This window comes from Stigmatopora argus, chromosome 5 (genome assembly GCF_051989625.1).
Source record: "Stigmatopora argus isolate UIUO_Sarg chromosome 5, RoL_Sarg_1.0, whole genome shotgun sequence".
NCBI classification, from domain to species: Eukaryota; Metazoa; Chordata; class Actinopteri; order Syngnathiformes; family Syngnathidae; genus Stigmatopora; species Stigmatopora argus.
Window position 1 is genome coordinate 14834031 of NC_135391.1, and position 144179 is coordinate 14978209.

At 38.7% G+C, this 144179-nt stretch overlaps 6 protein-coding genes across 18 annotated transcripts; 3 read left to right on the forward strand and 3 right to left on the reverse strand.

Annotated features, from left to right (window-relative positions):
* Positions 1-5207: 5207 nt before the first annotated feature.
* Positions 5208-6110, reverse strand: foxb2 (forkhead box B2). The gene has a single exon (XM_077601295.1). The coding sequence runs from the start codon at positions 6108-6110 to the stop codon at positions 5208-5210; it is 903 nt and encodes a 300-aa protein (XP_077457421.1).
* Positions 6111-11457: 5347 nt separating this feature from the next.
* LOC144074130 (protein prune homolog 2-like) lies at positions 11458-43958 on the forward strand. Of its 10 annotated transcripts, XR_013300244.1 has the most exons (20): positions 11458-11677; positions 15465-15563; positions 16574-16779; positions 17714-17877; positions 18605-18721; positions 19626-19714; positions 28571-28720; positions 29263-29597; positions 29666-32635; positions 33334-33657; positions 35041-35147; positions 36796-37140; positions 37209-37308; positions 37473-37604; positions 37810-37896; positions 39043-39141; positions 40307-40348; positions 41405-41778; positions 42027-42059; positions 42667-43958. XR_013300244.1 is itself a non-coding variant. In XM_077600332.1 (19 exons), exons 1-19 carry the CDS (start codon positions 11639-11641, stop codon positions 42695-42697), a joined length of 5469 nt encoding a protein of 1822 aa, XP_077456458.1. In that variant the 5' UTR covers positions 11458-11638; the 3' UTR covers positions 42698-43958. The 10 variants fall into 10 exon arrangements, 9 of the variants coding, with proteins under 9 accessions (XP_077456458.1, XP_077456460.1, XP_077456459.1 ...); XM_077600332.1 differs by lacking the exon at positions 41405-41778; XM_077600334.1 differs by lacking the exon at positions 41405-41778 and having other exon boundaries at positions 36814-37140.
* A 2888-nt stretch (positions 43959-46846) lies between these two features.
* On the reverse strand, positions 46847-48277 carry tmem167a (transmembrane protein 167A). Of its 2 annotated transcripts, none has more exons than XM_077600345.1 (4): positions 48183-48277; positions 47486-47595; positions 47276-47310; positions 46847-47210 (listed from the first exon to the last, which is right to left on the reverse strand). In XM_077600345.1, exons 1-4 carry the CDS (start codon positions 48183-48185, stop codon positions 47140-47142), a joined length of 219 nt encoding a protein of 72 aa, XP_077456471.1. In that variant the 5' UTR covers positions 48186-48277; the 3' UTR covers positions 46847-47139. The 2 variants fall into 2 exon arrangements, with proteins under 2 accessions (XP_077456471.1, XP_077456472.1); XM_077600346.1 differs by lacking the exon at positions 48183-48277 and adding an exon at positions 47924-48073.
* Positions 48260-72947, forward strand: LOC144074131 (DNA repair protein XRCC4-like). 3 transcript variants are annotated; one of them, XM_077600343.1, is made up of 8 exons: positions 48260-48384; positions 50915-51071; positions 52341-52519; positions 61022-61188; positions 61597-61740; positions 63175-63275; positions 66183-66318; positions 68375-69223. In XM_077600343.1, exons 2-7 carry the CDS (start codon positions 50933-50935, stop codon positions 66308-66310), a joined length of 858 nt encoding a protein of 285 aa, XP_077456469.1. In that variant the 5' UTR covers positions 48260-48384; positions 50915-50932; the 3' UTR covers positions 66311-66318; positions 68375-69223. The 3 variants fall into 3 exon arrangements, with proteins under 3 accessions (XP_077456469.1, XP_077456468.1, XP_077456470.1); XM_077600342.1 differs by having other exon boundaries at positions 48287-48375; XM_077600344.1 differs by lacking the exons at positions 63175-63275; positions 66183-66318; positions 68375-69223 and adding an exon at positions 71747-72947 and having other exon boundaries at positions 48287-48375.
* Positions 72948-75678: 2731 nt separating this feature from the next.
* vcana (versican a) lies at positions 75679-105461 on the forward strand. Its single transcript, XM_077601209.1, has 15 exons — positions 75679-75828; positions 77866-77926; positions 80657-81037; positions 81893-82067; positions 82169-82296; positions 83102-83395; positions 86071-87267; positions 90192-99713; positions 99784-99897; positions 99999-100112; positions 100644-100802; positions 100892-100974; positions 102971-103115; positions 104104-104286; positions 104358-105461. Exons 2-15 carry the CDS (start codon positions 77866-77868, stop codon positions 104477-104479), a joined length of 12678 nt encoding a protein of 4225 aa, XP_077457335.1. The 5' UTR covers positions 75679-75828; the 3' UTR covers positions 104480-105461.
* Positions 105462-107530: 2069 nt separating this feature from the next.
* LOC144074450 (hyaluronan and proteoglycan link protein 1-like) lies at positions 107531-117750 on the reverse strand. The gene is made up of 4 exons (XM_077600888.1): positions 117507-117750; positions 111143-111484; positions 110207-110509; positions 107531-108626 (listed from the first exon to the last, which is right to left on the reverse strand). Exons 1-4 carry the CDS (start codon positions 117589-117591, stop codon positions 108337-108339), a joined length of 1020 nt encoding a protein of 339 aa, XP_077457014.1. The 5' UTR covers positions 117592-117750; the 3' UTR covers positions 107531-108336.
* Between the last annotated feature and the right edge of the window lie 26429 nt (positions 117751-144179).

Here is a 144179-nt window from a genome sequence, read left to right on the forward strand (position 1 = left end):
TATCCCCTGCCTGCTGCCCCTGGTTAGCTGGGATAGGCTCCAGCACCCCCACGACTCTTGTGAGGATAAGCGGGAGGGAAAATGAATGAATGAATGAATAATAGATAGGCAACTCTGGGAATGAATTTTATTCATGGAAAAGACAGTTGCTTAAGGTATGCAAATTATTACTTTCTTGTATATAATATAATGGATAAACTATGGGTTAAACACACACAAAAAACAATGCTTATTAGCACAGTCATTTTATAAACATGATTACTGGTGCCTGAAGTCACCCTTGTGAGGATAAGCGGTACAGAAAATGAATGAAAGACTAATGATTACTTCTGCTGTGATACGTGTTAAGATGATCTCTGTCCCTTTAACTCATTGGCTGCCGCTGATAGTGATAGAAGAACCAAATATGCTCTAAAAATCAAGTTTTTTACATTGACTGCACTTTCCCACGACTTCAACATTTATAATGTGTTTTCCCCCCATAAATACCTCACTGCCAGTGATATATCCAATCCATCAAGTCAGTTTCAATCTCCACTCATTGTACGTATTTGATAAAGTTGCTCCTACCAACGTGGTCCACCCACCTGTTGACGTTTTGTGTCTTCATCGAATGCCAGTATAAAGCCGTTGTAGTCATGACACATTTTGACAAGCGCTACCATTCCGATAAATGGCAGGTAACCATCATATTTTACCAACTATAACGCAAAGCAAGCACGTAAAAACCATTTCTACTGTTTTAAAGGATGTAATGTTTTCTATTATTTTTATGATATATATTCATTTTTTCATTTTCCATACTGCTTATTCTCTCAACGGCTAAGCTATAACACCAAGCAGTAATTATACATTACTAGGTTTAATTTCTAAGACAGAAATACGTTTTTTTAAAAAAATCAAATTGCATGCAAACAACTCCAAATTCTGATTACCGTATTTTCACGACTATACGTCCCACATAAAAGTCTTAAAATTTCTCCAAAATAGACAGGGCGCCTTATAATCCAGTGCACTTTATAAATGGACCAATACTAAAAATGTCATCACGATAAAATAAAATAAATCAGTCGATAGGGTACACCATCCTCTACAGCTTTCACAACTACGGCAAGCAGCCCCCGACTCTAATATTTTTCCCGTAGAAAAAGTACTGCGCAGTGACTGCTGGGATATATAGTTCTTTTGTCAATACACCCAGTGTGACGGCGAACACACTAATTTGGTGCTCACCGTCATTTCGGCTGTATTTACAAAAGAAATCCTGCCTCTAGATGTTGGCGTCAACAAAGCATTCAAAGCTAGTCTGCAAACTATATATATATATATATATATATATATATATATATATATATATATATATATATATATATATATATATATTTATATATATATATATATATATATATATATATATATATATATATATATATATATAGTTTGCAGACTAGCTTTATACATGGATGAATATCGAACCGCAACATGAGATTATGGCTACGTGAGGCGTATGTCAAGCGAACGGATGGCTTTTTTTCACGGCTCGCCGTCACTTTTGATTTGCGACCAAGTCACGAAAATGAAATGATGACGTGAGTACATTGTAAAATGGCTGAATAAAGTACAACCGAACTCAGTTTTGCTTCCGTTGCCTTTTTAAAAACGTGTTTTTAGCGTTTGGGTGTAGCGTGCATGTTTAAGATGGTGTATGTTTTGCCATGCCTGGCTGCGTCTATAAAAACGGTGCGTCCATTGTGTGTTTAAAATAAGAAATAGCACTCGTTGCTGACACTGCGGCTAAAAATACGATGCGCTGTATAGTCGTGAAAATACGGTAACTCATTACCTGCGATTTATGGCACTAAACGTCTAATCTATTTCAACAAGGAGGGCTGGCTGTGATCATTTGCTTCTAGCGGTCTAGCCTCTCCCAGTTCAAATAGATTAGAAGTTTATCATTGTCAATGGCGCTGAAACATGATCTTTCACCTTTTAGATAATTTTGACATGCACACGAACCTCCAAACAATTGTATTTCACAGTGTGTATGAGTTATAATGATTAGAACAAAATTAAGATGTTCATTATGATGTCATTATCACTAAAGCAACGCATGTAGAATTTGCACCTCTGGCCTTTGTGAAATGCACTTAATTATTACTAATACACGATTACCTATGCAGCACTATAGTTTCACTTGTGACACTAGCACATCTCTGAACTCCATGATTTATGGATATTTTATCCACTTTCAAGTCAAATTTAATACAGTGATTTGTACTTTGTGCTGAGTTTTTGTCACGTCATTGGAAAACCAAAGCAAATTTACAATAAAAAGAATAATTCACATTTGCAGCATACTTAGTTCTTCAATTTCAACCTTAAAGACCAATATTGATAGCAATTCATAATTAATCCAATTTAACTGGTAGGGCTAGCAGTGCATGATTATTGAAGTTAAGGGACATGTGAGGAAGGCTGCTAATTAGTGTTTTTTAGTTGGAGTTGTTTATGCCTGTTACCGGCATCCTCTTCAAAGCTTGACAAGAAAATGACAAATTCTGGTTTAAAATAACCCTTCGCTTGGGGCAGACTATTGTCAGTCTAGATTTTTGACAATGTAATTAAAATGGTTTAGACCAGGGGTGTCGAACTCGGGTTGGTTCGCGGGCCGCATTAACTTCAACGCCACTTCATGTGGGCCGGACCATTTTAGATTTAATATTTAGATTTTTTTAAATTGGATTAAAAGAACTGGATCAAAAGCCCTAAATAGTCTGTTTTTATAGATCTAAAATTCATTTGAGCTTTTTTTTCTTAGTCTTATTTTTTATTTCAAATGGAAACATATTTTTTTTAAGTGGAAAACGGAAAATATTTGTATATTTATTTTTAGATTTTACAAAATGCTTTTTGAACTAAAAACACAAAAGGAAAAAAATGATTAAAAAAATTGCAATGATTGTTTTTAAAAAGGGTAAAAATCAGGAAATATAATGTACATCTATAATCATTTGAATTTGATCCTAAAACAGAAAGTTGGCACTCATGATTTACTTTCTCGGGCCGCACAAAATGAGGCGGCGGGCCAGATTTGGCCCCCAGGCCGGCTCTTTGACACCTGTGGTTTAGACCTTTCCACTGTACTGTTTAAGATTAAACTTTCCTATCACTGTATTTCTGGTGTTCAACTGATCACTTGAATTTACTGTTGTTGTTAATTAGTGGCATTTAATTATACTGTCCCAAATTGAGGTTGTTTAGGGAATTAAGACACATTCGCACACTCTTGGGTCCCCAAGCACAATCTGTACCACTTTTGTAACTATGGGCAATTCATAAATCATTGTATGTATTCATTTTTGTACTAATAATATGTAGAAAAATCACATTTGACACATTTGCTTTGAAGTTGGAACTCCTTTCAAATGACGAGTTCTTATAAAATAAACAAATAGATGATGGTATTTTTAATAGATTAATTTTGACAAGACTGAAAATACAATGAAATAATCACTCAAAAAAGTCATTCTGCATTATTATTATTTTTTATTTGACAAGACAAAAATAGTAATAATACAAATCCTCTTAACTTTATTTCTTTCTAAGTGCTGACCGAACTTGAGCTAATTCCATTTTAGAAATAAAACACCCAAAGAGCGATCACAACGTATGTTCCTCTTCGCTGTTGTACCAAATCGTTTGTATTTTTTTTCCCTCCCACGCCTTTCTCCTCTTTTGGCCGGCTGGTGCATGGCAATTATTTGTTCAGAGGGTCGTGCGACAATGGATGGACGCTGTTTTCCAGGAACCTTTGGGATGCTAAGCAGGGGTTTGAATACAAGTCACACTCAGTGATGCTTCATCTGCACAGAGAGGAGAGGAGGCGAGCTTCAAAGCCGCCCGCCATTTAAACGCCGTCAAAGAAAAGGGATAACTTGTTCCCAATCCCTTTTTTTAAGTTCATCTCCATTCATTTGGGACATCACCTCATTTGCTTTGTGTGTGTTTTATGCCATATTGTTTAAAAGGTCATGAAATCTCGTGAAAACTCTTCTTCTGTCTGTTCCACTTACATGATTTTATTTAATTTAAATGTGTTTTTGTTTTCAAAGTCAATATTGATTTATTTTTACATAAATCACATCATGAACCAAATGAAAAAATATTTCCTAATGAAAATTTACACTAAAGACTAACTATGCTCTGCAAGACCAATTGAAGATTTTTCAGATATTTAATGCTTTCCTTGTGCCTTAAAATCACACAAGCACAATCAGTTGTTTGTTCTCTACAAATCATCAGATAAATACTAAGCATAAAAGCAACACAATGCAACTCAGCAAAAATAAAAATGGAGTAACACTGGAAAATAACAATAAATAATTCAATAATTTAAATAAATGTATACATTGCAATTGAGGAAAGGGTAAATTTCTTTGGGTTCAGCATGATTGTAGTTTTATAATAAATCATACATTTTAAACTTTTATAAAGCAAGTGACTATTTTTTTCAGGGATCTTCACATTTGTGGATGTCACGTCAGGTTATGTCAGCCAAAATATTACACTTATGATACAAAAGTGGCCTGCATGACCCAAAATGTGATGTCCTTTGTGGATGCCAGTTCAGAATCGCACATGTCAATCCAGTGTCTGTAGTTTTCTAAAACATGGCATAGCAAGTATTATTCTGCAACACAACTTTATATTTTAGGCTATTTTTACATGCTACTTGTTAAAAAAAAACCAAAAAACAGTTTTTAAATACTTGCATTTCCCATTTTTTTCTTCAAATCTCAATCTAACAGAAAAAAACGAGTCAAATTAGAATTCTGCATCTCAAAAAGAGTCTGCATCAGTGAAACCTTTTTTCCTATTGACCAATGTTATGAATCACAATTTAAGTTATTTAATTGTGAATAAAAGAATGATAATCTACAAAAATGCCAATAAAAATGAAAATATTACAATAAATATGTATTTAATACTAAATAACTCATTGCTTGCCATTGACAACGATAGACGTCCAATTCATTTGACTGCGAGCAGCTGGCAATAACAGTCGCTGCTACCCTTCACAGTCAAAATGGATTGGACGTCTGGCACTGTCAATGGCAAAGGGGTGACAAAAAAATATGATTAGGGGAAAAATGATATATTTCTAACGCAGTTCAACCTTCTTTTGCTGCACAGCCATCCACCATTGATTAAGACAGCAGGAGAGCCGGGTGTAGGGGGTTACCTTTCCCCTCCAGACCATCACCTTGATGTGATGAAGACAAGGTGGAGGACGGGGGGCACATCCCGCGACCATGTGACACGAGAGCAGGCGTGGGCTTAATCGGCACCGGCACAGCTGGTAGCACTGGTCCGTTGGCACTGGGGTGGTGCTGGTAGATGCTTTTTTGATGGACCCCGAAGGGTAGGTACTCCGGTGAAGGGGCCAGAGCCTCGGGTAGCATCCCGACGTGGGGCCACATGGAGGTCATCAGCTGTGGGGGCAACGGGTAGCCCAGGTGGTGCATGACGGAGGTGAGGGGCACGACCCCCTTGTAGTCCCGGCTGATGATGTTCTCAATAGCGAAGGGGTGTTTAAAAGCACCCGGCTGCGCGCAGGCGACGCCCCCGTAGCTGTGGAAGTGCGTCGGCTGAGGGTGCGTGAGGGGGGGCAAGCGGTCGCTAGAGGGCTCCTGGTGGTCTGGCTTTCCGCCCGGCTGCAGGTGGTGGAAGTAGTGCAACATGGGCGAGTTTTTGCACGCCGCCAGCTCGGCGCGCAGCACCTTGAAGCGCTTCCGGCGGCGCAGGAAGCTGCCGTTTTCGAACATGTCGCCGCAGTCCGGGTGCAGGGCCCAGAAGCTGCCTTTGCCCGGCTGGTCGGGCCGCCTCGGGATCTTGATGAAGCAGTCGTTGAAGGACAAATTGTGCCGAAGGGAGTTCTGCCAGCGCTGCGTGTTGTCCCGGTAGTAAGGGAACCGTTCCATGATGAACTTGTAGATGTCACTCAGAGGCAGCATCTTCTCTTGGGAGTTCTGTATGGCCATGGCGGTCAAGGAAATGTACGAATAAGGAGGCTTCTGGTCACTGTAGGAGTTTTTCCCCGGTCGCGGCATCACTTCTTTTTGGTTCTGTTCGACTTTGAAATTTTCCTCACTCTTTTTTTTTATGAGCGTAACTTTCCGGCGGATCGATCGGAGCCGATCATCGGAGCCATCAGAAGAGCGGCGATGGCTTTGCAAAGTATGCAAACGTCCGACATCCGTGCGTAAAAGTCCCGGCGTAAAAGTTGCTGGAACGTCCTTTCACTATCGTTGCTCTGTCCTCCTCGTGTGAGATGCTCACCAGTCCGGTTGTTGTTATTGTTGTTGTTGTTTTTTTTTGTCTGTGAGACCCCCGCAGGTCTGTGAAGCTATTATCCAGACACTTAAGAAATGGCACGCAAGGGTGCATGCATGCTTGTATGTGGATGTGTGGGAGGAGGAGAGAGAGACTTATGAATAAAAATGAAGAATGAGGTGGGTATTCTAAAATATATTAATGAGATAATGACATGAGACCATAGTAAAAGAACACTAGGGCACATCAGGTAACTTGACTCTATTTGAGTTTAATGTGTTCTATCTCCACAGTCATATCTCAATGTATGATTTTTTTCTTTGAAATTGAAATTCTATTATTTGTTCCATGGAGTCCAAATATTTATTTTCAATCACTAAAATGCTATATTTTATTTAAAAAAAGAGAAGAGAAACAGTGAAGGAAATACACATATTTTAAGACTAGTCACTTTCCGTCATAATCGCTGTAAACTTAAATAAAACTCCCATTGGTCATGTTAACTAAGGATTTGAAGTAAACATTACTTAAATTCTAGGTCTCTTACATATGTTTAATAATCCCAACTCATTTTAATGGGTTTATACTGTGATCAGGATTAATTAATTCGAATTACCTTACATCAGGTTTGACTAACATATTTACATACTATTAATCACTGTAAAAAATGAATAAACTTCTCATTGGTCATGTAAATGCGAACTCAAAACATAAAGTATACACATTACTCTTATTCAAGGTCTCTTCTGTAACTTGTTTTGTGTAACCTTAACTGATTTTATCAAGTTCATACCGTGAACATGTTTACATGAGTAAAATTAATTTGCACGATCAGGTCTAAAGGCCATAGTAATAGTTATATTTCTGAGTAAACTAAAGTTCAAATGATAACTTTGCAACAGTGTTACTCCTGACACTGTACTTCAGTTGGCGACACACTCCTGTGCCCTGTTATGCTATTTATTTTATGCTATTATGGTTTTTATCCCTGCTTGTAGCAACATATTATATATTTGATTCATCTGAAGTCGAGGTTACTTATAAATATGGCTGTGACTTGATAAAAAAATATAATTAATTATTGACTTTGCACTGAATTAAACTTGATGAATCACACTAATAGCACAACAAGACTGTTATTTTCCTATTAGAACTTAAAAACTCAAGCAAAGTAGTTTGACTTCCAATTTCAAGTTCTGTTATCAAGATCTCAAAATGATTCTTTAAGGCACGTGTCGGCTGGAATAGGCTCCAGCACCCCGTGAGCCTAATGTGAACAAATAGTGTTGAAAATGAATGAATGAATGAATGAATGAATGAATGAATGAATGAATGAATGAATGAATGAATGAATGAATGAATGAATGAATAAATGAATGAATGAATGAATATTAGAAAATAGTAACATAACTTTAAAAATGATCCGTGCCAGCCAAATCGATGAAGCTGAAATTGGCTAGATAAACTTAAAAAACAAGTTATTTAGTATTTAAAAACAACACCTCAGAATTCACGGGTGTAAAAGTATAACTTTAAAACAACACATTCTGTAGTGGCTTATCTGTCTTTAACATCTCATTTGTGTTGAAATAAGTGAAAAGGAAAGAGAGTAACTTCAAAAGTGATTATGCCCCTACTTACCCAAATGCCAGAACAAAATTCAAAATTCTAGGCCACCACTTTCCTTTTTAAGGCCGAATTGTCATCTAATTTCTACTTACGCTTGGTCTTGGATACCCGAATGTCGGCCTCACTTAAATGTGCTCGGCAGCACTTTGCGACTTTGCAAACAATAAATCATGTCTTGCTTTGCGCACCATCATCACTGAGCTCAAACACGTACGCACGCGGACACACACACGTGCTGCTCTTGATTAATTGCAGAGAGGGGCATGCAGCGGCTGTCTGTCTGCTCAAACACTCTCGGGCGGATCCTACAAGGATGTAAACAAACTTCAAGCTGACTCTCAATGGAGCTGCAACTCCTATCCCCCCGCCCCTTTTCCTTCCTTTAACTGTACACATCCTTCTCAGGCCAGGTGTCATGGCTGGGGGTCCTTGACAGGGGACGAGGGGGCCTACCCGAATACATTGCGATAATTAAGCCTTAGGTGAGTTTGGCCTCCTCGGAGAGGAAATCCAACAATGTAATTAAGGGACGGGCGTAGGACTGCGTGGGCTATGAATATTCAGGAAAATCAGTGCTAGTTAATTAGCCACTCAAAAGGTCAACTGATGCGGCGCTGGGGTTAGTTAAAAAATGTGACTTCAGTTTTAAATCTTTCTAATGTATTCACTCTGGTGCGTGTGTTTGGTTGTTTTTCCTCCTCTTTTTGCTTTGTTTTGATTTCTATGCACCACACGGGAACATTTTACAAGACCCTCAGAGGCCCTCTCTGCTCGGAAAAAAAATGTTTCTCTTTATGCTCAGGAAAGATCAATATTAAATCTGTTTTCGCAAAGGGGGCCGTTAAATAGACACCGCGGCAGATCTGCATAACAAAATTAATTAGGTAACACGCACACACACAGGAATACGCCAAAGTCCTGGACAAATATCGGGTTATAAAGCACACCTTCTGGGCATACACAACATATGTCGGAATTATCCCTAATTGACTAATTACATAAATTACTCATTAAGTTTAGAGCACATCAATTATAAAAGATGTATCAATTAATTTTGCATAAATTACAAGTGGCGGCGGCGGGTTGCACGCAGAGGGCGGCGTGGGGAGTAAGGGCATCCGGGTGGGGGTCTACCAAGGTGGAGGCGGTTGTCTGTTTATTTCTCGTCTTCAGTAATAATAATGATGTGTTCGGCTTAGGGGCAAAGATGTTCCTCCAACCGCTGCCTTCCATTCGCATGTTGGGGAAAGTGAGGGGGGATAGTGGAAATTATAGTGATAATAATAATCTTAAAGATCTCTTCCGTGACTCATGAGGGTTGCGGCAGTGTTAGAAAAAGTCATTAAAATCAATTAGTAGTGCCTATTGTTTCCAGTGCAAAAATTAAACTGGTTTTAATAGCGGCGACCAGATGTCCTAAGAGTAATCATTGAGTTTAGGCCTCTCAGGTTTTACACAAATGAGTGCTGCAGCATGGAATCGTTTAAACTGTTATAGAAGGGATTTGAAAGGTAATTTTGTGATGGTGTAGTGCTACAATCACCTGACTTTGTTGCATCCAATGCCGGTTCAGTTGGTGTGAATGTGAGTGCAAATGGTGTGAGTTGTGCTTGGAAGAAAGCGTCGGGGGTTTAATTCCGAGCTACAACGATCCACCGACAAAGTTCTTTTGGGGAAGAAACATCCACTGGGTGTATGAATGTACAAATGTAGTAATGAAGTACTTTGGGTAAAGTAAAAGCATGTAGATAATTGCCCTATTTATGCAATCTCATTTTACCATTGTAAAACTAATTTACTATATAATATTGTTGGATAAAAAAATGTGAAGAACAGAAGCATGTTTAAGAAATTATCAGTTAAATTTACTCTTAGATTCCACTGCAATTTTATTGCCTAGCTGACCCAGTCACAATTAGATTAAATAAATAGAACTTAGAGCAACAACATCTTGGTATTGATGGTACCAAAAGTTGTTCTGACTTCCGGCTGTGAAGCTGCATTAGGGCAGCTACCATTTACACATTTTTCTTCCCACATCATGCTTTGCAGTTGCCAATGTTGTCTACTTCCACAAGACACACAATTCCACCAATTAGTTGTAGGAGAACCTTCAAACATGCTCCTTACATTTCTAAAAATCCTTGCGATTTCTAACTGAAGAAACGTATTGAGTTTTTTTGTTTCTTGGCGCTGTCCGTGGTTCTGAAGTAGACATGCTTAATTGGTGTCTTGATGGAACTTTTTCTACATATATTCTACTTAGGCAGAATTTTCAAAATGACTGCTGGCCTAAGAGAACGTCAAGGCTGTCTTACTTTTCTTAAAACAACAACACCAAAATTTAATTCCACTGTAACTATACTTTGGAAGTACATATATATTCTATGGACTGAGGAGATGAAAGTGCAGCGATTTCGAAAATGTGTGTCTCATTATTTCTGGTGTAAATGAAACACAGCCTGTTTTAGTAGTGCAATGTTTGGGGCTGCTTTATACTTCAGGACCTGGACGGCTCGCTGATCAAACAAAAATCCTAAATTACACAGGCATAAGCAGTCTTTTTAAATGACAGTTTTTATGAGTGGTCGACAAAAAAGTTACGTGACATAATATGGCAGAAAAAGGTTAAAGTTTTATCCATGCTTGAAAATATTTTGGTGCTGGTGAATTCAGTCAATTCTATGAGGAAGAAAAGGTCAAGACATTTTCACACAGGTGTCCACTTCTTGCTTGATTTCAATTTTTGCTGCTGAGGTTAACAGTAATTAAACAATAATCCAGAACACACCAGGAGTGAAGTTTAGTATAGTTATTGATTTATTTTTTTTGGCTGTTGTGCTAAGCAGTAATTAGACAAAAATCTCAAACACACCACAAGACAACTTTGGGATGGCTTATTAATTTAGTTCAGTTTTTATTGCCGTGGAAGGCCCAGCCATTTGTTCTTTAGTTTTGATAAATAACAATATAAATCACCATGCAATAATGGAGTTTAATTGGGTTATCGGTGGTATTCACATTTGTCTGATGAGTTACAACATTTAAGTGGGGAAATCAGTGAGAAGACAAAGTTGTCAAGGGGACTAATACTAACCATACATTTTCCGAACACCTTATCCTCACAAGGATTGCAGGGGTGCTGGAGACTATCCCAGCCAACTATGGGCCTCTGGTGGGGGACGCCCTGAATTGGTGGCCGGCCAATCGCAGGGCACAAGGAGAGGGACAAGCATTGACGCTCATAGCTGGGATAGACTCCAGCACCTCCTCCGACCCTAGTGAAGATAAGCGGTTCAGAAAATGAATGAATGAATATTAGGGACCAATTTTTATAATTTCTTTATGAGTAAAAGCTGATTAATTAACTTCAGACTTATTGTTGCCTGTAGGTTCTGAGTTAGCCAGTAGAGGTCACAGTGACTCCTCCGCCGCTCCAACTAGTGCCGTCCGTCTCCCACACCCAGCCAGCTTTCCGAGAAGGGGCGGCGCCAACACACACAGCTGCAGAGGGACTGCTGCAGTGCGAGCGTAGCGGGGGGCGACTCCACGTCCACGCGACTTTACGACACGTCCCCGCACGCGGTGGCGTTTCGACACGTCCCTGTCCCCATCGGTCTCCTTGTGTGTATCCTATGTGGAGCTCCACGGTGGTGCCGCGCCGACGCAGGGCGACATGGACGACTATCTGCGGAGGGTGGACTGCAGACTAGGGGTGAGTTGCGAGCCCCCGTCTGTTTGTGTGCGTGCGTGTTTGCCACAGGCATCGTTCCTGTTGCTGCACCTGTAGACACGCATAAGAACATTTAGTCTGATGTACCCCTCGAGGCTAAACATCAACAAGTTAACCCACACCCTCCTCACCCCATCTATCCATCCAATACTGGCTACCCTAGCATGCTAGCATTCCACTCATTAGTGATTCTCAAGATGGATCAGCAAACAACAAAGTATCTCATTTTCTGAACTGCTTTATCCTCACTAGGGTTGCAGGGGGTGCTGGAGCCTATCCCAGCTGACTTTGGGCCAGAGGCGGGGGACATCCTGAATTGGTGGCCAGCCAATCACAGGGCACAAGGAGACAAACAACCATTTATCCTCACACTGATACCTTGGGGCAATTTAGAGTGTCCAATCAGTCTACCATGCATGTCTTTGGAATGTGGGAAGAACCCAGAGTACCTGGAGAAAACCCACGCAGGCCCGGAGAGAACATGCAAACTCCACACAGTTGGACCGACCTGGATTTGAACCCAGGTCCCCCACTGTTAGGCCAACACGCTAACCACTCATCCGCCGGGCCGCTCACAACAAAATATGTAATAGTAAAAGAAAAAATATGAATGCATACATATAGGTTCATTAAAGATTGGCTGCTTCCTATTTGTGCTTTAGGCCAAACATCTCATTGGCTTCTGAAAGCATAGACGTCCAATCTCTTGGAACTGGGAAGGATGGAAGCGAATGAACTGTGCTCCTGTGCCAACCTATCCAGTTCAAATTGATTGGACGTGTACTCGTGACAAACTAATTGAAAGAGTTGCCGGCCATCCTTGTTTAAATGGATTGGATGTATAAAAGTGACAAACTACTTTAAAGAGTTTTAATTTAGTTTTTAAGAGCCACGTGATTGGACGTCTATAATTGCACCGAAAGTGGTTGTATCATATCAATAATTCTCATATTCCAACTGTTTTCTCTAGATAATTTTATTTTTTTCATTGCAACAGTAGTACAACTTTTTTACCTCAACAAAACTTTTTTACTTGTGTTGTATATGTTTCAATTCATGGGTATCAAATTATTTTTTGTCGTGAGCCACGTTGTAAGTGGTTATGTCTTCCTTTAGAGGGCCAGTATGTTTATCAACTAGAGGTATCACAATTTATAGAGTCAGTATAAAATGATTAGAGTGCGATGTTCATCATCGATTAATCTTTTAGAGACCTTGGCGACCTAAAGTTGTGCCATTTTGGAGCCTTTTCATAGCGAATATTTTATTTATTCAATTTTATTTAATAAGGAAAAAATGAAAAAATATTGTTCATTTTATGTAATGTAATAAATTAATGCATGTATTTATCCTGTACGCCGACCTCCCTGTGCCTAGGTGTGTTTTGTCTGGGTACTCCGGAAACATGCATGGCTGATTATGAGTCTGAATTATTGTTTGTATATGTTTGTGACTCGTGAGTCTTTGTTTTATTTAAAGAAAAAAAAGAAAAATAATAATTAAATAAAAATAATAAAGTGAATAAATATATGCCTTTTCCCCCCGAAGTCGGTTGAGGTAGTCTTCAGCACCCCCAGTGACCCTTGTGATGATTACCAGTTCAGAAAATGGAAGAATCAATGAATACACAATTTTTTTTATTGATTTATTTAGATTTTTTTTTAAAGGACAAACACATTTACTTTACACACTATTCTTGATGTCTTATGTTCTTGATCATTAATTAAGTACTATAGAAATATGGAAATAAATAAATAAGACCACACAAAATGATGTGATGTGTCGTGTCTGGCCCCCGGGCCTTGAGCTTGACACCTGTGGTTTATATGCTACGTCATAGGAATATATACGAGATACACATTGTGTTAATGTTTATTTGGACATTTAAACTATGAGGATGTTCTTGGACTCAAGTTTAACAAGACATGAACTAGTTATACGATCATAAAAAATGTACATCAATGTATTCTTGTGTTCTGTTGTGTTCTATGTAGTGCAACTTATTGACCATTTTGCCTCTTTTGCAACATTGCATGTTGTATTCACCCGTTGGCTGCCAATGACAGTGATAAAGGACCAATCCATTTTGACTGAAATGTAAAATAGATTAAATGACTACCACCACCAATGCCAGCCAAATAATTGGATCCATTCTTTTTTTCCTGCTTTCTCCTACTTTGCTATAAGCATGGGTGATTTGTGCCATTGCAGGCCTCACTGTCATTGGTTATGGCGCTTTTGCGTGGCCACCATCCAGAGGATCCATACTTGTAATTGCCCAGAGTCTTACCTCTCACTCACACTGATTTGAGCTCTGTGTGTGCGCTCGTGTGTGTACCTCTGCAGATGAAACAATGTGCTGCGTAGCCTTTCGTAAATTTCCCCTTTTGCTTGGAGCAATCTGGTTACATCTCTAACTTTGATGGTGTCGCGATAATAACTCAAGGATTTCGGAATTCGTAGGCTCCACTCATCCATGTTTCGTAAAATTAACAATTATATAGCAGTACATTAGATTTCAAGTGCCCTCAACGCGTTGAATTCTATATATTTTCCATCCTCTTATTCTCATGTGTAGACTGGGCCAAGTTTGTGATGCCACATATGAGGCCCCTCCCCTTAAAGCAACTCTGATTATTTTTTCAATTTACTTTATCTCGCCTCATCTCATTTTTTGAACCGCTTCATTCTAATTGGGGTCGCGGGAGGTGCTGGAGTCTAGCCCAACCAATTTGTGCACCAGGCGGGGGACACCCTGATCAGTGGTCAGCCAATTGCAGGGCACAAGGAGACGGACAACCATTAACGCTCACACTCGTACCTATGGTCAATTTAGAGCGTTCAACAAGCCTTCCAAGAATGGTTTTGGCATGTGGGAGGAAATCGGAGAACGTAATTAGACCAATGGAACATATTAGTTCTTAACTTTTGGTGTGGGTTTTCCTGCTATTCAAGATTACATGCTGACACATGCACATAGACACACACACGTACACAGAATAGAAAGACACTAAGTGGATGTTCCCTTGCTAATGCATCACTTTCTCTCTCTCTGGTTGACCGCTATTGATTCGTCCTCCCTCTCGCTTTTCTCGCCTCCTCTTTTCTTCTTCCTCATGTTCACGTTTTCAGATATCTTATTTCTGCCTCCATTTCCCCTTTATTTGGTTATTGAGTATCTCCCCATACTTTCTTGTCTACTTTATTTGAAACGCCTTTTTACACACATTCATTCATCTTCCATGCCAGGTTACGAGGTTTGCTGGAGCCTATCGCAGCTGACTTCATGCGAAAGCTAGACTACACCATAAACTGATCGCCAGTCAGCCTTAGGCCATACAGCGAGACAAACGACCATACACACTCACAATCATACCGCCACCAGCGGGAATCGTGCCCTCGCCTACCTACACCGAAGTCAGGCGAGTGAAACTCTACACCACGAGGCGGTTTCAGATGAAACCCCCTTTTTTTCAAATTTAAATATGTACATTTGTTTAACATTCTCATTAAAGCTAACTGGCTCACAAACTAACACTTTTTGGTGTTTTTTATTTTTTATTTTTTTATGGGCATTGATAAACGCATCATTATTAATGCAGACTGTTGTGTTCATCTTCAGTCATTATACTTCATCAACGCTGAGTCAAATATTGAAAAAATGCCAAGGTTGAATATCACCCACACACTGCATTGCTTACCGAAACTCTTCTCCCTGGTGTTTTTGTGTGCGTGCATGTGTGTGAGTATGGTTATTTTTCTTTTCTAGGGGTTGAGTGACAAGTATATCCATGCTGTGCTCGGCGGTCCGGGAGCAAATGTGGACACTGTGGCTGCTACACTGTGCTTAGCGTTACACCTTAGCCAGGTATACACTTATGTCTGTGTATATATGTTAAGTCTGTATGTGTGAGTGGTGTTAGTCATGCATTTTTATTGTTTATTTGACTACACAGAAAAAAAGGCATTAAGTAGAAGAAATAGTTGATGCTGTGATGCTTTTTTTTTTTTTTTACTTTTCACTGTTTTTCATTTCCTTCAAGAAAGATTAAAACCTGTCCTGTATCGCAGGTAAAAATATTGTAAAATACACTTTTTCTTTTGGTGGGTTTTTAGAAAATAGATATTCATAAGGCAAATAGTGACTGGTGACTATGAATCTGTAGTGTAATAAGGTACTTGCATCTTTACGTAGAGATTGGTCAAGGATTGGATAACTTTATTCATCCCGTATTCGGGAAATTTCGTTGGCACAGTAGCAAGAGGGTGAGGATGCAGAAATAGGAAAGGCATTTTAGACATAAATAGATAGGTAATAAGTAAGTTAATAAATAAATACATGAATAAATACATAAATAAATAAGCGTGTTGCTGAAATATATATATATATATATATATATATATATATATATATATATATATATATATACATACATATACATATACACATACGTGTACATACACACATATATATATATATATACATACATAGACATATATAAGCACATATATACATACATACATGCCTGTGTTCTCTATGTTTTGCTAAATAATCAAAAACAACATTTAAAGTTATAAAACTGTAAAATATATTTGAAAAAAAATATTTAGTATTTTAATGAAAAAAATTGCCAGAAATAAGGTTTCCTATTATGCCCCTTTAGAACGGTAGCCCTGTTCTTGTTCTTAGTACACGTGTGTGTGTGTGTGTGTGTGTGTGTGTGTGTGTGTGTGTGTGTGTGTGCGTGTGTGTGAGAGAGAGAGAGTCTTGCATCAGGTTATTTTTGTGTGTGCGAGTATTCCAGGGACATACATTGAAGCTCATAAAGTTTGTCCTTAACCCCCATGTCTCATTTCTGTATATATGATTCTCCTCAGACGCAGCCCTCTTTGGGCGTGTGCGTGCCGCTGCTGTGCGGCCGGCGTAGTGACGCAGCGTGGCTGCCTAGAGAGACCCTGGAATACTTGCACAAGATCAAAGTGTGCGAAAGCCACTTGCTTTGGAAGGATGATCTGGACCTGATCAAAATCCACCGGGCAGGGAAACTGTCGGTCACGTTGTTGAGGAATGGCTTGCTGGAGAGGTATATACACACACTTGATGCGTTTGCTATTTGTTCACTAATACATCCAGTGACTTGATATGTTATGCCAGACTGCAAGGACCTCCCATTTTTACTATTATTTTTCATGCTGAAATAAAAAGACCAGATTAATATACCAGATGATGAAACATGATTTGTATATGAGCCAATTAGTTGATTAGGTACTTCAAATGATTGACAATTAATCGATTATAAAAGCTTGTGGCAGCCCTACCAACTATACATTCACGCAAACACATCAACACACTCACAGTAAGTAGCACACACTCGCACACAAACAAGTACATTATACCTATGTGTCAAACTAAAGGCCCAGGGGCAAGATGTGGTCCACCATATATAGTTTGTGTGTGAGTATTAACTTGAATATTTTTTTCCCAATTTAAATAAACTGAATTTGGAAAATAACAGAAAATAATATTTATCTTAGTGTTGTTTTTAAACAAAGAATATAAAACAAAAATGTATCATTTTCCCATTTTTTAAATTCAAAATGCTAAAAATTAAAAATAATAAAAATAAATTATTGACTTTTGACTGTTTCATTTTTTTTAATGAAAAGCAAAACCATCAGAAATACATTTGTTTTTCTCATTATTATTTTTCTAATGAGAAAAAATGTGATGAGATGCTCATGAAAAGAATTCAAACTCAACAATCCAATTAGATTATTCATTAGATAACTAATTAGTTGTTGATTTGTTAATTCATCGTGGCAGCTCTATTTGAGAGAACTTATAGCTGGATAAAACAATAACTACGATTTGGCTCATGATAAAAAAATGAGTTTGGCACCATGCAGTACATGTAAACGTTCTTCTTTGCTCACACAATTGTGCACATGCACTAACACACTCGGGGGAGTGCTTATTTGCAAATGCATCCACTGACCTTATGTATATATGCAAATCAGCTCTGAGCTCCACACTTTGGACTCCAGCATCCTGAGAGTGGTTCATCACCATGATGATGATGATGATATCTGTGGCATGAAGTCTGCAGCGGTGACGGTTGCCACAGAGCTTCTTCAAGAGGCACCCGAGCGCGTCGGAGCAGCGCTGAGGGAGAGCCTCGGAGGTGAGGCAGAACCATACATGCACCCTGAGGGGGGTAATGAGGCGATATGTGCTCAAATTCAGTCACTTAACATCCACCATGAGAGAAAAATGGTGTGAGTGAGGAACAGAGACACAATAAAGTGGCACTGTTGCTCTTGAGTTAAGTATGAGGATGGGTATTCAAAACTTTTAGAAGTATGCTCACCTTCATAAAAATAACTAACTGGGTGTGAGTTTTCAAGTTAGATACATTTGGCTTGCTTATTTCAATTGTGCTAAATTGAAATGATGAATTTTCACCATGTGGACATGACAACAAAGCCAGTGGAAATGCAAACTTAGAGTTAAGAAAATGGCTGTGGCGTAATATGTGTTTTGACATCTACAGGCAATTCAATGCCTATAGGCCAAATTTGGGTCTTGAAAATGTTCTCTGTGAAAGTGATTCGATGAAGGGGAGAGTGAATTAAGGCCAGGGAAGGGCTTGAGAGACTACACACAAACACACAGCAACAAAATGATATAATTACATAACACCACGGCATGCAGTCAACTTGAGTGTGACAGTCATTTGAACAAAGAGGTCTTCATAAAGTTGGAAAACACAAGTCGAGACTTATATTATGAACTGACCAAAATTAATTGAAGTACTCTCTATATTTCTATACATACATTGACTTACAACATATTCCTCTATACCTCGGTGTAAGTAAAATACATACATTGATTTGTGAATGTGCTTTCAGAGGCATTGCGGCTCCAAAGTGAAGCCTACAAGTTCCAACATGGCCACCGGTCCGAGCAACTCGATGAGCTGCAAAGACGTTTGGAGTGGTGTAGTGACAGCAAGGGTGGGCTACAAGGTGAGAAGAGCCATATGATTGGAAGTCTACCATTGTCAATGGCACAGAAAGAATTAAAGTAGCTCGGTGCAGGATTGGTGGCCAGAGATGTTACTGCAACCAGGCTCAAAATATTAAAGTACACAACAACCCCCTCACTTTTGGTTTGCCAGAAAAACGATTTGCAATAGAGAATAAAGATGCATTATGATACTAATGTTGCATGTTAATCAGAGAAAACTGAGGATAACAAATTAAACATTCACATTGCAATGGCCATGTGAGCATACAATATGTTGTCTACAACACGTATAATACATTAAAAAAATTAAATGAGTACACAATACACTCTTCAAAAGGAAGAGTTTCAAATTGCACTGCGGTTATGTTGATACTACACAGATAAATAATTTTAAGTGAAGTAGGTTAGTCCAAAGCATCTAATTGTGTGGAGTTTGCATGTTCTCCCCGGGCATGCGTGGGTTTTCGCCGGGTACTTCGTTTTCCTCCCACATCCCAAAAACGTATACATAGGCTGGTTGAACAGTCTAAATTGCCCTTAGCTGTAAATGTTGCTGTGTATGGAGTTTTAAAATGGAAAAATCTCACCTTAACCATTGAGAATGATGTGAGAAGAATTTATTTAATGTCTATTGAAATATTAGAGCCATTTAATGATGAATAGAAGCGCAATTATTACATAGTGCTTATTTAAAATTGTTAAAAGGGGGATAGTCGATTCTTTTTTGCTCTAAATTGCACACGGTATCCTTTCACTTTATTACTGAATGTACACAAATGGATTTCAAACTGTAAAAATACTGTGAAGAATGATGGCTTCGCATTGCGCAAACATTAAAGTGCATAATTGTGGAGGTTCACCATGTAACTGTTAGTCTTCTCTTATTGTGCCAACATGGCCTAGGGCTGGAGCACCTGCTGTCCAAGGAGCTGAAGGAGTTCTCAGACGGAGAGACCACCATCGCTCTCACCTCGGTCATTGTAGGTGAAGAGGTAAGCTTCTTAACTTCTCGGAAATGTCTGAAATCCCAATGATGGCCCGCTGCCTGGAAAGACATGGTCGGTAGGGTTGTTGCTATGGCGACTAATACTACCAACCAGGCTCAACACCCTTTACATTTCTGGAGAGATACTATTTGATTGCCTAAACCATTTAAAATGTATTATACATTATTTTAAGTATCAAAGTAATAATGAAAACAACTCACATCATTAAAAACTATTGATTGATATGATAATTGAAAGGTATGAATGAACTGTGGGCAAAATTTTGGTAGTTGGAAAATCAAAACAACAAAACCTTAAACTCATAAAATTCGTGTGCGGTCGTTTGGTCGCCGGTCTTTTGGTCGCCCGGACCCAAACAATGGGCGACCAAAAGACCGACGACCAAAAGACCGGCGACAATACAAGGTAAAACAACACCGTCTACGCATCAATAAAAGCCAACAATGGCCCTGAGCAGTTTCACTGAGCGGACGTGTGAGTGTATAAGAGTTTGTATGTACATGAGTTGTCCCCTTAGGAAGGGACGTCAGTCAGGGTCTTAACAAGTTCTCCAACAAAACACAATAAAAGTATGGGAAATTTGGAGCTTTTCTTTAGCCTAATAATTAATAGGGCATTAAGTATGACAAAATAATAATTCGCAGTTTGTATTTAGGGAATTTGAGCAACGATTTAAATGGTTATTATTAACAACCTTCCGGGCGACCAAAAGACCGGCGACCAAAAGACCGGCGACCAAACAACCGAGTACCATAAAATCTTGACATCTAGATACCTTAGGTAATTTAGTCCACAATATTAACATATGTGAGCGCAAGTTGTAAATTAGTTACTAATTATGTTTTATTATTAATTTCTATTGTTATATACTTTTATAAAAATACATTATAAAGTAATGAAATATTAATTCATAAAAATAACTCAAGATCATGATCCTGATAGTTTTGTGACACAGCTTCAAGCCGAGTTAAATCCAAATACTGATACATTGATAATGATCTCTGAGCTTGCAAGACTGAAAAGGACAAAAAAATCCCCTACATAGCAAAATTGAATAATCAGAACCAAAACCATTGGATTTTGAGAAAAAAAGATTTATTTCCTTTTTTATTTCAATCGCAATATTGGGTGCGGTCTAAATGGTACCCTTGCAACAACCAGCCGTTACATGGACACACCACAGAAAATGCAGCACACACGCGCACATCTCATTCCTTTTCTCCCTTCTCCATCTCTTAATGTCTTCATCCACACACATACATTCATTAATATCTCCCTCTCCCTTGCAAAGCCCATCTCTGAGTGACTGCCCAGTGTGCGATATTAGACCAATGCGTAAAATAAATGATGTCTGTTGCCAGGGGGCTTGGGCTCTGTCTCCCCTGGAACACTACCCAACGCCCAAGGAACATTAAACACCCACACTCTCGTTTAGTGAATAAATAACCATTCATTTCAAAAGGCTTATTCGTGGACTTTCTGTGCATATTTTAGCACGGGAAGTGGGCTCCCCATTAGAGACTTTAGATAGAAGAAATGGCCAACGGCCCAGTGTCACGTTGGGCCGCTAATGACGTGAGATGATCCCCCCCGCCCCTCTCGCATTTGCAGTGTGTGTATTGATACGTGGAGTTTTAATTGTGTTTGCGAAAAGGGCCCTTCGTACCAGCCGGTCATTTGTGGAGGTGCGTCAAGTGCTTACGGGGGTACTTCTACAGCCTTTAATGGATCTTTCCGGAAAACTAAATAAATTACATTCAATTAGCTGATAATGGTTTGTGTGCTCGGCGACGTGGTAATGGTTTGTGTGCTTGGTGACGGGTTCAATTTGTGCAGAGAGATTTGGACTATAAGATAGGCTAAATGTCTTTGATTGACTATGAAATTGAAGATTTTTTTGCAAACCCCACAGCCTGGTGGGCGGGTGGTTAGCATGTGGGTCTCACGGTTCTGAGATCGAGGGTTCAATACCAGGTTCGGATCTGTCTGTGTGGAGTTTGCATGTTCTCTTCTTGCTGGGGTTTTCTCTGGGTACTCCGATTTAGTGATTGACCAATATATCGGGCCGATATTTTGCAATTTGACGTATACCGGTATCTGATCTTTTTTAATCCGTCCGGCCGATATGACGAAATCAATTGAAATCAGTAATTTTGGCTCAGATGCAGCCGTGCCTCTCTATTGTCTCAGCCTCTAACATAAACAACCAGCTGTTTGTTGTTGAGGGCTTTGATGTTGTTGCAACTTCTATGCTTCAATTCGTGGTTCCCTTTATTGGTAATAAACACACACCAGCACCAACGCCAATTAAACCCATTAACTCTCAGTTCAATACTACTACTACTTGTACTATCACTACTACTACTAGTACTATCACTACTACTACTAGTACTATCACTACTACTACTACTATCACTACTACTACTACCGCTACTACTACTACTATCACTACTACTACGACTACTACCGCTACTACTACTACTACTATCACTACTACTACCGCTACTACTACTATCGCTACTACTACTATCGCTACTACTACTATCACTACTACTACTACTACTACCGCTACTACTACTGCTACTATCACCACTACTACTACTACTGCTACTACTACTATCGCTACTACTACTATCGCTACTACTACTACGACTATCACTACTACTACCGCTACTACAACTATCGCTACTACTACTATCACTACTACTACTACCGCTACTACTACTATCACCACTACTACTACCGCTACTACTACTACTATCACCACTACTACTACCGCTACTACTACTACTATTACCACCGCTACTATTACCGCTACTACTATTACTACCGCTACTACTATTACCGCTACTACTACTACCGCTACTACTACTACCACTACTACTATTACCGCTACTACTAGTACTACCGCTACTACTAGTACTACCGCTACTACTATTACCGCTACTACTATTACCACTACTACTAGTACTACCGCTACTACTATTACCGCTACTACTACCGCTACTACTACTACTACTAATACTACTGCTACTACTGCTACTACTACAACTACTACAACTACTACTCTTCCTACTGCTACTACTACTCCTACTACTCCTACTCCTACTCCTACTACTACTACTACTACTGCTACTACTACGACTACTACACTTTCGGCTTGTACTGTGAGCGATCGCCACAGAATTACATTTTTTCACTCATTTATTCATTTTCACTACCGCTTCATAAGGTTCATGGGGGTGCTGGTGCCTATTCCAGCTAACTGTGGACAGTAGCGGGGGACACCCTGAACTGGTTGCCAGCCAATCGCAGGGCACACTGAGACAAATAGACATTCACCCTCACACTGAGAGAAATCGCATGAGTCATGAGGAGAACATGCAAACTCCACACAGGAAGGAACCACCGTAGATTGAACCCTCAATCTCAGAACTCTGAGGCGGACAAGTTAAACAACTCAAACAGCGCGCTACCCACGATTCAACTTTTCTTTTTCTTTTCTTTTTTAAATCCTGCAAATTTAAGAATTCCTACCTTTTTATATCTCTAACAGCACATTTAGAGGAACAAACAGTCAGACAAACAGTTAATGAACTATCAAATTAGTTGTTGATCCTTTTTTGAATTGATAAGTTGTCTGTTAGTCCAATGATCGTGGCAGATACTATACTAGCCCCCCAAAGCAAACCATATACTGACGTGACCTGCCACAAAGATGTGTTTGACGGCCCTGATCTCGATGGAGACTTTATTGATCCTCTCCAAGTAAAACTGAAGGAAGTGGTCTGTTTTGATACATTACATACATCAAACAGCGTGAAGCTCAAATCTTAGTGTTGTCGTCAAGTTGTTGTAAGTAAGTGTGTGTGCATGCAAATGAGCCCAAGCAGATGAAGCATTGTCGGGATGACGACTTGTCATGCTGTGGAATTGATGAACTGTAGGAGGGACAGCGCCCGCAGCCACAAACATGACTTTGTGAGTAATGTCTTGTTTTTCCCCTAGTGTGTTAATATGGACATTTATGCTTAGTGAATACACTTTTACAGTTTGTCACTTCCAATTGAGAACAAGTTTGGGTGTTGAGTTGCAGTCCTGTGTTGGACGTTAGTTGTCGTTTTAATGGCCACCGATGGCCTCTAATGTGTTGTTTGTTCACGAGCCTGTGGTCCTTCTGTTTGCTTAAGTGGAGCCACTTTTTTTCACGATGCTCCTTGCACAAATAATTACGCTGGTTAATGACGGGGCCCGCAGCCACTGTGCCCGTTAAATGCCTTTCTGATGGGAGGCGCCGGGAGACAGCAGGTGCAGAGCGGGCCTCCTGGGGACTAAGATTGAAGATGAGAAGTCCCCTCTTACTCTCCCTACTCACTCATTTTTTGGGATGTTTTTAAATAAAACAAGAATGCTTCTTAAGAAGTTATAGAAGAACATTACCAGTCTGTCATTCCATGAAATTGCGATCAGATCAGGGCTGGCTATTAACCCTTTTTTTAATGTCAACTAATCTCAATTTGTTTTCTATTGTTTTAAAGAATGTCATAAAAATATGAGGACATGTTTTAAAGAGCCTTGAGTGGTTAGCGCGTCGGCCTCACAGCTCTGGAGTCCTGGGTTCAAATCCTGGTCACGTCCACCTGTGTGGGGTTTGCAAGTTCTCCCCTGGGCCTGCGTGGGTTTTCTCTGGGTAATCAGGTTTCCTCCCACATTCTAAAGACATGGTAGGCTGATTAAACACTCTAAATTGCCCCTGGGTCTGAGTGTGAGCGTGAATGGTTGTCCGTCTCCTCGTGCCCTGCGATCGTCTGTCTTCCGATTCAGGGTGTCCCCTGCCTCTGGTCCGAAGTCAGCTGGGATAGGCGCCAGCACCCCTTGCGACCCTTAGTGAGGATAACGGAGTTCAGAAAATGTATGAATCAATGAATGAATGTTTTAACATCTCAGTTTTAGAAACAGACCTATATAGCAATGGACTCAAACTATCCATGGCCCAAACCCGATCATGTGACCGGAATTTGAGCCCGATCATAGGATGGAAATCGGGTGAAAAAGTTTAGGTTTGTATAATGTATTAATTTTTCTTTTTAAATATCAATACATTAGCTGTCACTGACGAGGAGAGACGCCCAATTTAATTGTGACTGGAAGGGCTGACAGCAATCGGTCCATTGCTGCTCACCCCTCAGTCATATTAGATTAGATTAGATGTCTCTTGGCGTCAATGGCAGTGAAACATGATCACTTTCCATAGCAGTTACAGAGTAAAGATAACAAATAACAAAATACTATTTTATATATTTTCGGAAGAGCAAATGTCCTGGTGAAATAAATGTCACTAAGTTGTCCCAAATTCCAATCCTCACTAGCCGCCTAGAAAGTCTTGAAGGGGGTATTTTTGGTTCCTTTGAAGCCTGACATCAAAGTTTGACAGTAATTCTGAAGTTTCATACTGCATTGGTTCTTACACTTTTAACCATCTTAACTTTTCTCCTTTATCCTCTTATCTTTTTATTATCATTCTCTCCTCGTAGCATCTTTGGGGTTTTGCATGCAAAAAACCCAAAACAAAACATTTGTGATTCAGCTCAAGAATCGCTCTAAGCCACACACACACACACACACAAACACACACCACCACCACCACCACCGAAACCCCACGTTGAACGAATGAAGCATCATCATCAAGAGACCAAAAGATGGACATATGCGCTTGTTTTATGCAAACTTTTACCCCCCTCTCTCCTTCGCTCTAGTGTTGATGATGTTTCTACGTGTGTGCGCGCCTTTGAGCGGGGTGGCTTCCGCTGTGAAGGCAGACACGTGTATAAATCACAGCTGCCTTGATGGATTCATCAGGGTGGCTGAAAAGCCTCGACTGTCTTTCAGTGTTGTGTCGAGTATGCAAAGGGTATGCAAAGAGTCTAAATGGCTAAACGCTTGATTAATTCTTTGTCGGTGACAGCAGGAAACAATTTTGACAGAGTTTGCGCGCCTGCCTATGGGACTTATGATCAGGATTCGTCGAGTGGAAACGTTTACCTGAAGTTGTTCAACCCTTGATGCCTGTGAATACAAGTACAAAAAAAGTGAAGAGTTGACATCATATATCACCGCTTTTTTTGTTTTCCAGTTTTAAAATTATATGGCAGTTAGAGGGGTTGGTCCCCTACCCAGATGTTGTTGGTTCGATTACTGTCAAAGCTGGTTTGCCTCGACAATCATCTTTATACAGAGGAAGCAGCAAAACACGTGGTAGTTTTTAGCTCCCGGCCGAATGGAGGTTATCTGCACAGGAGGCCCCATCTCGATGGCTCTCAAAATGGTCGCCGCTCGGTCCGCTTCCTTTGTTCTTGGCTAGCCCCCTTGGCTAGCCCCCACCCTTCCTAAGAAGGGGTCAGCGCTCGACAGAGCCAAGCGACCACCTCGAGGCCTCCCATCCAGATACGCCGTCCAGTTGGTCGGTTATAGTATTTAATAGAAGTTAGGCGGAGACAAACTTTAGGCGGGGACACAAAAGGGGTGGGTTATATACAAAGTGATGACAGGCCTTGACCTGTAGGTGTCAGTAAAAATTCTATTCTAGTGACTAAATTTCTAGAAGTGCAGAAAGGTGCAAGATTAAATATATTTCACAATTACCTTCCCTGGTAACCCTGTCTGAGTATCCGTAATGAATGTCACATTCCTTCTAAATGATGATATAATGTCAAAGTGCTCTGAGTGGCTTGATGGTAGAAAGGCACTCCACAAATGTAAGTCCAATTCCCACTTACTAGTCACGAGTCATTTGAAATGGACAAAAAAAACATTTATCATTTAAATTAATAAGAAAAAGCTCTATGTTACAATTCAGATCAATATTATGTAAAAATATATCAAACAGGTTAATATGACAAGATTCAATAGCCATTTTTATTCTTTAGATTTAATTTTAATTCATGTTGTTTTTGTCATTATTTTAAAATAATTTAGGTTGCGTTTTGGTTTGATTTGGGATAAAATTTTCAGTGAAAAAGTTTTTTTTAGTCATTAATCATTAGATTTTAAATGTCTCATAGTTAAAAAAGGATTTATATTGTAAAATATATAGAATGTTTCAGTTAATGCTTTTATAAAACCAATATACTGCTTTATAAAAACTTGAATATATTTGTCATTTTAAACAGTAAAAATATATTAACAAAATGCTGGATTATTTTGATCTATTTGTCATTTTTTTCCTTTTCAAAATATGTAAAATTACTCATGATTAAAAAGTAAACAAATTTAATATCGTAAGAATGTTTCAAAAATAAATCAATAATGAATACCCATACAAAGTCTTACAATCCCTTTCACTATAAAATTCCTAAATTCCTTCAACGTCTCTGACTAATTTTGATATATTTCAACTTCAAAGCTTTACATGTGATAACTCTAGGCCAGAGTTTCAGTAACATGTTGCTAATTTATAGAGAAGTGCAGTCTGTGGAAGTGGTTGGGTGGCTAATTTACACTGTTGGGAGCCAAATGGCGGACAGACTGTCTCACTGCGTGTCATCTCATCCCATTTTTGTATGCTTCATCTTCTCTTTGCTCGTGTGAGTGTGGGTAAGTACTGTAACGTTAAACCAGCGATGGGCAACATGTGGTCTGGTCTGTATTTGTAGGGTAAAACTGGATTGGTAGTCATATTTTTTTACTTTTTTTAATGTATATATTTTAAACAACTTGTTTTCGAGTAGTTATTCAATTATTTCAAAGAAGATTATTATCTTGGGTTGATGTGATTGGTTTTTTTCAACTATTTTTTTTACAGGAATTTATCATTTATATGTATATTTTTTAATTAACTGGTTATCTTAATAAATAATTACCGTGAGTGTGGCCCAGAAGATGAGTGGTTAGCGCATTGGCCTCACAGTTTTGGGGCCCTTGGTTCGAAACCCAGATCGGTTCTCCTATGTGGAGTTTGTGTGTTCTCCCCGGGCTTTCGTGGGTTTTCTCTGGGTACTACTTTTTCCTGCCACATTCAAAAAACATGCATGGTAGGCTGGTTGAACGCTTTAAATTGCCCCTAGATATTAGTGTGAGCGTTTTTTTTAAATTCAGACTAATTCAACACAAATATTCTGCAACACCGCCCCCTTGCGGTCGAGTTATCGCAAGTGTGACAACAAACCAACGTGGCTCCCAAACCCTGTTTCCCCTTACTTTGACCCATCTGACAATCTTTTTTTAACATGACATTTTAGCTCGTAAAAAATGCAAAATCAACAGTTGCACAAGAGATCCAAACAAATGAAGCAAATGTGTACTCGGCAACTTTAGCTTGACAAACAAGACAATCCGTTAACTTGACTTTCTGCCGCCATCCATCACTGCGAGAGAATTTGCATAATCTGTGTGGCGGATCTTTTAAGAGCAAACACTAATTGCCATGCTATAAATCAGTTTGACAGTTTTGTCTATCATAAATGAAGCCCTCCTTTTGCGAGGGAAATTATATCTGCGGTCATGTGTTGGCTCTGTAACAACAGTGGGAATTTTATAAATTATTTTTACACCATGGTACACCGCACAAAAATTATTTTTTCTTTTTTTCCCTAATTATCTTTCTCTCTTGCTCTTGTTTTAAGAGATATTTTCATCCCTTCAAATTTATTAACCATTTCAAACAATTACAAGTTCACTTTTTACATTTTACATTAATAACATTCTAATCTAACATTAGTGTTTCAAACATGCATTCCCGATCCCTACAGAAGTTTTTGGTAAACATTTTCCAAATATTTTAACAGTGAGTTTTTGTCACATGTTTTTAACAACAGATGTTGATATTTCTTTAATATTTCCCAGTGCTGGTTTGCTTATGAAGATGCCTTGAAATCTTTCTGCAATCGCCATGGCTATGATGGGTTAATGCTTCTCTTGGCTGTTGAAAATGCTGCCAATCCTCCTCGCCTGCATATGGTGGTCTGCTCCAACAACATGGAACTCGTCAACCAGGTGAGCTACCAATGTTGTCAAACCCTTTATAACTGTGCAACCAATGTTTCTAAGCAGGCATGATTCATTACACCTTTATAGAGCATTGATTCCACTCATTGGCTGCCACTGATGGTACAAGGCATACAATTCATTTTAGCTGCGAGAGAGGATGGCAGTAATTTTTCACTGGATTGGACGTCTGAAGCCCTCATTGGCAATGAAAGATGAGCATTCACAGCCAGTCCTCCTAGTTTATATGAGTTTGATGTCTATCATTGTCCATAGGTGGACAATGGGTAAATGTCATTATTGTTGTTATTATTATTTATTCTTTTAATTTAATAATGTAAAATGTAAAAATGTTACAACTTTTTAGCTTGCATACTGTATAAACGTACAACATTTTTTAAAGAAAAAAATCCTGAACAACAGCTCGCTCCTTGGAAAAAAACTTGTTTGGGCACTTATGGGTCAAATATTGCATATCTCCTATAATAACAAAATGTTCCAACTTTTTAGATGAATGTAAATAAAATATATGGGAGTGGCTGTCATTTCAGATCTGCTGTGAGCTCGAGCAGACCACCAGCTGGTCTCTCTCTCGTGAAACAGGAACGAGAAGTTGTCTGCGGGTTTATCAAGTGCAACTAAATGCCTTCTCCCCTTCGGGGACTTTATTAGTACTACTGGAAAAGGAGGTTCGTGGCCTCCTAAAGGAGTTTGTGGACCGCCGGAGCTCATTACTTGCCTGCCGCCCCAGCAGCAGGACATCTTCCACTGAGGGTGTGGCAGGCAGTGTTGAGTTCTCCCAGGGCTCCTCCGGCATAAATGATATGGATACCTCAGACACAGAAAGAGCTGATGGAAGTGGTGGAGATCCTATGGCAACAGAGAGGTGGGTAAAATGGTTGAATATCGGAACAACCAACATTCGGACATCATCCAACTTTCCGTTTGTTCCAGCAGGGAAGCACCAGAGGGGGAGGATGATCCAGGAGAAGTTCGAGTAAGTGGGGAGCTTGTAAGCCCTGACAGCGGTATGAACACCATCCGCAGTAGTCGCTCCTCCAAGGAGAGCTCTGTGTTCCTCAGTGATGACAGTCCTGTTGCCGAAATTGTTGGGTCCGTTGCCGGTGCAGGGAGCCTCCTGTTAAGAAACTCTCCTCTTGGGTTATTGTCCCTCTCACCTCCCGTGCCTCCTGAGAGGAGGCGGTGTCAGCATTCCAACAAAAAGAAAAATGACAGCATAGATCAGTTTCATTTTGATCCGCTCCATCCACATTATGTCCTTCAAAATTCTGCTGGCAAAGCAGACGAAGAGCATCTAACGGTGGGAAGTTCCAGTCCTTCAGAGTATGAGGAACTCAACATGGTTGATTTCTCTCATCAAAGTCCTTTGGGCCGCCTGGAAAGTAGGAAGTCTTCTATTGAGCCAGACTGTCAAATCATGGAGATGATGGATACTGTGGTTCCTCCCACTCCAGTCAACAGCCTGGTGGGCGGTCACTCTTCCAGCAGTTGCGGTGCTAGGTTCTTCCCTGAGGATGTGGCAGAGAGGATCGTCGGCCTGCAGCACAAGGACAGTGTCTCGTCATCCTTGTCTGAAACCTGGGAGGAGCTTGGCTTCGACACTCCATCTTCTAATGATGCCTGGACTAGAATAAGAGGGTCTGAAAGCCCTCGGAATCTGGACGAAGTAAGGCACAGAGAGTCCGATTGTGTGAGGCTGAGTAGAGAAGGAAGATCACAGAGGGACTGGAGCATGGAACCACAACTTAGTCTGATCACCGAACAGACAGAAACCTGTGAAAACTGGAAACCAGATTCTGTTCTTGTTGTTGAGCAATGGAACTCAGTAAGTCCGGCTGATCTGCAGTTGACACCGCCAGAAGAGGATTTCAATGACAGTATTGGTGTCTTTGGAGTAAAAAAAATGACACATCCATCACAGAAAAAGAAAATGATAATTAACACTTTAACACCAGAGACATCAAAGGAAGAAAATGATGACGCACAGCAGGGTAAAGCAAGAAATACGATGCAGACACTGGATTTCTGGACCTACTCAGCACAGAAAGGTTTTCTGAAATCTGATAGTGTAACCACCACTTCCTACCCAGAATCACTTGACTTGTGGAATACAACGATCCGGGATGACAGTATTTCTCCTCTCATGACCCCTGACAATTCTTCTGAAGACGCAGGAAACTTTGGCGGGACCACTACAAGCATGGTAGGCAGTGCTTCTGTAGAAAGTCCTCAGGGTTTTCCCTATGTGGGCATGGAAATGTGGAACACAACTATACAAGAAGATAGCTCTTCATCCGGAAGTCCAGAAGCACCTGGAAATGGAAAAGACTATAAACACCCTGATCTAGAAGATGCAAATGATACCCCTACTGATCAAAGGCAAAATGTCCAAGTCATAGAAAAGGATGAAAGCAGAATATCAGACAAAAACAATCATGAATTAGGAGGGACTCTTTCTGTTCCTCGCATGGTGATTTCAATTTCAGACTATGATAATCTAGGAAGTTGCAATTGGACCTCATCCGCCCCTGAGATTCATTGTGACCCTATGATACAACTGGAAGAGCAGTCCAGCCCATTTATATCTGTGGCCAAACCGATAGAAGAGAATAAAGAATCCAATGGATGCACTTCAGACAAAATCTTTCTTTTTGAGGGAAAGACTGACTTGAGTTCAGTTGAAAAAAATGATTCTATTGAGTTATGTTCGCCGTTTATTCTGGTTGACAACTCTCAAACACTTTCACAAGGTCCTAGGTCAAATGTGGTTGAAGCCTGTGAATATCCAAACCAGACAGAGAATTCTTTATCTCGAAGTCCAGGTAGTTCATCGAGTCTTGTGTCCAGTAAAGCAGAAAGTTCTGGATCAGTGTCACCATCCAACAGTCGTCCACAAAGAGTTTCACTCCAAAACCAAGATGATTTTGCAAGACAGACAATGTCACCTAGCCCTGGAATTGATGGAGAAACACTCAAATTCAGCCCTGGAAGTCGAGATGAACTGCGGTCCAATTCCGATGGGGATTCATCATCATGCCTTGAAATGGAGTACATTCTTGTTCCAGGAACAGTAAATTCAGCTGACCATGATGTCAAAGAGGCTGAACGACAATCTAAAAGACTAGGAGAGCCTATGGAAACATTTGAAATGCTTTCTTATGCTGTTTCTGTGCTGAAAGCTCAGAATCAGGAGACCCATGGGCAAAGTGGACCAACCCAAAATGATCACTCAACCAGTGAAGACCAAAATCCTGAGCAATCCACCAATGATTCCTTCCTCCATTCAGAATCAAGGCCACCATCAGAAAGTGAAATTGAATTGGAAGGAGGACCCTACGAAGATAAATCCAGTGTTTGTGGTCGAAGTATATCACCTTCATTGCGACACCCGTCAGATCACTTCCTCAGAACAAGAGAGGAGGTTTATGTCCACTCCCAAATCTCCATGGAAGACTCAGGTTCAGACAGTGGTCATTCACCTATCAACAACTCAACCTCGCCGCACCCTGACTTTCAAGTCTGGGGAGAACCATTGGAGACACAGGATTCCTCGTCATGCAACAGCTCTGCTGCCTCTCACACCAGCTCCTTAGTTAGCACCCCTGTAAGCGAAGCGGGTGTATCTAGCAACAAGACCCTTGGATTACCATTTTCTGGAGATTTAATGGAGGAAGAGAACAAGGAAGGACAGGAGGAAGAAGCTCAAATAGTACCGAGTTCTTACGACTTGTTGAGTTTCACTGAAGAGCTGGTTGATAGTCGTCCACTTCCATCAAATAGCTGCCCTATCCAACAGGATTTACTGGACTTTTATGGACAATCTGAAAGAACTGATGATTGTTTGGTTAAACAACATGATGGAGAATGTTGGGACTCTCGGCAAAGCTCTTCTCAAAATTTAGAGTAAGTAGTGTTTAGGTGGACTTGTTCCTTTTTAGATTGTGGGTGAGATGGATGCTATCGTTATGGGTGAAAAGCATGGTACATCCTCACCTGATCGCCTCGCGCTTTTTTGCATATTTGAATTTAGCAAAAAAAGAAGGTAATTTCGGAAGAAATGAAATGCATTCTGAGGCATTTGCTAAGGACAAATTGTTTGAATTTTTGTTCATTATCATCATGAATTCTAATCTTGAACCCAGCATTATAAACCTTATTTGATTTTTTTAAATGCGTATTCTTTTAATTTTAGGATATCACACATTAGGTGTATAACGTCAAGCTGTGATCCAGGTCTCTCAGTGCGTGTTTATAAATGTGTTTACACCTCATTGAATATGCATTTCCTGCCCCACTGCAGCAGGCGGCCTGCTGCAGCAAACGCAAACAGCTCCATGTGAGGCGTGTGCGTAGTTTTTACTCCACTTTTGTGTTGGGAATTTAAGGTGTGCTTTAGTGCTTGCCTTGTTTAGACGAGTAGGAGGAACGCTCGTTGACCATGAAATGCAGAAGCATAAAATTTGACTGGCATGTTCATGCAAAAACACTTCAAGAATACATGCACAAAATGCATTTAAAGTCTGCTGTTATTTAAAAAAAATGTCATTGCATGTGAGTCTAGTTCGATGGCAAATTTGGATTTCTTTTTCTCTCTTTTCCAGATGCCAAAATACGACATCACAAATATTGCCCTATTCGGCAGATCAAAGTACTACACAACAATGGACAATGGCTCACGGTCCTTCTGTAATCAGTTACAATTACCACCATGTTGACCAAAGGACTGGAAACCAAGAAGCCCATGAGCCTGCCAGGAATGCCTCAAGTGTCTATGCTGAGTTTTCAATTCAGCCCCCACTTGCAGACTTTGCAGCCGGACAGAATGACAACTACTTTGAACCTTGTAACAGTGAATATAAGCACTATGTGGGGGACGATCATGTCCAGTATGTTCCTAAGGAATACGCCCACTTCCTCATGTCCAGGTCAGTATTTGCCAAAACTATTTGATTTTTAAATGAATGTTTTCTCATTTCCTGAACTGCGTCATCCTCATTAGGGTCGCTGGGGGTGCTGGAGCCTATCCCAGCTGACTCAGGGCCAGAGGCGGGGGACATCTTGAATCTGTGGCCAGCCAATCGCAGGGCACAAGGAGACGGACAGCCATTCAGGCTCACACTCATGCATAGGGGCAATTTAGAGTGCTGGTCACTTTTAGTTAAAATTAAGTAAAATGAAGCAACTTGAGTAAAGTGCAAACATGGCCAAGTGTTAAAATCAGTTAACACAGAGTATGCAGAAGCACATGCAAAGTGACCTCTTCAACTTTTTTCAGTACATTCAGCAATTTGAATCAGTGCATGAAGTTTAATTGCTTGATAATCACTTGATTTAACTGACATAATTTCTTTTGTCGTACTGGATTAGCTATTTCTTGCAGCGAGTAAGAAAAGTCTGGTTACCCACAAGGCTTACAAAGGACTAGGAGAGACCTTGCCTCTTTGTGTTAATATAAAATCACTGTTTCAAATATTGACCATGAAAAGTGTTGTTTGCAAGGGGTAGATTATTCATTGCTCTATTTTTTGTTAATATTTACAGTAAAAAAACGATAGGAAAGCTTGTAAAATAGGGGAAAATAAATTATATATATATATATATATATATATATATATATATATATATATATATATATATATATATATATATATATATATATATATATATATATATATATATATATGTTTGTTTTTATTATACTACACACCTATTTAAACTTTATATTATTTAGTAATATCAGTATAATATGTACATACTCCTATGTATGTGTGTATGCATATAATGACTTTCAGTTTGTCCCAAGCATGTGTGTGTGTTTTAATGATGCTCATTAACAGTTGCATCACTTGGCCCCCACTTTGTTATTCCGATGACCCGCCCCCATCCTTTTTTCAGTGCGCGTCCCTCCCCCCTCTGTCTTTGTGTGTGCGTGTTTTTGAGCCTGTCATTATGATGGTCATGTGACCCGGTGGCAGAGAAGTTGCTTAAGGCTAAGGTAGGTATGTAAATATGTTGCGATTGTGTGTTCTTCATTGTATACTCTTTTGTTACAGGCATTATGCTAATGAATTGCAGAAAGAGGCTAGTATGTTGTAAGGGGCAGGGAGGAGGGTAGGGGTAACACTGTTCGGTATTGTTCCCCACTGTCCCACACGTGCATGAAGACTTTGTTCATTTTTTAAAAATTGTCTCATCCGGTAGCTCTTATGTTTTTCTTGCTTGGCTTTTGTGGTGTTTTTGTGTATGGTGTTCTTATTCATAGTGGTAGTTGTATATGTCATTAATTGTGTTTCCGCGGCTTGGCGTAGGAGAGAGCACCACGAGGACCAACTGGCAGTGGGGACGGCGATGACAACAAAGATGATGGTGCAGAGGGTCTCGACCGAGGAAGATGAGGATAGAGAAAACAGGGAAGGTAAAGAAAACACAAGCATGCTGTAGTTGATTAAAGAATTTTGCACAAGAACAAAAAAAACTACATACAACTGTGGGACTGTCCCTTTGCCCCTTAATATGGCACTCATTTAACTCACACTCAGTCCTCACAGTTTAAATGAACTGGATGCATATTGTTGTCAATGGCATGAGATCAGAAAGTTAAAAAACTAACACATAGAGTGTTATTGAGGGCTATAACTATAATAGTATACTTTTGTTTAATTTTGGGGGGGATTGTTCTACATCAAAAAATTAATGCAATTAATTAGCAGCTGTGAAGTTAGTTAATTGATTTATTGATAAATCAAAATTTTGCTTTATATATATGTATATGTATATATATACATGTAAATTATATATATATATATATATATATATATAATGTATTGGGACAAATATTGCTATGCGCTCAAAATTTTGATTGATCAATAAATCAATTAAAATAATTGTATATATATTTAAAAATAACATTATTTTACTTGAAAATAACTGAATTTTTACTAAAATAACTTTATTGTAAAAGAAAACTGGCAAAAACCTAAAAATATCTGAAGTTTGAGTGCCATTTTAATTCAAATAAAAAAGCGAGAAAAATAAATAGCATATAAATAACAATTTGCAAGCCATAAAACTAAAAGTAATGAAAATGATTCTGTAACATAGGTGGTCCTCGACCTTTTTTTCTAATACAGACTGATTTCATCTGGAGACGTATTTTGACATACCTTTTCAATAAACCGCTCAATAGTTTCCTGGTTGAATAATGTAAGGACTTGCTAATATTTAATTTATTCATTTTCTGAACCGCTTATAGTCACAGGGGTGCTGGAGCCTATCCAAGGTCACCAGGGAAGGCACATCCTTAATTGGTGGCCAGCCATTTGCAGGGCGCAAAGAGACAGACCGTTTCTAACAGAAATTATATCAAAGTTTGTTTGTATCATTATTGTTAAGAAACTGATTAAACTCCATCCTGCAAAGTTTATGGTGAAGGACTTTCTAAGCCGTATTGACTTGTGTAGAGCAATGTAAGATAAGTCCCACTCATGAACTTAGACACATAAGAGATTTGTTCTGGAAATGTTTGAGAATGGGATTTCTTATCATATTAAGTAGCTAGTCCGTCTCCTTGTGCCCTGCGATCGGCTGGCCACTGATTCAGTGTGCCCCCCGCCTCTGGCCCCCTGACCACTGCGACCCTAATGCAGATGAAGCGGTTCAGAAAATGAGATGATGTTACGATTGCGCCAAGACGTTGTGGCGCGATCGGAGGGATTTGGACCCAGTAGTGGGGAAGCAGGAGGAGACGAGACGAACTGTGCTCATGACAGTAACTTTAATGACTCAAAAAGCTTTACAAAATAACAAGGACTTGTACATCCCAAAATGAAACAAAACCGGAGCATGAAGAACAGTACCTTTGCAGCGATGTATGCATTGTCACGCAGGACGATCTGACAATGACTACCACTTCCGTGGATGCTTAAATACCCACATCAGGAAGTAATCAAGAATCACTCGCAGCTGCTCTAGCCTTACGGCAAGCCAGGAGGGACAAACGAGCTGCTCCTGACAGATGAGATGAGATCATGTAGTTTGTAAAAACATTTTATCCTTTATGGCAGATCCATCCTTTTCTGCAGACGTGTCAGCGGGCTCCAGTCAGCGGCGTAAATTAGTGGCGCCGCCGATGAACGTCTCACTGGAGCACAGTGAAGGCTCCCCGCTTTCCGAAGACCCCCTGGATACGGACGAGGAGGAGGCGGCTCTGGATACTGGAGACGACCTGGACGTGGACATCGAAGAGCTGGACACGTCTGAAGAAGAGTGCGACACTACCGCTCCATCGTCTGGAGGTTGCCAGAGCCACGAGGACAGCCGAGTCTGGAGGATCGCGGTGATTGGCGAGCAGGAGCATCGCATTGACATGAAGTGCATTGAAGCATACAAAAGGGTCATCTCACATGGAGGTAGAAGCAGACATGTTGTGGGAACCTCTTGACGCGTCCCTTGTATAACCCCGTATTTTCTCTGTCAGGGTATTACGCCGAGCAGAATGCCATTATTGTCTTTGCAGCCTGCTTTCTCCCCGACAGCGACTGTGACAGTTACAACTATGTTATGGAAAATCTCTTCTTGTGAGTAAAATATATATAGTGCTAGATGTTCAATCCATTTTGACTGGAAGGGGCACTGACCACTGCCAGGCCTCCCAGTCAAAATGGATTGGATGTCGACCAACGTCAATGGCAGTCACGAGCTCAAAGTTTGCCCCTTAAAGGGTTAAATTTTTTGACTGTAGGTATGTCATAAGCACTTTGGAGTTAATGGTGGCTGAGGACTACATGATTGTCTACCTGAACGGCGCCACCCCTAGGCGCAGGATGCCAGGCTTTACATGGATGAAGAAGTGCTACCAGATGATTGACAGAAGGTGACCATTCATTCAAAAGTTAAAAGCCGAATCTAGTTAACAAAATGAATTCAAACAAAACACTTTATGTCCTTCTATTATACCTTTCCCCCATGATGTCCTGAAATCAATTAATTCATAAGTGTGCACACACAAGTTGGCCCATTTTGTGCAGTACACTTCAGACTTTATTGAAAAAACTGATGTCAGGTCTCTTTTTTTCCAGGCTGAAAAAGAACCTGAAGATGTTTATCATCGTACATCCTTCCTGGTTTATCAGAACACTACTTGGCATCACCAGGCCTTTCATAAGGTTAATCACATTTCACAATGTTAATAATACTGTAGGATGAGTGGGGTGTAATCAAACACTTTACTACTGTACAACAGGGTTAGTTGTTACAGAGGTTTGTTGTCATACTTGGTATAATAATCGGACATAGGCCCTGTCGTCATGATCAACAACAAAAAGCCTAATTGTCATCACACCCAGAAACTGCGTATGACGAAATTGGTAAATATATATATATAATTCAACCTCTAGAAGTGTTGTGCAATATCATTATGGAAATTATCAAAATTACTCCGGTTAAAAGAACAAAAACTAACTTTACTTGGAGTTCAAAGGAAATTACTTTTTTAAAAGACCAATGTAAAAAAATGTAAGGCTTCGAATCATGAAACCGTCACCATTAAAAGGTATGAGGACAAAGCTAGGGTTTAGATTCACTAATTAGCCAGTTAGCTGTTAGTTCTGTTTTTAGCCACAAACACGAGTTGGGGTTGGTCACAATATGGATGGGGATTGCTGTCACACCATCATCAGTTCAAAGGATTTTATTGTCACAGTACAGGGCACAGTGAAATTGAAGTGTATATAAAGCCCATTGTGTGACACCCAAACCCACAATGGGCATGTTTGTCACAGAGTGTCAAGAAGTGTTTGGTTAACAAAATCTGTTACATTAATGCAAACACTTCTTTGGTCATTTGGGGTGCTGAATCCAACTCTAACCTTGGTTTATTTTACCGCTGTAAAACAGCTTTTATGCAACTCAAGATTTACATCATTTCTACAAGGCAAAATTATTGCACAGTTATCTTTAACTAAGTGGATATATATAGCTGTTACTAAAAAATAACCCAAAGTAACAATATATACGTGGCACGTTTGAGGGTGCTTAGGGCGTCGTTCTCGAGGATTCACGCCCAGTGGCTTCCGACCTTTCTGTATGAAGTTTGCATGCTCCCCCCATGCCTGCGTGGGTTTTCGCTGGATACTCCGGTTTCCTTTCAGATCCTACTTTACATTTATTTTAATCCTCTGTGGATGATGACACAATACAAAGAAAACAAATACATAAATAGAGTGAAGTGAACTTTATTGTTGTTGAGTGCTTGATCGGTTGAGAGCTTCTGGATTTTATAGCAACCATTGTATTTTGGGTTTTGTGTTCAGCTCGAAGTTCAGCAGTAAAATCAAGTATGTGAGCAGCCTGCAAGAGCTGGGACAAATCATCCCCATGGAGTACGTCCACATTCCACCCAGCATCATCAAGTGAGTTTGAGTTACTACCAGTAGTGTGCCATGTGTTTGGCATCACTGGCGACTTAATCTACCTTCCTGTCACCTTGAAATTGAAAACTCCCCAACTCAAAGATGATTGAGACACTATTTCACTCCAATGTCAGAGTTTTACTGAAAAAGCAGATTGGTGGACGATTTATTTGCTTTAATTCCAATCATTTTCTCTCATAGAAGACAAAGAATAAATACCATTAATAATGCAAATTCAAATGCAATTTTCTAATTTATTGAGTTTAATGTAATGAATAACTAGAACATTTCTGTATCACCAAGCATTAATCCATTTGCATTAATTTTGTGTGAATACAGAAATAATGTATTTACTAATTACAAACAATGGAAACAACATTTTTATCAAAGAAAAAAAATGCTATTTTAACTTTTTCAGTGCTCCTGACGTAACCTGGTTGCCAGATTGATTGTTCCATATACCTGCCACAAATATATTTCACATATCAATCTGGTAAAAAGACCCATTTAATGGGAGGGTCCATAAAACTACTAATTGGACAATGGCTCTTCTTATGACACACATCCCTGACCAATCCAGATAAAACAGCAGTATGACATATTGCTCAGAAAAAGTGTAAAAATATTGTCTCCTGTCACATAAGTTTTTAATGGCAATTTTTGCTCCTCTTTTAATGAGGGATTTTGTAGGTGTATTTCTGACAAAACTTGACCAAATTTAGAAGAACCAATATTCCATTACATTCAACCAAATATCCGCTTCTTGATTATGTCACATGCGTATCTCCTGCCTCTTTACCCTGATTGGCTCGGGCTACAAAAGGCCAAGAGCTTGGGAGACGACTTGAGTTTGATGATAATAGATTTCCATTAATAGGCTGTTTCCAGATTTCTGATGTGAATTTCAAAAGTTATTCAATAGTAGATGTCCAATCCATTTCAAATCAGAGGGCTCGCAACAAATGGACATTCTCATCCATCACATTTCAAATGGATTGGGCATCTATCGTCGTCAATGGCAGCCAACGAATCAACTATTTAGCTATTTATATTATAATATAAAAATATACAAATTTTGAATTAAGCTAATGATCTTAAGGAAGTTGTTTCATTAAGTTTGATTTGACCAACACAGCAGTTTGATATTTCATGTCCGTCTTTAAAGGTATGACCAGCAGAGGGTGGCAAACACATTTCAGTGCATGAGGTAAAAAAAAATAAAAAAATAAAACAAACAACAACTTACAAAAAACTCACCCAGCCACGTGTACTGTACTAACAACCTTCATCTAATCCAGAATGGGAGCTATTCATTTAACTGTGCAAAGAATATTTTTAGTTTGACTTCTTTTGCTTGCTCTACATCTTTGTTGGTACGTTTAAGCGTGTCTGTCACAGTTATTTGATTGAATTTATGCCAAACTATGCCTTGACAAACATACCTATTTACATAGTTTTGTTTTCTCTCTTAAATAGTTCACGATGCTGTTGAATGTCACCAAAAGCATACATTTCCTAGCAACATTAGTGACAAGCTTTATGTTGGATTGTACCTTTGCAGTCAAGGCGGCATTTCCATGATTAACGTATAATTATAGCAATTGTATTTAGTGAAAGTGATGGTCGAACAGTAAAACATTTTGATGAGAAAAGCAGACTCACATCAGGATCAGTTGTCAGTTTCACTAGAGTGGCGCTAATCCATTTTGACTTTCTCCTAGTCAAAATGGTTTGAATGTCTAGTGATGTCAATGGCAGTCAAGGACAATATCTTTAGACATTGAGCCAAACATCCTTTTCTTCATCTCTAGACTTAAACGCACTGATCATGCAATGATGCCTGTATGTAAAAATGCACTTTTTTCTCCCGTTCCTTTTGCCCTGTTTTCTGCTGTTGTCACAGTCAAAATTGTTTGAAAATTTATTGAAAACTCTGTGCACTTACTAGTATTGCACTGATAAAATTTTCTTCTCTCAATACTAATTCCCTGCTGGTTAGTATTAACCATCCTGGCATGTATATTTATGCACCATTTAAAATATAATTAATCCTGCACGATATATAGTTTGAACATCGCATCACATTGTTTTTTTTAACACAAACTTTTTTTTGCTGCATGAAATCAGCAAGCTAGTCTATATATATATATATATATATATATATATATATATATATATATATATATATATATATATATATTCAAGAAAATATGTAATGTAGATAAATAAGGGTGATCCTACTTTGAGGTTTTTTGATTATTAGGGTGATTTATGGTCTACATTATCCACGAAATTTGAGGGAAGAGAGGAGGTCATGGTGAGTCAACCAACGTATTTCCAAACAGTTCAAGTCATCTGGTGAAAAATACCAATTTCATTTTTTCCAAATATTGTTCAGCCCAAAAGGCAATACATCAAAATGCTAAATGAGAACATTCAACAACACTTTATTATATTATACATAGATTATACATTGGAAATGAAACCCCCCCTCCTAATGTCAAAGCACGTCAGGATTTGACTCTTACCATCTTATAGCCAAGTAGTTAGATTTTTAGCTTTTTTTTTATTTTTTATTTTTTATTAATTAATACATTTTTCTTCTTCTGCAGCGTTCCTAATCAGCAGCCATGAAGGGTAGGGCAACTGACAGTTTAAACTTAAATCCCAAAAAGTTCATATTACAGCACTGGTGCATTATTTCATAATGCTCCCTAAATGTGTCATTTTTGTGATGTGTATTGGTATCGGATACTAGTATCAGTGCAATACTAGTTTTTACACGCTACTCATGTGTCGCAGTGGTCAGTGGCAATTATGAGGTTCCCCCTGTAGCTAACTCCTCCTTATTAGTGTCTATTCTTTTCTTTACATTGCAACTCCAGGCTGGACACAGATTTGATGGATGCCTCAGGAAAGTAAGTACACTCATGAGTTAAAATGGCTAATTTGTTATCCAGTTATCACAACATTTCCTTTTGACTACCTCAGACATTCTTTGTCTGTGTTCTCAAATGCGCAGTAATATCTGGGCTTTTAAAAACAAGCCAGAAAAAATTAAACTAGAGGCAGTGTCTGGGTGTAAACACGGGTAGATTTTCTGTTGTAAAAACACCTTTTGTCACAGGCAAGGAATGATAAAAAACACAAAATCCCCAGTTGTACATATGAAGACACGTCAAACGGAGAATTGATGAATCTTCACTTTTCTTCACAGTTTTTTAAAACTTTCGTTTTTAGTCCCAGAAATGTGCTTTTGTGTATGGATAATAAGATCAACTGTAGAAAAACATATTTGGTGTTCCAGTTCTTTCTTCTTTTTCCAAATTACTGTTTGTTGTATTAGAGTTGGTATCAGAATTTAAGTAAATTAGGCATATGGCACAACACACACACTAACACTGGACATGACCTAGATTTGAACCCAGGACCCCAGAACTGTGAGGCCAACACACTAACCACTTGCGCCACCAGGCCACCCTATTCTATTATCTAGTTTTAATATTGTCCATTTCTGTTTGTCAGGTCTGACAAGAAGAAGAGTTTGGCCATATGACAAAATGGAGACTCACGTCAAATAAGACGTTTTGGCAAGTGTTCTAAAACCACATCAAATGGAAGGTGCTCAAAAATCTGGACTTTAAAAGGTTTACATTGGAGTCTATTTATTGCTATTTCCTTGACTAATATGCCTTTCCTCTCTGTACAGCAGTTTTTACCATGAATAACCTCTCAAACATTGGCAGACGTTCAACATTTTATTAGTTTACAAACACAACAAACCTTTGTACTCTATTTATAGACAGACTAATAAGAGAAAATGTTACAAAAAATGAGTGCTTTATCAAATATAGGGCATTAACTCACTGACGGCCAATGATAGCGTTAGACCTTAAAATGTCTATCGCTTTCAATGACACTAAACCATGATCATTCACTAACGCAGGTGAAATTCATTGGACTTAAATCACTGTTGGTGGCAGCCATTGAGTTTATACCAATATTCATCATACACAAATTGTAAAAGAAATTCAACATCATCACAGTACAGTAATTGTGCAGTAATTGTTATATTGGAACGACAGATTAGAAAATGCAATTTCAGGCGAAATTGTTTGGGTCTGCTTTACTCTGCTAGCTAGTTATATTTTTCCAATTTTCATTGAACGAATGGATCCAATATCCATAACAGGAATTGATGCATCGTCAATTAATTTGACTGATTTTGATTTCATTTGAATTGACAGATATAGCGGTTATTGGAATTCACAGGTATAGCCATCGTTGGAATTGACATATATAGTCGCCATTGTAATTGACAGATATATCAGTGACTGGAATTAACAGATTTCAGTTTTTTTTTAATTCAAAAGGTTTATGCGTCATTGGAATTGACTAATATATCTGTCATTGGAACTGACTGTTTTTGTTGTCATTGACATAGCTGTCATTATAAATTGGTAGTAAACAATCTACAACACATGATGCTACTTATGAAATAATTATGGTTAAACAATTGTTTGATCAAGAACATCTTAGCCAATATCATAAGTCAGAAGTGGCAGGTATGAAAGGGATATTGAGGCCTTTACAAAGTGTTTGTTTTCATTCAACAATCTGACAACTGTCTTAAACACTACTAATACATTCTATCACTGTGAAAGTCCTCAATGGTAGCAAAAGAGTACTTGAATGTGTATGCAGTGATTTGTGCATGCCTTATGCTTGTGTGTATGAGAGTGAAGAATTGAAGAAGTTTCATATGTTTGTGATTCTGCCTTCTTCTTCTTACTGTAAAATAAAGAAAATATAAAACTGCTCAGTCCTTAAGTTCTGCTCTTTTATCCATTTAAAAATATATATTAGTAAATGCATAGTAAGTCAATAGGAATTGATTTTACAGACAAGCGCCAAAATTTTACAAGTCCAAGTAAAGAACATTTAGGGACAGAATATATGTTGCTGTATTTTTTTTACAGAAATTTTACATTGGGATATTCTCAGAGAATAGTTCGGGACATATCCAAAATTTCCCAGCCTTAATTGGTAAAACTGTGAATGTATTGCTACTTTCTCAACATGGTGAACATTCTCATGTGATTATACCAGATTGGTGAAAATGAAATATTGGTTGAAATAAAATTCTGCACACACTGCCCTTCAATACCGCTTTTGGACCCCTTGCTTTACTACTTGATTGTGAAAAAGCTGTGTTGTGCATTTCTTAGCCACTTGGTGGAAGTATAGTATGGAGGACCAAATCTGCCAACAGCAATAAAAAGTGAACATAAAAACGACTAAATATAAACACATGAGAAATAACATCCAAAAAGATTAAACTATATATCTGGAAATAAATACATAAATGAATCAAAGTGCAAATGAATAAAAAAAAGAAAATAACTTCAATGAATGAAAATAATACATTTATTCTTTGGGCACCTGGTGGGGGGCACACTGAATCGTTGAACTGGACCGTGTCCTCAAGTCCAGTGTGCACAATTTTATTCCTTCATTCATTTTCTGAACTGCGTATCCTCACGAGTCGCGCGAGGTGCTGGGGCCTATCCCATCTGACTTCGGGAACAGGGGGGAACGCCCTGAATTGGACCCAGAGAAAACCCACGCAAGCACGGGGAGAAAATCCAAACACCAAGCAGGAGGACCGACCTGGGATCGAATCCAGGACCCCAGAACTGTGGGCCATCCTACATATATACTATATATAATTGAATTTTTAAAACAATACATCACAAATAAGTAAATTTATAAATGGTTGTATGGTAGTATGTTTTTTAACATGAGATTAAAATGAATAAAAACAAAAATTCTGTCTCTTTAATAACCCGAATAACTCTTAATTGCTGTTTTTATTTTATCCTTATTTTTTAAATTTCCTTCTATTTAAAGCAATGCCTTCCTATTGGAATGATAGACATCCATCCAATTCATTTGAATCGGAAGTAGTGTCTGTGAATGCTCATTTTTCATGATGACTCATGACTTTGGACTAGAAGATATGGCAGCGACCATTTGCTGACATCCTCTCCCAGTCAACGTGGATTCGATGCCTAGAACCCTCAATGACAGCCCATGAGTTAAATGAGTGCCCGAGGAAAAGTTAAACCTTGTTTTAATCCATGGAACATCTGCCAAATGCACTTCAATTGTATTTAACTATTATGTACAACAAATTTGCACTTGATATGTGAGAATTGTTTTATTTTAACATTTATTTAAAACACACTGTCTGCCCTTGAGGGAGTTTGGCTTTAAATCAAGAGCAGCCGCCCAAACTACTTGTCATCCAAGATAGCGGTAAACCGAGAAACCACTCAGTTTAAATAAACCAGAATGCAAAAATAGAGCAGGATGCAAGGGATGAATTGAATAAATAATAGAACTAACTGACTCATCTGCTGTTCGGACAGACTTTTTGCCACCCTTGTTGTCATTATATACACACGGTTCATCCTTACATTTTCAGGCTTTCTGTTCATCTTTGTATTCTTTGAAGAGATTGAAAATACAAAGAAAGAACAAACTCAGTTTATCTCTATCCAGGGCTGATGAAAGCCTCCGTATCTTCTCTCTTTGTTCATCAACAGATACATTAAGGTGTTTCTTTCACATCAGTATCTCTGCTGAGCTAAGATAGGAACAGATTCCTGAGAGCTTCCTGTGTGTCCGTCATCGTGGCTTGGTAATCGCAACTTTACCGGCAGAAGTCACTTGAACTCGACCTGGCTGGGCCCAGAATGAATCCCGCTCCCTAAACAAGGCACGGACGATGTGGGAGTGATGGGATACGGACACTCAGCTGGTATCAGACAATATGAGGTGATCGGTACCAACAATTCTTTCTCTTTATTCCAGTTTTCCACGATATGGGGAAAGAGGAAATATTTGTCTAGAACTGGGTGTGCTTCTATTATCTGGTGGTTTAAGTTTACGTACTCACTGAATGATGCAAGAACGGTGCAATTTTCTACCCAAATAAGGAACTGCAGACACATCTCAATAGATTAAGGGCAGTGATTCTCCAAGTTTGGTATGCAGACTTCCTATGACAGGGTTCGGGAACCTTTTTTGACCGAGAGCCAAAAAAAGAATTTAGACATAAAAATACCATCACTTTTTTTTGTAATTTCAACACTTTTAAAGTACAATTAGTTACTTTTAATAGCTGTTGCTAATAGTCTCGGCATTAAAGTGGTGTGGCAACGCAATGCTCTTATTGGTGCTTTCGGGACTAAGATCTCACACCAGCAGGTTCCACATTTTAGCTTGCAGTTTAAAGCAGAGCAATATGCACCCATTAAGAACCATATATGGCTCACAAGCCACGGGTTCCCTACCTCTGCCCTATGGTAATACACGAAAGAATTACTTCCAATGAACAGTTCAATTTATTTTATATATAAGTATTTAATTTTTTCACTGTCAGTTTTCAAAGCAGTTCCTCGTATTGTCAGGTGTTAGTCTGGGGAATTGCTCCTTTAATTAGTCATATAAGTAAATAATAAAAAAATACAATAGTGATAAAGTTATTGGTCTGTTTTCTTGGGTCAGTGTTACTGAAAAAGTTACTTTGTGGTCATTGTAGAATTTATTATAGAGCAAATCTGGTTAATTTAATCACCATCAAAGGGCTTGAATAGGTTAATAGACTGTTTTGCAGCTTTTGTTCTTAAAAAAAACCCAATTCTGACTGGAAAACAAAGTCGCCATGTTTATTTTAGGAACAGTTTGAGATATTGGACAAGCATCGTTTGATCCCAGTTATTGATTTTTAAATATCAATTCTCACTGACGTTGCCCAACCTGTGTCATTTCAAGGGTGGAACAAGGACAGACATCCACAGAAGAATGAATGTACTGGAGTCCACAGGATTTCCCTATTTGTCCGTTATCCATCAGCCCATCCTTGCTGTCTGTGCTCCTTTCAATAAAATGCATTGTCCATATTGTTATTGTTGTTGCCTTCTTCCTCTTTGACTACTGTAGGAATAATATACTAAACGCCATGATGACACAGCAGCAGGCCACCCAAGGACTCTTCCTTTCACCTGAAATAGACAAATTATATCAAGATAATATCAGACACGTGTTATGCAATAACACAATGCCTTACCGATTCTGGCGCATTTCCAAAAAATCCCTAGAAGCCTGAAAAAAAAAGAACATCAAAGAAATCAAATCCACCTTTACTGTTTAACTCTTTGTATATGCATCACCATGACTCACACCCTATAGAACAAAACAAGTCAAATATTTATTCAATTGCTGTTAGGTATACAAACAAAAGATGTTAAACACATCAAGTGGATAAACGAGTACCTACCCGGTCTTATTCTTGTCCAGTAGGCTGGGAGCCAATGATCTGATGTAGGCACATGTACAGATGAGGAGAAGAACCACGGTCAGCAGTGACTGAAAGTTGAAAATGGCCGACTGCAAAATAGCAAAAGAGAAATTTAATTCAGAGCATTTTAAATTTACATTTTTAACCCACAATACCATCAAATAAAGTTCAAGACATGTGGAAAAGGTGCTGTAACAGCTGCTCAAAAACACAAAAAACTCTACAAGTCCCTGAAATTGTTTACTTGCTGCATTTTATTTTAACTCGCTTTCTAAACATGATCAAGACTTTATTAAACATCGGTGCATTTGGTGGAAATGCCATGAATGGAAACTGTTGCAGCTACGTGGCAACGTGAGTAAACATAACGGTGCAAGCAAAATTACCCAAAGGAATCAAGTTCAATGATAACGTTACCATAGGGACAAGTTAGCATTCATCGACCTGGGAATCATATTTAGCAAAGCGACGTAAAAATAATCATTGACTATCATTAACTAGCTAATAATTTAGCAACCAAGCCAAAACTAGCTAACTTACTCACAAATCCGTTCAACTAAGGATACAAATTTACAATCCAGGTAGAATTACAACAATTACGCTTTAACGCGTATAGGTCCTCATCGTTATTTAATTTATTATTATGCTTGGAGTTTATTGACCAAAATTTGCTTACCATTTTGGTGTGTCAACGCCACATAACACTTCCGGTATTGAGTACTACGTTTTACGTAACGACGCAGTGCGTAACGGATGCGTTTTTCTGATTGGCTGAAGTAACTGGTTCAAGTTGTCAACAGGGAAATCAACCTTAATTTTATTTCCACGCAGCCCAACTTTGGTCTTTGCAACTGGGCAGTGTCCTAACCGTAAGTAATGTAAGTATGTTTGATGTTTTGCAAAAATCACAAGTATTTTTTTTAATAAGGGCGACACGAACTGCCGAACTCATAAATCTGTGTAAAGCCAGACGTATTTAGAATGAACCGCTTCATCCTCATTAGGATCGCGGGGGTTGCTGGAGCCTAGCCCAGCTGACACCCTGAATCGGTGGCCAGCCGATCGCTGGGCACAAGGAGACGGACAACCATGCACACTCACACTCATAACTAGGGGCAATTTAGAGTGTCCAATCAGCCTACCATGCATGTCTTTGGAATGTGGGATGAAACCAGAGTACTCAGAGAAAACCTACACAGGTCCAGCGAGAATTTGCAAACTCCACACAGGTGGACCAACCTGGATTTGAACCCAGGTCCCCCACTGTCAGGCCAATACGCTAACCACTCGCCCCACCGGGCCGTCCACCAGTATGGTGTTATTTTTGTAATTTCTAACTATCCTTTATTATAAATTTGAAAGATATAAAATAACAGAAACCTGTGTGCTACAAAGTTTGAAATCATTGAATTTTCATTTTTAATGTAGGACCTATTTTTTTCCCCTTCAGCAGCCATTCAATTCTGCTACTCTAAATCTAATTTCAATTAACAGTTAGAAATACAAAGGAAATACTTTGTCATTGTCGACAGAGCTTAAACTTGTCGCTTGTATGTTAACAGACTTCCTTGAAAACAGCAAGAATATTAGTAATGAAGTGTAATTGTGATTTTGAAATACCTGGTTTTGTGTTGGGGCATTTGTTTGTCTTTGGCAAAGGGAACAGTTGTTTCTTTCCATTGTATTTAAATTATTTACGCTTATACTGCTTTGGGTGATGACTATCATAATTTGAGCAAAATAAGTGATTAATTAATAAATAAATCATTAATTGGTGAAGTATATTGATCTGACTAATTTGAAAACATTTTTCAAGTTACTTTCACACCGGACCAATCGTACTCAGGTATAATGTGTTTGATGAGCGGTATATGACGTAATTAGCAACACAGATTTTCTCCATTCTTGTCCAAGAAAATTTTGTGAGATTTACATTCTGAAATGCAACTAATTTTTGTGGAAATCTGATATTAATACCTGATTTTGGCAGCGGGAGACAAGTCGTGAATGTATTTCACTCTCCATCCAAAAAGCACAATTCTTTACTATTGGCTGCTCTACTTCAAAGTTTTCCTTGTGAACAATAACTTGTTTGCTTTTGGCTGCTCCCCTTCAAAGTTTTCCTTGTGAACAATAACTTGTTTGCTTTGGTCTTCCATAACATAGCTATGTTTTTAATTATTTTTATGTTGTTAGGAAAACACATTACAAAGCCTTCAGGGCGAAAGGGTCACAGGGGAACTATTGTTCACAATTTAAAGACTCCAGCGATTGTGCATGTGTGTGCTGATGGAGGACGTGAACAGATTCAGGATGGACTTTTTTTTTCTGCAGCACGCCATTCCTGGCTAAATTGGAGTGTCTTTCTGTCATTACCACAGGGTCATGGTCCCCGCACACCAGATGTTACAGTAACTAATGACTAGCTGGGCTCTGTTTATGAGGTTAAAGTTGAACCCTTCATCTCCCTCATCTCATTTGCTCTCTTCCTCTTGCCACGCCCCTTCTGGAAGCACAAAGGGTCAATTTTAATCAGATGTTATACAATTCTTAATATGACAGACCGTGTTTTGTGCATTTCAACATATATACTAAAAAAAGAACATTTTCTTGCTGATGCCTCAAGAGTTATTTGAGGTGTCCAAAGGTACTCCTGTTTCCAACCATGTCCTCTTAGGTTAACCACTAATTTAACCAAGCCTTTTCCCTCTATTTCCAATTTGTTTGCCCTATATTTAAGCAGGCATGGTGTTGCACTCCCTCATACTTCCAGTGGTAACTGATAATCAGCTGTTCTAGCATGGATATCTGCAATCAAGTAAAAGTTTCCGAATTATTTCACAGGAAAAAACGGTGTCGCCAATTACCTAAATGGACAGTTACTGTCTGAGTCACTTTTTTTAAATTGAATAAAATCTTCACTACAATTATCTGGCACTGTTAGAGTGTTAACAGCGGAAGTTTTTAAATTCCGCCAAAGCAAACATAAACTCTTAACCCCCTATTAGAACTTGTTTTCGTTCTTTAAATGAAAACTGTATGTAGAAAGGTTGTTAACAAAATTAAAACCAATATTAAGACATGAAATAGCAATTCATAGCGTTTAATCGAAGATAAGATTGTGTGAAATATAGTAGATTTTGCTGAATAAAACACACTAAAGTGAAGTCTCACATAATTACTTTGTTTAACGCTAAATCCTGCCAAAACCTGATTATCTCCATGTGCTTCCACTGACTCAATGAGACCCCCATTGAAACACACACACAGGCTTTGTATTGCCAAATCTGAAAAGAAAACAATGAGGCATTTTGATGCAACTGGTGTGATATCGAGTAGCTTTAAGTTCATTCTAATGTTAGGAACATGAATTGTATCAAACCATTTGTGTGCATTCATTTCCTACAGGTGAAGGTGACATGAGACATGAGCGGTGCAGTCCGACAAATCGATGTGACCACAGACCCCGGGACCCATTATTTCCTACATGTGGACTTTGCCGTCAACCTTAGTTGTGGATTCAATCTCACTCTGTCTGATGGCATCTCTGCATGGAAGGGAGAAGGTAAAAATACTAACTTAAAACAAAAAAATGATCCATTACTTGCTGGTGATTATAGGGAATGGAAAAAAGCCTGCGTATTGTGGTAAAAAGAGATCTGTTAACACCCGTAAGCACAGGTACTCGGTCGTTTGGTCGCCGGTCTATTGGTCGCCCGGAAGGTTATTGATAATTACCATTTAAAACGTTGCTCAAATTCCCTAAATACAAACTGCGAATTATTATTTAGTCATACTTAATGCCCTATTAATTATTAGGCTAAAGAAAAGCTCAAAATTTCCCGTACTTTTATTGTGTTTTGTTGGAGAACTTGTTAAGACCCTGACTGACGTCCCTTCCTAAGGGGACAACTCATGTACATACAAACTCTTATACACTCACACGTCCGCTCAGTGAAACTGCTCAGGGCCATTGTTGGCTTTTATTGATGCGTAGACCGTGTTGTTTTACCTTGTTTTGTCGCCGGTCTTTTGGTCGCCGGTCATTTGATCGCCCGTTGTTTGGGTCTGGGCGACCAAAAGACCGGCAACCAAAAGACGGCGACCAAAAGACCGGCGACCAAACGACCGCACACGGTAAGCACATACACTATGGGACTTTTTCCATCGTTTGTTAGTTAAAATAATAGGACATGATTTTCAGCTAATTTATTTGCGGCACAGGCAACCTGGTGATGGAGTGGTTAGCGCGTTGAGCTCACAGTTCTGGGCTCGATGGTTTGATCCCAGGTCGGTCTTTACAGTGGGGAGTTTGCATGTTCTCCCCGGCCTATTCAAGTGCACCTGGCAAAACCCTGTCCAATAATGTTATAAGTCTTTAACCAGTGGACACAGGTAAAGCTGTTTTCTGTTGTCCTTTCACTTCTGTGCTGCAGCTTTACAGGTGTATAGAGCTCTTGAAACTCCACAAGGCCCGTCTTTGTACATGCATGCCTGTGTTGAGAGTTTTTAAACCCTCTGTGGAAGCACACCTGGAAATATAAGTGCTCCTTGATTTGCAGAACTGACAGATTGGGAGAGGGCCACGACAGCTACAGTATGTGCAGACTCCACGCTCACTGCGTGTCCGCGTTTGATGTGTTAATTGGGACGCTCAGTCTGAGCAGCTGTCCAACAGCTGATGACATTCCCCTCGGCTTCCCTGCGTGATACCTTTTGAATCGTCTTCCACGTACATGCGTGCCTTGCCACGTAATTTGTGTTTACAACTTTGTGTTGCAGTCTGCTATTATTCCTTTGCTTTTTTTCCACTTTCTGCTTTCTTTCTTTGCAGTTTCAGAAAATGAGGTTAAGAGGGAAGCCAATGTGATGGAGGTCCCAATGGAGAGTTATGTGGAGGATCTTCAACAAGTATTGATGGGAGGTGGACAGAAGAGACGGGAAATTTACTCTTTCAGGCTCGATCTGGATTGCCTCCAACTTTCATATCACAAAATGTGTGACCATGTTTCGGTAAGCCAGCATTTTTATATAACAAGTACAGCGTGACCGGACGTTTCGTCCAAAGACGTTTGGTCCCCTGACGTTTGGTCGACCGGACGTTCGGTCGAACGGAAGTTTGATCGACCGGACGTTTGGTAGAACGGACGTTTGGTAGAACGGACGTTAGGTAGAACGGACGTTTGGTAGAACGGACGTTTGGTAGAACGGAGGTTTGGTAGAACGGAGGTTTGGTAGAACGGAGGTTTGGTAGAACGGACGTTTGGTAGAACGGACGTTTGGTCGCCGGGTTCACTTGCTGTCAAATTATGACAGAGAGTTTATTGTTGATATTTTGATATTAGACATTTAGATATTAAACTCACTCTCTCTCTCTAATGATTATAATTTTGAGAGCTAGTTTCAACAGTAACAACCCGGCGACCAAACGTCCGTTCTACCAAACGTCCGTTCTACCAAACGTCCGGTCGACCAAACGTCCGGTCGACCAAACGTCCGGTCGACCAAACGTCCGGGGACCAAACGTCTTTCGACGAAACGTCCGAGTACCCAAGCACAGGCCTGGAAGTCTCGAGGATGCAAAACACAAACTTTAAAGTCAAATTAAACTCAGCATGTATTGCACATAGGGCAGATTTTCATCTAAGTTACTGGCTACCATTGACGGCACTAGTGGTGACGGCCAGGACTGACAGGGATGACAACCACACTGGTCTTACTGACTCTGAGATTCCACTTCAGACCCTCTTTTCCAAAACCCCTGAATAAACCTTACCAGAGCAATGAGTATGTGCACACTGATAAAAGATAACAATGTTTTTCTAATTAAGGTCACCAAGTTGACATATTTCAAACCCTCCCAAAAAGAGTCCAATGTTGGTTAAGCAGTCTATTAGTCATTAGTTACAGCAACAATGTATTGTTTAGAGAGGCAGTGTTAAGTCATTCAATTGTTCTAAAATGTGCTAAAGTGTTAAATACACTAGTTTCTAATGTAACATTTCAGATTCTTTAATACTACTAATTAAAAACAACAAAAGATCAAATTTTGTTTTTATTAATAGTTTTTTGGAGGGGGTATACACTTTTATACTCATCCCATCTCCAAACATACACCAACCCACATAAAAACATTAGCTGCAAATATTTGTTTTAATGTTGACATAATGTACATCATGAGGGTAACAGAAAAAAAAACATCCAACCAAAACAGAATTACTCCACGAAAACAAAAGACCATGTTTAGAAAGCTGTCATCGTTGCCTCTTTAGTCTGCTCTTAAATTCCTCAACATCCTGTTCCCCCCAACTCAAACCAGCCTTTTTCCCTAGGGAGAAATGCATGCAAGGGAAATCTTTTTACTGGGGGCTGTTAAGAAGATAAGGTTTATAGTAGACATTATTGAAGAAATAGAAAAGCCCTGTTGCCTCTAGGTGGCCTAGGAGGAAAGCACAGGATACAAATCATCTGTTTGTGGCCAGGAGATTGTTCACTAATGGGTACAGCTTGTAAATGTTTCGGCAATAACGTGTACTGATTGAACTTTGGTTGAATAGAAAGGTCTAGATAGCTATGAAAAAGTCTGTCAATTGATCGTACACTGGCAACAGTCACTAATAAGAGATGTGCCAAGTGAGGCTTCTCATGGACTGCACCTGCAGTCCTTTAACAGTTCAGAAGGGGACGGGGTTTGATTGACTTTTCAATGGGTTTTTGTCATAGTCTTGTCAGGTGGTGTAGCCTGCAGCATGTATGCATCTAATTAGTTTCACTGTTCAGCGCAGGTGACCAGAAGGAGAAAGCCAGGGGCTCAGGAACACTGTAAAGAACCGTAAAAGCCCTAATTATGGTTAGGAGGCTCTTATCTCCTTCTAGTATTTGAATAAAGCGTGTTCCTTTCTCTCTAGATTTCTCTGTGTTGTGTATCCCCCCACCATTCTCCCCCCCCCCAAAGAGGCAAAAGTCTGCTAATTTCCAAATTTAGTTTTTTAAATTTAGTCACCATCACCACCTATTAGTGCTGATTATATGTTCACGACCTAATAAACATGGCAATATTTTCCAAGTGAACCTGGATTAATTCTATGTTCACACTGTTTTAACTTATTCAGTTTAAAACACCAGTGAGTATTGGACAACGAGAAAATAAATCACCCACGAATTGATTTGATTCCAGATACTTTGATTGTTTAAAATGATATATATAATGTACACGTTAAACACAATCAATAAAATTTCACCAAAAGCAAATAAATAAATAAAAAGCAAGTTTAATGTGTTTGACAATTGTGTGTTTAAAATTGTTACACATTTGAAGTAAAATTATTTTTAACAAATGAGATGACAACTTTTTGTTTTGTATTTTGATCAATTTGATAGGATCAATGCTAAACTCTTTATAGGGCAATTTTTTTCGTGATAAAAAAGCGACCCCATTTTTGTTATTAAACAATTACTGTATTTGTCAAACTACAAATCACAACTGAGTATAAATCACACCATCCAAAAACTACTGAATTGATGGCCAGCCAATCACAGGGAACACGGTCACGGAGTAGTAATGTATTTAAAATGACTAAAAAGAGAAATACACCTTGGTTGTGGCCCCACTAACACACTGGCGTTATTATTTTTAGTTTAATTTCATAGTATTCAAATTAGTTCTCAATAAAGTGCTAACCAATCAGTGTAACGATCTTGTTCAATTTATTGTACAACCCAGTTTATTTGTTTGACTTCTTTCATGGGGAATTGTGTAGAAATGTCTCGAGGCTGCACTACTGTGAATTGCATGTTTGTGGAAATGGAGCTTATTTGCCCAGCCTGATAATTTAAGAGTGCAGGAATAGTCAAATATTCACTTAGGTTTTTCTGAGAAATTAGAAAGGTTGGTCAGGACAAAACAGGTGTTGAACTTGACGTGACATTAATGTTTTTCGAACATGACCCCGAAGTAGACATGTCGAGTATAATTCGAGTGTTACTGGGTACAAAGCAGGTGTTTTATGTTGCCGAGTAAGACATCTACTCCTCAGTTGATATTTACATACTAATCTGTCATCGAGAAAATAAGGAATAGGTCAATGTTTACCCCTCAAGATTTTTACTAGGAAAGGGGTTTGCATAACTAATCTGAATTACTTTGCAAGTCTATTTTTATGTCCCTGAGTTTTCGAATTTTGTTTAATTTCACATGCACCTGACACATCTAGGAGATAACCATCATGTTTTAGTGCCATTGACTGCGATTGACATCCAATTAATTTAAATTAGGAAGGCCAGCCTTTCCAATTAAAGTAGATTCAACCTCTATTGCTGTAAATGGCAGCCATTAAATTAAACTTGATTCATTTCTTTCCAAAATGGTGGTCACTACAGTGGACATCTATTCAAAAGTTATCATTTATCATATTATCAGTTATCATTTAGTCATTCACTGCTAGCTAGTGTTGTGGTATTTAGTAAAAGAGGAAAATTGATATTGAAAACACCCATTGATGCCAATAGAGATCCAATCCATTTCAACTGAGGGGGGTGGAACGGATCTTATAATCTAATTTTAAAATCATAATTTGTGCACAAAAGGGTTAATAAGAGAAGATCAAAATGATTATGTGACCTCGTTAAAATTTTAATTTATTGTGGACCCGGGGTTAACACATGAATCCATTCTGGAGTTGGGATGCGAAATTGTTCTATGGCAGGCAATAGAAATGATTGTTATATAGTTATATATACGCAACTAAGCGAGCGATAAACAGAGAGAGAGAGACAGAGAGAGAGCGAGAGAAAGACGTAGCATCTCTCTCAGGTATTGTGTGAGGGATTTTGCATCTTAGTGACGTCGGGATACCAACCACTAGCAGACCAGCATCTTAGTGACACCGTGACCCACACTGACCGCCATGTTTAAATTTTGGAACTTTTTGGCTGTGCGCGAGAAATTCTTGTTAATGCCGTAAGGTGGGAAAAATGCCGTAAGAAGTGGATGATAAAATGTCATATTCCATTTCTTAACGTGAAAAAATCATAAGGTAGGGCCGCCGTAACCCGGGGGGTCACTGTATATAATTATGCCATCTTTTTAGAAGCAAAGAGAGAATTGAAATTTCCAATTTGATCTATTGCTTTATTAGGTTTCCTCCCTTACTAACTGTGGGAACGAACATTTTTTTTATCAGGTATGGCCTTGCAGAGCTCGCCACTCACTTCCTGCTCTCTATCTGTCCCCACGCCTGTGTGGTCTCTGATGGCACTGATCTTTTCTCCATGCCCACACTTTTTATCCAAAGGACACTAAGTCACTTTATACAACTGTCCCTCTGTGAGAATACCACTTTTCTGCTTGCTTGGTGATCATGCTTAAAGGAAAAGATAACACCTAGTGTAATTTTTTTTTAAAGTACAAAAAAAAACCCTCATGTAAAAAAATGGTTACTTAAATTATTTAGGTATGCAAATGAAATTTCAGACCTCTTCTAATAAAGAAATTGCTGAAAATGATTAACCCTTTTTGGGTCTCTTATTCATATATTTATAATTTTTTTAATTTCCTACCATTTAACTCATTGCCAGCCATTGAGAACAGTAGACACTGAATTCATTTAAACTGGCTGTGAATGTTCATGCTTGTCTGCCTTTGACAATGGTTGATGTGCAATCATTTTTGAAGAGATAAAGAGTTAAATGTGTGCCCTTTGAAGGATTAAGGACATTATGTTGTCTGACCTGCATGGTATGTAGTAGTTAATTTAAATCCATGTATATCTCGTCTGCAATGGAATGCAAACCTTTCTGCCTTTGTGGCTCACATTGTTCTGGTGTCACTTTCACTCTGACGTGTTCAGAAGAACCTTGTCTTTGACACCTTCTGCTCTCGTTTGACCTTATGGTCTGCTTTAGATGTGTGGGGACACACATAAACAAACACCAGACCACACATTGGAGCATGTTGTCATTTGACTTAGATTTACCATCTGATTTCCTGATCATTCAAATTTAAGTGATGAAATATTATCAATGACTATCAAACTAATGTCTGGTGGCAAGGTTTTTCTTACAATTAGTTTATAAATGTATGTGAATTCTGGTGTTATTTTAGTAAGAGCATCTTAGACCTCCCACACCTTTGGAAGAGGCAAATTGACCTCTAGATTTATCTCTGTCTCAAGGGAAAAGCAGATGCCCAGGAAAATAAATGTATTCTGAGCTCCCTTTCTTCTTTCTACAAAGACCTGGAATCAATAACAAACAAATTCCTCTAGCGTGCAGCAGCTTGATTGGATTTAAACATCACCGTTGTTACTTCTGATTTTAGGGTGCATATACTTGAAATAGGATGAAATGTTAATGATATGCTACTCATTTGCTTGGATTGAAGTCTTTAAAGAACCCCTTTATCTCAAGAGTATTTGTTTACTATAGTAGGTTTGAATACCGTTCAACAAGTTATAAATGTGTTTGTTCGGAAAACAGTAACTCAAAACAATCACACAAGTATACATGTTAATTGTCCAGTCTGGAATATGTACAGTATATTGTCTGAATCACAGCTATTATTATGATACATATAACTTATTTGTCTTAACACTATATGTTGAAACCATTCAACTCTTTGACGGTGCTAGGTGTCCAATCAATTTTTATTGGGAGAGGCTGACACCGAGTGATTGCTTGCTGGAGTTGTGATATTAGCCTTTAAAGCATATTTTATATAGTAACTGTTATTACAGTATACTGTATGCTGGTCATATTAGAAACACTCTTCAGCTCTAAACTAGACTTTAAAACATCTGCTATCCAAGTTCAGGTACTGTATCATAATCATAGTTAAATCTATTACATAATTTGATATTACATCAACTTTGTACTTTACATTATCCCCATCACTTAGTTGATTTATTGCCAAACGATTTATTTTACTATCAGTTAACAGGCAGCAGCAGGTTGAAAAGCAAATTGGTGGAAAATTATAGCACAAACGAAAGGGCTCAAAAAACACCTTGTAATTTATAGATGCAATTATTTGAGATAGATAGTTAGCAAACAGTAATACTCAGCATTCGGTATATGCGAAGTGAGATGTCAGTATAGCCTCAGTCTATTTCATCAGCCAGTCCTCTGACTAGGCTTTCACCTAGGTAAGACTCATCGTTTTGTAGTATTAGAAGAACATCTTGCCCAAACGGTGAGTCACAGTCCTGTGTCAAACACATTTCTCATGGGGAGTCTGCACTGGATCAATGTGACATTATTATGTTGCACTGTTTTATGAGCTCATATGAGCATCCTTCTTCTTAGATCTGGGGTGGTCTTCCCATGTGTTATTTCCACTTACAATACTTTTTATTTATTCAGTTAATTTATAAAACTGCTGATCCCCCTGTCATGTTAATGCTAGTCAGCAACTGGAGTGAAAAGTTTGAAAGCAAGGGAGAATGAAAGAGTTGAATTATGAGACATTTTTTTCTTTTTACACACCAGATCACACAAATGCAGTTATGCATATAGGTGTGATGTAGCATCAACATCATAGTTATGCTCCTGAGCTGGAATTCGGGGGGACTTTCATTGCTTTGTTTAAGGGAAATTGGACAGCAGTATTTATGATCTTATGTATTTACGTAAAATTTTGAGATTCAAGCCATAAGCAAGCAGCAGTTCTAAAGCAAAATCCCCCTGATGAGTTACCACCATTTTAATTTTGGTGTCCTTGAATTCGTTGGGGTTCCTGTGAAAATAGTGCTCTACATCAAGTCATGTCTGTATTTTCATGAATATGTACGTAAATTGGGATATTACTGATCAATGTTTTTTGGTAAAACATGATCAATAAAGTGGGAGAGAAGAGGATTTGTTGTCACGCGGCTATAATAAATTGACTTACTTTCATATATTGTGCACTCCTGGGCTGTTTTGTACAGTACCCGTACTAATTTTTTTAGATTTGGAGCTAATAATTACACTGTCTTTACAATCTAGTGTCACATCACTTTGACGTAAGAAGCAATTTTCTAAATTTTAAAGTTCCAATGTCTTCACTATTCTTTGTGTTGGCTTTTTTACTATAGGTTTTATTCATTAAGTGGTACAATTAAATAGTATTAGCACTAAGTTTCTTGGTAGCTGTTAGTTTAACTATTATCAAAATGCACTGCATTTTGCTGTCACAATTTGAATGGGTTTGTCACAGCATCAACAGTTCAAAAGTTTCAAGGATTGTTATTGTGACTACAAGTCACAATGAATTTAGTATAGTTTAAAGGTTAAACAACCTCTGAAATAATAATCATAAAAAAACTACTTAAGGCTATAAAACAACAGTGTGCAATAAACATGCAGTGGGTGAAACCATGCTAATAAAGAAACACTCAAGACAAAGTGGACAGATTGAACAGATTAGTATTTGGAATCTACACTAGTGTTTCAACACAAATATCCATTCTTCAGGAACATGTTTCACAATGTGCAGGAAAACAGCTGTATGGCCTGCCAGGACAAAATCAGCCCAGGACAAAAATGACAAGTTCACATTTTATGAGTTCTTTTGAAGATGGCAATTTTATTATAGTAGGACTAAGACCTTGACATTGAGCATTTAAGATTTAGCACCTCATAAGCGTCTGGTTTTCTAGCGCATCACAACCTGCACATCATTGAGACCTGGACAAAGTGCCGCCGTGGCAGAGAGGGGAAAATCTTGACCACAAAGGCAATAAACAGACAATTGTTTGCTAGGTAGTTAAAGTGACAGTTTTGTTAAAGTAATTGTCCGTCATATTAGTTACTAACGTGCTTGGAAAACCTCACCAGGGAGGTTTCCGTGAGGCATTCTAATCAGATGCCTGATCCATCTCATTTGATTTGTCTTAATGTAGGGGAGCAGCGGCTCTACTCTGAGCACTTCTTGGATGACCAAGGTTCTGACCTTATCTCGAAGGCACAGCCCAGAAACCCTGTGGTGCACATGTCAGCGCAATAGAGCTTACGATTGCTGCCACCCCCTTCCATTCAAAATGGATGGATGGAATGTCTTTCGCTGCCAATGGCCGTAAAACATGATCATTCGTGCCAGTCATCCCAGTTCAAATAGATTTGCCGTCTATCGCTTTCAATAGTAGTGAATGAGTTCTAACATTTACTTATTCTGAGTCGCCTGTGATTTCTTAAACCAGAAGCAAAAGCAGGAAACTGTGTTGACTCTCCTAGTTTAGCCGTTGGCTATGAATCTCTCCTGTATTTCTCCCAGAAAAAACCTCACTATCACATAAAGTCACACACTTCAGAGAAAATGTGATTTAATAGTTTCTTGCACCTTCATACGATCATCTGGGGATGGCACACAAGTGCAAATGTTTGCTGAAACTGAAATGCACATTTTGGAAGGCACTGGTGATGAAAAGTCAAGTTTATTTTTTCACTATGACGGTAATTTCTGTTTTGAAAATTCTTCCAACTTTGTGCGTTGCTAGGCCCAAAGTTAGTATTCATAGATTTGTCTCTTTCACTTTTCAGGTTCGCTTAGGGTCTTTGAAGCTTCGTCCTACTCCAGACCCAGTGTTGCTTATCCGGGAGATGATTGGTCAGTCGCTCAAACACAGCACTGAAATGGAGAAAGAAAACTTGCTGCTATTGGAGGAGAATTGTAAACTGAAAGAGGAACATGCACAAATACTGAAGGAGTGAGTTTCAGCGTTTTTTATTTTTGGGGGGGTGTTGTGGGGGGTTTTGTTGTTTGGGGTTGAACCTTCAAACACAAAGTAAATGAAGGCCAAAATATGTCAACACCAACAGAATAGTAATATTTATATACACATACAACAGTGAAGCTGCTTGATGGCAAACTTGTTGATTTTTCGTACTCACTGCCAGATGTTTTTATACACAGTCAACCGTTATGACATCATCTCCAGTTGTGCCACTGAGTAGTGAAGGTTACACCCATTGCTCCAAACTAGGCTTATGTTTTCTGGGAAATGGCGCTTTGCTTTTAACATTTTAGTCCTCTTGTTTTGTATGTTAATTCAATAAGAAATTCACAAAAAAACTTTGTTTGAGCACTTTTGTATCTGGGTCTTCTATCTTACTAGGCTGGAACATCATGTTCAAGATAAGGAAACAATGACACGAGAATTGTATACCCATTTTGTGACGGTGCTCAATGAGAAGAAGACCAGAATCCGAAGTTTGCAGGATGCTGTCAGACCATGTGCCAATGTTCAGAAGAAGCAAAGGTTGGTTGATGAGTATATAACTTTGATGGACTCTTGACATACAAAGTGATATATGTATATATGTTCACAGAACAATACCATGCTCATTAAATTAGAATTAAATAAATAAAATTCCAACTTTATAATAATATATTTAATTTCGGGCGGCCCGGCGGCTGAGTGGTTAGCGCGTCACCCTCACAGTGGGGGTTAAAATCCAGGTCGGTCCACCTGTGTGAAGTTTGCATTTTTTCCCCGGGCCTGTGGAGACACCCTGAATTGGGTGCTAGCCAATCACAGTGCACAATGAGAAAAACAACTATTCATGGTCACACTCATTCCTAGAGGCAATTTAGAGTGCTCAACAAGCCTTGGGATCTGATCCAAGATTGCGACGCGCACGGGTGCAGCGGCTCTTTGCAAACCACCTTGGTCACAACCTGTTCCTGAACCCCTGATCTCAGAATTCATTCATTCATTCATCTTTCATGCCGCCCATCCTTGAAAGGGTTGCAGGGGTGTAGGAACCTATCCCAGCCGACTTCGGGCGAAAAGCAGACTACACCCTAGACTGGTCGCCAGTCAGCCGTAGGGTACACAGAAAGACAAACAACAATCTGCACTCCCAATCATAACGCCACCAGCGGGAATTGGGTCCGCGCCTGCCCGCACCGAAGTCAGGCGAGTGAACCACTATGCCACCAGGCAGCTAGATGTAATTGTCTTGTATGATTACCTTCTTTGTGATCTTTTCCTTAATGTACCACTTGGACAGCACTACAACAATTTTAAGTGTGTTACACGAAAGGAAGGATATTTTATTCAAATTTTGTTGACTGTATGAAGCGTTTATTAAAGTTTTTTGTTAACCTCATTTAATGTACTTTCAATATGGACCTCATTACTTGCACGAAGTGCATCAAGACAGTACTGAATGTCTTGCCATATTCGCAGAACCATAGGCTCATCAGTTGTGGCAACGGCAAAAGTAATATTTTGCTTTAGGTCAGTAATGTTCCGTATCTTTGTTCAATACATGATATCTTTAACATAGCCCCATAGCAAGAAATCCAGGGGAGTGATATCTGGTTGAACGTGGCACCCAAGGACTTTGTGAGAGAACGTGAAAAGGATTGTTTTGCACAATTGCTTGTTTTCCTTAGTTGTGCTCGGTCGCCCACTCCTCCCTTTATCTAACACTGTCCCTGTCTTAAAAATGTATTGTTCCATGGACAAATTGACGGGCGCGATGGTTTTGCGATTTATCCGATTTTGTTTCAATAACCCATGAGGCACATTGGAAGGCTTTACTCTTGGTGTTCCTAGCATCCCCACTGTTTGTAAAATGTAATGAGAGAATTCCCTCAAGGTTTGGTCAGCCAACTGTGGTCTGTAAAGTAATTTTCAGGGGGCTGGGTTACACATACACAGCATCACTCACACATTTTTTTAAAGAGAGAATCCTGTCCCTCCTGATGAAGATGACAGTCCAGACACAATAACAGAGACCGTGCAGAGCAGTTATTCATCACTGGAACCCACCTTTCCTATAACAGGTTTGTTTTTGTTTTATCAGAAGCAAAATGACAATGAAACATTTTGAGGGAAACCATTTTTATTTGTTTTTGAAAAATTTCCGAGTACATACAAGAAAAAAACCATAATCCAATCAGAACAGTGAACAGAGAAATCTTCACCTTCACTCATTCTTATACATTTCAACTGGGAGGGCTGACAGAGATTGAATGATTGGACTGGATTGAAAGTCTGTTGGCAGGCGAGTGTTTACATACCTGTCAACTTATTGATCTTTTGATCATTTCAAATTGTGTACGCCATATAAAAAACAATCTCGTCTCGATCACGTTAGCAGACGAAAACGTCATCGTCGACTACTAATATTGTCTTGCTTTAAGCATGATATGCGCATGCACATTCCCTTTCAGACATCTGCCTTTTCACTATATACATATAGCGCGTCAGCAAGCAATGTACCCAGGCAGTCAAGCTGTCAGCGTCATACAGCGACATCTACAGAATCTTGAATTTAGTGCATACAAAAGGTGCACTGACGGATAGGGCACTCTGTCCACTTTGGGGAAAATTTATAAAACTTTTAAGTGTGCCCTATGTGATAAAATACGTATAAGGGGAATTGCAATCATTAATTAGGGGAGCAATTGGCTGAGGTTGATAGGCAAGTGTTTAGCGTGGCGGACTCAATTCTGGGATCGCAAGTTCAATCCTAGATCAGTCCTCACTGTGTGAAATTTGCATGTTAACATTAAACAATTAAATTGCGTTTTTTGTATGATCATGATTATAGAGAGGGTGGCTTGGTGGGGAAGTGTTTGTTGCGTTTGAAGCGTTGGTACCGCAGTTCCCAGACCGAATGTTTGATCCCTGGTCCGGATCTTTCTGTGGAGAGTTTGCATGTTCTCCACGGGCTTGCGTGGCTTTTATCCGGGTACCCCTGTTTATTCCCACATCACATGCAGGGTAGGCTGGTTGAAAACTCTAAATTGCCCGTAGGTATGAGTGTGAGTGTGAATGGTTGTCTGTCTCCTTGTGCCCACCGGACTGCCCAAAGACATCAGTATTCTGTGTTTTTACTTCTCTTAACTTGCGCGTAAAAACGAGGACCGTAATGGGACAAATCGGTTTGCATGTATATTCTTCATGTCAGCGGAGGAACGGAACTCGCGCATAACTTAAGGACGACCTGTATGTAAGGCTTTGCCATGTGAATTGGATGACCTGATTGGCCCAATATGCATGCGACTCATTAACCCAGGAAGTGAAATCAAAAGTTTTACAAAAAAAAAAACCTCAACACAGCAAAAAAGGTGCGTCTATTTTTTAAATCGTTATGGTTTTGGGAAGATACTCAGTTGCACATAGTGACTATGGATGATGAAACATCATTTATATTGGGTTTTAAAGAGTATAATATGGGGCCTATAAATAGATTGAAGGAGTAATTCTTTTCCTGTATTTCCCCTAATGATGATCTAGGCCATAATCTGGCTCTCTCATGATGCAGACTAGGTGAAACTTGAAGTTAAAAAAGTTTCCCCTCGGGTATCTGAGTTCAGGGAAACACTTCAAGTGCAAAGTCGGTCATGATTACTCTAAACCGAGCTGTGAGGTGGTCTCCAACTTCCTGCGTCATTGGGCAGGCATGATCTCAGATTCCCACAATGAAGCAGTGATGTCTGAAGGGATCACCCTCCCATTGCCCACAAACTAAGTTCTTGTCTATAAAACTCCTCTTTGCTGTAAGCATGTCACAAAAAATAGCTCACCACTCGTGTATCAATGAATTTTTCCTACCATTCTACGTCATTACGCAGATGTTTTCAAGATTGCGCGTGTATGGGTGTGTTTCCGAGGATACAGTGTTGCAACAATTCTGGGTGTTTTCTTGGTCAAAAGGATAATGGTGGAAAAAAACTAATGTTTCTGTGATATTGCGCATGGTAAGGGTGTTGTCTGTCCCTTAAGTTGAAAGGCTTCTATTGTAATGACAATGCAGTACAATAACAAAACAATGACTACCACAACTTTACACATTGGGCTAATTATTCACCCTTGAGGCATGCTTGGCCTTAGTTGCTCCTGGCTGTGACAGACAGAATCAGAGCAGAATCAGAAACAAAAGAATAAAGACACTAAGGCTTTAAGCATCTGCTTGTGGCAACATAGGAAACAATTCACTTGCAGTGAGGTGCTGCCAGATAAAAAAAGATAAAGATGAAAGCTAGGTAATGGTAGGGAGGCAGAGGGGAAAAAGGGTGTTGCCAATAAAACTGTACTAATGGTTACAATTCACCTAACTCAAATGCCTGCTAGTGACAACGACAGACATTCAATTGCGGAGACTGGCTGTTAATGCTCATCTATCACTGTTGATTTTTTTTTTACTCAGTGCCAAATGATTTTATACACAATAGTACAGTTGTCCCCATGCTGAATGAAAAGTAAACTAAACCACTTGGTCACTTGGACATTAAACTTTAAAACTAATAATTGATTTGTAAATAACAGGATGGATTACACCCTACTGAAAAATGTCGATTTTTTGGGGGGAGTGAATAAGACATTTCTGGTATTACAGAAAAAAACAATAACATAGAGCAGGCATTGAATAATTTTGAACACAGCTGTATTTCTTAAAATCACTACAGATCGATTGCCCATGTAATATTTCCATTTGTCCATTACAGCAGCACAATTAGCTGATCTGATCTTAATTTAAGTAGCCAAGAAGCAATGTCAAAGGGCACACATGTGATTTTGGAACAATGTTTGAATAAATATAATTACAGCCTACATTGATAAGCTTGTTTGGATGGTCAGACAGCTTATATATTTGTGATTGAAAATTCAAAACACTTGAGTAGAACCTGAAGATAGATTTTTATGTGTTGATGCTATATCTAAACGCGTGTTTCTGCATGCAGGCCATGATCAAGTCAGCCAGGGTTTCTCTTTGGACCATACCATGTCTCTTGACGAGAATGTTCAACCAAGATGGAAATCAACACAATCAATTGACGATCAGAGCCCAGGAACTACTGAAATGGAATGAAATGACAGGTTTGTTTAATACTAGTAGTTAATATGCTGCTGCTGGTGTTTAATTTATCATGGAAAAAAAATGTGGTATAAAATATTGACCTATATTTTCAAGTATAACACTGTTTTCATGTATTTAAATATAGTATACCTTTCAGATAGAATATTCAACCAGTGTTTGCTCTAAGAGATTCCCAAATTTGATCCAAGCCTGCTTCCCATATTACATTTATTTATTTAAAAAAATCCCATCTGGATAGTTTTAAATCTTCCTTGGCCAAGTGACACTGTAAAGAGAGGAACTGAATGCTCCCTTATTAGTGCTCTTGGGAAATGGACAGCATTGCTGCTAACTTGTAGAATAAGAGCCGGAACGAGGAACTTGGAAGTCATTTTTCAACTGTTGGTCTTTGCCTCGAACTCTGTGGAATTACATCTTGTGCAGTCTACGCCCAGAAAACAAAGTGTCCTCACTAAGCAACCCATGTTGCATTGTTGCAGTTTATTTGCCATGCTTTGCTGAGGTTTCACCTCATCTGCTCCTCTATTATGAATGAAATATATGTGCATCACCTTCAGATTATGGTACTTATTGTTTTTGACGAATAATAAAAGAACAGTTTTAACGCTTTAAAGCCCAAACCACGAAATAATTTACCCGAAATTAAAAATTCTATAAACTCCAAGCCCTAAAAATATGGCATTGCTCAAAAATCATGCATCAACTATGATTATTTTGGTCTTTTAATATTCATTACACTTTACACACCCAATTAAATGCTCCTAAAATCAGCAGGCTGGTCATTGAGGGGTTATTGTGAATCCCACTTCAGCTCTTGGCAATCATCTTTAGGGTACATGCATCAACTAATTATATTGCGATTGGGTGTGTCTTGTCTAAAAATCAAGTGGGATTCATTTCAATACTTGAGATGTCTCAACTTCTATCAGTACAGCACATAGTTCTATGCAGAAGAAGAAATATATGTACTCTTTTTACTGTTACATTGTCTGTCAAGGTTATTATTGGTAATGGAAATGAACAAAGTGGCGACAACATGAGACAGAAACATTTTTGTTAACTGAAATCAAGCGGGACTCGTTTAAATGCTTGAGATATCTTAACTTTCATCAGTACAGCACATAGTTCTACGCAGAAGAAGAAACATATGTACTCTTTGTACCGTTATATTGTCTGTCAAGGTTATTGGTAATGGAAATGACGACCACTTGAGAAAGAAACATTTCTGTTAACTGAAATAAATGAAAGGTATAATTAAAAGCAAGAAACAACTGAAGCTCTTTTTTTGTTCACAAAACTAACTAAAACTTGTAAGACGCTTATCCCTTCATTTGCAGAAGCAATATTTACAGCGAATATGTCAAAATTCAACAGGGCTGAATACATTTTGTGTATTTTATTTTATTTTTTTTTAATCTTGACTCATACCCTTAACTTCATTTGTAAAAAACTAAAACTAATACTATAAGGCTAAGATAAACTAATACTAAAACTAATCATAAGAGAATAAGAAAAAGTAATAAATATTATTAAATATTCCAGAAAATAACTTTTAAAAAATTAGATAAAATTAATTAGAGGGGAAAAAACTTTTAAACGAAACTATAATAAAAAAATCCAAAACCTTTATAGCCTCCCGTCCGCGTTGCCGCATGTTTGATCAAAATCTTTTTTAAAAGGTTAAATCGTCACAACACAAATATCAATTAACATGAAGATATTGCCTGGAAATGATAATTTAGATATTTGTTTGGAATACACAAAGTGTGATTGTCTTTGCTTTGTTTAGTTTGGCAGTAGATGTCAACAAGTATTGAATGCTTGTGAAATACTTTGAGTTGACTTCTTACCAGAACGGTTCGGATTTGAAAGTTACACACTCAGTTTTTCTTATTTGTCTCGTTTGCACAACCATGCCTCAAGCGGTAAATGTCGACCTATTTATGTTTGTCATTGTTATTCGCTTGTCCTCTGACCTCAAGTAACTGAGGTGTGTTAAACTGAGGTTAATGGGGTTATTCTCTCCACCTATTCACTTCCTTCCTCTCTTCTAAGCCTCAGCTCAACTACCAGCTTCAGGTCCTGAGGTCATGGCAACAAGTCATCCCGCTGTCAGTTATGGCTCAAAGAAGACTCATTCCTACATGTCTGGTCATCCAACTGTTGACTCCCGGTTGTCTCCTTTGGCCATGAAAGTTTCAACTAACTGTACATCCGCTCTACAGTACCAAATGCGCACCAATATAATCCTTCTCAATTTTTCCATTGTCTTTATGATTCCAATCAATAAGAAATTTTACATCTGTCTTAAATTGTTGGCTTTACTTAAAATCCTTTTGGAAGCCAGCAAGTGTATGTATTCAAAATGTCACCCAAGCTTCATTAGAGATAAAGGTGTCACAATCTGTGTTTTTATTGGCTTTGGTTTGATTAGGTTTTGTTTTTTGTTGTCTTGTTATTCTGGCTTTGTCAACATGTTGTTTTCTCCACCTGTTCTTATCAGCCAAGTTCTTTGTGTCAACCAATTGGTATCCCTGCAAGCCCCCTGCGTTTTGGCCAGGTGTCACTTTGTTTGTATTGAGTTGTTTCCTTCTTTCAGTTTCTGAGGGTTTATTGTTTTTGCTGACATCCATGTTGTACTGTAGCTTTAGCCATGTTTTTTATGGTTGGGAGCAATGTTCTCTCTAATTTTTCACATGTCTGAGCATACAAACAACTTTCCTGAGCGCACTGAGCACCACTGTGAGCAACATCAGAAGTGCTCGCTATGGCCACACACCAGTATCTTACCTGCCATCAGCAGGTTCATTTCTACTACCCGTAAATGATCTAGTCATAATAAAATTTAATGATTGATATTCATAAACAAAACATCTTAATACATGTCACTAGAATATGCACAAATCTGACTTTAATTTTACTTACAACTTTAGCTTTGGTGCATGTTTTGCAGAGCAGACCTTTTTCTCTTGAAAAAGAAAAGATGTCACCCAGTTTTACCTGCTTGTTCTTCTAGTTGTATGCACATACATCCATCAAGTGATGTTGACCATACATTTTGTCCAAAATTACAAATATTGTGATGTTCAGACTATAAACTGCTACTTTTTGTCTCTCTTTTAAACCCTCAGCCTTTTACAATATTCATTCATTCATCTTCCATACCACACATCTTTGAAAGGGTTGTGGGGGTTGCTGGAGCCTAACCCAGCTGACTTCGGGGAAAAGGCAAACTACATCCTAGACAGGTTGCCAGTCAACCGTAGGATACACAGAGAGACAAACGACCATCCGCACTCACAATCCTACCGCCACCAGCGGGAATCGAGACCGCGCCTGCCCTCACCGAAGCCAAGCGTTTGCATGACATTTGGCAGACTGCGTTAATTTAACATCCATTTTATGTGTAAATATGAAAAAGACATCCGTCTCCTCGTGGCTCCATGTTGAATCCGATTCATGTTAGCCAATGTACTGCTAACCAATCGACATTTCCCATAATGGCCATGGATATAGAAGGCAATTACATGCCAATAGGTGTGTTATTTTAGGATTTTAGCTTTGGTCCAAACCACAGTGCAGTCGCATTCACGCATAATGCGAACTGCACCACATTCTGCTATGAAGTGAACCAAGACCACTTCGCAGGCAAGGTCTTGGAGCAGCCTTTTGGTCCGCACAAGAGTTCAATGGCTGATATTCACACCAATAGGGTTTTTGGCGGTCCACTCCCTGACTGCAGAAGTTGGCTCTTGGGACATGAAATGTAACCTCTCTGGTTAGGAAGGAGCCTGGGCTAATGCGTGAGGTTAAGAAGTTCTGACCAGATGTAGTCAGGCTTATGTTGTGGTACCTACCACTCCTCTCAAGGGGGGTTGGAGACTCTTCCACTTTGGAGTCGGCCACGGTGAGAAGTGATAAACAGGTGTGGGCATACTCGTTGCCCCCGGGTCAGAGTGTCTACATTGGGGTTCACCCGGTAGACGAGAGGGTAGTCCCGGCGCTAGACGTTCAATCCATTTTAATTGGGAGAGGCCAGCCTCTTCCAGTCAAAATGGAATAGACATCTAAAGCCATCAATGTCAACTACTTACTTAAATGAATGATGTATAAAGGTTTGAACAAAAAAATTAAATGTTTATTTGTTTTTTTTCTTTTAATCATGCCTGCATTTACATTTTATGGAAGATCCTCTGATTCACTACCCGATGTCCATAAATGATTTGATCCAGTTTGCACAATGGTTTTCTATTCGAAAAACACATGGGACAGCTCTATGACGTGGAAATGTTCTGTTTCTTGTTATCAGCCCATTTTCTGCGGTTCTTCTCACTTCCTCCCTGTTTGTTCTTTTGCCATTTTTCCAGAAGATTTAGTTTGCAAGTTGGTGGTGGTCACAGTGATTCAGCACGCCGAGGCATCGTCATTTCGGTGAAATGGCTGTGTCACAGTCATAGAGACCAAGTACAGAACATTCGCTTTGCGTATATTATGCTTACTCATGTATTCATTCATGTGCCGTACTGCTTATCCTCACAAGGGTCGTGGGAGGTGCTGGAGCCTTTCCCAGCCAAGTATGGGCACCAGGCAGGGAACACCCTAAATTGGTGGCCAGCCAATCGCAGAGTACAAGGAGACGGACAACCAGCTACTCTAGCATCCAGGTTTGCATGGGATGTGAGAGAAAACCTGAGTACCCAAAGAAAACCCGCGCAGGCCCAGGCAGAACATACAAGCATACACAGCAGTCCACCTGGGATTAAACCCTTGATCTCTGAACCATGAGGCCAATGCGCTAACCATTCGTTCGCTGGGTTGCCCATGAGGTTTATCTTCAACCAAAAATCTTTGAGTTAAAAAAGCATTCTTCTAAATAAACAAATAAAATGCATCTTAAATCTGTCTATACTACTAGTAGTTATAAGCTCAGATTCCTCCATACCCATAATATAAAGACTAGAAAAGTAAAGCATATAGTACCTGATTTTGATTTGTGAGAACTCAATTAAAAGTAATTCATAAGCTTGGGGGATCATCCTCAGTGGTCTGGGCCTCCATGCTTGGCTCCACAGGATCAAGGTTCACATCTATCCAGAGGCAACTTCATTTTCCCACACAATAGATGGCTCACTCAGGGTAAAAAAACAAAACAAAACAATCCTCTCGTACCTGGAGGTTACAATGTTATGGTTTGTTACACAGGTCACTGTGAAACAGGTAGAGTATGAATTTAACTATTTGTTTGTTATTAATGTTTCTTTTTATAATATATTGGTTTCCATATTTAGAGTAATTCTTAATGTTGTGACAATAAGAACCAATTATTTTCTGAGCCGCTTATCCTCACAGGGGGACACCCTGAGTTGGTGGCCAGCCAATCGCAGGGCAGTTAAAATCTAATTACTCCACATATTGTTTGTGTTTCAGTCTTGACGCCAGTTTCTCTGAGGCTGAAGTACTACTTACCATTAGCTCACCCAGTTGATTCTCCTTAAATTATCCATTTTGGATGCCAGCAATTTTTACAACGACAATGTGCACAAGTAAGAGCTGGATTCGAATCACCGATTCTTAAATCAATGGACAACCTGCTCAACCAACTGCCTCACCATCACTACATAGAGGGTTAAATCCCTATAATGCTGATTTATTATTGCTTATTTTTCCTAAAATCCACAGCGCTGCCTATATTTGGAGTAAAAACCCTGTATTTCTTAGCAATGGTTTCCTCATTTGTCAACTGCTCTTTGATGAAGGTTTTTTGTTTAATTTATGAAGGAAAATGTACTAAGTATAGTTAAGGTTGGCTTAGGTTTGAAAGATTAATTTATGCGTTTGTCAAAGGAAAACTAAGGAGTTTATTCTTCTTAGGGCAATATTTTCCACAGCCACAATATCAACGTAATTTATAGTACTTTAGAGTTTACGGCTCCCTCAGACTCATAGTAACCCACAAAAAAGTCTGACTATCTTGCTCTATTTCAATAAGACAAATCCCTGTGGGGCCAAACAGTAATTTAATGCACCTTTAATGCTGTCTGAGGTGGCATGGGGCCTGAGAGAGACCACCTTTAGAGGTCATGTGATATGTGGGTCATCGCAGGGCTCACGTAGCAGATCCCATGGATCAAACACACTTTGATTGGCTCTTTATGCCATGATTTATAGAGACTGAAAGACCATAGGAAATCCCGGTTTACGCATGCATTGGAGACCTACACAGCAGTAAGTCGCTTGCAACATCATAGCGGTGACTCATCTAACAAGTTAAAGCATTGACAAAAAAAATGATTCCCTTAACCCCCGAGCTAAGTCCTTGTTAATTAACGTTCAGCTCAAGCGGTAAATTCCGGCAAAAACCGAGGTCAGTCTTACCCTTCTGTCAACGTCCCAAAGCAATGTCAACTTCTGGTACTATATTAGAATGGCTCAGATAGAAAGACATGTTTTCATACTTTCTTTAATTCAATCATGCTTCATGCCTTCCATAAAGCAAGCTTTTACTAAGAACTGAAGGCAGTATCTGCTCAGCAACACTTTAAAGTTGGTGCAATATGAAACACATCCTTTTAAAATGAACGCAGTCCAGTATTACAAGTTTAACCTCACTTTTTCCCCCGTTTTACATACCTCAATATAGTATGACTGTAATTAATCAACCAAAATAAAAGGTTTCTGCCAAGAAAAAGCATCTTTTCTCCCTCATTATTATATTCATTCATTCCTTTGCAAGAATGCAGTAGGCTAAGATTTCAAGTAGACAGAACTCAAATTCTTGATTTCTATGTTCTTATGTTCATTCATACGATAAAAACTATTCACTCATTTTCTGAGTCGCTTATCCCATCAAGGGTTGAGGGGGGTCCTGGAGCCTAACCCAGCCAACTTTGGGCACCAGGTCGGGGACACCCCAATTTGGTTTCCCAGCCAACCGCAGGGCACAGTGAAATGAACAACCACTCATGCTCACAAGCACACCGCCACCGAGTGGGAATCGAACCCAGACTTCCCAAACCAATGCCAGGCCGAAGAACCACTGCACCATCGAGTTGTGTTATTTTGTTATTTATAACCCATTTTATTTAGTTAATATTTTAAACTTGAATACATGAATTAAAATATGGACCATATGCTTGCACAAGTTCTGAGAAAACAACTTTAAATAATAATTTCAATGATGATAACCTTAGCTTCACACACAGAGTTATCAACATGCTCTGCTGCCATGGCGACGGCGTGAGTTCGATTCCTGCTAGGAGTAACTTATTTATTTACTCAAGCTTAAGTCTTGTTTATTTAAAATATGGATTTCAAACTTGCCGCCTGATGGTGTGGTGGTTCACTCGCCTGACTCCAATACGGGCGGGCATGGGCTCGATTCCCGCTTCTGGTGGTATGATTGTGAGTGCAAATGCTCGTTTGTCTCTCTGTGTGCTCTATGGCTGACTGACGACCAGTCTAGGGTGAAGTCTGCCTGCTCCGGCAACCCCTGCAACCTTTGCGCGGTACAGAAGATGAATGAATGCATGAGTTCAAACTCCTGTACGTAAGGGTATTTTGACTTTTCTATCAAGACTTGAAAAGTCAAGTTGTTGACTTGAAATTACAACTTCTGATGACTCTTTAGTTTTTATAATGCACCTGATAAATCTAAGGAGAAGCCCAGTCTCACCTTTTGGGATTGACAGAACTGCTGCTGGCAACAACAAGGTGTTGTGACTCAACTTGCACCAGAGACATGACTACCACCTTGTTTCCATTATGCACCCATGAGCAAGTGGCGCGCGGACATGCCGCTTACGTATTTAATGTAAACTGCTTGAATTTGCTTCCTAAACAACCTAGCAACGACTACACCATTTGTATTTCTAGGCCTCGTTCTGGTTTGTTTTAAGCCATATGCTGCCTGCCATTGATGGTGATGTGCGTCCAATCCATTTTGACTGGGAGAGGTTGGAAGCAAGTAGTCACTGTCGGACCTCCCGTGGTGTGCAAATGGATTGGACGTCCATTGCCGTCAGTGGGAATTAACACAATGAAACAGCATTCACAGTCTCCCTGGTTTGAACTAACTAGACATATACCAACATCAAATGCTGGCAATGAGTCATTCATTCATTTTCTGAACCATTTGATCCTCTTTAGGGTCGTGGGGGGTGCCGGAGCCTATCCCAGCTGACTTCAAACATGAAGCGGGGATACCCTGAATTGGTGGCCAGCCAATCACAGGGCACGAGGAGAAAAAACAACCACTCATACCTATGGGCAATTTAGATTATCCAACCAGACTACATTGCATGTTTTTGAAATGTGGCAGGAAACCAGAATACCTAGACAAAACCCACACAGGCCCGGGGAGAACATGCAAACTTAACACAGGTTGACCGACCTGGATTTGAACCCAGCACCCAGAACTGTGAGGCCGACACACTAAACACTCGTCTGCCGGGCTGCCAATAATAATAATATTATTATTAATAATAATAATAAAAGTAATAAGTATATAAATATGAATAGTTATTTAGGGTGTTTCAAATGATGCTCATTTTTAAGTTAATTTCACAATTGTTTTATTACAGTTGTATAAATTTTCATATAAATGCAAAAAATTCTAAAACTTAGAGTGGTTTGAAACAGCAACATTAATAACTATTTATTAATTCATTTTCGGAACCACTTTATCCTCACAAGGGTCACAGGGGGTGCTGGAGCCTATCCCAGCTGACTCCCGGCCAGAGGTGGGGGACACCCTGAATCGGTGCCCAGCCAATTGTAGGGCACAAGGAGACAGACAACCATGCACACTCACAGCCATACCTAGGGGCAATTTAGAGTGTCCAATCAGCCTACCATACATGTTTTTGGGATGTAGGAGGAAACCGGAGTACCCGGAGGAAACCCACACAGGCCCGGCGAGAACATGCAAACTCCACACAGATGGACATGACCTGGATTTGAACCCAGCACCCCATAGCTGTGAGGCCGACCCGCTAACCACTCGCGCCACAAATGCATAATTTTCTCTTTTTTTGTCTTTGTGGTGCTTGTTCATAAATTTCCCAAGGGAGAAGGCAACAGAAAATGTCCTCCAGTTCTGGCAACAATGTCCCGTTTGTTTTACGTAGAACCCATAAAAGTGGTGTCCTGGTTTGAGAGGCAGACACACGTGTTACCTGGAAAAATAGAGACTGATTGGCCCATGATGGGGCCCATAGCCAAATGAAGTGACCCCCTCCCTCCCTAAATGCTCTCATTCACTTTTCAACGTGCACTTTCCTGCCCCTCCTCTCTCGAACCAAGGACATAACAGCGTGCTTCGGACAAAAGTCAGTCAGTTCAAGGCTTGCAGGCTTGCTGTCTCTCCGTCCACAAACGCGACCAATCTCGGAGTGGAAAGAGAAAATCCCGAGCGGCCGCGTTTGTATCGCGTTCACGCACGCACATTACGCACTAGGATTTACTGGATTTAAGCGGATATTTGGCCATTTTATGGAATAGACATCTTCAAGGTAAGTATTTTTAAACAAAAAGGACAAAATAAATATTTTTATGACACTGCACGGACGCGTACATTTGTTTCATTGTGTGTTGAAACAAATTATAAGCAAAATAGGGGTTCTCAACTCGTGGGGAAATCATTAAAAGTAATTGACAATGATGCTGTTATGTCCTCCTATAAACTCATGCTCAAGGACAGAGGCAGACGCGTTTAGAGTAATATTATTGCTTGTTGATATTTAATGATCATGATTTATTCTTCACTAATTATTAGGTATACACCAGGGACAGTGGTCACAGCTGAGCACGATTTAAAAGCTGACACATGAAATTTTTGGCAATAAAAACTATTATACCAGCAATTATTATTATTATTATATGTTTATATCATTTTCATTCATTTTCAGAACCACTAATCCTTAAAAGGGACCCTGGGGGTGCTGGAGCCTATCCCAGCCAACTATGGAGACCAGCCTATTGGTGGCAAGCTAATTGAAGGGTACAATAAGACAAATTAATTATGCTCAAACTCATACCTTGGGACAATTTAGATTGTGGTTGTCCATCTCCTCGTGCCGGCAACTGCTGACAGTTATCTGGGTTAGGCTCCGGCACCACTTTTGTAAGGAAAAGATGAACGGAAATTGAATTTTTTTTTAACCCATATATAAAGCAGAAACATATCAGGGTTTTTACATATCATTTTTCCCCTGTCATTTTATCAATTGATATGTAGCAAAATTAGACTGATCATTTCAGTGCCACTTGTGTTGAAACAGTATGAATGAGAGTGTGCATGTGTATGTGTGCAGGGTGGGAGTATTGGGGGATATCCGTGTGCAGTTTGACCCCACAAGAAGTCTTTATGCAGTGGTGTCAAACTTGTTTTTATTGCTGCCAAAATTGCAATTATAGTCTCACTCTGAAGCCTGTATTGACTGTGAAAATCTATTAATGCATATTCATCCTTTCAAATCATTATGAAGTCAAATAATTGAAACCATTAAGAGGACATGTGGTATGGAAGAAGAATGAATGAATGAATGAATGCATGAATGAATGAGTTACCAGCCATGCAACACAATGAGCTACATTTCACAGTTTTGGTCGTAATGTTGGTCGCAAAATGAATGGATGGTGAACTTATTTATTGTTATCTATAACACGCCCCTAATTATGACACAAACTGTTTAAGATTACTAAACTTTCGATACAACAGAAACATTGATGTTTCAAGGTTGCAATACCTTTGTCTTACCATTTTGAACTTTATTTAGGAATGGGAATTTTAAAACATTATACAATATATAGCAATAGAAGGTATGCGTGTTTGGGGGTGAAGATAGATAAATGCAAGTCAACATTTCGATACAGTACATACCACTATAATGTTAAGATCTTCATTAAAGTAGAGCTGGAAAGTCAGCACTCATTCTTTTTTTGTATGTTCAGAGCAACTGGGCAGGGCAAAAACCGTTGCCCTCCTCACCACACAAATTCAGTCTGGCTTCCACTTTTTCCTCAGTTGTTCCAATGATGACAGTTTATAACTCATACACTATCCCCTTGAATCAGTTCCGCTAGAATCCAGACACAAGTACTGCTTTACACTCAAATTACAGTTCTAAAACACTTTTTCCCCTCAAAAAAACACTATACATGTTATCGTTCCTTTTGGGAAAGGTTATGGTTATGGAGTTGTGTCACTATTTGTTGAGCAAAGGAGACATCTGATAATTTACTAGATTGAACTATTTATTCCAAAAAAGAAGGCTAATTGTAGGCTTGACCTTGAGTCATCATCTGGGAATGTGATTGCCAAAAGGCCCTGGTCGATTCCTTATAACATATTTTAAAAAAGTACTAGTCTTTTTTTATGTTAGTGCTCCCATCCTTAAATCGGAGGAAATGGGAAATAACTCATAGCTCTATACATATGCAAGAAGACTGTTCGTGATCATGAATGAAAATAACATGTTATGACCCACCAAAAGCTAGAATAAAATGCTTCTGTTTCTAAATGTTCGTTTATGTCTTTCTGTCAACAGATGTTAAATATAAAGCAGATCCTGTGGTTATATTTTCTCTGTGAAGTTGCCACTGCAAGCGGTAGGTTCAGAATGAGCTTCCTAAATGCTCATTTCCCACACTGTCCTTTTTCTCTCGCATATTTTCCGACAAGGTCAAATTCAACTGAGTGATGTGTAGCCAACGATGGCTTACAGCATATGGTTCCCTGTCATTTTTTTTAAACTAGTTATGGGCAAAACTGGTATTCTAAGGGGTTCAATTTGCCCCATGGAGTGAGGGAATTTGTAAATAAATAAATACTTTGCGTTGTCGGTCTAAACATAGACTACATTTTACCAATTGAACCACGAATAATGGCAGTAGACATCCAATCCATTTTTACTGCCAGGGGTAGGAATGATTGATTGACTAACTGCTACCAGCCCATCCCAATAAAAATGGACTGCATGCCTAGCAGCCTCAATGGCAGAAAAAGTAGAGCTACCACCATAAATTTTTGAATATATATATATATATATAATAGTTTTTATTAGATATTTTTGGAATGTGGGAGGAAACCAGAGTACCCCAAGAAAACCCACGCAGGCCCAGGGGAGAATGTACAAACTCCACACAGGTGGAGCGAACTGGATTTGAACCTAGGACTGACGTGCTAACCACTCAAGCTGCCGGGCCGCTTATATATATATATATGTATATATATATATATATATATATATATATATATATATATATATATATATATATATATATATATATATATATATATATATATATATATATATATATATATATATATATTTATGCAGTTTTCTCCCACATTCCAAAAACATGCATGGTAGGTAGGCTGATTGGACACTCAAAATTGCACCTTGGCATGATTGTGAGTGTGAACACCCTCCTTGTGCCCTGCGATTGGCTGGCCACCGATTTAGGGTGTCCCCCGCCTTCGGCCCGAAGTCAGCTGGGATAGGCTCCAGCACCCTCCGTGACCCTTCGTGAGGATAAGCGGTTCAGAAAATGAATTATTCAATAATTATTAATGTTGCTGTTTCAAACCACTTGACATCAAATTAGACTCCTTCAAACCCAACCTCTGTGATCTTTCTCAAGATGATAATGTGTCTTAGACATTTGCCCCATTGGCTGGTTTCTTGGCCCCTGGTCTCTGTCTGTCTCAGAGGACAGAGGGACACCTTACAATTAGAGTCCATTCCCAGTCTGGAAATAACAGCTGGTTTCACCTCTCATCCTAATAAGGCCCTGTGTTAAAACCCACACACTCATGCCTGGAAGGTAGTCCCACCGCTGTTTCCAGAGCATTCCCTACATTATTCTTGAGCAATGAGCCCCCCCAACACTCCTTACCTCCAATCACAACCCCTCAAGGGACAAAAAAGTGAATTCCCTCAATCCTCTCCAAATGAGTAAGCGTGATTCAGCTTGTTCCCATGTTATGTTTGGTCTGATTTCTGCTGTGCCTCCTAACTCGGAAGTAGACTGAGAATCAGTCAGCAGGAACAAAAAACAGTCACCCTGTCTAGTTCAGAACAAAGCCTTGATTTAAAAAAGGTAATTATTCAGCTCATACATAGTAAATCATGGTATATTGCCCTTGACTTAACATTTTAGTGGGAAGAAACCGAAAACATGATGGAAAAAATACTTGAACACACACTTGCTATTCAAATTTCCAATCGGAGCAAAATCATCCACTCGTAAAAACGTGAAGGTTTAGTCCCATTTAGGCACATCACTCAAGCGTGTGGTATAGTCTACATTCAGTTGGGCATAATTCAAAAGATGAGGCGTGATTTTCCAAAGGTAATTTTCAGACCCATGATGTTACTGAACCGTTTGGGTGGTTTTCTCATGCTCTGTCAAATGAGTTGGGCGTAAGTACATCATCACTTGGGTGGTACGCTCAAATATCACAAGCCTCTTGAAGATAGACTTGTACAGCCTGCGTACTCTTCATGGTGCAGTTCTACATTCAGTGTAATAAAAAAGCCATATGCAAGATTAACGCCCAAAAGGTGCACTGCAACCAAGTTCAAAATATTGACACGCACATCATCTTTGAGATAAGCACTTTGCAGTAGAGAATGAAGCTGCGTTATCATGTCATTATTTTCAATCATAAATGACAGAGGCTAACAAACTATATACTTATGTTAGTAATGATTATGTGCACATGCATCATTCATTCATTCATTCATCTTCCATACTGCCTATCCTCGGAAGGGTTGCGGGGGTTGCTGGAGCCTAACCCAGCCTGTCTTCGGGCGAAAGGCAGACTACACCCTAAACTTGTCGCCAGTCAGCCGTAGGGCACACAGAGAGACAAACGACCATCCGCACTCCCAATCATACTGCCACCAGCGGAAATCGAGCCCGCGCTTGCCCGCACCAAAGTCTGGCGAGTGAACCTCTACACCACGAGGTGGCACGCACATGCAGCAACATAACAAAAATATTATGAATACCAGCAACAGTCTTCCAACGTCATCATCATTGTCATTTTCTGAACCGCTTTATCCTCACGAGGGTCACGGGGGGTGCTGGAACGTATCCTAACTGACTTCAGGCCAGAGGCGGGGGACACCCTGAATTTGTGGCCAGCCAATCGCAGGGCACAAGGAGACAAACAACCATTCACGCCCACACTCATATTTCGGGGCAATTTAGAGTGTCAAATACAGTATTGGAAGTGCAATTCTAACATGTGGCTCCTTTAGAGCTATGGCACAGTATAATCATAATTTAATGAATGTGCATTAATCCCTTTTGTTGAATTCTCCCTTCCAGTCGCCAACACATTGTCAATAATCAAGCCAGTCACTGGGTCCCTCTCCGGGATGGTCAACCTTCCCTGTTTCTTCTCCACCATTCCAACTTCCTCACCAGTCAAACCGAACGCCACCGTCCTTTCTTCTATAGACTACTTACGAATTAAATGGACCAAAATAAAGGGTGATGTGGAATCAACTGTGTTAGTGGCACAGAAGGGAGTCATCAAGATTGGCTCCAGCTACAGGAACCGGGTATCGGTGCCCAGTCACCCTGAAGATGTGGGGGATGCCTCCTTGACGATGGTCAAGCTGCGCGCTAGTGATGCGGGCACGTATCGCTGTGAAGTCATGTACGGCATTGAGGACACCCGAGATACAGTTAACCTCAATGTTGAAGGTAAGAAGATTACACGGTAAAAAAAATACACATTTCTATTAATCATGGCAACTTGTATCAATAAAATTTGAAATGGTAGGTTTGTCAACCCTCTCGATATATTAAAAAAGAAAAGCGTGGCCATTTGTTATTTTGTCTAGTTCGCCTAAAATGTCAAGTTTCACTGATAAATTTTGTCTTGTTTTGTTTTGTTTTCCATCAAAACTTCAAAATTCAATTGAAATTGATTGGCTAGAAATGTTAAGTTCTGCCATTTTTTAACCTTCGGTAACTTTTCACTTTTCTCCGCAATGACTAAACTTTAACTAAAATTTACATCCAATCATAATTTGCTTCGACATTTGGTCATTTTAACTTAAGAAATTCAGTTTTTAATAACATTGAAGAATTTCAAAACATATTTATAGTATAAAAATATAAAAAAAAAAACAACAAGGATGATTAAACAAGATAGGATACATAGTACTTATAAGTTATACATGAAAGATAGATGACATTTGAACAAAACAAGTAGGCCTTAAAGATTTAGTGTATTTGGCGTATGATCATTATCTGCAATGTGTTTTTACTTAAAGCTGCAACTCATTTTAGGGGGATTTAGAAAACAAGGGTGGGATTATTGTGTCATTAGAATATGTGGTGGTGAACAATCACTGATTCATTGGCAACTTTTTTCCTTTTAGGCGTGTTTTGTTCTTTTCTATGGTGAAGGTAGTCAAAATCATTTAATTTTTCTTTCACCATGTTTCACACATTAAACATCATCTTGAGATTCAAAAAAAAATAAGCATGTGTACTTCTGGTTTGCACTGGTTTCTGAATACAAATATAGAATTATTTTGTTTTTCCATGTAGGGGTTGTCTTCCACTACCGTGCCAACAGCAACAGGTACTCATTAGACTATGAGAATGCTGTCGAAGCTTGCCACAACATCGGCGCGACCATCGCGACATCCGACCAACTGAAAGCAGCTTATGAAGATGGTTTTGATCAGTGTGATGCTGGCTGGATTGCTGACCAGACAGTGAGGTGTGTTGCAATTCAAATATGTCTAGTAAACCATTATATTTCTTTGTATTTTTCCACAATTCAGATGTATAATGAATCTTGCATCTTGTGTTCACAAATAGATATCCAATCATAAGGCCCAGAAAGGGGTGTTACGGAAATCTACAGACTAAACCTGGTGTCAGGACATATGGAACCAGGAAACCTACAGACACATATGATGTATACTGTTATGTGGACAGACTTAATGGTGAGACACAATAAAAAAAAATAAAGCTTACCTAAAAACACACTGAAAAAAAAACATTTACTCTCCTAAGTTCTACGTCAATGAAAAAGAAATGTGATAATGGTGTCGGAAAAGTCTGGAGTTGTTTCTGCTAATCTTTCCTCAGTGTTTTTCTTATCACTCGTGTTCCAGACTCTTACTGCTGACAAGTTTAATTCGGCTCTCAACACAGCCTTTTAATGACTGTTTAAATCTTTGAGGAAAAGCCAGGTCACCTTTCAGTTCTTCATCTTGTTGGCATTTCTATTGTTCGACTCTCATATCCAATTGGGGCATGTAATGTGAGGATTATTTAGCAGTGCGAATACACTCATTTGGAATGTCATCAGTGCGAACACATGGTGGTGTTAGCCAGAAAAGAAAAGCCAACCCGACAGCAGGGAAGGAGACGCACAATTTATTTTATTTTCTGTAAACGTGATCTAGTATTAATATGTTTATAGTGACTGATTTATCTATGAAGGAAAACTCATACATGAAATCTCCAAAACAAACACGAATTTGTACACATAGATCCTAACCTTTAAAATTGACTGAAATTCCAGTAAAAAAAAATGTAAAGAAAATTAATTTACTACAATTCAGCTGGTTCGATTTATATATTGCTACTAGACCCTCCCTATGAAATGGATTGGACGTCTATCACCACCAAAGGCAGTTAAAGTGTCGCTTTGTTAATTTCTAACATGCGCCGGAATGTAAAAGTTGTAAAGACTATGGTCTGTGACGGACTAACTTATGTTGCAATTTGTTAACTTTATTCCAGGTGAGGTATTTTACGCTCCCGTGTCCCAAAAAATGACTTTTGAGGAAGCAAAGCAAGAATGTAAGAGAAGGGATGGCGAACTGGCTACACCCGGCCAGCTTCACGCTGCTTGGCGGCGAGGTCTCGACAGGTGTGACTATGGCTGGCTTTCGGACGGCAGTGCACGATATCCTGTTGCTGTACCCAAAATCCAGTGCGGGGGAGGCCTTCTGGGGGTTCGGACTTTGTATCGGTACAGGAACCAAAGTGGATTCCCAGAACCGATGACTCAGCTCGGCGCTTACTGTTTTAAAGGTGAGACCGTCATGTTGATGAGTGACATGGAACATGGCGTTACCTGTGTGAGATGTTGTTTACAGCAGCATGTGTTCATATTTGGCTACATTGGAAACCAGTTTTGAAAGCGCAGACGTTTTTGTAAAACTGTCCAGACGATGATCTCATCTGGTATTTATTCCACACCCTTTCCCCTTTAACCCTCCATGTTCCCTTTTAAGGTTAAAAAAAACGTTCACTCCACTTGTAATCGTTTTGTCAGGTTCGGCAAACTCATTTTCAGTAACGTCATCATTAATTAACAATATTTTTGATCTAACATTTTTTATATCCTCGATTTAACTTTCTGAAAATGCAGAGTCCAGTTGACTTCACTGTCTTAATCCACGGAATCCATTTCCATTGCTTCAAAAATTAACCGAGGGGAGGTGTACTTGTGACAAACTGTTTACCTAAAAATTATTGGTCACACGGACCAATTTAATGACAGGTTTAATTGCCAGTTTTGCTGGAACGTTTGAATGTCTCTTTCTACTCCTTCAGGCCAGTGTGAAACATAGGGACCCAGGGCAAAATCCAACCTGCCACATCATTTTATGTGGCCCTGGAAGAAAATCATGTGTGTTTTTTGCTAAAATAAAGTTGTCCCCAACTATATATATATATAAATAAATATATATATATATATATATATATATATATATATATATATATATATATATATATATATATATATATATATATATACATATATATATAATAAATAATAATAATAATTCTAAATATCTTATCGAAAAAAGTGATTACAAATTACAAAGAGTATTCACTGACTTGTAAAGTAAATACAATTAAATACAAAAAAAGACTAAATTTACTGCCCTTCCTGTTTTTCTTTTATTCGTCCAAAATGTCAATTAATTTGAAAATGAAAAATACCAAGGAGTAGTACTAATTCAAGTACTACTCAATCACTGTTCAAGTGTCTCTTGGCAGAACATACTTGTCAGAAAAGAGTTAGTTCAATTCAATGTTGACATCAATTGATCTCAGGTCTCAACCCATTGAAAAGATTCACGTACGCGTACGAATAAGGTCATTGTTGTGCCGCGGGAAGAGACTTTGCCAATACATCTCAACAGGAGTAACACGTCGTGGTTCACTGGAAGTTAGCAGACTAGGACAATTCTTAACTAATCAGCATCCCTGGGGCAAAGCCAACGACTGATGATAGATTCCTTTTAGAGAATCAGCAGAATCCCTCACCTGTCAGCCCTTTTAGGCTCACTATCTTTCTGCCTTTTTTGCCTTTCTCCCTTCATTTCCGCTGTCAGACTTTTTCACTCCATCATTCTCACTTGTACTTATCAGAGCAGACAAATGGATAATGGACAAAGCTACCGCTGGACTTCTAAATTCAGTCATCCTCGGTGACCCTTGACCCAGCCTTTCCATCTTTACAAATGGGAGCTTGGGCAGATAAGCCGTCCCCTGCCTGGCCCTTTAGTGCTCTGAGGAAGCCTGACTCTCGCGGTGATAAGTCTTCATGGGGTTCAGAGGGCACACAAACAGCGCAGCCGCTCCTCCCTGCTGTGTGTTTCGTGTCGCTTCTCTCAGCCATTTGTATTCACGCCCCCATCTGAGTGCTTTTCAATTGCCCTTGTTTGGCGGGACCCACTGCATCATTTCCTGGCTCTGCAACCATATGTCGCAAGACAAATTATTCTCTAAACTCTGTATACACTAGGTTTCCTAAACTTCCTTTATTTATTTTTTTGCGGCACACTAACTGGTCCCTGACTTTGGGTCGTAAACAGGGAGTTTTAGTGGGATACAAAGTAAATTCATTTGCCAGCTAAATATTGACATTATCATGAAACCGGAGTACTCAGAGAAAACCCACGCTAGCCCAGGGAGAACATGCAAACTCCACACAGTGAAGACCCACAGTGATCAAACCTTCAACCCCAGAACTGTGAGGCTAACGCGCTAAGCACTCGCCCACGGGCCGCCATGCACAATTAGATTGATAATTTATTTGCTCTGTCCCAAATGTAGGAGTAAAATAGGATCTCTATCTGGAGCCCTGTCTGTCGAAGTACTAATCTCAACAATTATTACATGTTTATTGAGTGTGCATTGATAGGTTCTGAGGATATATAACCATTTTATGTGTCTGTAGTTGCCTCATTTCAAAATTACTTAGTTGAATACCTCTTTTTTGCATGTGCAATATCCTAAACTATAGCCAGTGTTCCACAACAACTATGAATCTTTAGTTTTTAGGTTTTACAGGAGACCTGGCAATCCAGCAGTCATTTCCTGCCCACCCACCAGGTTAAACAGTGCTACAAAAACAAAAAGAATATAAAGTATAAACATTTATCCCCACATTAACCACATCTGATGCTATTGCTGAAAACGCTATGGCGGATAAACCTCTCCTAGCTCTCTCCCATCGCACTGAATTGCATTTTATTTTTGTTGGTTTACTAAAACTATTTAAACACTGCGCCTTTTTATAAGACTTTTTGTTTACGTTTTGTTAAGAAAGGACTTAATAACACATGGGCAGCACAGTGGTTTGTTACATTAAATATGAAGAGATGTCATTTAATATATGTATTTTTAAATGCCTCCAATGTAAAGTTAATAAAAGGTTGGTTGTCTAATATTTTAACTTATTAATTTTTCAGGTTGGAAACTGATGTTCAACCAAACCTCTTTTGTGGACCTAACAGCAGCCAACATCACGACCACAACCTTCAGTTCCTCTACCATTCCTTCCCTTGAGAATGGTGTGGTCACTCAAAGCCAAATTTCTGAAACTTGGACAGAGGCTGAAACAGACTCAATCTTTCTTTCTAATGCGCCATCAATGTTTTCAACTAGTATGATTCCACCACGACCCACTCCAGCAGGTAAAGAAGAGGATTTATTCACCACAGTGGCACCAACCATTATAGACGACCATGAAGACATTGATGATCTGACACCAGTAGACCTTGACTTTGATGACTTTGTACATGAGAATGTAACATACTTCGAATCTATACCCTATCGTGGTGACACAATTCGCATTCAAGCAGGAAGTACTGAGAGAACAGCGCCAGTGTCCAAAGTAATGGAAGAGCTAGACGATCATTCAGTAATTCAGATCAACACTATAGAATCTGAAACAGTACTACAAGATGCCTCTCCTAGCAGAGAGCCAATGTTTGCCGGTGGGGAAACAGAAGAGTCCATAGTGAAATCTAATCTCACAAACAATAGTGCTCTCATACAAACAGAATTAACTAATGTGACAAATGATGAACTTTTCAGTTTTACACCAACTGAACCAACACCAAAATTCCCATTCTACGAGGGTGACACTGATGAGATGGAGACAGATTTACTTGTGGAGGGACTGCCACCCACAAAGTCATCACAGGACTTTTTGCTCAGAACAGATGTGACAGACACCCCTGCTACTACAGCCATTCCCACAAGCACTACATTTATGTACAACACCAAGCTTGGGACGGAGGTGGACATCAACACCCCGGACCATTCACAACCACAAACAACCACGCAGAACAAAGTCCTTCTACATGATGCCTTAACACCAGAAGAAAGCCTGTTTGAATCAGGAACAGGTGCTCCTATTCTCATCGAACAAGCAACATCAGATGATGTGTCGACACGTGTTTTTGACGAGTCCACCAGTCAAGTGTCGGAACTAAGTGATGACAACCTCATGCAGATTGATACAACCACAGACATTGATGCGGAGTTCTTCACTACGAATGCTCCAGTAATTTCAACTGTGAACAGAAGAAGCACCGTCGCTCCTGAAACAACGGAGGCATCTCTCAAAGAGACCACAGTCATGCAGAAGCAGAACACATCAGGTAAGACTTACCAACAAGACATTTAGCCTAGGACACAGGGGTGTCAAACTGATCTTTTGTCGTGGGCAACTTGTCATTACGTTCTTCTTCTATGGCTGCTCATTTGTGAAATCACAATAGAATAAACTGGCTATTTTTAAAGTCGATGAATAGTTTAGAATTATTTTTGCCAGAAAATGTCTAAATCCTCTTTTTTTCCAAATATTCTCTTATTTTAAAATTTATTTCAATTTTAAATTTAAGAAAACCAAAAAAGAAACTTCTCTTGTATCTGTTTGAGTACACGTCAAATATATACTTATATATACATTTATTCATAGCACTAAATATTGGTGTTTTAATCTACTGTTATTTTTAACATTTTCTGTTTTAAATATTTTTAAATAGAAATGCTTATTTATTGATTTCAATAAATAGAGGGTGAAATAGCAAATACAGTGGACCCCCGACTATTCAATATTCATTTTCAGAACAATTCACCCACAGAACTATGGTTACAACTTAAGTTTGCAAACGAGAATCTTTGGTTGTCTGGATCTGTTCACTCGCGGAACGCACCTCTGTCACATCGGAAGGCAACAACACGACAATATTTTTGAATTTGAATTTTTAATTGAGTATTTACAAATGGGTCTGAACTTGTGTATCTAAAGTGTTAGAGTTCATAACCCTTAAGGCATCAAAGTAAGCTGCCATGAGCAGTTTTCAGGAGGGTGAACGTACTCACAATGTTGGCATAGACAATAACATAAGGCCTTGTGAGCAGCTAAAGAAGGTTTCAAGTATTTGCGATTTCATCATATTTGCATCAATCCTCCTGATCACTAAATTCTTTGATTTATTTAGTTCTTGATATTTAATTGAAAAATAAATACATTTTCATAGACTTCATTTTAGAGGGGAAAATTACATCAATCCATATGATTTACTCTCGCGACACATACACAAAAATGTAATAGGACGTCTCTGACCCCTGGTCCTAGAGTTTGACACCTTTAGCCTAGGATTTATGTACTACCTGTAAAGATTAATGAACATAGATGTTTGTCAGATGTGTGCTTTTCTTTATTAATGGAGTCTGCGTCGTCAAATACTATAAAACTACCATTCTCTTTTCCAAGAAAACTAATCTAAGATACAAGATTTCAGCTGTTTCCTTTTATTGAGAACATCTTGTAAACAGCAGGTGCATCTTTTCTCCACATTTTATTCAAGATCCATGTCAGTTACAAACAGTTCCACAACGACTTCATCCATGGCGCAATGGACTTCTGAGTGAGAAAAGTCTTTCGTCTGTGATTTATGACTTATTTGACTTCCTGGGAAACTGTAGTGCAGTTTCTTTCCTTTGCTCTGTTTAATGGAACACTAGTCGTAGGTTTTCTATTGATGTATGTCTGTGTTTAAACAGAGTCTGTCTGTATAGACTAGTAGGTGTCAATGCAACATGTCTGTAAAGTATGTACAATTTCTTTCCTTGTGAGAACACGTGATGAACAGATTTTACAGTAGGTGTCTGTTGTTCAAAAGTAAGTGCAGATTCCCTTATTTTCGTGATGTCATCTCAAAGGAGAAGTCTCCGCTCGTTGCCAGAACAGCTGGAAGCCACGTGAGCTAAGTGGGCGATTAAAGCTACTTTTACTTCAACATCATGTCATGAGGCTCAGATGACACACACATGGTGCTCTCTTGGGATTTGGGGGAAACTTTTTGGAAAAATGGCATAGTAGAATGTATGTCTTGCCTGGTCGCATAGTAACAGAACAAAATAAGGTTTTTACTCGATTCGTACACGTGTGATGTGTTGGAGGAGAGCAGAGTTGTAAATGTAAAATATCTTGCTTACATCAATAGTCTTTAGTTTATTATGTGTTAGAGCCATGACAACTCAAACATTTGGTCTGTCGCAAACTTGGAGAGGGCAAAGCATTTTACATCAATACAACAATTGTACAAATGGTTTTGTCCATCATGGATTTTTTAAATCTCTTAGAACAGTGACGAATCCCTGAATTTGTTTGTCCGTTCTTTGTTTTCAGTAAAAACAGTACTTGTTGTGGTTAAATGTTTGACATTTGGTCCAATACTAAAGGCGTGTTTAACATATTTTTGTCACGAGCCACATTCAATTTGTGGTTTTCTTCTCAGGGAGCATACTGACTGCAAATGCGTGTAATAGTTAACGTAGATGTGTTGAACTGTTTTGGTTTTGCACGTTTGTTTGGTTATGTTTTATACTTTTTCCCCCATACAATTTCTACCGCAATCTAGGCAATCAAACGATTGCTCTCAGCTCAGTCCAACTAGACATCTATCACTTTTAATGATGCTGAAACATGCTAATTTCCAGTGAATTTCATAAATATATGCAACAAATTGAGTGATATCTGGTTAAGAAATCAAAATGCATGCAATTTCAAAATATTTTTAAAAGTGACAGCAATTGGCGATTTTTATATTCTAGCAAGAAGCTTGAATTTGATGGACATGGTTTGCTTTCATTTGCTACACAAATATGTAGAGGGACAGATCAGGCCACCAATTTGAGAGTATGACACCTTTCCTTTAGTAAAGCCACAAAACGAGTGACTGAGTGTGTGTGTGTGTGTGTGTGTGTGTTGTTTGAGTTGGTGTGTGCTTGCGCGCATGGGTGTATCTGGTCTTTAATATGCATTAGTCATGTGGTTCACCAAGTGTTCCCAGGCCGAACTTGACTTTAAACAGGTGGTACAGGTGTTCTTTCGTCGCAACCACTAATCTTTTTCAGGAACCATTTCCACTCATTTGTGGGAAAAAGTTAGAGTGTCAGGCAACGTCTTTCTATTTTTTTTATGATTTATTGCAAAATATCACAGAATTTATTGTCTTATTGATGGGATATGATTACATTTTATACTTGACCCTTTTCTTTCTCTTTTTTGCAGTTGACCAGGTTCTGCAGTCACAAAACTCTCAGTCAACTGTCCCGCCTCAACGTCCCACTGATTCCATAGTACATGACAAGCCCATTCTACAAAGTGAACAGTCAGAATTGTTACATGCCACAGTAAATGCCACACATACTGTTAGCTTTATAAATGGGAAACATGAGATACCACTTGATCCACTGAGTCCTGGGGACAGAGAAAGCAAGGGTACCCAGATTGTGACAAATACAAAAACTTTCAAAGAAAGTGACAAAATAACTACCACTACAGTTGATAATGAATGGCCTAATATTCCTGTTGATAGTTTCACCAAATCAGCAGAAGACCATTTTTTAATCACAGAAACACTCCACCCAGTTGACTCTGATCTTAATATTATCCCAGTTGTTCAAACAGAACCTCCTCTTATTTTTTCTGAAAATGAAGAAGATAAACCATCTGCTCCAATTACAACTGTGAGTGAAACAACGTCATTTCAAACCACACAAAAGGCTAGTGCTGCGAAGTGGGATGTGTCAGCTACTTCTGCTAATTTGCTTTCACCTGTATCGCGATTTGAGGCAAATAGGACAAAAATTATCAAGGACATCCAAAATTCCCCGGAAGATATGGTAACCTCCAATTCCATAACGACATCTGGGCAAGTAGAAGGCAGTGAGTCATGGGTTGCTCCCACAACTATGAAGGGTGACTCACAAGTGTCTCTGACAGAAAAAACTGAGAATCCATCCCTTTTTACAACAGATTTTCACACAGACCCAAACAGAGCTGATGACACACAAGAAACAAAAAGCACATCTGCCACAAACACTGCTAAAGAATCCTCTCAAGCTTCTCTAAAGACAGTGTACACTCCCTCATCTGAAAAAGCTGATGGGAAAACAACAAGCACGCAGAGCAGCTTTACAGAAGGGACATCAAAACCATCTATAATTCAAGGGGCAGCAACTATTTCTTCTGACATAAAACTGACATCAGTTTTATCTTCTACACTTAGTCCACCATCAAGTACATTTTCTATTTACAGCACCGACACTTCAACGGAACAGAACACAGCCCAAAATGAAGTTCAAGATGGTTCAGGTGACCTAACTGAAGACACGATCATTGAGTCTTCTTCTTTGGATGCGAGTCCTACTCTCTACAGTACAAAACTATTTACTGCGGAATACCCTAAAGAAATGTCATCGGCCCCAGAGATTAAGATTCTTTCAAGTTTAAGAGCTGAAGCACAATCGTTATCAATATTGAATACATTTACAGAAGGTTCTGGAGACAGGGCCATAGACCTTACTGGAGAATCATTCATTTCAACAACCACTCCCATCTCAATAATTAGCATTAACACCCACGTCATAAAAACAAGTCAAACTGAGGATTCATCCCTACCACTAGAGACAACTTCAACAAAGACAAGTAGTGAACAAATAACTGCGGTCACTGGATCTTTAGCTACATCATTTAACAGTCCAAGGAATCCTACAGATATGCCACTTGAACAAAAATACACTGTTAGTAACCATACATCAAAAAACACTACTGAATATCCAGAGATAACTTTATTTCAAACAGCAGAAAGCGATGAATCAGAAACGTCATCAGTTAAAGAAGAGCCTTCACTATCTCTGACTTCACATGAAATGAGCACAAGCTCAGTGTCTCCTAATGTTTCTTCTCTAGTATTGTCTACAATTACTGATATTAAAGCTAAATCTAGTGAGACTGTGACAGTTGAGTCTATTCCTTCATTCAGTGAAGCTACTTTCCAACCTGAAACCCCAACATTTTCCACTTCAACAAAAATAAAGAATTCCGGAGACTCAAAAATCACAACACCTCCAGCTTCTTTATTCTTTAGGACTGAGACATCAGCCATGACAACATCAACTAACGGGTCTCTTGAAATTCAACCATCATCGAACATGGCTAAGACTAATTATGTGAAATTAACAACAGATGCAACCTCTTTTATGACCACAAGTGCTCAAAGTGCCCATGATATTGAAGAGGAAAATGTGAGCACAGAGTCCATTCCATCTGTGATCGGCTCAAGTACGATACCTGAAACTGAATTATTACCGGTCGGTAACACTTTTACAGAAGGTTCTGGAGATGATTCGTTCATTGTGGCAACTATTTCCTCATCACTTCCACCTGATGCAACAAATTCAGTGTCAACTGTCAGTGGACCAACGATGGAAAGTTCCATGGCATCCTTCTATACTATCTCAGAGAGTTCTGGAGATGGCTCTGACGCTCACAGTGAAGAGTCAAAAATAATTACAACTTCTCTTTCTTCAATGTTTAACACTGATACACCGACAGTGACAACATCACATGGAACAAGCCAGACTGAGAGCGTATCACTTACAACTGAAATTAATTCAGCTCTCTCAAAAACAGAGAAATACAACTCAGGTGAACAAATGACTGAGATGACCGCAAAACTGCCAGTATCTCCTACTTTTTCATCATTGTTTAGCACAGAAAAAACAACAGAACTGCCTGTTGAGGATAAAAATACAATTAACACAGGTTTACCTTCATATATCACTCAATCCCAAGGATCACTTGAAATGACAGAAAAAAATGAACCGGATATGACATCAGTTACAAGACAACCATCAGTTTCTGACATCTCTGATGTAACTAACCCATTATCAACCATCCGTGGGCAAAACACAGAGGATGTATTGGGATCATTGGCTTCTACTACACATACGGAGAATTCTGGAGATGGCCCTGAGTTTTTAAATGAAAACACTAAAACCATACCAACTTCCATTTCTTCAATCTTTAGTACAACACCAGCAGAGTCACACGAGCATATGATAAAAGACAGTTTAGACAAAGCTGTCACTACTGGTTCATTCCTTTACAGTAATGAAAAAACAACTCAAGAGGATTTTGTAATCCAATCATCATCAGGTCCATCTAGGACTGAAGAAGGTTCTGTTGTGACCCCATTAGGTCAAGATGGTTCAGGTGATCAGACCCAAGACATTCACCAACATTCATATTCTCCCAATTCTGAATCTACTCTCTACATCACTGAAGAGCCACTTGTAGAGACTTCCACAAGTGTAATGGCCCTTCCAGATATTCTGGTTGAAGTTGTGAGCACTGAGAAAACCCCATCAGTCACTGAACCAGGCATTACTCCAGAAACAGAATATTTTACAGATGTAGATGATGGAATTATGAGCAGTGTGCTAGTTGAGTCTTTACCATCATTAGATAGAACAACTATAGTACCTGGAACGGAGAAGGAAACAGAAGGTTCTGGAGACCTTCTTTATGAAGTTACTAGAGAAATCACAACAACGGTCTCCTCAATGGTTAGCACTGAGACACCAGCTGCGAAAATATCACATAAAGATGTCACAGACAAAATTCCAAAGACCTCAGGTCCTGCTGTTTCATCGTTTCGTAGTACTATGAAAACAAATCCAATGTCTTCGTTCACTACGGATAAAATCTCAATTCTGGGACAAGGGGAACTAGATGGTTCAGGTGCGCAAACCACTGACATTCAGGAATTTTCCATCACTGCTTCCTCTCTGTCCAGTACTGAGACACCAAAAGGACCTTCTGTTACAGATACAAATACTGAGATCGGTCTGAGCACTAAGTCCATTTCATTGACAATAGAACCATCATTTGTCAGTACTACTTCAAATGAAGGTACAGGTACTTTTTCAAAGGATGATGACATTTTGAGCACAGTTGGGTCTGTTCCTTCTTTCAGTGGCTCAACCATTCAACCTGGAAGTTCATCATTTTTTGCAGTCACAAGCATAGAGGGTTCCGGAAACAACATTGAGGAATCTTCTGAGGCAGTTGAAAAAAATGTAGTTTCGAGGTTTATCACCGATACAGCAGTAATGACAACATTACAGCGAAATGAAACAAATACTTTCTCAAAGACAGCAACATCAGAACCTTTGATTATGTCATCTACATTGACACTGGGATCAAGTATGACACTTGAAACAAAACTATCAGACACTGCTATTGACAGTTCTAAAATTCCCAATGATCAGACTGAAGAGTTATTCATTTCTGCAACAACTTACTCTTCAATGTTTAGCACTGACACCCCAGCAGTTACAGCAACACATGAAACATCTTCTGAATCCAATTCACATGTAAGTAAGAATTTAAACTCACCATTGCCACCACAGACGATATTAACTTTTCAAGAAATGGAGGAAGAGCGCTCAGGCGAAGAACTTACTAAGCTGCCCCAGAAAACTCCATCTCCTACAAAATTGCCACTTTGGGAACATCAGCCTTTCACCAATAGAATTTTTTTAATTAAAACAACAGAAAGCCATAAAACAACAATATCATCAACGATCACATCAGACTTGGACAGTTCTGGAGACAGCAGTGAAAATCTGAAAGCAGACCTTAAAGTCACAACACCTATAGCTTCCTCTATTTTGAGCACAGAAACACCCACAGTGACTGCATCCCAGAGTGATGGAACCATTGACATTTCAGAGAAATCTGTTACTGCTGTATCATCCTTATTTAGTACTGGAAAAACAATTCTAACTGTGTCATCTGATGACACCACGACAGATTTTGAGAATTCTGGAGACGATGTTGATGAACTGATGAAGGAGTCAACAACAGCAAGTACTTCATCAATGTTCAGTACAGGGACACCAGCAATGATTACTCAAAACACTCCAGTCCCAAAGGTATCAGTAACATCTTCCCTTCCAATTTCTGATAAACACACTTCAGCATCTCCTGTAAGACTTAGGAATGATGCAATACTGTTCACAACTGAGACAAAACCAAACCTCGATCAACTTGAAGGGTCTGGTGATCAAATCCAAGACCTATTTACACCAACATCATCTTCTGTCTCCAACACTGAAAGGACGTCTTCATTCACAGGATCTGAGAAACAAACACAAGAGTCAGATATGCACACTCCTGATCAAGTAGAAAGCTCTACTGGTACAGCCCCTAAGACTGATCGCATCAGCCAATCTGCAATACTAGCAACCAATAGTAAAGCACCTGTTGAAATACCTTCGACCATCTTGCCGACTCAAAAACAAGAAAGCACTTCAGCACTTCCAATCATAAATGAATTTGATGGGGGCTCAACAATCATTCTTACTGAACAGAATAGTTTGAATGGAGAAACAACTCAATTTTTAACAGAGGAGTCTTCTACTGTTTCTTTATTGCCAACTACAGACAACACAGTGGAACATAGCCACTCAGCTGTCGTTATTGGCACCTCGCAGGAGACATCTACTAAATTTCCAATTTCCCTAAAGCCTTCCATTGAAATTATCGAGGAAACAGAACTTATTAATCAAAACCCTAAATATTCTACGACAATTGCAGAGAAAACATTGGCAACCATCTTGCCAATTTTCAGTACAGAAATACCAGCACATTCAACCACATCTGATTCAACAATAGCTAACTCTAAGACTTCTGTTCTCTCTGTAGATAGGACAACAGTTCAAACTCAAACAAGTGCTGTTTTAAAACCTCAAGTCACAACAGTGTCCTCTCTGTTCAGTACTAAGAAAACCGTGTCAGTGACTCCAATTGAAGTTCAAAGTACATTCACTATATCAGTAGGACCAGAAGCTGTTGGAAATTCAGGAGATGGTATATCCGCTGTCACCAGTGTAATTAATCCACAAAAACCAGAAGAATCATCTATTCAACAAGCAACCCATTCGAAAACGACCATCACACCATCAGTCACAGTTGAGGAAGAAAGTTCTGGTGACAGCATTTTTACGGTTTCATCAAGTTCCTATATATTTGAAGAGACTAAACCCATGTTAATTCCCAGTCCCTCTAAATATCCCTCGAAAGAAATTTCAACTTTTGATGACATGGAGATGTCTGGGATTTCACCTGAAGAGGATGATTTAGAGACAAGTTCAGATGGATCAGGTAGGGAACTATCCATTGAAACAACCGATGAAGCAGAAATAGATCAAACATACGAGTCATCAACTCAGCCAAGCAGACAGTCCATACCCGGATTTGTGCCATCAACCAAATATCCACATACAACTAGCAATGAGCTTTACTTAACTGAGCAAGGAAGTGGTGTCTTTGATGATTCAAAAACTGAGGATGAAAGTTCAGGTAGTGACTTTTTTGACTTCTCAACAACATCCAAACCAATAGCACCAATATCAATTACCGCCTTTTCCATACCTGAGACATCAGCAACTGGAGAATCTAAATCTGATGAAATCTCAGCTTCTTCTCTCTCCGGTACAAAACAGTTTCCTGTAACAGCGACTTCTCTTTTCAGCACAGTTAATCCAATCTTCAAAACTACAAAAGTGATGCCATCTGTCCAATCAGTTGTCACACCTGTCCCCAATGTATCAATGCCCAATAGGATGTCGACAGTAGATGAAAGTTCTGGTGACCAGACCACACAAATGTTCACTGCCAAGCCATCTTTGATTATGAACCTTACATATGGAGAGGGAACCGTTGAAACTGTAACATCTTTTTCAGTTGCTCCAACCACAGATGAGAAATCTTCCTCGCAATATGTGGAAATGACTCAGGATGCAAAAACTCTCAATAGCCAAGAGATTACAATTTCTCCATTTACTAACACTGGCACTGATACATTTCCGTCAGCCGAGGACACAACAATGTCATCTTTTGCAACTTTGCCCACTCTCACAGTTGATGGTTCGGGTGATATTTACAATACAAAGGACCCTAGCATCGTTGACTCAAGCAGTGAATATAAACAGGGTGAAATCACATCTTTGCCAACCCAAATTCCTTCAGAACAACTGGTAGTCATCAGCACGCCCAGTGGTGACACCAAGGCTGATTTAAAAGAGCAGACATCCACTGTAGTACAACATGTATCTCAAACATCAAACAGTAAAATAATTGTACTTACTGATGATCCAAAGAATGAATATGAACAGTTCTCCCCAGTTACGCATGCCTTAGGAGAAGAAAGTCCGACTCCTGAGGTCACCACGAGTGCTGATATCATAATAGATGCTGATGCAATTTCCATAATCTCATCTTCTCCATTTTACCCAACTGTTAAGACAGAAGAGGCGGGAGGTGTCTCTCCATTTACAATGATGCCACAAATGGAGGTGACAGATGAACCAGAGGGGTCAGGAACACAGGAATACATTAAATCATTGCCATCACAAGCCATCACAACTATTATAACCGACTCAACCAAACCAAATAACAACATATTTTATGATGTCACGCCATCACATTCACTTTTATCACTTAATACTCATACGGCACCAGTTCCTAAGAGGATGGATGGTGTTGACTTAGATACATTCTCCACTTCCTCACCCAGAGCCATCACAGCTACAAGTGTTGTGGTTGAAACATCCAGTGTGTCCTCACAAATCTCAGTACATTCAGATACTGTCACACCACATACACCGGTGTCCACAGCTGTAAAAACAACCAGTCAAGTAATCCATCAAGAATTGTCAAGGACAGGCGAAGGCACTGAAGGAGTAAAAGTGTTCAGCACTGAACCCACAGAAGTGATAGATTCATCCTCCGTAAGGACATCATCTGATAAAAGACTAACATCATCGATTTCTTCACTGTTCAGCACCAAGAAGCCTGTAACTGTTACTGGCGCTGCCACAGACAAAGGTATAAAATCCTCAAGCACTTGGTCTTCACTCGACACTTCGGTGAAATCAGCTCCCACTCTGGCGTTTGATGTTACTAACACCTTGGATAATGATATGTCGACAGTTCCAACGGTGAAGACTGAAACGATATCACATCTAGATTTGTTCGCTGACCTTGGTAGTGGGGAGGCTGAAATATATGGAACAAGTGCCGCTTCAAGTGTCTACAGCACTGATAAGCCAACTGTCACTTCCTTCACTGGTATTACAAAGATTCAATCACCTGGATACGTTAATGTCACAGAGCGTCCAACACGGGCATCTGCTACTGTTAAAAAGCTATTCACATTATTATATCCTGCAATATTGGAGGGTTCTGCTGATGACGTCTCAAATGGCACAAATGCTTCCGCAATTACAGTAACAGTTGATAGTACAAATTCACCTAAAACGGCAGATACCGAAGCAACAGCCTATCCCGATGTTGAATTTGTAACAACGCCACAATCATCTGAAAGTGAACAAAGCCTACATGAAATAACTGAATCACTTGCATTGCAATCAAACAATACTCCATCACCAATGTCACGCCCTGTAACTAAATCAGGCGCTACTATTATAGATATTACTGAACAATTAAACTTTGTTGAAAATGTAAACTCGACTACAGGTGTGCCAGATACCGCTAGTCAAAGTTCAAGCTCTTCGGAGAACCAAGAAGCTTCTGTCTCAACAGAATCGAGTCATATTACTTCAGCAGAGGAAGAAGGATCAGGTGTCACAGTACTAAGTGTATACAATGCAGATTTGACTAGTCCAACATCAAGTTCACATTTGTATCAAGAAACATCCGGCTTTCCAGTTACCGATAGTGTTTTGACCGAGGATTATTCAACAGAGTCACTTTACATAACAAGCACACCAGGATTTACCAGTATATTAGGTACTGGAGAGACCTCTGGCAAATACAAAGACGTGGCGGCAACAATACCAACAGAACTCATTCCAGACGTCCTTTCTGGATCAAACACTTCAGAGGAAAGTATTTTGGTAAAATCTGTCACAACAGTTGATCCACAACAAAACCTGACACCTTCCAGAGAATCATTAGAACAAGTGCATCCAGAAATTTCTCTCACCCATCGTCCTGACAAAAATGTCTCCTCTGAAGATGTATCACCAACCAATCCTCTACCTGCAGGTCAGTTTGATGATTTAACTACAGAGCCTGTGTCTTCCTCAGTGGATCTAGCTACAATTGACCCAACAGATGAACAAGCTTCAACAAGTGGTGAAAAAATTGTACAAACTCCAGAGACAGATGTCCGAGTAACCCCGTCACCAGCTGGCAGCATTTATGAAGACCTAAGTGAAGAGACTCCAGACTATGAAGTATCAAATCCCAATTTAGTGGAAAGTATTCCAGAAGACAATGACATTATAAAAACAACTGAAACCACATTGCACTCTGCGAGCCAACCTCCCGAGAGTCGTTTCGTTGACAGAATAAACATTACTGAAGGTGTTACTGTTCAAAAATCAACACCTTCTCCAAATCCTCAACGAGCTTTCGAAAGCGCCAGCAGATTAGAAAATCGCAAGAATACAGCAACACAATACAACCAAATACAAGACCAAGTGTTCACTACAATGACAACAGCTAAGATTCAAAGCCATAATAAGCTATCAGTCACGTTGCCTGGCACTACCCAATCATCCTCTCTCTTGGGTGACAATTTAGACAATGACATAACTCCACCTCCATTGGTCACTGGAGGTGAATCACATATATCAGGGGAAATCCCAAATTCACTCCCTGATCCAGAACCCAGCCAGGAGAGCACAATTGTAGAAGAGGCTGTTGAAATTTCAGGTTTGTATCTCAATTTAATGAATGTTTATCAGCAAATACAGTTGTTGATATTTATTTTTCAATGTTCTAGGAATTGACTCATGTGCTGAAAACATTTGTCTAAATGGAGGATCTTGCATGATGAGTGGTAGCATCCCAACATGTAGCTGTGCACCTGGTTATGACGGTGATCACTGTGAAGCAGGTTGGAAAGTGTTTATGTCCTCAGCAAAATCAGCTTTTAAATTGTTTTGTGGTTTGTAAGTAATAATGGATATGTTTTCCTTGTTCTTCTGTTTTTTAAAGATATTGATGAGTGTCAGTCCAACCCTTGCCGCAACGGAGGCACATGTGTTGATGGAGTAGCTTGCTTTCAATGTGTTTGCCTGCCGAGTTACGCTGGACGCTTTTGTGAGGAGGGTAAGTTTTTGACAATGAGCCAGTTTATAAATGAGAATTATGGCGGAAGATTTTGATTGTATCATCTTCATACATAGTGGCAGTGAATTAACAGAACTAGAGTGTTAAGGACTAGTGTTTGAGATGTCGAGTAAACTTGGTTCACGAATGTCCATGTTTTTGAGTTTCTACCTTGCACATTTTGTTTTGAAAGGATCACTTATCAGGGAATTTACACTTAGAATGTGTACTTAAAGACTGGCCCAAAAATAAATTGCCCTTGTATTCTCAAATGAAAAGAGGTAAACTATCAGCAAAGTGGATGTCTGTTCTTATTTATTCGACACAAACTTTTAAATATTGCAAATGCTATGTTACACTATGCTATGTAAATAGATAAAAAATATTCAAATGGATTGTTCCTGTTTCATTAAAAGTTTTAAGCAGTGCTACCAAAAGCCTCAAATGAAAATATACTTGCATTGATCAGACTGCAAAAAAAATATATTCTATATTTGCATTTTGCTAATCTTTCTCACTGTTTCCTTGCAGATACCGAGAATTGTGAATATGGCTGGCACAAGTTTCAGGGCCATTGCTACAAGTATTTCCCCATTCGAAAAAACTGGGATGCAGCAGAGCGAGAATGTCGCATGCATGGAGCCCATCTTATCAGCATCCTCTCCCATGATGAGCAACAGTTTGTCAACCGTGAGTCTGAAAAGCAAAACATTTTTTTCTTTTATAAACAGTCCTTTTAAGGGTGAGAAATGTAATCTTTTGTCTGTATTGGTTGATAGGTCTTGGACATGATTATCAATGGATTGGCTTAAATGATAAGATGTTTGATAGTGACTTCCGCTGGACCGATGGCAGCCCTACGGTAAGTTAGATTGCATTCTCAAAGTTCTTCCCCACGCCCACTCAACAAACATGGCGGGGCGGCAGTCTAAATATTTAGACGTCATGTCAATGACAGATGCACTCATGTAAAGAGGAACAGCCTTTATTAGAGGGCACTGTTGATTTTTTTCAAGAAGTTCTTCACTGTTGAAAACATTACCAATGTGATGTCCACATGTCACACATGTCGAGTCTGATAATTATTTGTTTGTATAATTCATCATTACTGTTTGGTCATATTTTTTTCATGAAAGGGTAAATAATATACATTTAAAAAATCTTGATAAAACACGGTTTAAGTACAGTGATTACTTTTTTTTACCTCTTATCCATTAGTGGCAGTATACATTAAAAGCGTCTAAGTGCCATGTACATTAGTGCTGTGCAGAGTAGATGCTCTCTCGGCAACAATTATTCAGCAGACAGGGTTTAAAGATAAGGACAGACCACCTATTTAGTGCCTTTTCCAACTGAGGCCGTGTATGTGACACTTTTTGTCGGAGATGGAGGGCGCAGTTTGGCAGGCGTGGACAAGTATGATCACCCTACCCCATTCCTCCCTCCCCTCCCACGGCAGGCAGCCACTTAGATGAAGAAGGGCCACCAGGCAGGCAAACAACACAGATGGACGGCACCTGTGCCCGCCTGCAGAAAGACAGAGAAATGGACATAGCAATATGGGGGGTCTGCATGGGTGGTCACACTCACTTATAGACTCACATTTGCTTAGATTTCGTGACTTGTTCACATATTTTATTTAGCATCATGCCCATATTACTGTAAAATTGATATTTCCAGTGGCCCTTATGCCACAAGCAATTATTTTTATTGAACTCTCACTAATCATGGTAATTAGTCAACCAATCAGGTCGAATATACATTTTTATTAGTTGATGTTTTATTACTCTGGACTTAAAATCTTAGCCGTGAATATTTTTCTGTTAACATTTGTTACTGTAGTTGTGATGCATGCAGGAAGTGTGGATGCTTTAGAATTCTAATGACAGAGTAGCACGGCCCAGGCACAAGACTTGTAGTAGAGTTGGGGGTTGGGGTGTGTGAGAATGTCCAGAGGGGAGTTAGCTATAGTTTTGTTTGTGTGTGTGTGTGTGTGTGTGTACACCTTTGAAAAATTAGTTTGAACCCACAGTGCGTTGAAAGACTTAAGGTCACGTCAATTGTACCCCACACCACTACAGCTGTGTGCATGTTGTTTAAATGTGCAAATGAGCGGTACATCTAGTAGGAATGGTAATTCTAATGTTAAGCTTGCAGACTGTGGGATGCCCTGTTATGTCAAGACTTTGACTGTCATTTACATGGTTACCAGCTATGTACCAGCTATGCCACAGGAGTTCCATTGAATTTATTGGTTGGATTAATACAAAAATAGATTTGACATCCATGGTATCCAACATGGTAAAATCTCAAAATTTACTGTTCTAGTGTTGGAGAACTAATTTCTTTATTGGCTATTAATAAAAAAGTGGGTGGCCCGGTGGAGCGAGTGGTTTGCGCGTCGGCCCCACAGCTCTGGGGTCCTGGGTTCAAATCCAGGTCACGTCCACTTGTGTGGGATTTGCATGTTCTCCGTGGGCATGTGTGGGTTTCCTCTGGGTACTCCAGTTTCCTCCCACATTCCAAAAACATGCATGGTAGGCTGATTGGACACTCTAAATTGCCCCTAGGTATGGCTGTGAGTGTGCATGGTTGTCGGTCTCCTTGTGCCCTGCGATCGACTGGCCACTGATTCCGGGTGTCCCTTGCCTCTGGCCTGGAGTTAGCTGGGATAGGCTCCAGCACCCTCTGCGTCCCTAATGAGGATAAAGCGGTGCAGAAAATGAGATGAGAGATAAGAAAAGTTTTGTCAGGATTCTGCACAGAATATAAAAGTCCCCTGCAGAGGCGACCTCTTGTGGCTGTTGAATAAAAGCACAATAATTTCCCAATTAATGACATCACGTTTTAAATTGCAGAATTATGAAAACTGGAGGCCCAACCAGCCCGACAGCTTCTTCTCTGCTGGAGAAGATTGTGTGGTGATGATCTGGCATGAGAACGGCCAGTGGAATGACGTTCCGTGCAACTACCACCTCACCTTTACTTGCAAGAAGGATACAGGTAAACATCACCATGACAAATCAGAATATTTAACTCACTTTAAACTGGGATGGTTGGCTTTGAATGATCATGTTTCAGTGCCATTGATAGTGATAGACATACAATACAGTCTATTCATTCAATTCCTGCCAGTCCTCCCAGTGGAAATGTATGAGAATAAGTTAAGGTAAAGATTTCTCTGTTCACTGTTCCCTGGACTGGGAGGGCCTCACAGCAATCAACAGGTTCATTTATTTATGATTTATTTTAAAATTTAAACAGTAATTTAATTGAAATAATTACTAATTAAAAAAATTTGGGGGTCGAGTTTTTTTCATGGGAAATTAAAATAGTCAACACTTTGAACTCACCATTTGAAGTAAACTGGACTAAGTGATGGTTGAATTTGGAATATAACATCTCTCATATCATCTCATTTTCTGAAACACTTTATCCTCATTAGGGTCATGGGGGGTGCTGGAACCTATCCCTGCAAACTCCACACAGGTGGACGTGACCTGGATTTGAACCTAAGACCCCCGAGCTGTGAGGCTGATGCGCTAACCATTCGCTCCACTGGGCCGCCTGGAAAATAACAATAATTAAAAAAAAAAAAAAAAATGGAGCTTTCTGGTCAAATAATTTTACAGACTTTTTAAAGGTTTCTAGAACAACTCAACAAAAGGAGTCAACATTCTATACTCAACATTTTAAGTAAACTGGACTTCATTTTAAGCAGTTTGAAGGTTTCACTTTAAGCAATTATAAGTCTGGTGTAAATTTGCTTTTCTATTAAAACTTGAAAAACCCAGTGAAATTGATTGACCTGAAATTTATAGTCTGATCATTTTTTTGTTGTTGTGGTCAATGTTAAAACAGTTCCTTTTTAGAAGCAATCAGTATTTTTTTATCACCTTCAATGACCTAATGAAGATTAGAACTAAATTCTAATCTTTATAAGTTTCCATTCTGAGCGTTTTATATTTGTTGTTTGTGTTATTTGTTTTAGTGATCTGCAGTCAGCCTCCACAAGTGGAGAATGCCAGAACCTTTGGGCGACAACGTGAACGCTATGAGGTCAATTCATTGGTCAGGTACCAGTGCGGCAAAGGCTACATTCAAAGGCACCCCCCAACAATTCGTTGTCGTGGCGACGGACATTGGGATGCTCCAAAAATCACCTGCATGAACCGTGAGTAGAATGAAGTATTCATTCAACGAAAGAAAAAGTTCTCCTGCTAAATTTCCTATTTCTCATGACAGCATCCAATTATCAAAGAAGCTACTTGAGGAAACACCAACACAGAAATCTATACAGCATCAACAACTTCAGACAATGGCCAGATCAGGCCTTCCATCTGCATTATCAGCACTACAGGGGATGAAGAGATGAACTGGAACACAAACGGAAGAGGATCTGATTGCCGGTACAATCGCTCTATGTGGTTTTTAAACGGATCTTGTGCGGAAAATATGGAGCACGCACTAGGGAGTACAAACAAAGAGGACCTGCGTTCTGGATTACAGTGATATTTTGTGAAGTGCCTTTCTAAAGAAGATGAGATTTTTCACTGTGTTTTAAAATGGCCTTCGTGGAGAAAAACTTGGCTACTGGAACTGCAAAAAAGGGCACTTTTATTATCAAAAAGTGCAACATTGACTGTCACTTTCTGACATGACTATTACTCAATGTAGTCAATTTCATCTGTGCTATTTCAAATTGCCATAAGTGTTCCTTAATCAAACACCAAAAAGAGGTTGTGAGTTTATAGCGCTTACCTTTGTGTAGTACATGAATTCTTTATGCTGCCGTGCTGGGTTACATTTCAGGTTGTAGTTTCATCATTTTAAATGAACACTGATTTTGAATTAATCCTTAAAGAGAAAGGCAACACCTCTATCACAGCATTCCAAGCAGAAATAATCCTTATAATTTATAAAATGAAAGAACACAGAATTTTATTTTTCAGATTTGTAACATTGGAGAAAAACTGTTTACATGTGCAAGTGTAACTGACAGCACAGTCATTTGTTTTGTGTTCATTTTTCCCTTTTCAGAGGTCTGTGACATTCTCAATTTGCATATTTAAATACTTTGAGTCTTTTACATGAATGTCATTTATGATAGGTGTTGTCTTTCCTTCAAAGGTACCAACTTGAACTCCAATGTTGATGAATAGATTTCTGCAGGAGGATCTTTTGTTACGTCTTAGTTTACATTTCTCGCATTGACTCATGGTAGCAATTAGTAAGATTGACTGTGTTTTACATGTAAATTCACTGTTTTGTCATTTTGGAGTAGGATTTAGTGTGGCAGCCTGATTCTCGCTCCAACAAACTATCAGGAGATTAAACCATTGGTCTATCAGATTAGTCAGTCATACCCATTTGATTATCTAGCTCTTTTACAGACATTTAAATGTTGCTCAAAGTGTTTTATCCTTTTATTTGGTCTTTTATGAATGTAACTGTGTATTAACCTAGTTTGACGCATTTCATTAGGTTGTATGGTCGCCCCTTTTCAAAATTCAAATGTCAATTTAGAGTACTGTCATTTTTTCATCGTTTTTTTAGCTATTTGATAATTCTGATTGTATTAAGTACACGTCGTATTTAAGGAGACAGCATCAATGTTAATTGATTTGCCTTTCAATACAAAAATAGGCTGTGGCTATATTATTTTATCAGATGCAGTCCCGAGTACAATATTTGTAAGCATTATAAAGCACTCTGAGCAACATTCAATTGGGGAAAAGTGGTTTATACCTATCATGCCGGTACGCTACTCTGACAAACTATGCTAATCTGACAAACTGTGCTAATCTGACAGAATATTTATTGCTCTGTGAGGCTCACTTACTTCATGGGAATTTCTAATGACTATCTATTTGTTATTTAGAGACAATAAAGTCTTTATATAGCAGAGATTTCACCTCCTAACTCCCTGCCATCACGATAGTGAGTTTTTGTCTTACACCTAACTACCCACGAGCCAAAAATATGTATAGAAAGATCCTTCCTAAATAAAGATCCAATAAATATTGAATGCCCACCCGTGGTCTTATAAAATGTGTGTTGCTGAATTTATAACATGTTTACAATAAATAATGCTGTTTAAATGCATACAAGACAGAACGTTGCTCTCATCTGCTACTTCTGAGCTACACTTTGAAAAAGGTTATGACTATTGTGAGTAGAATGTATTTTGTGAAATTCTCTGAAAGGCTTGAACATTTAAGCAGAGATTCATAGTTTATTGTTTATATGCTCCTTAATCTCCTTAAATGTTTCTACTTTATTTGCCAGCGACAATCTCACTGATGACGTTGGCCCACAGGACAAAATCTTCCATTTCTGTATTTCTGTAATTGTTTTGGGAATTATTTGTGAATGTCCTAATGAGTGTCTTAATATGCACAAAATATCCTTTTATATTTATAAAAATGCTTGTGTCACACTGTGAATGTCTGAAATGTTGTGATTTTATTCTTTTTAAGAGGTCAGCCTGTTCACCCTTTGCTTCAGCTCACCAAAGAAATAAAAATAACTAATTGAAATGCTGAGCAGTTTTTATTTCGGAAGGGTTGTTCCAAACCTCTTTGTCAATCATCTTAAAGACTGGATGTTAAATGAACAACATTGCGATCACATGCGGTCTAAAATTGTGCTGTGTGTGTGTATGTGTCATCGTTTACCTTCAACCTGCACAAGGGACTAAAGATGGAAATAAGCCCTCGGCTACCATCTTACATATTTACATTCATTACATTCAGACACACATTTCATCAATATGTACTGTCCCTTGATAACTAAATCAAATTCAGACCAGCAGATGACGCTGTTGTTCAATCATTTGCTTTTCCAATGGGTCATAATTTTTTTTTCAACGTGGTTCAACTTTAACATGTTGGCTGCCATTGACGGTGATAGACATCCAAACTGTTATGACTGAGAGGGGAGAATGAACGCCCCCCTCCCAAGATGGAGATGACGTCATCCCTCTTAATGGCATCCAATGAGGACAATTAAGGATTGCACTGGGTGGTTGTATTCAGTCAGTACCATAGGAAATCCCCCAAAAGACCCTTGTGTATTTTCTTGTTTAAACCCTGTTCTTTTCTATGCATCGCACCATACATTGACGTTGCATCAATAGACCTTTCACCAAGCTGGCATTTCAGTGCTGCAGCAACCTAACTCTGACCCCATTCCCATGCATTGAAACAGACTGCCTTTGAGACAGACAACTAACTGTTCCTTTTGTTAACTAGTGCGGCCTGCCAGTCTAATGCAAACTCAAATAAGCTAAAGAATAAATAAGTGCATTGAGCCATAGTTTGGTCTTGAATCCCTCTAATTTGGCACCCCCTACAAATGTAAGGTTTTCCTTCAAAAATATGTTGACCGTGGGAAGAAAAACAACTCAAAGTGACTGATTAGATTTTTTGCCCTTTTATTATCATCATTTCAGCCCTTTCAATGTATGTGTGTGTGTATACTACACTCCCATGATCCTTGTGAGGATGAGCGCTTCAGAAAATGAATGAATGTTCCAGCCCAAAATTATTTTATATCACTGCACTTGAGCTCGATTGTTGTTGTTGCTTATATGTATTACAACATGCATATTACACAAAGTAAAATCATGTAAATGTTATGGCAGCTGATACGTTTAGTGCATCTCCAACACAGTTATAATTGATTCATGATACATTCATTTTACCGGCTTAAAAAAAACATCACCGTGTGGTTGAAATGAAAACATTTAAGAATTGAAGCTGTAATAAAACCTGTTAACTGCAGCCCAGAACATGTAGAGAAGTTTTTCTAAATGTATTGAATAGTTTTGTTACGTTTATTTAAGGAAAACAGAACTGGTTTTGATGTTTGCACTTTGACATAGCAGTGCAAAATCACTCTATAGCGAAGAATAATCTGCCCCTTGTCTCTGTTTATTTGTATTCTTTCAAATGATTGCACATGGAATTTAGACTTCTTAACTCATTCACTGCCTTTAGCGGTGATAGGCTTCCAATTCATTTTGTCTGGGAGGGAGTGAATGAACATTCATTCATCCCTTCGCAGCAAAATTAAATTGGACGCCTATTGCCGTCAATGACAGCAAATTATAGGTCAATTTAACCACAGTTTCTGGATGTTATCGCATCGGGATACAAAGACTAAGCACACTTTTGGGGTTGTGGTTCCAGCTCTTTGGTGGTTATTGCTTCTAATGGGTTAATTAAGGCTCAGGCCTAAAGCAGTAGACACCATAGAGCCTTTCTTGCTTGTCCGGAAATGCAACAAAACGCACCGCAGCCTCTGTCGGGCTGCAGTTCTTGCGGGGCCTGGAGATAGGGTAGCGCACGCTGCCATCGGCCAACCAGCCGGCGTCACAACGATCGTAGCCTTCTAGCTTCCAAGCGGCGAACATTTGCCCCACCTTGGCAATTTCGGCACCGTCATCGTGGCAAGCTTGGACGGCCTCGTCGAAGTTGAGCCTGTTGGGCTGAGTCAGCCAGTAGAAATCGCCTGTGTGGAGTAGACAACATTTACTACCTTGTAAAAAAGTCAAATTATTCTCACAACATTCCTATTATAAATGACAAATGAAAATGACAGAAATGTATTCACCACGGCACTGAATTCAGGGCCATGTGTGGACTAAATCTTGTCCAACTGTATTACTCATGCCTTTTTTCTTCATTTCTGATTTCTTTCATTAAAATGACAGTGGAAGGGAATTGTCAGGTATCATTACTTTTCTTTAGTGCTTCTTTTTTTGGACAACTTTTATTTTCCACTTTCCACATTTTTAATATATTATATATTTATAGTGTTAATAATAATACAGTAACATTAATATAATATAGTAGTAATAAAAATAGAGGAACACTCTGAGAAAGCAAACTTTTGCCTAAACAGCCATATTTTAAATAATCACCACATTTCTGATCTCTGCGACCTCATCTTCACCTACTTTGCAAGTTTGGATGAAATAGGTTAACCTTTTATAAAGTTATTGCTCAATTCCTTTTCTGACCTGTGTGACCTTGATTACCGCAAGATTCGATATTGATACATGATATAAATACTGTTACAAAAAGACAATAATTATCATCGCTTTATACATTATTGATTTAACTACTATTAAACTGAAAAAAGACACATGGAAACAAATACCTAACTTCTGCTCTCAGTACAATACTATTGACAGAGGTAAAAAAAGGAAGGAAAGAATGAAGGAAATTATACAATAGAATTAATTATGCTTTGTTTGCCAGAATTTTAGTATGAAAAAAGCATTAATTCTTTCATTTATTTTCGGAATCGCTTTATTCTCACTAGGGTTGCGGGGGGTGCTGGTGCCTATCCCAGCAGACTTCGGGCCAGAGGCGGGGGACAACCTGAATTGGTGGCCAGCCGCACGCAGGGAACAAGGAGACGGACAACCATTCACACTCGCACTCATACTTAGGGGCAATTTAGAGTGTCCAATCAGCCTACAATGCAAGTCTTTGGAATGTGGGAGTAAACCGGAGTACCCGTAGAAAAACCACGCAGAGGCCCGTGGAGAACATGCAAACTCCAAACAGGTGGACCAACGTGGATTTGAACCCAGGACCCCAGAGCTGTGAGGCTGACGTGCAACCCACTCAAGCCGCTGGGCCGCCCATGAAAAAATAAATACTAACTATAAAATACACAATACAAAATAAATGATGGGCAAAAACGGTAGGTATAGTGCTTTGGTAACCACAAATTTCACCACCGTCAGACAGGTTTGTCATTTGATGGAAAACAACACTTAAAATGTTTTTGTTTAAAGTGGTGAAGTAGTTTTTAAAGGATTTTTTAGAAATTAGTTATTTAATTTGACAGACTTTTTACAGTTTTTCTTTTTTTTAATGGTATATATAAATATATATATATATATATATATATATATATATATATATATAAATATATATATATATATATATATATATATATATATATATATATATATATATATATATATATATGTATATATATATATATATAAAAAGGTTTAATTCATTGATTAATTGAAATCATCCCACAAAAATGAAACAACAACTAAGTATACTCACCCTTCAGTGGAGTGGCGAAGCAAAATACATCAAAGCGGCTGAGGTACTTGTCACGGCTGCCGTAGTTTCTCAGGCCTGGACCCATTTCGGCACCCCCACAGGGTTCCCTGGGCTTTGTTATGGGATACTGCACAGTGCCGTCGTCTAGCCAGCCTGCATTACACCAGTCCAGGCCGCTCTTCCAGGCTCGGAACAGGTCTTCAAAAGTGGCAACTACCGCATCCTGATCCAAACAAGCCTGCACAGCCTCTTGAAAGTTGAAGCTGTAGCGACCAACAGGTGGTGAGTAGGGGAACACCACTCCTATGATAGAGGCGATACCATTCAAACCGTTAAAATCACAGACGCCACATTTATCATGGGCATTTCACAATCTTGTTTAATAGAGTGGAAAACAAAAACAGAATTTCATTTTAGTAAAACTTAACAGCGGAGGAAAATGCAAATAAAAAAAGGCTATAAAAGTGGTTGAAGTCATTTTATCAATGCCAGTAAAAGTGTAGCCAGTCAAATTTGAGTATCTAAGTTTGCCCTCTCTTATTCAAGATGTCATTACTTCTGATTATTATAGACATGCAAAATTAGGCCCTATAAGGAGGACTCTCGATGCAGTTCAGACTCATCCAGACTTTATATCGAGCAGCTTCCCCGATTAAATGAGTTAGAGTCTCTTACTTTAAACACAATAAACTGATTTTTTCTTAGTTGGGTTTGTGATGCTGGCCATCATAGTCAAAACGGACAGAATGTCCATCGCATTCAAACAATGAGTTAATACATGGAATAACATTAAACCTGTTGAAACATCAGGAGGTTTGTTGATCTATTTGCTTAATTTGTGTGTTTTAAATAAGAATATGTCAACGTTACTGTGTGGTCACTGTGAATATTTGTTAATTCACAGCCGACAATGAGTTAGGAGCCAAAATAATTTACCATCAGTCATTTCACTTTGCACCTCCAAGGAAACCTCTTGTATGGAATCTGTCATTCCATTGATGATCTCACAACGGTAGGTTCCTGAATCATCCATGGAAAGGTCAGTCATCACCAAGGAAGCATCATCGCTATCCTGTTCCTGCAGAAAGACGCGATCCTCGAAGCTCCCGTAGGTTTTCTTGTGGAAGCCCATGGAAAGCAGCACATCCTCATTAAGAGCCTCGTCCTCAGCAATCTTGGTCCATTTGACTCGGATGCCAACGTTAAAGAAACTGGAGATGTGTTGTGGGAGACGGCACGGCAAAGTAACATTGCCTCCCAAATCGGCGTTCATCTTAACTAAAAAAAAGCACAGAATGTTTGGGTATTGTCAGAAACTAGTTATGAGTTTCTTTAGAAGACCATTTTGTCTTCCATGATTAATCAACAAATTGATTATTAACCTTGTTTAGAGAAATAATTACCCTGAATATTTTCCAAATCCTCATTAGCTAATATTGTCTTATTTTATAATTTATTTATTTTTAAAAGACGTAAGAGGATAATAGTCCTTAATTTATATTTATATATATATTTATTTATTTATATATATATTTATTTATATATATATATATATATATATAATTTGCTTTTTTGATTAAAAATTGGAAAAAGTGTCAACAATTTCTTTGTATTTATTTGATTTAAATTTTAAATAACATAAAAGCATATTGTTTTTACTGTTTTTAAATAAAATGTATTTACTGTATTCAGTATCGTACTTACATTTTTTTTAAAGAACAGATAAGCAGTAAATATTCTCTCGCTTCTGTAGCGACACCCACAAAGTCAATTCACATTGATTATGTTTGTGGGGCAAACAAATGTGGCAAGCCGGATCCGGTCACCAGTGTTTCAGCTGTGTCTGGAAATGTTTCCTTTTTCAATAAATCTGGCCATGTGTGTCACACAGTAAACACTACTAAAAAAGCAAATGTAAGAAAGGCTGATGACAAACACAATTAAATGTGCTCTTCCTGTGCTGCAAGCAGCACCACTTCCATATGATAGCTAATTTATCTTGAAACATGTGTTCCCACAGCCTCTGTAATTACCATTTTTAGACTTCACAGGGGTATGTGTAGCAGCAAAGCAAGAGTGATCCCCTCTAGGCAGTAATGGACCCCAGATGGACAGATGTACATAACCCCTTGACCCCTGCCTCCACAGGTAACAACAGTTGAATCCGTAGTAATTAGAGTCAGTGAGCTAGTGTGTCTTAGATTTCTTATGACATAAGATGAATGGAAAAGCCAAACTGGTGCTTTTCTTTGAATATTCACAATCTATTTTCTCTGTATACCATATAAGAAACAACTGGCGCCACTGGTATGCTTGAACCCATTCATAGATAATATGCATTAATGGTCAAAGTTATTGGAGTCCACTGCTTCATTGGGAAAGACATACATTTGAACTCCTCCACTTGGGAAAGGACCTCATCCTTGACTCAGAGAGGGCATACCACCTTTTTCCGAATGAAGGTCATGGTCTCGGATTTGGAGATGCTGATTACCATCCTGAATTATTCATACACAGTTGCAAATCGCTCCAGTTAGAGTTGAAGATCGACCTGATGAAGCCAATAGAACTACATCATCTGCAAAAAGCAGATATGCAATTCGGAGTCTTCCAAACCGGACTCCCTCAACACCTTGGCTGCGTCTATCTATTGGTATTGGTGACGAAGGTCAGTCTTGGTGGAGTTCAACGCTCACTGGAAATTGATCCGATTTACTGCCGGCTACGAAGACATAACTCTGACAACGTTCATACAGGTGCCTTAACCAAAACAACGTCACAACATCCACAGCCCTTTGGAAAATCCTTCTTGTTTACTACAACCCGGGACATAGGAGAATCCAGCTCAGAGTCCCCATGTTTAGCTTTCTCATGGGAAGACATTTCGGTGGATTTGAGGAGGTCTTCAAATTAATCACCCCACCAACAGAGACCACCAGAGCTGCGTGCCACCTCGAGGGTCCTGTGTGTCAGAATGACTACTTCTGCTTAATGGCACCCCTTTGGAACATAGTCCATCTGGACTAAATTTACCCTGCCTCTTATGGGCAAAGCTGTGCCAGAGATGGGAGTTGAAACTTCATTTAACGGGGGACTGTGCCAGGCATTCCCATCAGACCCTCACAAAAGGTTTGGGACTACCAGGCCGGGCGGGCATCTTCCCCCACCAGTGGACCCAACTCTTAGCTGGTGGCTGGTGCATTGGCTTCACAAAAGCAACCAATTTAGCATATATACTTAATGAACAATTCTTCCAAAAATGGAACCCTAGCAGTAAAAACACTCACACAGCTCAGCATCTTTCTCCTATATTTCAAATATAAACACAAGAGGAATCCCTATATAAACAGAGCTGCTAACAAGTAGCACCCAGTGGGCTGAGCTAACTATTTAATTGGGAAAATGTCTATTTTTGGTCATATAACGTCACATTTTTGGTCATTGTGCTCTAGTAATGCAGTTTGAAATAGAAAAAAATTACTCTGGATTAGTGTCCAAAGTAATTCAGTGCTTAATTCTCACCACACGAGAGACACACACCTATATTTATATATTTCTTCTCCAGAGAATATTTGGAGCCACTGGTAGGCTTGAACCCATTTGGATAATCTGCCTTAAAGCACATTAACACTTGGAAAGGCAGCCAAAAGAGCCCAGTGTTTATTCTAACCACCCAGTAGACATTTCTGGAATCTGAGAGGCTGTCACATCATTAATACTGAGCTGTCATAGACCTAATCCGGCTCAAATCAAGCCAAAACATATTCCACAAAATTCACATGTAACTTGAGTAGCAAACTGCATGCCAAGTATCATAAGAGTTAAAGGAAATAGCTCTCTCAAGGCCAATTACAAGCATCTTTGAGGTTTTTTCCTCCATGTTGCCAGGAGTGACTCAAGGCTTAGCCAGGCCTCATAAATTCTCCACGTGAGTACTCGTTCATGAGGTGTGCTTCAAAACTAAGGGATTGAGATTGACGAAACAGTCATTGAAAATTCCTGGCACGGATGACAGTGACGTCAAGATTGGCTCTCCAGATGGGATTGTTGTTCAGACCTTATGGACTGAATATCTGGAAATTTCATTTTCCTTTTTCAACTGCTCATGTTCATGTTTCAGCGCTACAGACTGGAATAGACTTCTAATACATTTTAACCTGAAGGTGCTGGGAACAAATGTTCCCAACCAATGGGGCGGGGACAGGTACCAGTCCGCGAGCCACCTGGTACCGGTCCATCAGAGAAATAAATACTAACGTTTTCAATCCCATCCTCCTACTTGAAATGAGAAGAGTTGCTACAATAATAATAAATAATAATCGATCTTATGCTTGGGACTTATTTTTGCCGTTGTGGACGTCGTCCGTGGAACAAACAGCCCACTCCAAATCCACACTTTTGTCTTAAGTGTTCGCCCTCCCCATTCGCCGGTCCGCCAGAAAATAGGAAGAGCTTTACCGGTCCGCGGTGAGAAAAACTTTGGGGGGCGCTGTTCTAAATGATATTATTCATTTAGCATAAGTCCTGTATTAAATTGGGGGGTTCGGGTGTTTATTGACCACTCCTTGCAAACCGAATATGCAAAAACTTGTAAACAAAAAAAATATATATATATAACTTTCTCCTTGACTTAAAAATACTACATCTGTGAATGAAAATATGTCATGTAAATGAAAAGTAAAAACCTCACAGCTGCTGACCAAATTGGATTTACAGCATGATTGCCATTGAAACATATAAAAAAAAATTGAGCCCTGAAACTTTTAAGTTATATAGACTTAGGCTTTAGTTTACTACATAATAGTGAGTCAAAATACGGAGGCCTTTGGGAATATAGTAAGTAGTACATAAAAATATAAAACAGAATATTGAATTGAAAAATCTTGCATCATACATGTGTTTTGTTAATTAGTGGGCCATGCCCATTCTTTATGACGTCACTTTATCACTTTCTTTCCACAACTTTTCCTTCGTGCGAAGTAATTAAAAAGCCCAGCTGGTATAAAAACTGCATGCAAAAACCTACTCACTATGTGAGGTACAGCATAGCCGCATGGTTGCAAACTACACTATAAGTGGTCTCAACACACATACTTACCTTTTATGTTGGATTGAACTCATAATTCATTATTACATAGTGTCAGTAAATACTACTACATCACTGTCAGACTACGTCAAGCCTGGCTTGGATGGAAGCCATTTCCAACTAAGCCCCTTTGTCATTACAGCCCTGGTAACCAATGAGCAGCAGCCACAGCGGGAACCACACTTTATTGACTATTACCTCAGAGGGAGAGGCACAGTCATTTGCTATTCAGTATGGGGTGCTCTACGTTTACGTTGTGTGCCTTTAATCTTAACTGTGGTCTTGTCAGGATGGCCGTTAGCATGGCAGATTGCCAGAATGCTCCGGGTGAAGGATTGAATCGCTAAGTGGAGGACAGGCGATACCTTTCGAGCATGCAGAAGAAAAAATACACAGTTCACAAGGTTGATAAAGTACGGTACTGTATTGCAGTGCTGTATTTCATCTCAGTTCTCTAATGAAATGAAGTCTTTTATAGTCTAAAAAAGTGGTTGAAAGTCCTGTTCTCGAGAGCCCCTATCCAGTCTGTTTTCCGTATATCCCTCCTCCACCACATCTGAATCAAATGATCAACTCATCAGCAAGCTGTCCAGAAGCTTCATACTGATCCCGACTATTTGATTCAGGTATGTTGGTGGAGGGAGAAGTGGAAAATACACTGGATAGGGGCTCTCGAGGACCGGACTGGGCATACCCTGCACCTAACCCTAAACCTAAACCTAACCCTAAACTTAACTCTAAAACTAACACTAAACCTAACCATAAATCTAACCCTAAACCTAACACCAAACCTCATTAGGTTTAGGGTTATGTTTAGGGTGAGGTTTATCCAGCCTGTTTTCCAGGTCTCCTCCACAAACACACCTGATTTAAATAATCGGGATCGATGTGAAGCTTCTGGACAACTTGCTGATGCGTTGAGCAGTTGACTCAGGTGTGGTAGAGGAGGGAGATATGGAAAACAGACTGGAGAGGGGTTCGCGAGGACCGGATTAGGACACGCCTGCGCCTAACCCTAAACATAAACCTAACCCTAACCTCGCGTGGTAAAGAAAACCTAACAGTTAGAGAAACATGGAAAACAGACTGAATAGGGGCTCGCGGACCTGACCTGACCACCCCTTCACCCAACCCAAACTCTAACCCTAACTATAACTCTAAAACTAAGCCTGTCAACCTCAATGAAAGAATAAAGATTAGATAAACATTCAAATATGAAAGATGTACTACCGTATTTTCCAGACTATAAGTCTGACTTTTTTTCTTCAAAGTTTGACTGCCCTGCGACTTACAACAGTTTTTATCATGTGTTTTTTAAGATGTAGTTATCCAAAAAATGTTTATATGTTACATGAACAGGTGCTTTTTTGGACCGTTGCTTTCTCTTTCATTGTGCATTTTTTGGCTAGTGCAACTTACACTCGGGTCCGACTTGTGGTCTGAAAAATATGTTAAATATATGTCACTAAGAGCTATAATAGATTGTTAATTTGTTGTTAATGTGAACTCAGCTGTGCAAATACTATCACATGGCCCAGTCAGTAAGTCACACAAACACTTGAATGGTCTTTGTGGGAACCCTTCCAACAATTGGAAAAAAAAGACTTTCAGCTTTCCCCAGAATCTCCCTCACAGACTGCTCTGAATACTGTAAACTGGGCTGCCTATTTTGTCTGAGTCAGCATGTGAGGATAGCATGAAATAGCTTTAAATCAAATCTGTTACATCAATTACTGGTACATTTTGAAATACACACTACATTAATAAGTACATTCTAATTGTATTTAACTTTAGATTGAAGTATTTTCATAAGGAATGCGTGTTCTTAAACATGCAAAATACCCTATCCAGACATTTTAAGGTCGACCAACATAGAGGTCAGATGCCTGTTTAACAAACGTAATCATGAAGTAACCAAAAGATTTACTGATTTTATATATCAAATTTACAGGAAGTCCTATCCTAGAGAATGGTACCAAGTAGTACTGTGCTTCTATCTGATTTGTAGAGCACTGGCAAGCGGAGTAAGCGGGAATTATGCCCAACTTGCTCCACAATGTAGTCCTCCACTGGCAGAAAGTCAATGGGCCAATGTTTGTGTCATCCACTGATGCTGTGTGGAAGCACTTTCCTAATTCGTTCCAAAAATAATCTCTAAAATAATTTAAAAGAAGAAAGTCATCATTTTTAATAGGATGAAAAATTGAATCTTACCTGAATATGACATGCCTGCCGGCAGGCTGTAGGCACTGCCAACAAGGGTCAAGGAGAATATAGTGATACACAGCAGACTCGTCATATTGTCTTTTTTTCAGTGGTAAAATAAATTTTAAAAATTATGAGAAAGGATAATAACTATTAAAGTCTCTCTCTTATTTTTTTTAAAATAAATAACAGAGCCTCTATCTTCCAGTGCAGCAGACGCCTTTGATGCTACTGCAAAGTTGGGCTCCTCACAGGCCCCCTTTAAGTGGCTTTTATTGAAACCTTGTACGGTCATGACCACTCCCCTCACCATCAGCCCATCAGCATGCACAGCTCTATTGGGGCTCCTCTTTGGCATTTTCTCAGGAACCCCCTCCTCCATCTAGGCTGAATGGGAGACTTGGCTCAGCTTCTTCTCAACACGTAGACAACGTATATAATTACCGGTGTGTGGATTTTTGTGGGATTCCCAGTGATTCAGCTTTTGTTTAAAAAAAAAAAGTGTCTCACAGTGATTTAACACACTTCAGAGTCGAGGTGTCAAAATCATCTTTGAGATAGTTACGGTTTCCTTAGGAGGTTGAATATTTAATTGATTAATCAACAACAAATCAATAATCAAATAAATCGACAACTGTTTTGATAGTCAGTTTTACATTGAGCCAGTGTTTTTCTGAGAACCTAAAAATACTCATAATCCTCTATTTTGAGCCATTTAATAGCAATTATAAACTTTTTTTTATTTCAAACTTTGCATGTATATTTTGTCCATTGCATTTTTAACACAGAAAAACATTTACATATTTGCCATGTTTTTTTGAGGACAAAAATAAATTGATTTATTATTAACAATAAATATTCACTTTATATAATTTATTTGTGCATTAATAAAAATAAAAGAGGAAATGTAAGGGGTCGCGGGGTATTCTGAGTTGTTGTATTCTATAGTTTTGTTGAAGAAAGGAAAGCAGAATTCATTTTTAACCATAATTATACCCCTGTCCAGATTTGTTCATTACCCCCCTAATCGAAACGAATTGGACGTCCAGTGACATCATCAATTCAGTTCGTTATTTTTTTTAAATATTTTTTTCTGAACCTCTTTCTCCTCACTAGGGTCGCAGGGGATGCTGGAGCCTATCCCAGCTGAGACACCCCGAATTGGTGGCCAGCCAATCGCAGGGCACAATGACACCAACAGCCATTCATGCTCACTCTCATACCTACCAATTTAGGGCGTCCAATCAGCCTACCATGGATATATTTGGAATGTGGGCGGAAACTGGAGTACCTGGAGAAAACACACGCAGGCCCGGGAAGAACAACACAAAACTTCACACAGGTGGACCGATCCTGATTTGAACCCAGGACCTCCACTGAGAGGCCGACGCGCTAATCACTCAGTCGCCGGGCCGCCCTACTCAGTAAATTAGTTAAGATCATTTTATCGTACTTTCAATTTCATCTTACCACAATGTTTCCTCACATAAAATGCTGCATGTATGAATTAGTAATTAGCAATATTGCAGCATATGCTGCTCTGAACAAGACCATTTGAGCTGGACTCAAATGACCATACAAGTCATTAGAAACAAGTCACTTGAGTTATCAAAGCTCTGATAAGATAATTGTTTTCTGTCGCCATTCCTTGCTTCCCTGTCTGCCTGTCAGTCCACTAAGATGACAGCAAGCCAGCCATCCATTGTTCCTTATATTCTCCAGTTTTAGATTCCCCCAAATCTCTGAAGGACAAAGGGAAAGTTGGATAAGACACAAACTTTTATGGTTTCAATGTGAATATTACTACTACTTTATATGTGGGCTTAAATCACTGATGTGAATCGACACCACCCCCACCCTCCCTCCTTTGTGGTTGTTTCACCGTTTACTGCTACAATAATTCCAAGTTGCATCAGCTCTTTTAGTTTCGGCTTTTACAAATAGGAGTCGAGGTGTTTATAGCGAATAAAAAATGAACAAAATGTAACATTTACTTTTTGTGACCTGAAGTGACCAAATTGAAAAGCACTGAATGTGTTTTATTAAATGTGCTGTTTTAGAGCTTCATTATTACGTATTCTTTTTCGCTGCCACAAATAACCCAAATTTATAAAAAAAAAAAACGAACATAAAAATGAATAAAAACTCAACTAAAACATTCATTCATTCATTCATTTTCTGTACCGCTTATCTTCACAAGGGTTATGGAAGGGTTTGTAGGAGCCTATCGAGTCTGCGAGCAGTAGGTGGGCGACACCCACTTATTCCTACGGACAATTTGCAGTTTTCAACCAGCCTAGTATGCATGTTTTGGGATGTGGGAGGAAACCAAGAGTACCTAGAGAAAACCCACGCAGGCACAGAGGGAAGTCAGAGCTCACCGGGGATTGAACCGTCGATTCAAGAACTGTGGAGCGGACATACTAACCATTCCTCGACCATGTCGCCATGCCAAACTCAGTTAGTGGGATATTTTCCAAGCAGTTGTTTAATTTTTTTTTTTGCTATAAAAATAAAATATTCCACCTTCCACGGGTTGTTTTTGGTTACAAGGAAACGCCAGAATAATATTCCTGTTGTTTGCTTTGGGGATGGAAAAATTGCAAAATAGGCAAAAATGATCGGGGACAATTATATACAACTAAAACACATGAGGCATGAAGTTTGCTGCTCTGTGCTAGAAATCATTCATCATACTTATGAGTATGACAGCGGGAAAATTTATGTCTACCTTGACGCAATAATGAGCCAACAACAGGACGTCCTGTTCTGGATATTTACTCTTATTGTCTTTCCCAAATTTAGTTCTCACTCCTGAGGAAATTACATATTATATAATATAACAGCTACCTTATTTGAACTCTGATAGAAACACAATTATAAAAATGCATTTTATGCATACGCAAACTTTCTTAAGTCTAATTTATAACTCATTGTCTGGCCTTGACTACGATAGACAATCCATCCAGTTCATTTTAACTGGTAGGAGCTGACAGCGCCGTCAGCCCTCCTAGTACAAATGGATTGGACATCTTTCACCGTCAATGGCAGCCGCAGAGTTAAAAATGTGAATCGTTAATACACTAACAAAAATTAAACAACAAAAACTAGCAGTGTATCAACCAATTCAAGGTGTTCCCTGCCTGCTGCCCAAATTTGGCTGGGATAGGCTCTAGTACAGGGGTCTCAAACCGGTCCTCAAAGGGCCGCAGTGGGTGCAGGTTTTCATTCCAACTCAACAAGAGGATACCTTTTGCAAGTGTAATCAGTGTAATCAGTTGATTGCAGCCAGGTGCTACTTATTTTAGAAGACACCTGATTGGTTAAAATGTCGGCACTGGATCGGTTGGAACAAAAACCAGGACCGACTCCGGCCCTCGGCGGAATCGGTTTGAGACACCTGCTCTAGTACCTTCCGCGGTCCTTGTGAGAATAAGCAGTATGAAAAAAAGAATGAATAAATAGCAAAGTATCGATACCAATATCAGAAGGTGCCCCAATAATGCTGCAAAATTGGAGAAATGGAAGAAGAAAAGAAGACTTCTGTCGCCATCTAGGCTTGGGTACTAAAATGCAGGACAGTTTTTAGACTGAACAAGTAGTAACAAGACCAAATAAAAACAAACATTTCAGTTCTATTTTATTTTATTATATCATCTATGTGTTTGTTTGTTTGTTGTTGCGTCCATAGACTCAGCGAGTGGTGCGCTCTCAACAACTTGGCGCTGAATGTCTCCAAAACCATGAAACTCATCCTGATCTTTAGACGGAACAAGACCGCTCCGCTCTGCTGACGTCACTTGAACTACTTATTTATTTATTTATTGTTTATTGATTACTTATTTGTATGATTGTTGTTGTTATTTTTGCACTACGTGGTGGGAGCTTTAACTCTCATTATACTTGTATAATGACAATAAAAGCATTCAATTCAATTCAATTAACTATTTTTATCTTGAACACCAATGATGGTAGTTCTAGTTGATATGACAGTCAAGGTAGGACAAAAATCTGAGGCAATAACTATCCTCTTCAGGTAAGAAATGTGTTCCCAACCGCAAAAAAAAGGCTATTTAGATTCTTTTTCAATTTTTTGTCTCCAAAAATGGTATTGGGACAGTATTGCACAGCTATGTATCTGAATCGATATTGGGTGGAAAAAATTATGTCATACCAACACTACAATAAACACAATTGATTTATTCATCCTTTCGGCCTCTTAAGCTCACGAGAATAGTCATTTTGGAGAGAAAACGGAAAGATAATGAATAGACAATCTGCAAAATCGACAAACAACACTAATGTTGTTTTAAAAAAAACATTTATGGACATTTATGAGTTTGTCTACACACTTGACAGGATAGAATGTACTAGACTCTTTTGATGTATATCGTCTGTCTAGAATTTGGAGCAAAATGTCTTTCAGTAGTCCTTTGCTCCAATTCTCAGAGACATGAATGCATTCACAGCTGGCTCTCTGGCAGCGGAGCTTCCAGCTCTTTGCTGGCTTGTAAAGTGCCTGCTAACAACTAGCAGCTCTCTCTGTCCTGGCCTTTCGAGCATCGGGGAACAGGGACAAGCGAGTCCTGCGGGAATCTTTTACGTAAAGTTTCAAGAGTGAAGGTGAAAGCGGCACTGAGCTGAGTTATGATGGACTTACCAGATTTATAATAGCCAAGCATGTGTTTCTCATTATTTTCATCAAGATGAATTGGGGGAGTGCATTGTTTGCTGCTAACAAGGTGGAGAAACTACGTGAGAGAGCAGTGACTGAAGGGCTTATGTGGAATAAGAAAGTACTAAATATGCTGACTGGAGGCAAACTTGAGAAGGCCAGCGTTGTCTTCTCACAGCAGGCGGGCGTTTTGCTACATGTTAGAAGAACTGGGAGGAACAGAAAATATGGATTTTGTTAAGGTATTTGATGACTCATTTCATTTTGGTGCCCTGGTTTGAGTTCTTTGGGTCATTCTTGGTCATTATTGTTGGATCAATATCACACGATAGGCCTACTATGCATCACTTTTCTATATTGATTATCCTTATGAACTCATTGGCTGCCATTGACAGCAATTGATGTCCAATACATTTAAAATGGGAGGGCTTAAAACCAATGAATTCATTCAAATCCATGTTAGAGTGGCATTGATAGTCATAGGATTGCTTTTTTAAAAAAGTATATTTTAAATGCCAAATTTTTTAATCATAAATGAAGTGAAATAAATGAAACCGTGTGGAAGACGAATGAATGATAAAAAAATAATATTACATTAAAAGTTAGACTTGGCAAACAAGCCCATATGACACAAACACTGATGTCCACAGAAAATGAACAGTACAGCACAGTGAACTTTAAAATAATAATACATTGTAGAAACATCTTGTTCCATTCCATTTCTTTTTTCTTTTTTGTCTCCAATAAGTCAGTGAAGCACTTCTGTGTGAGTGCTGCCACTCACTCTAAATTTGTAATTTGTAAAAGCATTAGTGTTTTTTCTCTCTATTTCTGCATACGCAGCCCAAGAAGTGGAAACCTTTGCATTCTCCACCTTCAGTGTCTGACAACATATGGTACATATATAATTTTTCTACCTTACTACTGGCTTGGGAGTGGGCTGACCTATTTGATTCCAGCAGCTGTATTTAAACTATACATCTATATTGACTGATGTTTCCTATTTTTCTTTGCTTAATATGCACGTTGTTTCTGTTATATGTGTAAACTATTTTTATGATGAATCATTTGGTAGAATTTCTTTACTTAAAAGTAAAAACAACTGGCAGTTGTGATGGGCTTTAATTCAAGTACGGACACCGTCTGTTTGCAATCAGCAAAGTGTGTTAAGAGCCCACTTTGTTTTCAATTCAAACTTGTTCTTAGTAACCTCACGCAACAAAGCGTCATTCTTCAAATGTGATAATTTTGTTTGGTTTGTTTCCATTAAACTGTGAACATTTCAGCAGAGTTTGACATGTCTTTGTTCATAAGTTCAAATGAATGACCCAACCCATGTTCTTGGCTGCTTCTCTGCTCCAAACTCTAAACTTTACTTTTAATACAAAACTTTAATCACTCCTGAATAAAAAGCACATGCGCTGAAATTCTGAATGTGATAATGACCAGGAGTTTTTCATGAAATCAGAAAAAAAATCCACCAAAAATCTCTCTTAAGATCTTAAGATGATGTTTAATACTGAAAGGCATTTTAATATTGAAGAGCTGCTCTTTCCCACAGCACTTATGTTTCTTATAATGTTGTCACAGTACTAACATTTTCTACTCAATATCAATACGTACTCAAAAAAGTATTTGATAATCATTACAATTTTTGCTATTACAAAAAAATTGAATGTTAACCATTTTATCTTTTTTCCATTCAATATTTTTGACAAAATAAAAAATCCTCAAAATGTCCCAAAATCAACACAAAGTGAACCCAAATCAACCAGTGTTAACAATGACATTGAAAAATAAATAAATTGATAAATAATCAATAAAAAATATACTATTCCTTTGCTATAATTATCAAGTTTAGTTAAAAAAATGTGGTAGAAGAAAAAAAATACTACTTATATTTTGAATATCAATGCTTTTGCAATAAAATTGCTAACCATGTAAAACATTTAGACATTAATTCTGCAATACCTTGTGACACTTGACAACAGCAGTGTAATTCAGATTTTATGTAACTCTGAAATAGGGGACTATTTAAGTATGCAATAAACAGTGATAATTACTTCACAGCCATAAAATATGATGACTGAAAAAAAAAGTTGGAGATTTTATTTGGGAAAGAAAGAATTTGCCGTTAACTTCAACATTACCTTAAGTGAAACGTGTAGGTCTAGCAAGCAAATCTTGTTATTGAATGGTTAAAAGCGTCTCCTGTAAACAACATACACACGTCACAGATCATTTTCACAAGGCAAATATGACTCATTGTGGTTAGTGAAAACCCTTTATTATATTGTTAATTGAAAAAAAAACAACATAATCTTACTAACATGGTATGAAAAACAAAATTTTGGAACAGTGCGACATTTTAGATTGTTGCTTTCATTCATTCAAATTATTCTTACCATAACAACCAAAGCAACATTTGCCTAACACCATACATGTTATATTTCTTGCCTAAACCATTCTCCGCTGTCTCACCGGAAAATGTTACTCATGTTCTTGTCAGAAACGCCTACATTTATCATCCACGTGGAGAAAACCAGCTCTTTGTGGTATATCACATTAACGACCTGAACATGTTCCATGAAAATCTCCATGTGTGACTCAGTGTTGTGGCAACTCCATTCGCTCACCTCAATTGCAGGTCCGATGAATCAACGTCCGGTAATATATCACGTTCGTGTTTTGGCATGACTCAGAATTTCTGGTAGTGTTTTGATCCATGAATTAGTAAGTATAGTTTCATTCCTTCTGCCAGTTGGTAAAACAGACATTTTATATTTGGTAGCATCTGTCGTTTGTTTATGTTCAAGATAACTCAAGAACAAATTAAGGGGTCACTATTAAACTTGCTGATATGTTTGCAGTATGAAACAAATGAGATAATTGAATTTTCGGTTAATTGGGTCAAAGGTCACAGACCCTTGCGAATCTGCCTTTCTAGGGAGGGGTCTGCTTTCTCATCATTTTTTATTTGGCCAGGTTCGTTTTCCATCGGGCGGTCCGACTGATTGATTGGTTAATGTGTCGGACTCACAGTTCTGGGGTCCTGTGTTTGATCCCAGGTCGATCCTCCTGTGTGGTGTTTGCATGTTCTCTCTGGGTTTGCGTGGGTTTTCTCCAGGTACTCCCACCTTCCAAAAACATGCATGGTAAGCTGGTAGAACACTATAAATTGCCCCTAGGTATGATTGGCTGGCCACCAATTCAAGGTGTCCCCTGCCTGGTGCCCAAAGGCTCCGTCCGGCACCCCCCACGACCCTTATGAGGATAAGCGGTTCATAAAATGAATGTATTAATAGATTTATATCCATAAACATATCTTTCTGCTGCTTTTGTTTATTTTTTACTATTGGTTAGGGCTTCAGTAAAAGTCCCCTTTTACAATGTGATCAGATATCATGAGCTCAATACACAGATGGAATCGTTTAGGAGATTGTATCACATTTGTCTGCAGCTGTTGCTAACACACCCATGAGTGAGAACTTGGCAGTATAAAGACAAACGAGCGTATAAGGGGCTTAAGAAGCGATAATATATATCCGCTTCTGACACAAACTCATGTCCAGCAAATACTTACTCATATTTCTCATGATGTAACATCTTCAAAATGTGCTGTTCAATAGGGTCCATCATGACAAAAAAAGGAAAACTCTTGAACAGCAATATTCAGTTGATAGAAAAAGCAATTTGACTCAATATACTTTGGTTCATGGCCATTGGCAGTATAGGTAAAACCTACGAATGGCAGAGGTATATTTATATCCAGGTCGCTCTATTGTATGCTTGTTTGTAAAGTTGTGTTCATGATAACTCAAGAACAAATTAAGGATTTATTATCAAACTTGCAGGATTTTTAAAATATTTAACGAAAGCGGTAATTAAATCTTCATAAGATCAGTGTCAAATTTAATTGGTTAGCTCTGCTATCTCTGAGTGCTCCTCTGGTTATGTTGTATGTTTCCAATGATCTTTTGCGCATAAATTGGCAAGTAGTTTCAATTTCAAAACAATTGGTATGTTTTATTGTGTAATGAAAATATAACGAATATGGTATATTCTCAGTGTTGTCCCAATAAATTGAAGATTTGATGGAAATCTGGAAGAGAATAGGTTATTCCTACATTAGCCCCTCTTTAAACCAATTGGCAATTTTAGCTGTAATCATTGACTGTGAGATTTTTTTCTCCAGACAATTAAAACGCAATGACCAATAACTATAAGTATAAATAAAAGTGCAATAAATAATTATGCCTGATTTAATTTAGAGTTAAACCAAATTAACTTAAATTAAAAGCAGTATCTTAGTCTGATCAGATTAAACAGAAGTTTGCAGACCCCCTAAAAGATCCGGTGACTGTCACAAACAACTAATTTAACATTCATTTAGAATAGTTAAAACATGATCGTTATTTGTCATGTTATTTTGAGGTCGTCATCTGGAAGGAACATAACATTTACTTCCCTATTTTTCTTTGTGTATAGCGGCCATTATTTCATTCTTTGACATTAGAAAAATTGTTTTGTTTTGTTTGTTGTTTAATTTGAGTGCGTGATAGAAACTCAGTTCTGATATTCAAAGAGATGTCATCTCTCATAAACATAACACTGAAATTCCTTAAATTGTCCTAATGATTATTGAATTGCAAATACGGGGACTCAAACACCAGACTACGAATGATTGGTAATAGCTGCAAAAGCCTCAAATCAGTGATGCGTGAGGCTATAAAAAGGCATCTTTCGGAGCTTGGCCAAACACAATGTTGACTTTAACCGCTTTATATATAAAGCAAGCTGCGATGCAAAGAACTGTGCAATCCCCCAACCTAAACAGACTGCCCCCATCCCTTCACTGGCTGGCGTGCAGTCTGGCCTCACAGAGGATCCTTTGTGTAACCGGTGGCGGTGTGAAAGCGAGAGAAAATGAAAGCGGAATGAATTTCTTATAATCCTTTCTTATCCTCAATCACGCTGCAAATCCATGTTTGGAAGGGAGTAATCGAATGAAGTAATGGTTGTAAATGACTTAAATGCCTTCATTGGAAGAATGATGAAGCTCATACAATGACTCAAGAGGAAAATGAGGAAAATAATAAAAAGAACGATCTGATTATTGTACAAAAAAATTGCTCAGATGGCTGTTATTCATCTAAGCAATTTATTCACTTTTCAAAATGTTGAGAGTCTTATTATAAAAGAAATATGTGTCTTCCTCTTTGAGCCAACTGATGTGTGGCAAGTAAAAAAGAATAAAATCTTACAATGGCCTAATTCAACAATGTGCTTGTTTTATCACTTTACATTGCAGAAGTGTTGAAAAAGGCTATTCTTATATTTAGACTCCAATATAAAAACAGAATATGGTAATCAAATAATAAGATGCAACTGCCACTACAGAAACACAACTGTGCTTTCCTACAAAAATAACAATCGTTTTATATGAATAGTCTGCTGACAGCCTTCGAAGTGACTATTATTAGCTTTGGAAAGGAACCTTATATTGGATCCCCGTAGGAAAACAATATAAAGCTTCAATGTCAGTCACCTATAGAGTAGGAGTGCACATGCAGCAAATGTGCACTGAAACCATCCAAATGTGCTCTATATTCAAGTCTGTAAAACATTTTAAGGGGCTTGGGTTAGGTAAATGGAAGGAATGAGCACAAAAAAATCTAGAGTTCAAAGTGCTTTTTAAAATAACAAATAATAATAATCATTGCCTGCCACTGACAGTGATTGATGAATCACATATGCTTTAAAAATAAAGTGATTTAAATTGACCACATAGTAACTGCCATACTACCATGTAGAAAACTCAAATTAAGGAAACACATCAACAACCTCAAGTTAATTACCCCAGCCAATAGGCTTAACTCACAGAAAGTGGAGGTTGTGTTATTTTGTTTGTAGTTTTGTGTTAAAGAAGTCAGAAAATTAATTTGTTAATATCTTTATCTCATCTATTATCTAGGCTAATTTATTTAGTTTAACTCAATTTGGTGATATGATGAGATGAGGAAGAATACAATTTAAATGAATAAAGGAAGGGAATTTACCAAATATGGCAATACTTTGAGTTTAATTGCTCAGGTGGAATTCTGCTCACTCTGTTACCATCCATGGCTGTGAATCCAATAATAATGTATGTATAGATATTAGACTGGCCACCCACTCACCAAAATGCCAATTTGCCAGACAAGATTCATCTTACTCTGAAATGTTTGCATCTTATGAATAATACAAATGCAAATAGAGGTCCCTTTGGGCGTAGCATTGGAAGACCACCCGACAATTTTAACGCACGGGCAGGAAGTTCAACTCCAGCTCTCAAACAAGGTGACAGCGTTGTGGTACAACTTGCAGCTGTTGCTGTTTTTCAATAGAGTTCACCAGTAAAGAAACATGTTTGCTCCTCTGCAGTTATGATGTTTAGCAGTCAAATCCAGGACAGTTAATTCTAACCACAGCAGTCAAACAAGGAGGATGTTTTATGTAAATCTGCTGTGTAATGTTATCCACATGCTAGTTCTCCTTGTTTCCAGGCTCCTGACCTTTTTCTTTCTCCTGCTAATCATAAAAGTCCCCTCCTTTGCCAATCGCATAAATATCTCGCATAAATATCTCGCATAAATATCCCGCGTAAATATCTCGCATAAATATCCCGCATAAATATCTCGCATAAATATCATTAAGCAAGATGAAAAGAAAATGCTGGATCAATTTCACCAAATCTGTTCGTAAGCTTCAAGGACACAACTGCAATAAAATGTTTTTTGTTTCGTTTTTTAAAAAATGTGACTTATACACCAGTGCAACAATTTTTCCCCTCTTCATTGTGTATTCTTCAGCTGGTTTGACTTACAGTCCGAAAAATACAGTATATTTATTTTTTACATCACATTGTCCCCAATGACGGTCTCTTGTGTTTGCAGTTATCTAAAAGATGGCATATAAAATATTATTTTGCTACACATTGTTACTTTTGGGCTACTTTTTAAATGCCAGGTGAATACAAACATAGGCTGTTAAAAATATCATTTTTCCATAATTAAGTTCCACAAAAGAACTAAGAAGAGATTTTCATCCAACATCTCACAATTGTGTTTTTGCAAAGTATTTGGTGGTCAGCCAATCGCAAGGCACGAGGAGACAGACAACCATTCACCCTCACACTCATACCTAGCGGCAATTTAGAGTGTTCAACCAGCCTACCCTGCATGTTTTTGGAATGTGGGAGGAAACCAGGGTACCTGGAGAAAACCCACACAATCTCAGGGAGAACATGCAAACTCCACACAGAAGGACCGACCTGGGATCGAACCAAGGACCCCAGAACGGTGAGGCCAACGCGCTAACCATTTGTCCGCCGAGCCGGCTGTATTTTCAACAATGCAACATTTTTCTTTTGAAGAATGGAAAGAAGACAAAAAAAGAAGGTTCAGATAAGCTGTGTCCTACGTGAAATTTAATTCAACTGAAAGAAGAACATAATCCATTATCCAAGGTAAATAGGATGGCCAACACTTTGGTGGAAAAAAACAGTACTAATCTCCACATTTTTGATGTACTAAATTGAGTGCTTAGTTCATACTATTATGTCAGCCCATTTGTACTGCTAACTTCAGCATGCTCGCTCACATGTAACATGGGAACAAGCTGTACATGTCAATCTGTGCTTACATTTTCATGTTCATATTCAACAGACAAGATTTAAGAAATGCTATTGTAAAAATAAATGTGGGCTATACTGTAAAGAATGTTTGTAAGATAGTGGAAAATGAAAATGTACCTATTTTTTTAGACTAAACTAGACTAAAATCAATTTTTTATAGACTAGATTTTTGGAGGGAAAGTCAAACATAACTAGACTGACACTACCATTTTTAGAAATGGCTACAATAATGTTGTACCTCAAAAAAGTCTAAAACTAAAAGGGATGTCAAAAAAAGCACTGCTCTTAATGCTTACAGATCTCAGTCTGGACTTTCTTACTGAAGATGCTAGCCCCACAACCAGAGTCTGAAATAAATAACTCAAGATTGTTGAAGACCTGTTTGACATTTTCTTATCCTTTTAGTACTTTAATGGAACCTCCTGCTATTTCTGTCTATAAAAAGTCACTCAATGATGGGTTAATTTTAAACAAGCTTCAATGCAAGCCGATTGCCTTTCCTGAGGTTCTGGTGCAAACATGACAAGAGTTTCCACGTTTTTCTGTAGTGTAAAAATCTGAAGAAAAATGTGAATACACCACTGTGTGTATGGGTAACATTTATCTTTCAGTACACTTCACTGGGATGCGGCCATTCCAATTGGGAACCACACGAACAGGCTGAATTTGTTAAACATTAAATCACCTTCAATGTTTGGGCCAGTTTATTTCCCAGAAAGGAGGTAGTCACAAGTTTTTCCATTAAAATTCACGATGAAAGCAATAAACTCAGTTGTTCTTCCAGCAAATCCAATAAATGTGTTTTCATCTAAGACCTTGGAGAAGTGCTCTTTGCCTAGTTTTGTTTGCAAAACAAAGGCAGAATAGCCTTTCAACAAAATCTGTTGGGAGAGAAAATAAAGATGCTAACTTTTCAATTTCACTTCCTGTCACTTTGTATGAAGTGCGTTTAAAATTAACTGATGAAGCAGGACAAACTAAATGAGGAAAATAAATGCTAAATTCAATTTAATAAAAAAAAACAGATTCACCAAAAATCTGTGTCATGAAAACTAAGTGAGTTTTTCCAGTATTGGTTGCCACTAAATGATCCCCGCCAGCCATCCCAGTCCAAATGGATAAGAGGTACAGCACTGTCACTAGTACTGAAAGATCAGCAGTCATAATCACTCCTCACAGTTTGAATAAATTGGACATACTATATATTGTTGATCAAGGCAGATAATGAGTTAAAGGGAACGACAACATTGTCATTCAATAATCCTCCATTTGAAAAAAATGAATTTCTTTTTTCTAATGTATAAGTAATAGTGGAGAAAAACGAATATAAGCTCATATTTCCAAGGAGTGACCACCTTACATGGTAGCAGACAATTTATCAGTGCTGGTAATATCTCATCTCATGTCATTTTCTGAACCACTTCGTCCTCATTAGGGTTGTGGGCGTGCTGGCATTCCCTTTTGCTCAGTTCCATCTAGTGGATGCATAAGGTAACCCTCAAACCAATCAAACAGTATTGCCAATGTCCTGTACTTTAGTCCCTTGTTCTCGATATAGTATAAGACTTGAGCAAGTATGATGCCATTAGAAATATGTTTGCCTTGTTGTTTTGTCCTGTCTGTTGTCTTTATGAGACAAACAAATGATCACAGCATCATTGATCATCAGTCGTTTTCAATGACTGTGACATTAAATCAAGGATCTTTTTCTTTACAAATATAGTTCCTTTTAATGAGGTACTGACTCCATGTACAAACATGTACTATGACGACCCGTCCCTTTTTGGCCTTCATTTAATGTCTTCATCTTTCCCTCGCTGTTAGGGTTGACTCACCATCACTCATACACATGAAAGAACCATGTGTATGGTCATATTTAGCACATACATGTGTGAGCTCCATGCTTAGATGCAAAAAGACAGGTCTTCTGGGTGGAGGTCAGATTTGCTCGTCCCGCGTTCGTATTAACAATCTTTCAGCAGCTTTGTCTAAAAAACCACATGCTTGCAGTTCACCAAAGCAGAATGAAGCAAACTGTACATCGAGGCAGCTATAAGATGGAGGTACCTCTTTGAATTCTTGAAGATATCCCTGGTGTATGACCCACACTGTTTGAAAAAACCAACATGAAGGCATGCACACGAATTTGATTATTCCTGTCCCTGGAGTCGATTCTTATCTCAGACTAGATGGCGTACGGATTCCTTAGTAGGAAATCCTGCTCTATGACTAGTGGACATTAAGATTGGTGTAATTTATAGCTGTAATTTGTTTTTAGTTTTAAGGCCTTCATACACAATTTATGATTAAAAAATAAAAACAGGCAATGATCAATTAACTCATTGCCTTTTACTGACAACTGTAGACGCCCATTCAGCACTGAAATGTAAGCTTTCAGAGCCGGTATTCCTGGATTAAAGAAATTGGACGGCTATCGCCATCAATGGCATGCAATCGGTTGAATTCCATGAAACAAAATATTTTAAAGTCTCCCTTTTGGCTTAAATAGGGCGTATTTCTGTATTTATAATGACATAAAATCATATAAAATACAACAATGCTTAATAATTAAAAAAACACACTAACAATAATATTTTCTCACATTTTAGTTTTTTTGTAATTGTTAAAAAAACTCTTCAGAATCATTAATCAATTTCTCTATTGTTTTTGCATTAAGTAATTCACCTCTACAAACAAAATCATGACAATGATACCTATAACGAGTAAAATCAGGGCAATGTGCTAATTTATTATTTTACTCATTGGCTGCGATTAATGCCAATGGACGTCCAATCCATTTTGAATGGGCGATCCCAACAACTCCTAGTCAAAATGGAATGGACGTCTATTGCTGTCAATGGCACTGATACATGATCATTCACTGATTTAAATTTCCAAACCATATCATTCAAAATATCCCATAATTCATTTTAAAAATGGATAAATGGAACGAAACAATAATGAAAGAAAGCACTTTGTACTCCTCATTGGCAGTTTTGGAAGCGACATCTCTGCTGCAATCAAAGCTTCACTGTAGGTCATTTACAGCACACTGACCCATTGTTGCATAAACATTTGGTACCACTTATTTCTGAAGGGTCCCATATGCTTCCTCAACTACTTCAGTGCAATACAGGACACATGGGATTTGTTTTCATCCCATCATAATGTGTGGGGACATTTATCTAATTCATGTCTATGAGCAGTAGGTTTGAAGAAAATGGTGGAGATTTATAAAACAATCTACTTATTCTCAAATTGGAAACATTAACACTCAGCTTGAGTGAATGCCACCCATGACAACATGTACAATATCGGGTCATTAAGAAATGGGGGATTTAGTAACTCTTTCATAGTGTCTATTTTTACACATGCATATTTTACGGCTGAATTTCTGGTAAAAGTGAAATAAAATTCTGGCAATAACTAATAAATTGAAAGTATCAAGTGCAACTCTTTTCAATACAGTCTTTCAAATACCAAAAAAGTGTAAAATTTGTGTTTCTCAAAACTCTCTAAAAGCAGCTTGCTATTTATTAGTGTTTTGTGAGAATAAGTCTGCTTCCCTGCATTTTAGTTTTCTACCTTCCCCCTCCAAATCCCTATCTGTATTGTCAAGATTGTTAAGCGTATATTCAGAATATATGAGCATCCACGAGACCACCATTTCTGACTATGTGAACATGAAATTGAGTAATTTAGGAAAACATGATTGCTGGTCTGCCTCTGGATTTCAGCTCTACAGTGTGCTATCTGTTTTAATGTCAGATGAGCATATCTGTGCCATTAATCTCAGAAATGGAAAAGTCAATTGTCTGCCATTGACTGCGGTAGACATCATTTTGACTGGGAGAACTGGCGGCAATCATTGGATCAATCATATTTAAAATAGATTGAATGCCTATTGCCAATAATAACTACAAATTATTATCACATTACTAACTACCGAAGCACATACTCTGTAAGGAGGAGGCATTAAACATGTATGTATATGCTTAAAAATTTGCTTTCTCCTCTCTCACCCACTACCAACTTCACTTCGCAAAGCACTCACTCTTCCACGCCAATAAGAACATTTAAAAAGTTAATTTGAATAGCTTTTAATGGCTTCATTTTTTGTGAAGGAATTTAGATGTAAAATTTGACTACTAACAAAAACTTCAAGTGACGAAACCACTTCTGGAAGAAATAAATTTTGTGAGTAGAGGTACCACTGAATTTAAATGAGTTTTGTAACTGTTTTAACCACATCTATTTCAGAGAAAACTATTAGGTTTGGTAAATAGTGTTGGTGTTTCGTGTTGAATTAGTCTTGACTGTTTCCTTGTGTAACTTATCCTAATTGTCCATTGGTGTCACCTCTGCTATATGTCTCAGCTATTCTGTTGCCTTGTGTGTAAGAAACCTGTTCTCAATGTCTCGTTAAGCCATCTCTGTGTATAAGTCCCATTTGTTTGTTCTATTCTTGTTGAGTCCTGTCTGAATCAATCAAATCCCCTATGATTAAACTTATACTGCAGCTACAGCTGTGACACATAGAAAAAAACCATCAATAATAATCTCATAAAATTGCAATATTATTTAGGAATATAGCCACATTTTAGTCAAATTATTTTACTCACCAAAAATGCTTTTTATTTGTACACAAAATCCATCCTCCCTTTCGTCTAGAACAGGGGTGTCAGACTCGGGTTGGTTCGCGGGCCGCGTTAACGTCAACTCGATTTCATGTGGGCCGGACCATTTTAGATATATTTAGATTTTTTTTATTTTTTATTCAGTTTTTTATAGATCTAAAACAATGTTTATTTTAGCTTTTTTATATATGTTTTTAGATTTTACAAAATGATTTTTGAACTAAAAACACAGAAAATATGATTAAAAAATTACAATTATTGATTTAAAAGGGGGAAAATCAGGAAATTTCATATACATCTATACTCTTCATTTTAATTTGATCCTAAAACAGAAAGTCGGCACTCATGATTTACTTTCCGGTGCCACACAAAATGATGCGGAGGGCCAGATGTGGCCCCCGGGCCGCCACTTTGACACATGTGGTCTAGAAGATTTCAACTACTCTGTCGTCCAGATTATCAGTGCGTTTTAGTCATTCCCTGAACCAATACTTCCTGCTTTCCCAAAAAGATGACAGTCTTTCAGTCTTATTAAGATTTCCCTATTTATTTATTTTTAATCTTCTGGTCATGGGGATTGCTTGCACACTTGCTTGCGCACCTTTAGAAAATTTTGGAGAGCACCGTTCCTTGGAAGTGTCTGGCAGTGCTTTGGTGTCGCATTGCTGCCTTGGTTAATGTAAAAATCCAATATTTCTTCAAATACCATGTGTGGCAAATAACAATCATTCCCCAGCAATACAATTTTCCCTTGATGTCACCAACTCGAATTCTGATTGGTTAAAGTAACTGTCTGACCGACACGTATTCTATGGGACGGGGCCAGCAGAACTGATTATAAAGGGTAGATTTCTCACCCAAGCAATAAATGCTGAAATGTGATTGATTAAATGCTTAAATATGAAAACAATCTGAAGCACAACCAGGGGAAAGCAATGAAAGGAACGCTGACAGGCAATTCGGAATTATTTAATTAGTATTCATAGATGTGACATAATTAACATCAGTTTATGATTCAGACATTTTTTTAGGCCAGCAGAGAAAGCCCTGCAGGCACTGATGGCCAACCACTGCGTCCTTGTCAATGTCACGTGAGTGTTTGGTGTGCGTGCCAGGTGTGTTTGATTCTACGGTTTTTTGGTCATGTATGGAATTTTGGATTCCCTGCTTTTGGTTGCCTTGTGTTTTGGGTTTTTTAAATTAAAACCCTTTAAGTATACTATTCTCCTGGCCTCCCTGTTTTCTGGTGATTAGGTCCATCCCATTTTCACTTTTGCACGGCTGCACTTCGTGACAAAAACTTGTTAAGTTCTTGAATAATGCTTCTTTTGCCAGCAGTTTTCCACATGTAACATTTTTATATATTGAATCTTTAATATTGGAACAATGAGAGAACACAAGTTTAGTTCTGAGACGCCTTGGTGAAAACGGTGTTTCGTTTATCTTGCGTGTGGTCAATTTTATGGTTTCACCTCAAAATTCTAGCAACTTCCAAGCACAGACCTCTCTCGAGGTCAAATTGTGTACAAAAACGAAAACAGATTGCGGACCGACATGAAACTAGACCTTGGCACACGCCTCTCCAAGCCACACAGTTAGTGCATGTACTTCACTGCGGTATTTGGAGTTGAAGGTTTTTGGTTCAAATATTTACTTTTCATGGTCTTTTGTTCTTTGGGTTGCCTAGTTAAGATGCCAAAGCAATATAATTGCCATGCACTGTTGACGAGGTGTTGTCTGATTTAAAAGCAAGTCTTATTTACCCCCCTTTGGCCTTTGAGGATTTGTTTTTGTTTTTTGTTTTTTTCTTGGAAATATAAAAACATTCTTGGTCTGACATTTTCACAGGTTTTGTAAGTTTGGTGGTGAAACAGCAGGAATGCCAAAACAAAACATACAAACAAATAAACACTTTCTCAATAGTACAAAAAAACACTGTAATTTCAAACCTGTCAGTTGCACGTTTTTCATAGTTTAGCTGAGCATGTGACTAGTATAAGTGCAATTATGTGTTAGTTATGTTTTTTGTTCTTTTATCTGACAAAACATACAAAAATATTAAATATTTTTCATTTGGGTAATTGAAGAGTAAATATTCACTTAAGGGCAGTAGGCAATTGTCACTTGGTCAAAGCAGTCTTCAGTAAAATGTGATCAAAAGAACAATATAGTAAACTTTCTGGCTTTTCCACATACTTCTCCAGCTCATTACTTAATCCTACAGAAAAAAATGAGAGCCTCATATCGACTGCGGTCGTGTTAATGCAATTTCTTTACATGTATTAACTGTTTAATCCAATAAAACTATTTCATTTCTTGGAAAAATATGTAAAACACAGGCTGCCACAGTAATGAAACTTAAAGGAAGAGGACACAGTGTGTGAGGAGGTCATTCAAAATTGGATTAAAACCATGTTTTGAGCATTTGCAAGGTCTGAGGTGTGCGATTTTAGTACTGTATATGGTTGCTTGCTAAATGAGCCACATGATATCCAGCACAACGGCCAATTTTGTATTGCTTTTATTTTCTAACAGCCTAATATACTGTGTACTTGCTCATAAACATTACCACGGTACCTTGTGTGATGATCTTGGAGGCAGTCTTTGTGGATGTAATTAAACTGACACTGCACAATACAATAAAAATATTAACTCATCATGTAAAAGATATCTACGTCCTGAAGGAAAAACCAATAAAGTATAAGTCATTGTATAAGTCAAATCAACTTCAACTGCAATCACACTGGAATTCATTAACAATTACCAAACAAATTCCTCTTTTAAAGTCTCCTCCAATATTTTGACTTTCTCATGTAACGCGAGTTAATGAAAACAGAAGACACATCTCTATATGATGATGGACAGTGTTATTTTTTGAGCACGATTATCTTGGTACAGGCAGAATTGTTGATACAATTCAACAATGTTATTGGTTGTCTGTTTAAGTCTGCTCCAGATTACCAACACAAACCTTTCTCAGGTTTCTGCGCCACAGTGTAGAAAATCATCGCTATTTGTCAATAAATCATTGCTTTAATGGATATATATCTATATAGTTGGGCTTGTTGACAAGACTGACTTTACAGAATCTTGCTATTCTGAAAAGAAAATAATTTTGTTTCCTTACTTTTATTTCAGTTTTTTCCCTAAAAACCTACTTACAGGCCGTTGGCCTGGTGGTTAGCGTGTTATATGATCAGATGACACACGCAAACATTACACAAATATAATAAATGTCAGTAGAGCAACAGTAACTTAACAGAATAGCCTGGAGATCCAATGAAAAATGACATAAAATGATGTGGCGGGCCACTCCCGGCCTATTATTTTGCCACCTGTGTTCTAGTTGAAAAAAGTTTCATGACAGTATACTTGTTGTTATAATAAATTAATTTGTTTCCATGAATTTTTATTGGAAAAAATATCCCTGATCACTATCCCATTCCTTGAGTAAAAAGGCAAAAATGAGCTGTTGCAATTAATTCCTGACATGAGAAAGGCGAATTTGATGCCTTTAAGCCATTCCATTTCTCAATTTGCATATCACAGCTCCAAAAAGAAGTATACAATAAAAATCCAGAACGAATGAGAAGCAGCTTCCAAAGTGTTCGTGTTCGACATGTTCACATAACAGCGAATGTTCGCCTGAGGAAGTGACTTAGTTGCGATAATTGGAAACAAACTTCAAAACAAATGCAGAGTTCAATGGGACACCCTTTACGCTTCCCCTGGGCTTTTAATGACATACTCATTCTACGCCCACAAAAGCTTTCCTCTCTCATTAATTTCTGTTTTTAAAATGCTGAATTAATCTAATAAAAAATGTCCCCTACAAAACAAGGACACATCAGTATAACATTCCCTTATTGTCAAATATAAAGTTACAAACTCAAACTGAGTGTTTTTTCAAAGACTCTGAAAGGTTACAATGTTATTCCTTAACATGACAATGAAAAATAGCTTGAATAAGAACAGTTCACAGTGAACTATGAGACACTATAAAAGAGAGGTACATGTGCAGTAGACCTCCAACAAATAAGTGGAATCCATGTGACGTTCTGTGGCTCGCTGCCCATTCTCCACATACCCTAGGGAGTAATTTCACACTCCTGAGAGGTTCCTGCACGCATTTCTCAAAAGCCAAGGAGGACTGAGCCGCAAAGGATGTGGGCATTTGATTTCCCGTGGGTGCGCTTGCTGATAGGTCCGCTTTTATATAAGTTTTGCTTACTGTAGAACCCACAGAGTTTTTGAAAATGTCTTTCACAAAGGTGATGGGGAGAACATCTGGTGTCTTTGATGAAAAAAACATCACCTATCGTCTGTTTATGTTTCACAGCAAATGTAGCTAGAAGTGTCAGTATTACACAGACAATGTGCCCGTCTATTTTTTGGAGTGAATTCTTAGGCTTTTGGTTACTTTTTTTAAATGACAATTGCCATAATCATTAAATACTATATAATACTACTATAATTGCATAGGATACCAATGTTCAAAGTTTGTGTCCTATAAAAACACAGCATATTAAGTCAATGGCACTGAAGCATGATCATTTACTATGTGAATCGTTGAAGCCATAGATGCCACATAAGAATGCAGCTCCCTGTCTATTTCATGATAAATGATTGAAATAAAAAAGGCAAAGAAAGTTTCTTTACATTCAAAGTATCATCGCTACATACGTTTGTAAATTATAATCTAAAGAGTGGGATGTCTTTTAGAGTAAGCTTCTACCTAGGCAGCCATATTGAAAGCATCACTAATTTGGTGGAGTGGGCACTCCTTCTCTGATATCTATGACCTTTGACTTCATTACCCCAAAATATAATATTTGCTTCCTTCATACTACAAACATATATCCTGCTAATTTAATTATGATCCCACTATTCATTCTTGAGTTTTGCAAAATTACCTTTCTGACCTCTGTGACCTTTGTACTCCAAGTCAACTGAAAAGTACATTTGCAACAATTATTTTAAATACCACGAGATCTTATTTATATACTGTGCTTTTGCTATTTTCTAATTGAATCACACTCTTTGTTTTCACTCTCGTGTATAGGACATGCAATAGCAATATTTGTTTTTAACGGAGGTTGCAATGGTCCTTGCTGCGCCGATCTTTAGAAGAGTTGTCAAAAAAATATATATGTGGACTTGAACCGAATGTTAAAGAGGGATGGAAAATAGATTTTATTTGCTTACTCTTCTTTGTGGTTGTCAAATATACATAGGACACCACAGGGCCTCTATCTTCAAAGATATTTGAGTAGTTTAATGCAAGACTATTTCTGCTGACCAAAGTAGAAATAGATGGTAAAATACTTCCCTACAGCCTCAGTGGATATACGACGACTCAGCCGAGAGGCCAGAGAGAATGATTTGAACTTGGAATCATTTTTGTTAAAGCTCCTCTCCCCTGCCACTAAAATGTTCTCTTCAGCAGTCGCGATAATTTTCTTCTGTCAGGAGAGAGAACAAATGCCAGCTGTAAGACGTGAGAAGACTTCAGTGAATGAGCCCATTATGTTCACTCTAGTTCAGGCATCATGCACAAAGAACTTATGTAGATTTGCATCCTGCATTTATGTGAAGACTTATAGACTAAAACTCCAGCAATTCCCAACACTGACTGAATGACAGCATTATCTTGAGGTAACTGTGTGAAAAGGTCAAAGGTCATCCGTATCATTCTGTGAAAGCCTCAAAGCAGGAGACTTGATTCAATATTGACGCACCCTGTGTACATGTGTGCATTCTTTCTACCGAGAGACCTGACAATGCACATAAATGAACATAGCTTAACCTTATCTATTAGTAGTTTTAATACTGCATACAAAGAGATTAAAGTAGAAATTAAAGGTAAGAGAAAGAAAAGGTTCACAGATGCTAATCTTTAACTCAATGGCGACCAGGGACTGTTGTAGTTCATCCATATCTGCTGGAAAAACAAGTTTTTACGACCCTTGTCAAGATAATTGGCACGGAAAAGGAGAAAAGGAATGGATTTTCAATTTGATTGACATCTGGACTATTGACAGGCACACACAGTGAGTGATTACATTGGCAAAATGCATTCCTTCAATCATTCATTTTCTAATATGCTTAACCTCGCAAGGGTCAGTCACACATATACCTAGGGGCAATTTAGAGTGCTCAACCAGTCGTCCATTCATGTTTTTGGGGATGTAGGAGGAAACTAGAGTACCCGGAGGAAATCCACGCAGGCACAAGGAATACAGGCAAATTCCACACAGGAAGGACCCATCTGGGATTGAAGCCTCGATCTCAGAATTGTACGGCTGACCCACTGGACCACCTCAAAATGCATTATCATCTTAAAACATATATTTCACCATCACAAAATCTCATTTTCACTGATGGGAAAAGAAATGTGTCCAAAACGTCAACATGAACGTGTGCAAATTGATACAGCTCCCTTTTCCATCTGCATCTCTTGATAATTTAACAACAGCTCTTGTTTCCATCTGCTTGTGTATTTCAACACACCGATGACAGTAAAGGGAATCACAGACATCCTGGAGCTTAAAGGCCACACAGCAGCAGGACTCAAACAGCTGTGTCAATGGCCTCCCTCCCAAAAAAAACCCCTCACACTTTCAGTCAATCTGAAATCTGATTTTATTAATAACGTCAATGAACACGTGTTATGTGTGAGAATCATCCTGCATTGTGTTCTAGCACACTTCACATGTTGTTGTCTATTTGCTGTTTTTACTCGGCTCCAGGATTAGAATTGCAAATGAGAATTTGTTCCCCATTTCAGGGCCAGAATTCATTAAACTGATTGAAGAACATTCGAAGAAATATACAAAATGCCAACATTTAATGTGTAGTTTTAGTAAAAGGGTCTTATGTATGCTGAGATGCATAATTTACTGGAAATTAACATGTTGGCTTGATATTGCTAGAGAAATCACAGTTGCTTGCAGAAAAGTTCTTTTTATTTTGACGATAAAAAATGAAACAAATAAAACAGATCAACAACCTTCCAGCTGTAATGTTATTTCTTAAATTATCATTGGTGGCAGCCACTTGAAGGAGTGGAAGTTCACTCGCCTGACTTTGGTGCGAGCAGGCGTGGGCTCGATTCCTGCTAGTGGTAGTATGATTGTGAGTGTGAATGTTTGTCTGTCTGTATGCCATATGGCTGACTGGCGACCAGTCTAGGGTGTAGTTTGCCTTTCACCCAAAGTTGGGTGGGTTAGGCTACAGCAATGCCTGCTAACCTTACAAGGATGCATGGTATGGAAGATGAATGAAATATTGGGCGCTTTCGACGGCAATAGACGCTCAATTGGGTAGAAGCAATTGGATGCCTTTAGCCTTTTACTGTCCAAATGGAACATATATTTCCGTCAATGCCAATGAAACATTATCATTCCTGTTTAACTGCATTATACATACTTCAAATAGGGATTAGTGAAGTGCCGTAATAGAGAAGTGAAGTGCCGTAATTAAAGGTTTTCTATTATAATTGTCCTGGAATTAACTCAAAGTATTAAAATATTTTTGATGGACAATTGTATATAAAACATCACTAATACGATAACTAAATATTTTTATTTATATATATTCATTAAGAAGAAAGTCACACCAAAAATATTTAGTTATCATATTAGTGATGTTTTATATACAATTGTCCATCAAAAATATTGTAATACTTTGAGTTAATTCCAGGACAATTATAATAGAAAAGCTTTAATTCATCCATTTTCCATACTACTTATCCTCACAAGGGTTACGAGGGGTGCTGGAGCCTTTCCCAGCCAGCCATTGGCATCAGATGGAGGACACCCGGAATTGGTGGCCAGCCAATCGCAGGGCTAATAGAAAACACACGTTAAGTTCTGCCATTGAAAGCAAAATACATCAATTCTATTTGAACTGTGAGGGGCGGCAGTTTGTAATAATGTTTCAGTAGAAATGATGGTCATAGATATCCAAATGTGTTTTTAAAATCTCACAAGAGGTGAGAAAGAAAATTTCGTATCATCCTGCAATGACCCAATTACCAAATGCAACTGTTTCACACCATCAACATGCTCCCTTTCTCTATTTGTCAGCGTGAGACTCCCCTGCTCAGAACACACTTTATTGAGCTTTGATTGGCTGCTCACATTAACCTGAGCACATCATTAGTCACTGCCATCCCCCCTACTTTCTGTCTTAGTCTCCAAAGGAAGGGCCCAAACCATGATGGATATTGCCTAGGGGATATCGTTCATCTCCATGGGGGCCTGCAACAAGAGTGGGTGCGCAAAAGGGAAGGGACAACCCTCTATTCTGGCACTGAGATGAAGGGAACACGCAGGTTAAACAACCCACCATTTAGGCCTCCATGTGCTACAATGTATCAAGTCGACTGGTGTTATTTACTAAGATGTTTCTCTATTACGGCACTTCATGGATTGATGTGTTTATAGGGAATAGGAAAATACATGGAAAGTGATGTATTCATCCAGGAAGATACACATTCAGCACCATTAAGCTTTCACCATGCAACATAGATGCTTTGATATAGCAGGTGAATAAAAGGTAAAGAGCAGTCGCATCAGCTTGTTTGGTGAATACGGTATTTTGTCTTTGGTAAGAAGATAAGAGCATGCAATGGATTGCTTCTATACGAACTTAAATCTTATCTGTTGGAGGAACAAACACACAAATGCCAGTATACTTCAAATATGGTAGTTTGAATTGTTTACCATTGACATCGATAGACATCTGGTCCTTTTGACTAGGAGCACTTGTCCTCCCAGTCAGAATTCATTGCCATGTATAGTCATCAACTGCGCTTATGTATGATAACTTAGTGCTAAAAATGAGAAGCCAATTGAGATTCTACACAAGGTCCTTTATAGACGAGAGATCATTAATAATATGATCAGCATTAAAAAGGAAAATATGCTAGGTTTATATTACCCATCAAACCCTTATGGACAGTGTGTGAGACATTAAAACACACTTATGTAGCACATTAAATCTTTTTAGGCTTTGAAGACACTCAGATCCCTATCCTCCAGGTGTAAATAGCTGAATAAAACAGGTTTGAAAAAAGTGTCCAATTTGTTAATAGAATTTTGCATCTGTGTATGACCTAAATTTACCACTTACCAGGGAATAACGCCAAATAGACCTAGAATCACAAAATATGTTATATGTAATGTCTCTGATATTACACATTAACAAACAAGACTTTGATGTTTTTAAACAAATATTGTTGTTTTTGGCATAATTGGTAATCACTGGTGCTTCTATAGTTTGATACTACAATTATCCTACCATGTTATCCTATATAATTCATGCAATGACATGGTAAGGTGCAATTTACAAGATTAAAAAAAACAAGAGTTGTTAAATTATACCAGTAAATGTAACATTGTTCAGTGTTTCTTTTGGCTTTTTTGTAGATGAAAAAAACAAACATATATATTATAACATAAGATGATCAATAAATTAATTTGTCAATCAGACAATCAATTATATTAAAATATTCTTCATAAATCACCCCAAACAGTATTCTAAGTGACTTCAATAATGACATGATACCCGCCATGTTCATGAAGGCATGCTTATGAGAGACGTCAATAGGTGTCAATAAAATAAATGATATACGTAACTTTTATTTGGAAAATCAGTAACTTTTTATACAAATTTAACGGGAAGAGCTTCAG

Excerpts from the sequence above, each read along its gene's own strand:
- foxb2 (XM_077601295.1), bottom strand. The coding sequence starts at position 6,110 with ATGCCGCGACCGGGGAAAAACTCCTACAGTGACCAGAAGCCTCCTTAT.
- LOC144074130 (XM_077600332.1), top strand. The coding sequence starts at position 11,639 with ATGGACGACTATCTGCGGAGGGTGGACTGCAGACTAGGG. Across the intron at positions 33,658-35,040 it reads GCCCACTTCCTCATGTCCAG|GAGAGAGCACCACGAGGACC; the intron begins GTCAGTATTTGC and ends GGCTTGGCGTAG. Across the intron at positions 39,142-40,306 it reads ATTCCACCCAGCATCATCAA|GTATGACCAGCAGAGGGTGG; the intron begins GTGAGTTTGAGT and ends CCGTCTTTAAAG.
- tmem167a (XM_077600345.1), bottom strand. Across the intron at positions 47,311-47,485 it reads CTGGACAAGAATAAGACCGG|GCTTCTAGGGATTTTTTGGA; the intron begins GTAGGTACTCGT and ends TTTTTTTTTCAG. Across the intron at positions 47,211-47,275 it reads TTGGAAATGCGCCAGAATCG|GTGAAAGGAAGAGTCCTTGG; the intron begins GTAAGGCATTGT and ends TGTCTATTTCAG.
- LOC144074131 (XM_077600343.1), top strand. The coding sequence starts at position 50,933 with ATGAGCGGTGCAGTCCGACAAATCGATGTGACCACAGACCCCGGGACC. Across the intron at positions 51,072-52,340 it reads CTCTGCATGGAAGGGAGAAG|TTTCAGAAAATGAGGTTAAG; the intron begins GTAAAAATACTA and ends CTTTCTTTGCAG. Across the intron at positions 52,520-61,021 it reads AAATGTGTGACCATGTTTCG|GTTCGCTTAGGGTCTTTGAA; the intron begins GTAAGCCAGCAT and ends TTCACTTTTCAG.
- vcana (XM_077601209.1), top strand. The coding sequence starts at position 77,866 with ATGTTAAATATAAAGCAGATCCTGTGGTTATATTTTCTCTGTGAAGTT. Across the intron at positions 99,714-99,783 it reads AGAGGCTGTTGAAATTTCAG|GAATTGACTCATGTGCTGAA; the intron begins GTTTGTATCTCA and ends TCAATGTTCTAG. Across the intron at positions 100,803-100,891 it reads TGAGCAACAGTTTGTCAACC|GTCTTGGACATGATTATCAA; the intron begins GTGAGTCTGAAA and ends ATTGGTTGATAG.
- LOC144074450 (XM_077600888.1), bottom strand. The coding sequence starts at position 117,591 with ATGACGAGTCTGCTGTGTATCACTATATTCTCCTTGACCCTTGTTGGC. Across the intron at positions 111,485-117,506 it reads GGCAGGCATGTCATATTCAG|TTAAGATGAACGCCGATTTG; the intron begins GTAAGATTCAAT and ends GCTTTTTTTTAG. Across the intron at positions 108,627-110,206 it reads CTTCGCCACTCCACTGAAGG|GCGATTTCTACTGGCTGACT; the intron begins GTGAGTATACTT and ends TACTCCACACAG.